The sequence below is a fragment of the Carassius carassius genome, chromosome 49 (genome assembly GCF_963082965.1).
Source record: "Carassius carassius chromosome 49, fCarCar2.1, whole genome shotgun sequence".
Classification (NCBI taxonomy): Eukaryota; Metazoa; Chordata; class Actinopteri; order Cypriniformes; family Cyprinidae; genus Carassius; species Carassius carassius.
Window position 1 is genome coordinate 14,054,700 of NC_081803.1, and position 113,823 is coordinate 14,168,522.

Consider the following 113,823-nt stretch of genomic DNA (forward strand, 5'->3'; position numbering starts at 1 on the left):
AGAGGACGTGAAATGATAGGGAAAATAGGACAAGGAAAATCACTCACCTGAATTAAGTGGAGAAAAAAAAGAAAACGTTTTATACAAAATTTGGGCATTTTTCTCCCACAATTAAGGTCTATTCATACATTCGTCAAAAACATCAGTTAGATGAATTTAAATCAAACCTGTAAAATAAAAAACAACCTAATACAACACTTGTACAACACTTCTAAAAGAGCAAATATACTGTAGATAACTGACCATTACAGGTCACTTAATGAGTAATGTAAGTTATTTTACGTTAGAAGTAATTCAAAAGACAGGAAACTGGTAATGCTACTGTATATGTGACATGGGGTATATTTGGAACAATAGCCAAAAATACATTGTATGGGTCAAAATTATTGATTTTTATTTTATGCCAAAGATCACCAGAGTATCAGACCTAAAATATTCCTAATTCAGAAAGACTGACCTGCAGCCAGCTGGCTGAAAGCAGTAGTTGTTAACAACATCTCTGTGCTAAGTGATCTGGATTTGTTCAGGCTATCAGCCGAGCTGCACAGTCCTTTTTTATCACACAAGAGCATTCTCACCTACAACAGCCCTGCATGGCCAGAGGACAAAGGAGAGAAGCACTGAAATAAGAACACAACAGGAGAAAGGAGATGACAGATGGAGTAGTAGTCACAAATAATGCAGGAAACAGACAAAGAAGCATCCATGCATAGTCTAAGTTAACATGTACATCCTAATTTTAAATACAAAGGATTATGCTGCAAACATGATCCCACTTTGCCGTTAAGATAGGGATTACGGTGATTTTGTTACCTATTGTTAAACAAAGGTTAGTCTTTTGAAACTTAGGGAGTGTTCCATGTTGTCCACTCTTACGCCTGGTGTCAGTTACATCACTGGCACCTGCTAAAGGTAATTGTACAAAACCACACAGTGTAAAAGTCTTAATTTAACACTAAATGTGAATTCTCCCCGAGCTCGTCAAGGTGTAGTGAGGTGATGTCAGTCTCAGGCCATCGTGTCCAAAGCTTTGGTTTCCAGCAGAGGTCATGGAGGAGTGATCACGGTCACCTGACTGTTATACTTTTTGGAGCTTACATGCCCCAAATCGGTCCAATTTAAATACTGATACTGATCCAATAGTATCCATTCCACTCAAATGCATTTCAAGAGGCCAAACACAAGACTGTGGAGAAACAGGAAGAACATGCAAAAGCGGTCACATTATGGCTTTTGGATAAAAACATGATGTGATTTTAAGCAATGAGGCTTAACTGAGCAACGCGTCCAGTGTGCCAAGAACTTTCGAGAAGTGATGTGTTCTGTTGGGAGCTGTGACAGTGGTGACAGCTGATTGGATGGCAAGACGGATTGACCTTAAATAAGGCTGGGAGACTCATCAGTCAAATATAATAATAGATTGCAGCATGCAGACGTGGAGTCAAAAAACTAGCAGCTCCATCATGGTTTTGAAAGATTTGACTTGTATTAAAAGAATTTTCAAAAATTATGATCCATTGCTACCATAATATTTCACATGCATTGTGTTCTTGGTCATTTGGCTTACCTAATGACAAAGGAATGACCAACATCATGGACCACACTGTAAAATATCTTCTGAAGTGAAAAGCTGTCTTTGTAAGAAACAACTCTATCATTAAGGTGCTAATAATGCTTCCTCCACTGAAAAAGTCATGTAGTCCTCTCAAATCAAAATCCACCAACATATTTGTTTAGGACTGTTTTTGCTTATGAACAGTGCTTGATCTGTGCAGATTGGTCTCCTGATTCAGTAGAAACAGCTTTTTCACAAGAGAAAGCAATATCATGGATAGACAACTTGTATTTTATCCAGAAACTGATGGATTTATTTATTACAAACATCCAGCTTTTCACTTCACAAGATATTAACTGATGGACTAGAGCTGTGTACATTACTTGTGGATTATTGTGATGTTTTTATCAACAGTTTGAAGTCTGACGGCACCCATTCACTGAAGAGGATCCATTTGTGAGCAAGTGCTGTTATGTTAGGTTTCTCCAAATCTGTTCCAATGAAGAAACAATCTCATCTACATCTACACACTACATCTACATCACACCTGAGGATGAGTACATTTTGATTTGGAAGAGCAAATGTAAATTTTTGGTTGAACTATTCCTTTAATCTTCATCAAAACTCGTATTAGACCAACAATATCAAGCCAAATATTGCAGCATGAAAACAACAACAAAAAAACCTTGCTTCAAAAATACAAAGGATAAAATAAAATATTTATGATTAAAAAATGAAATATATAACTTTTTAGGCTTCGCGCCAACTGTCATATACAGTAAAACCATATACAAGATTACAATAATGAAAATTATTTACTGCTTTAAATTTGCTAGTTGAATTTTGCAGTTAGAACAAGCAAATTCTCCTAAATCAAGTAACATTACTAATGACATTTGCTGAGAGACCTCAAAAAAACAATTCCCTTTTCATGCCGCACTCGCGTCATGTAGAGGTGTTGTGGGTAATATGAAGGGTTACCGTTCAGGTGTAATCCAAATATAGCCTTTTGCAGGATCGCACACAGGCTGAGCATGCGATGTGATCTCTGAGGCCATTGGGTGCTAGATGCTTTTGTGAGATGCTGCTGGTGAGGAACAGAAAAGCAGATGCACAAACTGACTGGACTGAATGAATTGCGCAGACTGAGATGAATTAACATCCAGAACGAATTCAAGAAGGAGTTGCATTGCGTTAATATGGGAATCTTTAGGGCCCTTCACACCAAATTTGTTGCAATATGTTTTTGAACACTGTTTTTGTGAAAAAGTTCTTTATTTGATCAAAATCAATAATGAATTCAGCACTGAACATATACAAAAATATATAAATCTCTAGCATGTCTGTACCCATTCTTCATAAACAACGTATCTTGGCTCAAATAAGAGTCAACCCAGAATCAAACCGGTCTCTGTTAGTTTCAGCTGTGCCAAATCAGTGACACTGTTATGACAGTATGAAAAGTTCAAGAAGTTTCCTAATGCAATCTCCCCATCCCATAATAATGCATCAGACGCATTCACACATTCCAGCAATTCTGTTACTATGGCAGTGCCGTCACCTGCTTTTCTGCTGTGTCTAAAATGGGGTGACGTGATTTTCCAGCTAAGCCAACTGCAAGATCTGCCTTCAATCCCAGAATTCCTCACACCTGCAGTGGATTAGCTGTCCAGAAAGACAGTGACGGCTCTCAGAGCCTGAAAGAGTCTTCACTCTACAGCTCCTCTGTCTTGGGAGACAGAAGGTTGTTTATCTGTGGTTATGAGGCGTCTGACCGTGGCAGCACTCTGTGAGAACAACAGTACCAAACAATTATCTCTGTCACAGAATTACACATTACATATAATTATACAGCAAAAGCATAATTAAACAGAATGGGGAAAACTGTATTTTTTAATCAACTGACAGACACATACATATAATAAGTAATTTAATAAAATGTTATGACTTAATATAAAATGTATAAGGCTCACAACTATAGATATATACTGTATATATAAATGTATATGTGTGTATGTATGTGTGTTTATATACAGTATATATATATATATATATATATATATATATATATATATATATATATATATATATATATATATATATATACAACCCGAATTCCGGAAAAGTTGGGGCGTTTTTTTAAATTTTAATAAAATGAAAACTAAAGGAATTTCAAATCACATGAGCCAATATTTTATTCACAATAGAACATAGATAACGTAGCAAATGTTTAAACTGAGAAATTTACACTTTTATCCACTTAATTAGCTCATTTAAAATTTAATGCCTGCTACAAGTCTCAAAAAAGTTGGCACGGGGGCAACAAATGGCTAAAAAAGCAAGCAGTTTTGAAAAGATTCAGCTGGGAGAGCATCTAGTGATTAATTAAGTTAATTGATATCAGGTCTGTAACATGATTAGCTATAAAAGCTTTGTCTTAGAGAAGCAGAGTCTCTCAGAAGTAAAGATGGGCAGAGGCTCTCCAATCTGTGAAAGACTGCGTAAAAAAATTGTGGAAAACTTAAAAAACAATGTTCCTCAACGTCAAATTGCAAAGGCTTTGCAAATCTCATCATCTACAGTGCATAACATCATCAAAAGATTCAGAGAAACTGGAGAAATCTCTGTGCGTAAGGGACAAGGCCGGAGACCTTTATTGGATGCCCGTGGTCTTCGGGCTCTCAGACGACACTGCATCACTCATCGGCATGATTGTGTCAATGACATTACTAAATGGGCCCAGGAATACTTTCAGAAACCACTGTCAGTAAACACAATCCGCCGTGCCATCAGCAGATGCCAACTAAAGCTCTATCATGCCATAGCTTCAAAAAGGAAGCCATATGTGAACATGGTCCAGAAGCGCCGTCGTGTCCTGTGGGCCAAGGCTCATTTAAAATGGACTATTTCAAAGTGGAATAGTGTTTTATGGTCAGACGAGTCCAAATTTGACATTCTTGTTGGGAATCACGGACGCCGTGTCCTCCGGGCTAAAGAGGAGGGAGACCTTCCAGCATGTTATCAGCGTTCAGTTCAAAAGCCAGCATCTCTGATGGTATGGGGGTGCATAAGTGCATACGGTATGGGCAGCTTGCATGTTTTGGAAGGCTCTCTGAATGCTGAAAGGTATATAAAGGTTTTAGAGCAACATATGCTTCCCTCCAAACAACGTCTATTTCAGGGAAGGCCTTGTTTATTTCAGAAGGACAATGCAAAACCACATACTGCAGCTATAACAACAGCATGGCTTCGTCGTAGAAGAGTCCGGGTGCTAACCTGGCCTGCCTGCAGTCCAGATTTTTCACCTATAGAGAACATTTGGCGCATCATTAAACGAAAAATACGTCAAAGACGACCACGGACTCTTCAGCAGCTGGAAATCTATAAAAGGCAAGAATGGGACCAAATTCCAACAGCAAAACTCCAGCAACTCATAGCCTCAATGCCCAGACGTCTTCAAACTGTTTTGAAAAGAAAAGGAGATGCTACACCATGGTAAACATGCCCCGTCCCAACTATTTTGAGACCTGTAGCAGAAATCAAAATTGAAATGAGCTCATTTTGTGCATAAAATTGTAAACTTTCTCAGTTTAAACATTTGCTATGTTATCTATGTTCTATTGTGAATAAAATATTGGCTCATGTGATTTGAAAGTCTTTTAGTTTTCATTTTATTCAAATTTAAAAAACGTCCCAACTTTTCCGGAATTCGGGTTGTAATTTATTTATTAAAAGTAGAAAAAAAGAGAATGAAAAACTTGAATTGCTCATTTATATCATTAAACTGTGATCTTTAATATTAAAACACCCTTCATACAAAATTATATGTACAGTGTCACAGCAATTTATGAAAACACATTTCTTTCCATTTGTCTTAAATACAACGTATCAACAGTCATTCAAGGAAAATCTACAATAGACAGGAAATCAAACATGGGTTTCAGGCCAGGATGAAATTATGTAGAAGTCAACCATTACTAGTCCTTCCTGTTAACACTCTGTGGTCTTTTCTTAAGATTAATTAATACATTCATGATGTGATTCTTAAGGAAGAGGACCTGACACTTGTGTATACCTGAAAAGCAGGCTGGAATAAAGAACACCAAAAGAAAAGTGCTGAATACTGCTTGGGGGGGGGGGGCACATACAAATTGCTTCTGAAAGAGGGTGAATATGGTTTTTAGAGGACATTACATTGAAGAGCAGTGTGAAACGCAAAACAATGAGGATTAATGCCATAATGAAGAAGAAAAAAAAACTGCAGTGAATGCTGACGAACAGCTATCCTGCTCCTCTTCAACAGTACGCAGTGCACATTATTTGTGTTTTGGTTTTTCTGATACCTGAATTAACTATACTATGGGAACGGGAACTATGGGAACGGGAACTATGGGAACGTTCACTGACATTAAAGGAACTCCAAGGAAAAAAAAAACATTTTAGAATAAAGACGCAGCAACCCTGAAGGTTTTGCACAAACTTTCTCAAGCCTGTTGTTCATGCACACGGTATTTTACATGTCAACACTGGAAGTGACTGATTTCACAAGTTTTCACATTTGTATAAAATTTCATTTTGTTCATTTTGTATTTTAGAAGATTTTGGTGTAGTGGTCAGAATTAATTTAAATGTAAAAGTAGGTAAATTCTTTGCAATCCAATTATGATTTTAGGCGGAAGGGAAAAATAAAACCAGAGTGGCTCAAAATAAATGCAACGCTCAAAATAAAGAAACGACAAAAAGCCTCAAACAAAGAAAAAGAAAAACTTGAGGAGAATTCGGTGCAAAAATAGAATCGGGCCATCATCAATATGATGTAATGAACCATTCAAGTGCAGACAGCTTTGTTGCATTTAATAGGAGCTATTGAGTTTTGTTACATGGTGACGTGCTGCTCGCATCCAGTGTTGACACAGCATCAAACTGTGAACAGCTGTCAGGATTTTATAATTCTGTGTGAATAAATCAGAAAGAATACAAGGTATTGCAATAGTCAGGCTGGGGAAAAAAAGAGGTTTGCGCAATGTGTGAGAGCATGTTTTTTCATCTTCTGGAAGCAGGACTCGGGTGTGCAGCATGAGAAAGGGCGTCATTAGGAGACATACACGGACATTCCTCGCCCTTTCTGCACACCCCAACCAACAGGCATTCTTCCTGGCACAGAGCCTGGTATTTATAGGGCTTTGCTATCTGGTTGGTCCTGGCCCACCAGAGCTCCTGCTGTAATACTGAGCGGCAATTAAAAGAATAGTTGACCCAATAATGAAAACTGTAATTTCTCACCATCATATCGTTCCAAACTTTTGTGACTTTCTTCTGTAAAACACAAAAGAAAAGTGGTATTTAGAAAAGTGTTTGTTTTTTGTCTATACAATGAAAGTCAAGAATAAAAAATAAAAAAAAACTATATATATATATATATAATTATTATTTTCTAAATAAAAAAAAATCTACAATTAAACAAATAAAGAAAACTTAAAAATGTACTACAGTAATAATACTATGGAACTGTTAATAATAAAAAAAGAGTACTTAATAACTAATTATTATTTCATTTTAGAGAACACCAGTAAAATTATAAAACTAATATTTATGGCTGTCTTAATTTCTTTGCTTTCAAACGTCAAACGAATTTCACAAATGACAAGAATGCATCCCCCAAACCCCATTGGATGGATCCCATTGACTCTTATTGTATGGACCAAACCAGTTCTTCTAAATAACATATTTTGTGTTCAACCAAGTAATGGGAATCATACAGGTTTGAAAAGACATGAGGGTGAGGAAATAATGACAGAATTGTCCTTTTTTGGGTAGAATATACCATTAAGACTACACAGCCATAAACCCAGAAAGACATCCAGCAAGCATTTCAACCAAACATTCTCTTTATTTCACTTATTATAGAAAGGCTTCGAGAAGTGCAAATTGGTCAAGATTCCAGAATTTTCCTAATAATTTTAATAATTATTATAACAATATTAATAATAATATATTTCTTTATGTAAGGTCTATACGTGTTGCAGTCAGGATTAAATAATACACAGCCTCAGCCTCATGTCACCGACCAATTTGGGCACCAGTCTCCCTCCGACCCATGTCCCATATCCAAGTTATTTTTCGGAGTTCTTCCGGGGCCGTCGGAAACTAGACATGTTTTCTAGTGCATAGATGCGCCGCGAGACCTCCTCGATCCCAGCAGCGTCGAACTCTCCCAAAACCTGTTCGTCGCACTCAACCGCAACCGCGTGCTCCACGGGGATACACGGGTAATCATCCAGTCTGGCACTGCCTCCCAAACCCAACCCTAATCCTAGTCCCAATCTCAGCCCTGTGGCTTCAGTGCCCATAATTTCCTCAGCCTGCTCCACGGAGCAGCACAGTTCGGATGCACCCGCAACACCCAAACCTATACCCTCGCTGGGCACGGCCGAGCCGTTCATGGCTTCTGGGTGCTGAGGGACTGAGTCAGATGGTAATGTACTGGCTATGTCCGTAGATATTTCCAGAGGCTTTTCAGTATGTGCCTCGGACACAGTCTCTCCATCCTCATGTGCATCCACACTCTTACCTGTTTCAATGCTCACAATCTCTGTGGACGGCACTGATGGGACTTCCGGAGAGACCATGGGATCAGGCTGAGTCATGGCTGTGTTGTAACTAGGTGGAGGAGTTTGGCATTTCTGTTTATCCGCATCTGAGCTGGCCCACTTCTGGATGTCCCGTTCTGGGGAACTTGAGAGGGTTGGAAAACCAACTTCGGATGCGGTGGAAACACTGAGATGAGACTGCGGAAGGACGGGGATGGACATGGAGATATTGTGCCTGTCACTGAGAGAAAAACAAAAACATAGGCACATGGTTATGATTTTAAATCACCTTCAACTTGCTTCAGAATCAGGGGAGCAAGAAGTGGAAAGATGGGAAAGAAATTTGAGAGTGTGAAGATGCTGATGTCAGTGGAGCTCTTTGTTGCTGATGGATCATCTCATAATTCATTTACACACAACGAGAGCCTGGGAGAGCTCAGCCAGAGACTCTGATCCTCAACCTCACACACGCACTCTAACAAATACACTCGCACCCCCCTTAAAACACACACATCTGTTGCACTACATACATCATCTGAAATATGACATCTAGAAAGTAAAACAACTGTATAGGATTCATCATCCTTTACGAGAAGCTCTCACAGAGAGCTGAAACAAGCTGCAAACTTATGAAAGTAGCATCATGTACTGTACATGCAAAACAAGTCAGGTTATCTTAAATTAAGAAAAGGGACAGAAAGTCAAGTCATCTATCTATATATATATATATATATATATATATTTTTTTTTTTTTTTTTTTTAAGACAATAATACGTTACTTTTTGCTAGGACACAATAAAAGTTTTACATTTGGAACTTTCAAAAAAAAAAAAATGTTTCCACATAAATATTAAGCACCACAACTGTTGTCAGCATTGATATTAAAAAATGTTTCTTGAGGACCAAATCTGCATATTAGGATAATTGCTAAAGGATCACTGAAGACTGAAGTAATGATGCTGAAAATTCTGCCTCGCATCACAGAAATAAATTACATATTAAAATATATTGCATTAGAAAACAGATATTCTAGATTGTAATAATATTTCACAATATACCAATTTTCCAAAACATTTGATCAAATAAATGCAGCCTTGGTGAGTAAACTTTTAAAAAATGCTAATGCAAAATCTTAATTTTTTGAATGTCAATGTACCTTCAGAAAACAAAGCATTTAACTTGACTTTTCATTTCCCTGTGAGAAATAAACTGGAACAAATATCGGCCACAAATTTTAAACACCTTTTTTACTCATCATTTGACTAGACTGCAAAAAGTCATGTTATTTTTAAGCAAAACTGGATAAAATAAAATAAAAAAAAGGTTATTTTTGAAATGATAACTGGCTGCCACTACATACTGTAATGGGATATTATGACCACAATATAGGATACAACTGTCGACAATGTTTATGGTTGTATAGAGTGTCCTTTTTTTAAATACTAACTGCGTACAGAGTATACAATGTAAGCTATGGTCCATATGTTTTTGTGTCTTCAATGCGGCAGCTAGGATATTCATTCAAAGGCATACAGTATGTGTGATAGAGAGATACATGGTTTAATTCCTGTGTGTCTGATCAGGCTGCATTGCTACATAGCAGCTTTAATGCTGTCCGACCACAGAGATGAATTTCATGACCAAGTATAAGCAAAGAAACATGCTCCCAAATTCCTCATCAGTTCACTGAAAACAAACATCTAATGGTTGGCCACAGAGTGGCGTGCACTGTATATTCGATTTCCCAAATGATTCTTCTTGCGCTCAGACTGTTCAGCACGTAATTAGATCCAGTTTTCAGATGTGAAATTGGGAGAGATGTTCCAAATGAAATGTTACTGTGAGCAAAACCATAGCATTTCAAAACAGCAGTCAGATGTATCTGCAAAGCATTAGGGTGGCGTTCAAAATCATGTTGCTACGGTCGACTAATGATGACCTCTGATTGTAGAAATGAGTCCTTGAAGTATCTCTCAGACTAATATCATTTATTGTACTGTATGATTGCGGATAATGGATATATTAAAATGTTATCAGCCCTCGAAAAGTATATCGGCCACAAACATCAACTTATGCATGTGTTATGTAAAACATATGGACCCCATCTAGCCAAGTGTTTAGACGTCATACCCCAAGCAGGGAAAAATAAAGCATTTTTTGTTTGGAACAGGAGGCTATTTGTTACACTGTGCTTCCCCTTATAAATGAGTTCCTCTAAACATGTGTCAAACCGCAACCCTTAATCAAGAGCAAGTGGCCGGTGTGTGCTGGTAGATGGCGCAGGGCTCGAGCATGCATGTGCGACGCAGAAGAAGAGGGGGCTATTTGCACTCAAGCATGCCAGACTGATCTCCCAGAAACGTCATAATATTTTTCATGCAGCATATTTTTTCTCTGTTGGACTTAAACTTGGCTCTTAACATGGGCCAATTAGGCTGTCCCCACCCCTCCTTCCAAGAGCAGAGCATTGGCAGGGAGAAGGAACGTGTCTCGGGACGTCCTGTGTGGGGATGGGTGGTGGTTCAGGAGTGAACCAGAGGAACTGCGGAAGAATAACGGCGGCAGAGGTATGTATTCTTGTGAAACTGGAACAAGAAACAGATTCAAACTACCCGGGAGGAAATCGGGAAACCACAAATTCTCCACAGTTAAGCAAAAAGCAAAAATAAATGCAGGATGACACTAAAGATAGTTTGAATGATGTTTGCTTAAGACCTTAAACCTCTCCTACGGACATAGATATACTTAAAGATATGAACAGCCCTGAAAAATATGTTTTCATTATATACATTTAGAATCATGAAATATATAATAATAAAATACAAAACAATTAAATTAATGAAAAGTTATAATTACAAAAATGGTATTATTATTATAGAATAATATTAGTGCTGTCAACGTTAACGCTTTAACGCATGCGATTTATTTTTGTCTGGTTTAACGTGTCAAAATATTTAACGCAATTAACACAGCATCCGTATTTTCTGCCATCCGTTGGCTAGCTTTACATTATATGATCACGCTCTTATTCATTTAAATGCTTTTAAACATTTCAAGCGTGGCAAGACAAAAGAGAATGCGCTGTCTGTGAATGCCCTTATGTGACACATACACACGTACACACACACACACACACACACACACAATGCATAGACAGGGCGCCAGAATCCAGTTCTCTTAAGTGCTTGAACTAACAATAAACATCCCAAAGTGCCAGTTTTGTCGATTATCCTCATAAGAGCAATCTTAAATGATTTATATAAAATCTAAAATGAACAAAAAGAGTTGTGAGAGAATGAGGCGAGATCCATAGACAGTATATAAACGGTGAGATCCGCGTGTCTGTCTGCTCTTAAAGGGACAGCAGCCAATAAAGCTTCCTGTCAGTAAAGTTAAAGAACAAAGGGAACAGAGAAAATGACTCGCTGCTCTTGACTAAATAACTTTTGTAGCTTTAATAAGGATTAACTATTTAATTTATAGTTTATGCAGTGCAGACTGCATATAACTTTGATAACTTTATTAAATTTCTGTATATTTCCTAACTGTTAAGACAGGAAGGGCAGGAGTAAACATGACATTTATTATGGGTTTATGTTAGCATTGTTTTAAGTTTACTTAAATTAAAAACTTTTATATTTTTGAAGCCTAATAATAAATGTAAAAAAAAAAATTACAAAAAAATCAGTAGCTGTATTAATATCAGTAATACTGGCCTTCATTCATAAAAAGATGCCATTTAAACAAGTATTTAAATTTAACTGTGAAATTATTACATTAAAAAATATATTAAAAACATACAAAAACATTTCTTTTTTTATTGCGATTAATTGTGATTAATCACAGAAAAAATGTGTGATTAATCTAGTTAAAGTTTTTAATCGATTGACAGCACTAAATAATATATAATTGTCAATTATTATACTTATTATTATACTTACTATACTTATTTACAATTACTATAACTGACAATAGGTACAATAATTGTAAATATTAATTTCCTTGATATTGTAATTCAAACTAATTTCAATTAATATAATTTACATTAAAATGCTTTGCAACATTTGCAAGTTACACTATTTACCCTGCAAGCGAGCGGAGTATGCATTCCTTCATTTGAGGATATGACTAGGAAAATGAAATATGACATTTTCTGTAGTTGTTTTTAGATCCAAGAAACTGAGAGAAGCATCTTTTTCAGATTATAGAAGGGCTGGCCTTCATTTGTAAAAATGCCTGTGCGCTAATTTACCTATTGACATAAAAAGGCATTGTTTATGGGGGTGACAAATTGTTTCCTGAATTCCAGTTCTGGACATGCACCAGTAATAATGCTTCAAAGCCTCACACTGTTTACGTCCCACTGACAACCTTCATAAAAATGTACAATGACAGGAATGATCATACATGTGGGACTGTTTCCAGCACCGAAGAATGAGGCGTCATGGTAAACAGGGTCTGCTTTGGGTTCTGTAATCTAAATGCTTTTTTTGGTGCGATGGCTGTGTGATTGTAAAGAATAGAGGAGCATTGGAGGCATGCTGATGGAATTTTGGAGGAACATTCCACCAGATGTGAGCACAAACACAATCAGTATGATATCCACAGAGACAGCTTCATCCCACTGTGCAAATCTATCTGGACAGTTCTGATAGTGCCTCGCTCTGATTGAATTCATGTAAAATATATGTGTGTATGCATTGTATATAATTTATGCTACATTTGAGACAAATTTGCTTCTCTGTCTTTACAGTTTTTCAAGAAAACTACCAAGAATGACTTACTTATAGTTGTCTTTGCACATTAAACTGGCATAAGAGAAGGTACTTTAACATCAAAAGGCCCTTTATTTCTAAGTGTACCAAGGATTAAGGGATTACTATATGGGTGGATGTCCAAAAACATTGTTTGTTATGAATCAGGCCTTCCTTCAAACTATTTGACAGCCATTTATATACTGGATTAGCAAAGGCTTGTTGTGAAGATGTATAATAAAATAGTTGCCTGATGAATCATGTTCCCAAAGAGATGGAAAAGAATCCACCTGAATCTTTCCGAATATGGTGGCAAGTAACAGAACTTATTGTAAGGGGGTGGAGCTTAGGAATCTGAGCCAGGGCTATAGGCTAAATTTGGTTCAGATTTAAACAAAACCAATGAGAAAAGGAGAAATGTTGAAATAAAAGATAAAAAGATGAAGATTTATTGTTTTTTAGTGTTGCACTTTCACCAGGGTTCCAAGGGATTCTTCAGAACTTTCAACCCCACCCTAGAGTTTCCATCCAGGGGTGTTGAGTCTCATCAGCCCCTCAACTTCTACGTCTTTACCCACTCTCAAAAACTCCACAGTGGGGCTGCAGGACTTTTAAAAACACTGCCAGAGTCCTGTGCCATAAATAAGAGAATGTTTCGCATATTCGGTTTGAACTCGGCAGGACACATCATTAACACAGCGGCACCATGTCTTGCACCCCCTGTCTGCCTTTCACCATCTCCACTCTCTGTTACTTCTTAAACGCCATCCACTGCTCTAAACTGATTTTTCTCTCATCATTTTGTTCTTCTTCCACATTTGGCATCTCAGGACTGACGTGCAGAGGAAACCGCCAGAATGTGTGAGAGTGATTATGGCTCCAGATGAAGGCAGCGAAGACTGAATCTAACTGCCAATCAGTGTTTGAATGAGAAAAAGTAACAGGATGATGAAAGGCTCAGAGATGTAATAAGCAGAGTGAGTTTGGTCGACCGGACTCTGCCGTGTTAACATTTTAATCACAATGAATAGATAGGGCACTGTCTGTGTACAATATGCACCCATTGAAAGCGTAACGGAAAGCATCTTTCAAAGTCTTTCAAAATCAGTGCAGAAAATGCCAACTCCACAGAATCTGCATGGGCTTTCTAAAAGACTTTAGCAAACAAAAATTAGACTCTGAGGGACAGAAGACCAGTTCGTTGTATTCATGCTGTATTCCATCCAAGTTGTGTTTGGGATATTCCTGCTTTCTCTAACCATTATGCCACAAAAGGTGGTGTAAAAGAAGGCAAATCAGCATTGTTAACATTAGATGTTTCCCTGTGACCAAACTGTAACTGTTTTTATAAACTATATGTCTATAAAAAGTGCATTGTTTATTGAGTTTTAAAATTTGCCTGCAAAATTTAAAGAACGGAGTAATTTATGCATTTTATTTTATTTTTATCATTAACTCTGCAAAATTTGTTTCATAGTTGGAAAAATTCAAATTCAAGATGACTTTAACAAAAAAGTTTTCATTCCAAAATTCCAACATTCCGATTTGGAACAAAGCATCAAGGTCCTAGACAACATTTTCTTAGGCCAGTAGGCTAAAAGATTGACACAGAGATACAAAATAGTACAACACCTTGAACCTTGTAATCTGGACTTTTTTTTCCCTCTCACAACAAAATTTACAAAATAAATATGGCAAAAAAGGTTGGTAGTCTCTGGGATAAGCAATTATGTTGTAATGGAAATGATCATGGATCAGTGTTATTGTATATTCCTGAAAGAATTGTGAAAAAGTTGGAACCAGGTAGTTTTGCCATGAAAAAGATCTCCACTTTATCTTTATCCAGTCTGTAAATCGAGCTGAAACACATGCCGAGTCCAGCCAACGGTTCTGCTAAATAATCAAATTTTAATAACCCCTGTTCAGAAATGTGGTTGTAAGACATGTGCAAAACTCCTGAACACACACACAGAGGGTGAAACTGTGTGTCCAGACCCTGCCAACTTTTATAACAAATTTTAACAGATCAAACAATTTCATTAAGCCAGTCTCAAAAACACTGCCATCTCCATTTCCCATATAAACATCCGTTGAAATTGAAGAAGGGCAAAATAAATCCCCATATTTTCCCAACATATGCTGCTATGAATCTGCAGAATGGCAGTACAAGTTCCCATGGTACACCTGTGCAGTGTTCCCGATTTACCATTTCCATTTCTTCATGTGCTTTCTCTGGTAATCTCGTCCCTTTCTTTTTTCCCTCGGAGGAACTCCTGCAGATTTTTATGCACCGATAATTCACATCTCTGGCCAATGCCCTGGAAACATTATCTAAACTGAGAGGGGAGGGAGTGTAGGAGAGGAAGTGGATGCAAGGTAATATAAAAGCAGTCTGCAACAAACGGAAAATAAAATAATCTATTTACTCTATATTTCAAATTTCAGCTCTGGATCTAGAAAGTTGCTTCCTATGCTGGAGAACAAGTCTAGACCTCCTGTTTGACTCGCTCGGGAGTCAACGCTAGCAGACAACCACTCTCCCCAGGGGAGGCGGAAACTGCTCTTTCACGGTTCTAAGTGTACCATCGAGTCAACACTACCACCCTCCGGGTCTGTTTAGCCATGCAGCACAACCGCCGGTTCGCCGGACTTCCACTTCCTCCTCTACTTCCTGACACTCTGTATGGTTCAAAAGGTCAAAAGGTCATACTTTCATCTGTTCCATCTTAAGCATTTCCACAATCCATTAAACATTTCTGGGGGGGATGCTGAAGAGTTTTACTTACCCTGGCCTCCTTCCTTTCAAAACACAGATTATTAAATTAACATTCAGATAGATGGTTTGCCTCGCTGAACCAAGAAAGAGCTGGAGAGATCAAAAGGAGGTTCTCTTTAACAGTATGTTTTTGACTGCCATTGGTCTCCAAAGGAATACAATTGGGAATTTTTATCATCACTGATGTAAAAATGATAATTTAGTTTCTTTCAGAAGTTGGCTAGTTTACTATAATGGTTTATCATAATGCATATCAACAGACACCAGATTTTGTAAGCTACTCTAAACTAATGTAAAAACAAGATTTTTACATTTTCTGAAAATACATAAGAATATGATTAATATTTGTAATTTTCTTAGGAAAATATGACTATACATATGCAAAGAAAATTAATATTTGTATATTTTTAAAAAAATTAACAAACATGAAAATATAAAAAACAAATAAGAAAACAAATATAAACAATGTATGATTATTTCAACATTTGCTGTAGAAAAATAGAAAATAAATATAAAATATGAATATGAATATAGATATTAGAATATTAGTGTAGAATAGCAGATATATATATATACTGTATATATATATATATATATATATATATATATGTGACGTGACATTCAGCCAAGTATGGTGACCCATTTCTCAGAATTTGTGCTCTGCATTTAACCCATCCAAAGTGCACACACACAGCAGTAAACACACACACACTCGGAGCAGTGGGCAGCCATTTATGCTGCGGCACCCGGGGAGCAGTTGGGGGTTCGGTGCCTTGCTCAAGGGCATCTAAGTCCCGAGACTCCAACCCACAACCCCAGGGTTAGGAGTAAAACTCTCTAATCACTAGGCGACGATGTCCATTCTTCAAGCAATAAGAATGTCAAAACTCACCACCGTACAAGTAGTCCATGCTCTAGGAAGTTCTTCAGGTTGGGTAAAGTCTGACGCAGATCTGGGGTGGAGAGCCCATGCTGGTACCTCAACTGTAGAACGAAAAACACAGTGGAAACGCATTTGTTACAACCTTCATCACCTGACTGAACGATGAGTATACGGTCACTACATGGCATCACCTGGGCATCGTGCCACCAGCTAGTCCAGCAGGTTAATTCATTATCCCACAGGTGCACACATACACACACATAAAGGTTTTCCATCTGCAGATGTTTAAGTTATTTAGTCTGCTAGCAGCAGAACCATTGACAGGAGACATTAACCAGCTCCTGGTTCCCGTAAGTTTCGAATTAATATTTAATAAAAATGAAAAAATAAAAAAGAAAGTTTTTTTTGTTTTTTTTTTCAAAGAGTGAAAGCAGTCCTAAAGCTATTTAGGGACTTCACAGACTGCCCAGAACCAATCGAGACTGTCATGACATTTATATTTATTATAAAAATGTAAATTAAATTATTTTAAATAATTTAATCATCAAGATCAATATAAATAATATACTGTATATTGAACAGAAGGGAATGGAACAGAACAGAAATCGAATAGAAATAGAATAGAATGACAATTTCAGATTCCAGTCTAAATGGCAGTTTTTTAATGGTCTGGTTACATGATACTACGGCAGACCAGATAGATATAAATAAAAAGTGGAGTTATCCTCACATGACAATCTCAAACATTTATAGCCTCATAAACCACTGGCCAAAAAAAAAAAGAAATAAAAAAAAACTCTATGCCATACCACAACACCTATTTCTACTGCTTTAGATTCTTTTATGAGGCAAAACAAGCGGATAGAGCTACAGATGAGATGCACTGACTGAATGGGAAAAAGAGTAATAGAACGGGAGGTTGTGTCAAAGAGAATATAAGACTGATCTATCTGATCGAAGACCCAACAAATTTGAACATTTTATTTCCCCCTCTTGTACAATCATTCAGTCTAATATATTGGTCATCAATGCTCTCTTACATGTTAAGACCAACACACACCTACAATAATATAACGTGTGTACATACGGATGTGGGAGGGGAAAAAGAGAAAGATAAGAAAAATGAGGTATGAGAGAAATGGCACACATCTGGAACAAATGAAAGACGGGAGGAAAAACCCACACACACATCTCTTCCCAAGAAGCAAGATTTTCTCTCTGGACCATGTCAATCACAAAACAGTGTACAACATTGTCTTCAGTGTACCGTCAGAATGAGAATCAAGAAAGTAACATTATTCTCAGAAAAACACAACGCCTCCTTCGGGCTTGGAGGTGAAATAGAACAATAACAGTCCATTTCCTTTCAAAAGAAAAGCAAGTGCATGCAGTCTCAAGGGTAACAAATGTATCAAGGACACTCCTTGACAAACATCTGGTTTATCTGGCTGCATGGTAGCACCTTCTGCATATCTTTATAAAACCTGATCAATCATAATAGCACCATAGTGACAGATGATCTGCAAATGATTTCAATTACAACTGATACTGCTGCCACGCTGACACTCCTACAGGCCAAGAATTCAAAAGGGATGGGATACGAGGGGAGAGAGAGAAAATGTGACACAAATACTGTGGAAAATGGAGAAGGTGATAACAAATGAGAAAATGGAGCAAAAGCCATTTCCTTCAGGTGGTTCTCCAGTGCTCTCTAGTAACAAAAAAGTTCTGTTTATTTCACAATACTGTGCACACAGATTCTTCATCTCACCTGTAAAACTAAAAAAAAAAAAAATTGTGAGTGCTGCTGAGATTTTATTCTCAAATGTTCTAAATTATCCTATTATTATTATTATTATTATTATAGAAATATAGTGTTTTAATCCTTACCTTCATAAATTCTTAGGTTAAATATATATATATATATATATATATATATATATATATATATATATATATATATTTTTTATCTCTAAACTAAACTATATGCTACAAATGTACTTCATGTAACCTAATGAAATAGATACTTATTTTGAGACTTATTAAAGATCCCATTAAACAGTGTTTACATTTAAATGTAAAAATAGTGGAAATGTAGAAATAAATATACAATATCAACAGATATAAATCCATTATCAATCAATATGATAAATAAAATCTAAAATTAGCCATTATGATACCAAAACAATGTTGACATATTGTAGTGTTAGTTTACAGCATAACATCATTCTGATACCAAAGACTTTGTGTTCACTGCGCTATTTCTCTTTTGCTCCCTTGAGCAGTTTGACATCACTGTGAGTAATGTGCAGTTTCTTTTCAACAAAGGACCCCTGGAATCTACCTTTTGTTTCTTTATAGAGGGCACTGCTCCAAATTTCCACTGGTGATGAAATAGTCAATTCCTCACAGAACTAACAGCCTTATTCATTCATGGATAAAAGTACACCTCTGGTTTTGACCAGATGACCATGTGCTGGGATCCGCATGTGGACCCAAAGGAAAAAGGACTTTGGAAGTATGTGCCAACAGCAACAGCATTCCGTATTAGAATCAGAACGGGGTGTTCCACTTATGTCTGGCCGACTGCCTTAAACCATATTTGTTCAGTGTTTCTCTGACAAAGATACTGATTAGATTAAACCCAAAAGTGAGTGAGATTTTTTTTTTGAAAAGTGAAACTGAAAATGAAGTAGAATGTACATGGTTGAACAGCCAAACATACGATCCAATCCGCAAAGTGTTGACTCGGCATGAATGTTTTTACGAACCGTCTCTGATGCTGGGAAATGTGGTGAAGATGACGATCATAATTAGTTTGCCTAATAAGCTTCCCTGATGAGGAGTCTATAGGTCTGTTCCAAAATCTGAAAAATGCAAGCTTTGCAAACAGAAGAGACCTTGTTTCAGACAATTTTAATACAGCATAGCGAGTACTTCCAGAATGCAATGTGCAAATTAGCTAAATGTGCAAAAACAAATGCTGAATAGAAATATATGTTCAAAATAGAAAAGCATTGCTAAAATGAGTTGTGTGTAATTAAAAATGTATTATTTTACCTAATATTTGAATGCAATGTGCTTTTACATTTATTAGTGTATCACACCACTAGCTTAGCTAAACTCATAAAGCTCTATTGAATCAGTTGTATTGAGTCTTCAATGCAAAGCGCTATTAAAGAATCACAAAACAGCCATGTATGAGAGTCCATGATGGTTATAATACTCCCTTAGTAGGCAGAAAACATGTACCTAAACCTAGTAATGCACTAGGTTTTTGGAACAGAGCTATTGTAAATACTTGTGTGTAAACAATTTTTATCAGTACTTTTTCAAAACTGAATTAAATTTACAGTACTGTTCAAAATTGTGTAAATGTATCAAGGTTTCAACAAAAACACATAGCAGCACAACTGACTTTTTTATAAAATTATAATTATTTTTTGAGCGCAAAATCAGCATATTAGAATGATCTCTTAAGGATCATGTGACACTGAAGACTGGAGTAATGGATGCTAAAAAACACAGCTTTTCCACCATAGGAATAAATTACATTTAAAAAAAATATTCTCATATATTTTCAATTATAATAGTATTTCATAATATTACTGTTTTTACTCTATTTTTTTATCAAATAAATGAAGGCTAGATGAAAATAAACAACGTCTGTCAAAAACATCAGCCATCTTGGATTTATTTCACTAAGCTTGTTGCAATGCATTATGGAATTGTTTTTTCTGTGAAAGATATTTGTGGTGCTGCTTTAGTATTTAGCCCAAAGAAAGTAACCACTAACTTGCCTGCACTTTTGACTGTCTTTGCATTGGGAATGGGCCCATGATGCCTTAACATACCGTCTCTGTAGGCAGCACACTAGCTATGGAACAGAGCATTTGTGTGTGTACTCTTTACAAGGATTGTAATTCTTCCAAAACTGAGAACTGAAATGCACCCAAGGGTGCTGATCTGAAACCAGATAGGAAGCTCAAGGAAGAGCAGAATGGTGACATCATTGGATCGGAAAGGGCACAATCGCAATTGTTTTGACTGTAGGGTTGCATCAGTGTGTGTATGTGTGTGTGTCCTAGAGTACCATTGTGAGTGCCTCCTCCATCTGCACGCCAACCTCATATCTCATATCATGTAAACAACAAAATCCCTTTTTATTCACACATATACAAGCATATAAACTGACAAAAGGCAAGATATGTCTTACACCGTAAATCCTCAAGTAGCATTTCAATAATTCAACTAGTAGTCATAAATAATCACCAACCCATTCCCCGGGGCAGCCTGCCCCTACAAAGCAATGTATCATGGGATGAAATCTGTTCCTGCAATCTTGCAAGTCGAAGGCATTTGGCATGCACATTTGATTCCATTACTGCCTTTGTTCATCCTTACCATTTTTGCTACATGCGTTTAAGAGCCAAGCACATCTGGCCCACGAGCCCCTTGCTGGCGTGCTGCACGATGGAGGTATGTGTGCTCCTCTTTCCCCTGTGTGCTTTGCATTGTGCTGTAGCTTGAGTTGCAGCATTTGTGAATTGCTTTTGGCAAAGAGTGCTGGGATAGATTATAGTGTAAACCTGGACATAAAGTATTTTTTTAAGCAAACAACTACCCTTTCTCCCTCCCCGAGCTCAAGGACAAACAAATAAATATCCAGCCCACTGAAAACGCGCCATCGGCGAAGACAGTAGAAACATTTTGGGGATCTTGGAACTGCGCAGATCTGCACATTGGTCTTAATTAGAAGCGACAGCCTGACCTGCTGACAAGTTGAAGCAACAAACAGAGCAGCGGGTGGCACGGAATTCTCACAAACAGAGATTTGGAAATGTGTGAAGAGAAGAGAGAGACCAACATGACAGTATATTCAGTTTCTCTATCGCACTGCAGACAGCTCTAAATCAAAGCGGGTGTTGACAGATGCAGAGCAAAGAGAATTGTGGGTGAATAATGTGTTGTTGGTGTAACGACGGAGGTATCTGCTGTGATTTAAAAGCTTGGTGAGGATTTCGATAAACATTATAGCAGTGCAGGGCCATATGAAAGTAAGTGAAAGCTACTGAATAACACAAAAGAACCAACAAAATTATCAGATATTAAACTTTAATAAACAAACAATTAACTTTTTGTAATGCGAATGGTATACAGACACATTTCGGTTGTTTGTGATTTTTTTTGTTCTCAATGGTGGTATCGAATTCAGGGAATATGAGAATTACAATAAAATTGCGGCTGCATGCTGTGTACAAATGAAAGTGATATAGGAACTCTTGTCGGCAGTGTCTCCATCTTGACCCAGGTGCTCCAGACTCCTACCGCACATTCTCCAGACTCGGCTCAACCAAGGTTCTTGAATTTCTTCTATGGATGTGAACAGCCACATAAATGAAATGTCCAGATTGTTTGTGGATAAAAGACTGATAAAAGTGGTTTTTCAACTGCAGGTTTGAAAAGGTGCATGGGATACCACAGCAAACGAACCATTCTTGGTGTCCCAGTAACACGAGAACCTCTGGAATGAGATAGGTCATGACTTCAACATATCTAACCTAGTGGTCAAACTTAGCAGCATGCAAATGTGGCGGTATAGAATATTGATATGGAAGAAAGTTACTTTTAAGTTTTCATAACATAACGTAACGTAACGCAACCCAATGCAACACAACACAACAATAGTTTAAATAAAGAAAAAAACAGAGCATATATATAAATATATATGCATTCTAGAAGTGGACTTTTAAACTATACTGTGAATAACAGATTGCCAAAATAACAAAAACATTTAAGAGAAAGGAACTTCTACCTGGAATCTCGGCTGTATTTGTGTTCCATCATCTGCATTAAAAGTAATGTTTTTTTTCTCCCTTTTCTTTCCTGCCAACCTGTTATTTTTTTCCCACTTCTGCCATGGCCAATTTGTTTACATACTAAAGGCTTAAAGAGGGTCTAATTTTTTGAGGGAAATTAGAAACGACGCGGGATATGAAAACTGCGTTCCGCATAAAGCTTCTTTGTTCCATCAGAGGCTGTGCTGATGAGGGATTTGTCATCAAGAAAAGTCACAACAGTTCAATCAATGCAAAGGGACGCCTAAAATCTCTTGACAACACATCGAAGCAGATACTTGGGAGGGTCTGAAATTTGCAATGCCATAACTTTTCATCAGCTAAGTATTTTTACAAACGTAGAAGGCCGAGCAGCAACTTGGGATCCAAACTAGAGATCTTTGAGATTCTGACCCACGCAGTGAGCTATTGCAGTAAATTAAAATATAAATAGAATTGTTTACATGTAAATGAGGACATTCCCTTCTTGGCCTGTTTTGTAAAAAACAGAAATGGGGAATGGTTTTGCTGGTAGGCCAAGATCTTGCCCCCCAAGGGATGGCAATCAGGGGCCCTGTATGGTCTTCTATTAGTCTGCTTATGAGGGGCCAGCACAGGTGCAATCCTTATGTTACTCACACAGGTCAGAGATACAAAGAGGCCAGGACCACACTATGGGCATAGACTCACATAAAGTCAGGCAAAAACCTCTCAAAGTGGCTCAAAGGCTGCAATGAATTATCAATTTTTGAATGTTCTCAATTAGGTTTTTGCACATGATCTAACTTCCTTTTCTCATATCATATGCAAGGTACACAAATACTGAAGAGATTTCTCCTCAGATTTGACTACTTAGAGGGCCACTGCTTTAAAAAGTAATAGATGAGGGAGAACCATTTTTGAAAAGCCTTGGCTCTGACCACACGGTATTTGCTTATACCCACTCTAACTCTGAATTTTAGGAAGTTTAGAAAGAGACAGGCCTTCATTTAGTTGGCCAAATACCTGTATAATTCTGTTTGCTGAGAGTTCGCTATAGTTCAAATGTGGTACTGGTCTACATGTTGTACTGAAAAGCCTTAATATAACTAATAATTATCTGGGTCACTCTGGATTCTTACTCGCTTTGCCAAAGTCATTGTTTTTGTGTGTTCGTGTGGCATCGGGACTGGGAATATGCTTACGTAAAATGGTACAACAGAAAGGCAGCATATACAGTAGTTTGGGTTATTCAGAAGAAAGGTTATGTACATTTTAGCTATTGGGGCTAATGCACATGCCAAGTATATGTTCCTAAGGATTAACCTAGAGAAGTTTGACTTCTTGGCTTTGGTGGGTCAAAGTTCTTGTTTTGAAACATCAAAGTGAAGAAACTCAAAGTGCTTTAGGAACATTCCTTTTTTTTTTTGTCCGAGGCCAACATTGGAGTGTAAATATATGCAACAAAACACCCAAGCCATCACCCAACGTCTAAGGAACAATTCTGAACGGACGTTTAGACTTGGCCACTTGTTTAAAGCAGAGATTTGACCTCACAGTGCAGCTGAAGTCTCCAATACAAAATGAAGCAGGTTTATGTAAACCACAGCAACTGCTTGAAAACTCATGCTAGGCGCTCTGGCTGCAGCGCTAACAAAATTTGCCATGAAAAACCTCAATGGATTGTGGCCATGAAGATGCCTCTGAGCTATTCTTCATCCAGATATATCGCTAGTTTTTAAGCCTATCAAAATCTTTCATATCAGATCAGCATGTGGATAATACCAATGCAATACGATACATACACAAAAAAGTTGGTCAGTTAAGTAATCTTAAAGGGATAGTTCACTCTCAAATTAAATTTTGGTATGTTTTAGCTTACCTCAAGGACATCCAAGATGTAGGTTTCTCTGTTTCCTCAGTATTTCCCATTTTGATATTTTTAGGTCCAACCATTCTTGTCTGTGACTCACATAATGGATGTCTATGGTCACCACCTCAAAGAGCATGCACAGAGGAGTCAAAATTAAACAATTCCCCATCATTAGTACACATTGATGACCTAAGACACAAAATGAGCGGATTGTGTAAGAAAACGAACAGTATTTATATCGTTTTTACCTCTTGTACACAACCACGTCCAACTGATCTGAGTGCGCTAGTGCTTCCCGATGTGACGTGCGCGCGCGCTCTGGCTTAGACCGCGCAAGCGCGGAAAGCGCCGGAAGCGATCTCTCGCGCGTGTACATCACTCATTGTTTACACTTACTGCCTATGGTTTACACAGATTTTGGAAGTATTACCTTTCACTGTGAAGATCTAAACATATTTAGACGTAAAGGAAATTGCAATGGAAGACGATTTCAATATATCCATAGACAACGTTGAATTTTTTTCACAACCATATTTATTTGAAACAGAATACACAGACCAAGTACTCAGGAGCGATCCGCTGCAGCAGCACGTCTTCAAGCCTCAGAGACAGAGATCTCTTCAAAATTGGTGGTGTTTTAGTAGCAAGTGTTGTGAGATGCCAACAGAAGTGGAGAGCATATGTTGTCACGAATGGAACAACTACAAGATGACGACGAGGACATTGAGAGTATCGCATCACACACCTGCCTGACTGAAGATCCTGATTTTTCTCCGCTGTTGAGACCCAGCGTTTTGCACGTTGTGTTTAGTTTGCCACGTATAAACTGGAGGTGACGTCCAATGCCAGAGGGACCCAATGGCACGCTGTCAATAGAGTGAGTAATGTGTTGTATTTTTATTATAAACGCAACGATTATAGGGTGCATTATAAACATTAATTTATTACAATTACTGCATTATATTTCAGACAGTGCAGATTGGAAGCGTAGCGTGTGGTAAACAATTAGTGATGTGCATGCGCGAGACATCACATCCGGGGCTTTCCGCGCTTGCGCAGACTAAGCCAGAGCGCACGCGCACGTCACATCGGGAAGCACTCGCGAACTCAGATCAGTTGGACGTGGTTGTGTACAAAAGGTAAAAAAGATATAAATACTGTTCGTTTTCTTACACAAACCGCTCGTTTCTTGTATTAGGTCATCAATGTGTACTTATGATGGGGAATTGTTTCATTTTGACTCCTCTGTGCATGCTCTTTGAGGTGGTGACCATAGACATCCATTATGTGAGTTACAGACAAGAACGGTTGGACCTAAAAATATCAAAATGGGAAATACTGAGAAAAAAAAGAAACCTACATCTTGGATGTCCTTGAGGTAAGCTAAAACATATAAAAATTTAATTTGAGAGTGAACTATCCCTTTAAGCCTAGTTTCCTCGACACTGTTGACAGCTGTTGAAAAGGTCAGCAAATATGAGAACAGAAAATTTTAACAAGGACTTAATATTGGATTTAGAGCGATTACTCTGAGTGTGCTTTCTTGATTGACAAATAAGCTCATGCTAATTCACACTACTACTTTTGAGAGGAAAAAAAAGAGGAAGGAGACACAAGCACTTAATGTTTCACAGTCCTTCACCCTTATATCTCAAGCCCTCTGAAACACTTTCTACCACGTCTTTTCCTCTCTACAAATACTATTTTCTTCCTCTCTTTCTGTCCAATCCCATAATAATAAAACACAGGTGTGGTTATTTGTACCGGTCGGATTTAGCCAGATGCCAACAAGCTTAATTCGAAACACTTCCAGCTCTTCCGTTACTCAACTTTACACTTTATTGAGTATCATATGGACACGTTACAGAGACGACATATTTACATAATTACGGAAAAGGCTTACTGAGACGAATGGGAAATTTAATTTGGAGACCACTGGCAACAAGGGCCCGCTGTGCTTCCAGGCCCTCATGAGACAGATGAACACACCAGTGCTGCTGTATAACAGGACTATAATTAGACTGACTTGCTTCAGTTTTAGACGCGTGCATACTATTCGTTCTTTCATATAATAATACAGTAAAGGCTTGTCCGATAAAAGGCTTTGCCAGGTGATCTCCTGACATGTTTAAGTCTGCAGATGTCTGGAAACTAATGTGCCATTCTTTGTGTGATGTCACCGACTGGGCATCTACTGTACAACTACAACAGTGTAGAGTCTCAGCCACTGATTTATATATAAGTCAAGTTACAAGACTAGTAATGAAGACAGGAAATTTCTGATTGATATGCAGATTTTTCTTACAACAATACATATTATATGCATTTAATGAATAAATATTAATAAAAAATTGGCTAATTTTCCACAAGGCAACACAGAAATATTTAATATTGATAATATGCTGTCAACAAACACCATATTTAGACAAAATATTAAAAACTTACTATCGATGACAACAGATTTAGACACAATATTGAAAAATATATCATCAAAAATGACAATAAAAGTTTACAAGGGGCCAATATCAATGATTATAATATTATTGGTTATTTTATTGTTAACAAGTGTTGATATCAAAAGAGAGGGAGAGAATGCCTATTCATTAGATGCCATTAAAAAGATTATGGTTTTTAATAATTGGCCTCATAACATTATAAGAGAATATCTGAATGATGAGTCACAAAATATAATGGGAAAGCTATAATCTATGTCTTGTAATATTATAGGCACATATGGTGCATATTAATCGCACATGTAGAGTAAATGACTGGATGTTAAAAGAAACATAGCCAAAATTATGAATTCTGTTAAACCTACAATAATTTGAGTATTATGCCAAATTATGCCAGGCTTATATTTTGCTAGTTACTCTTTCTGAAAACATCACTAATATACAGTACAGACCAAAAGTACAGTACAGACACACCTTCTCATTCAAAGAGTTTTCTTTATTTTCATGACTATGAAAATTGTAGAGTCACACTGAAGGCATCAAGGGCTATTTGACCAAGAAGCAGAGTGATGGGGTGCTGCGCCAGATGACCTGGCCTCCACAGTCACCGGACCTGAACCCAGTCGAGATGGTTTAGGGGTGAGCTGGACCGCAGACAGAAGGCAAAAGGGCCAACAAGTGCTAAGCATCTCTGGGATTTCCTTCAAGACTGTTGGAAGACCATTTCAGGTGACTACCTCTTGAAGCTCATCAAGAGAATGCCAAGAGTGTGCAAAGCAGTAATCAAAGCAAAAGGTGGCTACTTTGAAGAACCTAGAATATGACATATTTTCAGTTGTTTCACACTTTTTTGTTATGTATATAATTCCATATATAATTCCACATGTGTTAATTCATAGTTTTGATGCCTTCAGTGTGAATCTACAATTTTCATAGTCATGAAAATAAAGAAAACTCTTTGAATGAGAAGGTGTGTCCAAACTTTTGGTCTGTACTGTATATATAACTCCCATTAATAAAAGGTATATTCATCATTATTTGCTTTTTGCAATAAATAAATACATAATTTTTTATCTATCTGCTGAGAATAACATCATAGACATAAATAATTTTTACTTCACTTATTCACAAGTTTTAAGTACTGAAACTGGTCAGGTTGTGTCTTGAGTCTCTGTTGGGAAAGTATATAAAACCTTACAGAGTGTAAACACTTTTGATGACCTCATAGGGTGCACTGACACCTGTCAGAGCAGTTTCCTTCTGAGGGGTCCCAGAGCCATCACTGGTGTCGTAAACCTGAATGAATGGAGTAACACCAGCCCGTGTTAACCAAAGGTGGGGTAACTCTAAACCAACATTGCACTATAAGGGGTCACAGTAACTTGTTAACACCATAGTCACAAACAAAGACAGCCATTCATACCATCAAGTGGGGATAGAGGGGCCTACAACTTGAACCATTCACCAAGTGTGTAGAGGACACATTTCTTAAACTGTCTACAAGAAAATTCTTACTATATTGATGTATTTACAGTCTGGTCAAACGGGAATTAACAAGACAGTGCCTTTGGGTTCGACTTTATAACCCAATATGGAAAGATGGATTCATTCTGGAAACCCACACAGAACGAAAAACACTCGTTTAGGTGTAACAGCCAAATAAAGCCATTAAAACATTTTCATTTCAGCCAATAAGTCTGGCGTGGTCATAATCATGCTTTGCAATTTGGATTAGAACTTGTTGAGGGTTTCTTTATTGGGCCTGTTATTCTAGAGCAGAGGATTGGCTCCATAAAGGGCACGGGAAGAAAAAAATAGGACAACTGCACCAAGCCGAACACAATGACTTCTTATTGCAATAAACCCTCCATTCTCCCATTCTGTTGTGCTCTCTCTTCTTTTATTCTGCTTTAATTGAGCGACTTTATGATGGCGGATCGTGTAAAAGCCTCTCAGCAAATGTCAAAGGTTAGTGCTCAAGCTCTGAATTGTGGACATTCCTGTCCATCTCTCTTGGTGACGAAACCTCCTGTTTCTTTTGTGTAATAAGAGGTAAAATAAACATTTCTGGTGTCAATGAAGAGGTTCTTGAGTATTATTAAAGGGGCTGTAATGATATACAAGACAAAAAAAGGTTAAGATCAATTAATCTGATGTTGAAAGTAAGCCCCGCAGCACTATGAAATAATTTATGGTGATGTTACGAGCGTTTGCCAGGACAAACAGTTAATATAACCTAAAAACAATAGACAAAGGATCCATCAAAGCCAAGAGACTCCTGAAAGAGGTCATTCCAAATCTGAGATGAGGGAATTTCAGCAGTAAACACTTCAAACCGGAAATTTCAAGGCATTTTTACATCAATGATAGTGAGATAGCAAGTTTTATCGTTGTAATTGCAGTTCAGGCTAAAGGGTGCTGAAAACCTCCTGTTTTGAAATGATGAAAGGCATGTATTTAGCTTTTTTGGAGTTTAACACCAGGCTGTGCGTTCCTGAATAATATCTCTGGTGTTTGGCTCAAAGAGCCATCTCTCAACACAGGTATTTCAGTCTGTACCTCCTTACAGACAAAACTAACACAGATACTGTATGAAGCTCAATAAGGCCCTTCTTGATTGTTTTCTAATCATTTCTAGTGCTCGGTGGTCTTTGAATATTATATAAAAAAGCAGTACTGTACTGTAAATTAATCTGGGTCAAGGGAGAGTTAAAGTTAGTCGCACTTTGAAAAGTATATTACTAAAGACAATTATTTTGGGGTTGGTGTGTGTAGAGAATGTTCTATGAGTGTGTTTGCTGTAAATCATGTTCAAGTAGGTACAAAGAAAAAAAATCAAATAAGAGAGAGAGAGAGAAAACTAAATAAATCTGATAAAAACAAAAATAATTTCTAAAATGTTAATATGTTTAAATAAAAAACAATGGAATCTGATATAAATAAAATTACTTGTAAAAAAAAAAATAATTATATTAGATTTGCAAAATAAAACTGGAAAATCTGATAAATCTTTTAGGCATAAGGTTAGGGTTGGATGTAAGATTAATAATTATTAGATTTATATAAGAATATACAGCATGGATACAGCATGGTCCAAAAGTCTGAGTTCCAACCACAATATAAAACATTTATTAATTAATTAAAAGAAACATTCTTTCTTACATTATTTAGATTTGGATGTAAGATTGTATGTGGGAAAAAAACTATGCATTATGCATTTTGAGATTTTTGCACTCTGCTGTAACTGTGTCTGCCTGCACTGTGGTCTGGTTTAGAACAGCCGCAGCACAAAGTCCATATTATGCCTCCCGGAAGAACAACACTCAACCAAGAGCTCCTGTATCACAGGTTGAAAGAAAAAGAAAATCAAAAACAGGAACAAATATCAAAACAAATATTTTTACAAGGAAAACAGCAGCCCTTTCAGCATTTCTACACAACTATCGAATATCCATCCACATATACATACCCAAGCAAACCTACTGATGCTAGGAGACTCTAGCAAACTCCAGTGAGCAATGAAGACTTATCTCTTCCAGAGCCTTTTGTGTCAAGAATCTGTGATTTCAAAAACGAAAACACTCCCAGGATTTGTCCTGCTAAAGTATGGCGTAATCTCTAAAGATAAAACAATTTATTTTTCTTTTGTGAAACGAAAAGTACAAAAACAAAAGCCAGTTATATGTGAACCAAAGCAGGAGCTTTAGATAAGAATCCACAATTCCTGTTTGTGCAATACCTCAGACGGAGATCAATGCCAAACCCCTCTATTGTACTTATCAAAACTAAATAATACATATGTGAAAATGTACTTTAGGAAACGTGAATAATGAAATATTCTGATTAGGTCTGCGTATCATAGTTCAGGATCTCAGGATCTCTTCAAAGTTCTCGAAATTGACTTTTTCCCAATCCAGCTTATTATCACTCTTGAAAGATCAGTTAAAAGCATGTACAGGTTAACATCAAATAGAAAGTAAATTATACCTGCCTGAAACTAATCCAATACACAGACTAATCCCTGAGAGACTGAGATAAATGCCAATCCGATATCAGTTTCCTAATGCTACCGCTCTGACTAAATCCTGCCCCAACACTGCAAATGTGGGCATTTTCATGGGCAGACCTAGATATAGCAGAGACTAAACACAAAGTTCCCATTCTCCCCTTCCTGAAAAACTAGAAGAAAGGTTCAGAGAGGAAAAAATGGAGGGAGGATTGAGATTAAGGGCTAAAACTTCCGATCAACTCCACGTCTGAAACACAGTCGGCCATTATTCTCATCCCTGGCTGCAACTTCAGAGAGCAATTCGAAAGGAGACCATGCCAATATGGTTAGCAGCAAAAACTAAAACAGAGTCGACTACTATAAAGTCCTAAATTATGAATACGTCCCACATTTTTCCGCTTCTGACACCTACTTGTCCAAGCCAAATCCCACATCATGTCCCGTTAATGGTGATTTGGTAAATGGCCATTGGTGGAAACAAGACTTGGCCAGCAGCTCTGAGCAGGAAAAGACTAATGAGGAGAATGTGAAAGAACCAGTGCATAATGACCTACAAATTCCTCGAGTCATTTAACACATTTCAGCTCTCACCACGTTATTCTACATCTGCACAATATGAAAATGTCTAAGTGAGTTTTAAACAGGGAAGAACTGTCAATCACCAATAAGGCCATCCTTAAAAATATTCTTGTTTGCCGTAACCCGACCGACCCTGTCAATTTAGCACCGACTCAATTTTTTTTTTTTTTTTTTGCTTTTAGTCCGACCGACTTGCCGATTGTAAATTTGCGTTAAGACCGACCAATTATTTTTTTTACTCTTCAAACTACTAATACAAACGCAATAAAATACTATTAATTATATATAAGTAAGTATTTTAAATATATAAATTGCCTTGGCCTACATACAAATGAAGGCTATCTTCTTTAATTTAAAAAAAAAAACCCTTGACGTCATCTGTGTTTACACGGATGTCACACTGTGGCCTGTGCGTTCGCTTCGTCTCATACTCTCACTCACTGTCAGAGTCAACGGTTCGCGCTTGGTAATGATGGCTGCGGCTGCAGTAAACTAAATGTTCGCGGTCACTGTTCAAAGTCATACGTGTTCGGGCACCATAATACATCTAAAAAAAATTCATTAAAACAGCTCGACACCTCTTTAACTTGGCACAAAGTTCTGGAAAAACTGTGCCCAGATCTTTTCCCATCCCTTCTCCTCTCTAGTCTAAAACCGTGACCGTGTCGACTGTCACTTTATGTTCGAAAATCTATTGCACGAATCAAGCACGAATCAACCAACACAAGTTTCGAAAACGAAAATAAGAAAATGATTTTAACGACCTTTTCTCGGAGCGCGTCCAGGTTTTTTTTTTTTTTTGAACAGGCGTCACACAGCAACTGCAGCTTCAGACAAACACGCATAACAGCAAATAATACTCCTGCACAATGTTTCTCTTTTTACAACAGAAATGTGAATTCAGCCGATATTCAGTCTCATACAGTTTCGGGCTTGAATCGCCTAGGGCTGTCAAAATAGCTGAAAAAACTAAATTCGAATTTTTTACTTAAATATGATCAAAATTCGAATTGTATTCGAATTTTAAATGCATAATTTCAGTTAGGGTGAAGAAAAGCTTTTTGCTTCTCTTCTGAGGCTCAAGAGAGCGCATCAAGCAAAATATTACTGCATGTTTATTCAAAGCATTAGAATACATGACTGTGAAAAAAACATAATATTTAAAATAATGTGTATGAACCAATTATTATTAATTAAGTTGCTTAAAGAACTATAAACAAAACAGCAGCATCATGTATGCATGCATTGTTAAATAAATAAAAAGGGCAGAAAACCAGACACACAGGATACATTTTTTCATTTAAAAACATGAGATGCACGAAATGTGCGTTCTGTGTGAACGGCTTGGTTTCAGTTTTGATGTAAACAAGACTTCTTCTCCACATTGATTTTTTTTAAGTGGCTTCAACTGGATAGGCTAACATAACCTTATAATGCAATGACACATATATTGTCATCGCATCTCGTGCGCGTACACGAGGTGAAAGATGAGAAAGCAGATCCTGCGTGTCGAGCTCGTCCCGGGGCTCATAATAAGGCAGCTTCCTTAATGCACACCTAAAATTCATATGCGCATTCGAATGTGGATTTTTATTTTAAATTCAACGAATATTCGAAAAAATATTTTTTTTGATAGCATAAGAAAATCGCCTATGCGATTTTGTTGTTGTTGTTGAAATTTAATCGTAAACACAGCCATGTTGAAGCCTGCAGTAAATGTTTTGCATTATGGCAGTCCACTCTGCTTATTGTTTTTCGAAAATGTTGTACTCCTGTTTGTCATTTTGCACGTAACTTCACGCCAATAAATCATCAGAAATATTGGTCTTTACCAATATATTGAATCTTTACATTCCTCCTGCATGTTGTCCGTGGATTTACCTATATTTGGTGTTATTTGCCGTATAAAACTTTAGACATGCAAAATCGATTTTACAATCGATTCAATGAACACTCGTCACTCAAATCAAACAGGATTTTTTTCACAAAAGTGACAACCCAAGAAAGCAAAGTAAACGTTCTCTTATTTGTAGGTTGCATTGATACGTAGCGGTGGATGCAAGTAAAACAGTACCTTATTTTTTCTCTCACCTGAAATTCATGCAATAAACATGTTTTTGACAAAGATTTAAATTTGTTTGTGGTCTATATAGCCTGCATCAAAATGAGGTTTGCAATGATGCGCCCGAAGGCACGGGTTGAAGACCCAGTCAGTGATGTCACGATATGCTAATTTGTTTAAATTCATACCGACGTCATCACCATCACAAAAATTTTCTTTTTTTTTTTACATTGAAACTTGAAAAAAAAAATATATAGACCGACCTACCGATCCTTTTTTAAAAAAAAAATTACTGTTACTGCAAAGCAAAATATTTTTAAGGATGGCCTAACTATTTTATATTTGCATTATGATTGCTTGCATTATAATTTCATAAATTATTATTTATATTAAAAAGTGTTACCAATGAAGCTGCAGAATATTTGAGAATATCACAATGTAAAACATACAATGTTTCCAGCAAAATTAGGTATCAAAACATTAAGATATATCAGAAAAGTAAAAAACAAAAAATATATAGTAGAAAAGAAATAATTGCTTATAGGGGTGCACCGAAATTTCGGCCGCCGAAAATTTTCGGCCGAAATGGCATTATCGGTTTCGGGCCGAAATAAAAAAACAGCCGAAAACGTAAACTGAAAATGAATGTCACCCGCCCCTCCCATCCGTGAGCAAGTGCTTAGGTTTCACTCACGGTCGAGCTGTCGGTGGATGTTTCAACTACTGAGTGACATGTAACGCCAATTAGTGGTGATATTGAGGTGTCAGGAGTCATGTGGATTGTGTGTGTCTGCATGGGAGAGAGTCGAATTAAGCCATTCCAGACTGTTAAACTTCAGTCTGCCTATCAAAGATTAAGCATGTCAAAGGGCTGTCACAATCAAAAAAAGCTTGTCACAAAAGCTGCACAATCGATCGGACCAACCAACACAAGTTTCGAAAACGAAAACAGGGAATCGATTTTAACGGCCTTCTCTCGGAGCGCGTCCAGCTCGTCACTATACGCTCGCAGCGAACGCGCGTCACACAGCAACTGCAGGTTCTGACACACACACACACACACACACACACACACACAGAGCCTATTAGTGCATAATATCAATGTAGCCTTCAGTAATGTTTTTCATTGATGTTATGGCAGTCCACATTGCTGACTTGTGCGCGTCTCAAGCGCCCTCTTTACGTTCGCCCTAATGCCTGTTTAGTTGTCGGTGGATTTGCCTATATTTGGCGTTGAAAAACGGATCAACGCCAAATATAGGGCAATTTACTAACGATTCAATGAACACTTTGCCTATGTCTCAAAAATCGAACAGGATTTTTTTTCACAAAAGTGACAGCCCTATACGAGAGGACACCAAAGTTGCAATATGTAACATTTGTTCTGCAAAAATCTCTCTTTTTTTAAAAAAAAATTAAATTTTTAAAAAAACTATTTTATTTGATGGAACATAAAACTTGAAGAATAATTATTATTTATATTTATTGTAAAAAATATTTTATGTTTTGTTATGTAACAGTTAATAAAAGTTTGATTATTATATTGTGATTTTTCAATTCAGATCCATTAAATCCAAGCAATATATATACACGTTTTTAAAAGAAGCCATTTTCGGCTTCAGTTTCGGTTTTCGGCCAAGTGCATCCTAAATTTTCGGTTTCGGTTTCGGCGCAGAATTTTCATTTCGGTGCATCACTAATTGCTTAGCATTGACATGGAAAAAAGAGGTGTCTCAAAGAAAACTACTGTTGCTAACAGACATACAGCAGATCAAATATCCTGTGCATGCTTTTTATGCCTCCCTAAAATTTCCAGGTTTTTCAAGACTGTGGGAACCCTGCGTCTTTAGGCCTGAATGCTGAGCATTTGAGCATGCTTTATCCTTAATGTACACTAGAACAAGGTAATTGGTGCTAAAGCCAATTATTGTTTTTGTGCCAATTAAGATGCCTAACAACTCGTATATCTGTCTGAAAGGGATGTTTCAACTACTGAGTGACATGTAACGCCAATTAGTGGTGATATTGAGGTGTCAGGAGTCATGTGGATTGTGTGTGTCTGCATGGGAGAGAGTCAAATTAAGCCATTCCAGACTGTTAAACTTCAGTGGTGTTTATTTAACAGCCACTTTCACTGGCCAGTTAACTCTTTTTCATCAGCTGTGAAACCATTACAGGGGCCCTGGGAGAAGAGGGAACTGGTAGGCCTCACCCCATCACCAAACACTTCATTCACTTCGCTAAGATTCACAGCTTTCTGTAAGCTCTTGGGGTGAAGTTCATGACTGATGCTTTTCAAAATCCTTGATAAATATCCATTCCCCTTCCAGGCCGAGTAATACAGGCTGACAGGATGTACGCATGGTGGAGATGATCCTCCTTAATGGAGTGATACTTTATGGGCCCTGAGAGTGTCCGGAAACACATGACAATCGGGGGAAATGTGAACGGAAGGATGAGAGAGAGACAGAGAGGGAATACAAAAGAGAGATAGGGGTGCAAAAAGTTAAAATGAAAAATAAAGGATAAATTATGATGGAAGAAGAAAGCTACAGTAGATTATAACTGAGGTCTTGTCTATTTCTTCCAAAGATCTTCTTCGAATGTAGAGCTGCCTATCCATTGTGCCCCAATGAGATTGAAAAGCTGCAGATCTGTAGTAATAAAAACCAGATGCTTCAGATATGACCGGCACAGGCCTGAAAACTACCAGAGTGTCAGGCTTTCACTTTTTATTCTTTTTCTCATCCTCTTTGTTTTCAAATCTCCACCAGATGAAACCAAGCTTTTACTCCTGTCTGTTTTTCTGGGAGATTGTTTAACTTCAACAAGGGAGAATTACCCAGCAGATGTGTAGAGCAAGTTAAACGTGACACATTAAAACAGCTCACAAAGCTTTGGTGTGAATTAAGAAGAACAACAAGTCTTGAACGAATAAGACTTGCCCGGAATCTGCAGCTGGGACTGAGGAGAGCCGGACGTAGCGGTTTCTAATCTCTAAACCAATTGACGTTTCCTTTGTAAGGTTGTGCTCTGTGACCACCATGATGACAATCTAGACAACTTAAAAAATTTACTTTACTTCAAGAAGAATGCCAGCCATGATTCACTGAAATTTAGGCCGAAACTTGCTCTACATGAATGCTAGTACTTTGCAAGTTCAACTTTACGCAGAATGCAATAAAAATAAATAAAAAAAAAACACGTCTTCTGACATCTATGGTCCGTATTTTTTATTATTTTACAGTACAAATATCGAAACATTCTTCAATCAAGATACATTTACTTAAGAAGCACAATTACAAAAAAATAAATTACAAATAAAATTGTTTAGTTTTCGTGTGTGTGTTTGTGTTTTTTGGAGCAATAGTTTCAAGAGAACCATGCTCAGTAAGTAAGTCTGAAATAAGCTACCTAAATAATAAGAAATCTGGTTCAGTGGCACAGACATTTGAAGGTAACTCTAGCACCACCAAGAGGTGTTTTATTACCAAGGTAATAAGAACACAAGTTAAAGGGATAACCACCAAAAAATTATTTTAATCATTTACTCCTCATACTATTGTAAAACTTGGATGACTTATGTACAATGGAACCACACATTTGCAATACATAGGACAAGCACACACAATTCTCAGTGCTAGGTTACTAGCTGGCTATTTGTAAACTTAGTAGTATGTTTTTGCCTTGGCTGGAACACTGTGGAAGAATAAACTGGATTTTGTTATGTGAATAGGTAAACAGTACTTTAAAGAGTCAAGAAACAGATTTTCATTGTAAAATTCTTCGGTTCAACTGTGCAACAGAACCCCAACTTTCACGCGGTTTCTTTGTTCCTGCAGTGGGACAACTGACAGCTCTGAAAAATGGCAGCCAGCTTTACGTCACCACACTTGTCTTGATAAGATGACAACTCAAAACACAGTTGGAGAATAACAGGAACTTAATAAACCCCTCGCAGACTACATGACGACTTCGCCACTTTTGCCTCGTTTTTTTTTATCCCCGCACATCATTTGTCAGTCAATATAAAAACTGTATTTGAAAAGTAACTTACAATGGGCCGCAGAGGTTATCTATCATAAGAAAAATGAACACTTCATTGGAAAAGAGAAAATAGAGCCAATAGAGACTTCACACCAAAGCAAACTACTAGAAATTTAAAAACAGCTGGAAACAGTGGCCTGGCTATTAAGTCATTGATGATGATTGTCCGCCAACTCTTTCTTGGTTCTGTGAGAACATTTTTCATTTTTATTTGGTAAAGAGCACTTGTCAGCAAAGCTAAAGGCTTGGCAAGCGTAGACTTGATGGTTTCAAAAGAACATGTTCTTGAAAAACCTGGAGTCTAGTGTAGGAAGGTCAAAGAATGATATGTATTCTACACAAGAGTATATATTTGCTGCTTTGGACATCCAATTTTTCACCAAAACAATCATAAATTTAAGTTTTCCCTTCAAAAAAGTGCATGGAATACCAAATAACCTGATGATCTAAAATTGGCTCTTTTAGTATGGTTTTCAGCAAGTTTCTGGCTCACGATCAAACTCAGGACTCAAGGGAAACCCTTCATCTGTTTGTGGGCGTTTTGACTTTCCATAGAGAAGTAAACAAACAAACATATACAGTACCCTTGAGACACACCCACATTGTTAGTGGGCCACTGGAGATTGGGGACTACCTTTTCTGGCACATATATATTTAGTGGCTCTCTCTCCTCTCTGCGGTGCGAGGCGAACCCCTGGCAGCCGACCTAAAACCGTGGAAATTCAATTACAGTTATTTAAGTGTTTCATAAAGCCATAGGAGGCTAGCCAGAGGTATGCTTATAAAACCAGGAGCAAGTGAAGGTGGCGAGTGCTAACGGTCCTGCACTCTCCATGTTGATCTCTTTTTACACTCCCTCTTTCCATCTGTCCCCTTCTCCTCACTTAAAAACGCTGAATGGGTTACCAGGAGGACAATGATAGACAAAACAACAGCCCCAGATACACTCGTAAATCACAGCAGGTTGGCTGAAGTCCCGGATTAAGAGTAGACCGCTGTTTCTGAGCTTTACATATGTCCAAAAGCTCGCAGGGAGACCCACACAGCAAGTCAGGGTCAGGAGCCAATGTAGAATCTACTAAGAGATGAATGAGCATTAAATGGGGAGAGAAAGAGATTTTGAATTTTCTGTACAGCTGGATCAAAAGGAGGACAGGCTGTGCCTCATGGTGTGCCTCAGGTTTCTGTCTTAGGGCCGATTTATATTTTCTTTAAAAGGAAAGTTCTGTCATTGTTGACTCACTCATGTTGTTCCAAACCCAAATTATTATTTTTTTAACATGAAGCACAAAAGTAATTTTAAAGAATAGTACTAGTCAAGCATTTCCATGTATTTTGAAATAGGGACTGAGGCTTTCAAGCTTCAAAAATGATACAAAAGCAGGTGGTCTATAAAACATGTGAGCTATTTTCCATTTCTTCTGATGCCATACAATAGGTTTGAGTGAGAGACAGACCAGAATGTAAGTCATTGTTCAAAGAAAATCTTCCAACCTTGCTCTCCTTGGTGTATTTATGAGAGTGATGGAATTTTTTCTTTTTATGAATCAGTTAATCCAATTTTTCAACTTTCCAATCTACTCCAAAAACATAGCTATCATTTGGCTTCAGAAGACAAAATTTAGTGGTCAAGTTGTATGGACTAGTTTTATTATACATTAATGTGCTTTTGTACCATTCATTAACTTCATTCAGTTCACATTCAATGTAATTTTATGCAAACAAGTGAGCAGTACATTTCTTAAAAATGTAAACTTTTGCATTTGACAGAAAAAAAGTCATACAGTTGGCTACAGTTGAGCTACAGTTGGCTTTTGGGTGCTTCATTAATAGGCATGAATTGGGCAACTTCTTGTGGTGACATGCTCAGTAATTTCTTGCAGTGTGATATAGCCTTTATGAGTACTGGAAGGGATCCCCCAGAGGTTTCCAGCTTTCTCCACAGGCTGCTGTAGGTGCTACAGCAACAAGCTGTGGGGGGAAGCAAGACCACCAAAGCTTAAGCTAGTGGGAGTAGTAAAAGAAAGAGAGAAGTGTGTGCTAAAACACATAATGTTACCAGACAGACGAAAAACCACAACTGCATGTGCTGTAACAGTTTAGAACCAGACCAATTGCTAGGTTTAAATTAAGAGTCAAGGACCCACTTTGTAATGGATCTAGCAATGGTGCTCAGTGACTTTAAATAACTAAAACATTGATGTAGAAGTTAGCTGTGACATGCATACATCATGCACCTATTTTTTGATGGGGCATCAGTGGCAGTCCTTTGACTACTTTATCTCAATCCAAGTAGTCTAGATGTAGTTTTCACTGAAATAAAATCAAACAAAATTAAATGAAATAAAATAAAACAAAATTAAAAAATAAACCTTAAAATACTGAAGTCACATTTAAAAATCCAATTGGCTCAAAAATATGAAGCGCATTATGCTTCTGAAGTGGATCAAACTCAAATCCTATAAAACAAAAAAGACAAACATGAACTTATAAAACCCCTCCCAATTGGGAAAACCTCCATAGACATGCTGTATGATAGGGTTGTATTTAAGAGTGAAGACTAGTAAAATGAGCAGTTCTGTGAAGAGATCAGCCAGGAGAAACTGGGATCATATATAAAGCTATGAGAAAGGAGAAAGTTGAGAATCTCTGAGGACATCTGAATCATGCGTCCCTGCACAGAACATCACAGTTAAGAAGAGCAAACCCCTCACCAACAGACTCTGAACAAGAGCACAGGGCTTCCTCCAGTGACGACACAGCCATAAAAAAACACTGCAGGAATACTGGGCACAGTATCAGAACTTATCTCAAAACGTCATCTACTCATTGACTAAGATTCAAAACTTTTGAATAGTAGTCTAATGGTGTGCTTACATTTTTCTTCTTTCTACAGAACAAAATAACCTTTGCATTAACAGCTAAAGAGTTCAACTGAAGAAAGAAAGAAAGAAAGAAAGAAAGAAAGAAAGAAAGAAAGAAAGAAAGAAAGACTTTAGCTAGGTCTTTACCAGTGCCAGATGCATTCATCATTGGCTACATTAATATCAGTTATTTCAGTTTGGTTTCAAATACAGCAGCCATCTGTTATCTTAGAATAACTGCTGAATGCTTTATTACTGACTGGGTGGGCATGTACAGTCCTAATGGATGAGGTGTAACATGCTTCCCAGGCCTGAAGGAAACTCAGCTTATTAAGCCTGATGACTTATGGAAAACAAATCGCTCCTCAGATAACACCAAAAATGTGCACCCACACTGCGATGCAACTACACTGACCGCTATTACATAAAGCTGTTGAGACAAACCAAATAATCTGTCTTTTTCTCAGAAATTCCACACGTCAAGCACAGGGATGAGATGTAATGAGATGTAATCTCTTCATCTAGACTAGTCGAGACCAGTAATCCGTTAATCCGTTCATCCCTCTCTCATTCATAAATCAATTCTGTATTCGGCTCCACAGGCCTCGTTCCCATACCTCTGAGAGCATAGGGTGGTCCCCCTGCTAGAGCAGCCCGTTTAAGCTTTGCCAAAAACAGTCCTGCGGTTGAGATGTGACAAATAAACTGGGTAAAAAGGTGATATTTTTTTATAGCTGGGACACAATGCATAAAGCTAAAATGGCAACTACAGTAAATGTATTAAAATATAAACCACATTTCTGACAATTACTTAACCGACCGGCTTCGGACACAGAGTGGCACTTAGTACAGTAATAACCAACCCATGTTTGCTAAAATCACATTTTGATTTCCTTTATAGGAAAATAAAAATTGCCAGTACAGTAAGTAAACTCTCCCAGAAAACAAGATACATTATGCAGTTCACCAAAGCAAACTTCCTTGAAATGGAAAGCGGATGCCGTCTGGCTTGGGAGAGATAGAGAGCTGGTTAAAGAGCTGATCAGTTCCAGGACCTCTCTTGTCCCCAGTGATGTTGGTTTGGCGGTGAATCTAGGGGGACCAGGGTTCACGGCTACGCAAACAAACACAGCATAAGGCTGGTTTGGATGTACTCACTAAGGCTTTTTATGGAGAGCCAACAGGGGAAGGGATCTCACTGTGCGAGGGGCGGCACGTATGCAATGTAGCAGCTTTTTCTGGAGGGTCCAGCTCACCACGGTGGGCTGACTCACTCACCGCAGGCTAGTCTGCCGGACAGACAGGATGGATACTGGGATAGCCTGGGAATAGTTTGAGTTAAATATCCTGTTCTCTTGGGAGTTCTCTCTCGCATTCGTCAACTCCCACTTTTATTTACTCGTCTGATCTTAATTAAAAGGAGGGAGAGTAAATAAGTAAAGATGACCAGTCTGCCTTTGTGCCTGCCTTCTATGGTAAACTGAGTTAGGATTTAGGTGGGTGTTTCTTCAACTACAGCCACTTTTGGCTCTGCGGACTATTACAAATAAAAACACTAAAAAGACTTTTTATTCTCAGTGTTGGGGCTCATCTTGAGGTGAGCGAACCATGATGGCAATCCCATCCCAACACTGTGTTGATCTTTCTTTTACAGAGCAAAGTAAATCAAGCAAGAAAAAAGGTTAAGTACACAGTCTGATGGAGGTAAATGCTGAATGTGACATATGGAAATTTTCTGCTTAATATACACAAATAAAGCCACTTAACCTGAGTGATTAATCACAGTGAAGCGATTTCATTCACAAAATGCTGTTGTGGACTTGCTAATGCTCGCATTAAAGAAAAACGTTCAAAAAGGAAGTTAGGTATGTAATAGTAGTTGACTTCTCATACAAGAACCAGTGGCTTTTTACTACATGTGTGATACAGCGAATGAAAATGCGAGTACTGGCATGCATATCTCCTTTCTAGCCTAAAGTTCATGTGGTTTCCATCTAAGAAAAGTCATGTTAGATAACAGTCAAGAAACTAATGGCAACCAAGAATCTCTCACCTTTTTATAGCAAGAGTTCATGTGCACCTGAATTTCTTTAGGGAACAAAACATATTGTAGACATAAGGATGTACACGTGAGGCTTAAAAACGCATGTGAATATTTGTAACACAAGCACTAAATGTCACATAATCAAACCTGTGTCAATAGTGTCTAGAGTGAACTGTCAGTGTAGCGATTTTAGAAGCACAGCTCACAGAGAACCAATCATCTTTCTCTCTGCATAACCTGTTGCAAAATCTACGCTGGTAAATCTTTTGTCCTAAGATTTTTTTGCACACAAAAAAAGGAAAAAAAAGGTGACATTAACCTTTCTAGACAAAAGCATAGCATTGCATCAAAAAACTATTTTTTAACACGTCAGTTATGTGTGACAGGCTGTAAAGTGTTTCATCACCAGGTAATGTTTTACAGCCAAGAACATCAATCTTTTGGTTAGAAAAAGATATCACATTAACATCAAAGTAACATCATTAGAAAAGGGAAAAAAAGAAAAGTGTTTAACCAGTATTATTGTCATGAATGGGGAAAAAAGCTACATGAAAATATATTTAAGTGATATAAAAATAAAAACAAACATAAACAGGAAAAACTAAAATAAAATACACATAAATGATTAAATAAATAAATGATTACAAATTCATTTTAGTTTTAGATAAAACTATCTGAAAAATAAATATAATCATTTGGTTTCTTAAATGTAAACCACTGTTATTTTAATATCACTGAGATATCATTATAGGTTTTATTAATATTCATATTTCGATTTTTTTTTGCATATTTTCTGTGTTCATTTTAATTTAAAGTTAAAGAAATTTGGTTGTGTATTTTTGTCATACTTAGTAATTTTTGTTTTTTAATATATGTCTATATAGTTTTTATATATATTTTTAACTTCAGTTTTAGTTTTAGTTATTTTACTAAATTAAAAAGAGAAATGTTGCCTCGGCAACTAGCTGAAATAAAATGTTTCTTATAGTTTATTTAATTTAACATTTATTTTATTACAAGTTACAAATTTGTTATTTTAAATATAAAAATGGGTTTTAATTTTATTATGTGTTTAAGTTGGAATCACAGACAGACTCTTCGTACTTCACCATGTCCAAAGTGCAAACAAAGTCTGCTTTTCAAATTGTACAATCATGAGTGTGCCAAAATATGCGTATTGGCATTAAAAAGAGATTTAGATCTGGTCATCCAGCAGTGCTGAAACTGCTAGGTTTTCTGGCTTTCCAGAGAACAGGGCACAATGATACACCTTCAGCATTCCCACTCCAAATTCCCTGATAATCTAGGATTAATTCCCAGCTCTGCCCTTCCTCCTGAGCTCCTTGCCAAATAAGATAGCTTGCCAGCCTGGCAACTGAGTGCTAATTGTAATATTTCTTTCACCCTTCTGTTTATGCGGCATCTAATCTGGGCTGGGAGTGCTGCTCTGCTTCAGGACATTCAACTGACTCACTGAGCTCTGGTCACTTCAGTACTTCTGCCCTCTAGGGGAAGACGAACCATTTAGACAACACAAATTCACACATATACATGTTAAACACTTGAGTTCTTCTGTTTTGAAAGCTTGGAAACTATTCCAAACACACTTTGACCTTAAAGGTTGTGTCCAAATCTCCAAACCAACATTCTGAATGATCCATCTGAAAGATATTATACAACAGCAGCACATGAGTCTTTGTTCTGCTGCCAACAAGAACTAAATTTAAAACAATCAATGACTATTAAAAGCCAAATTCACAACATTCCAGATGTTGTTGTGACAGTTTAAGGAAGTCTCAGCAGCAGCAATGAATTAAATACACTCGTTATTGAAAATGAATGTTTAACTTGTCCTGATTGAGCTGTAGTCCAAGCCAAAGGAAGTACACTAGCCAGGCCTGACTACCTAAAAATTACAGCTTTCACCTCAGTTTGAAGACCTTTCTGGCAATCATGCTCTATAATGCAACAAGCACAGACAAAAACCCAATCTCTTACGCACACAGAAACTACCTTTAATCACTATCTTCCCAACAACATTCAAGTCACGTAAGGTTGTGATTTAAGAATAATTTTACAGTTGGCTTGGCTGTGGGTTGTTGGAACAACTAGTCTAAGGCCCAGATTAGACATAATGTGTTTTTTGCAGTGAGAGGTGCCTATTTAAAATTGGTTTCTATTGGCTGTTAGTGTTTTGCATGTGGTTTATGTGCCCCAGGCGCCTTGCGTTTTAGCCGCCTGCTGTGCTTCGTGTTTTTGTAGGAGCGCTCTGAGTGCCTGAAGTAAAAAAAACAAACAAAAAAACACCTCTGAGAAGAAAAGCGCCCAACGTCATTCACAGTTTTTTTTTTTTTCATTGTCCAATCAATTGAATGGAGAGGCGGACCTTCCGTTGTGGTGACATTAGTTTACTGTGGCTTGGAACATTTGAGACCAGACTGCAATGATGGAGAAATTTGTGGTGGCTGTCGCCGGTAACTCGGAGCTGTAATTTTTTTTACGTTTCTGCTAATATGACAGTTTACCTAACATCAAACCAAAGGTTCTAGAGCATTCGTGCTATAATCCTTGATTAGACTGACAGGACAGCTGATTCGTTTGTTGCCTAGCAACATAGAAAAAATGAAAGTCAGCACATTGACCTTTTCTAAATTAAAAAAAGTAAACCAAAAAATGGCAGCACTGTGCGCCTTGCATTTTCAAGTCTGAAAAATGCTTTCTGTCTGATCAGGGCCTAAAGGAGCTATTTATAATAACGCAGGTTTAGGGTCACAAGACACAAATGAGATAAAGCCAAAAAGCCATTCACACACAACACATTTTTGAAAAGTGTTTGAGCTAACACCTTGTGTCTTTTGCAGGTGTCTCACTGCCAAATAAAGCTAATAAAGCCTACTTTATCATATTTGATTCACACATGTATATGACCTCTTAACTCTAAATATTAAAAAAACTTTGTTTAAGAACCCTTCTGTCATCTGATTGACTTTTTATACCTTATAAGCAAGGCAAAAATGCCTTTTAGTTTAATTGTAGAAAGTCCCTTTCAGGTCATGTAGGGGTGTCTTTTTGCTGTGAAGACTTTTTTTTTTAAGTAAACATAGGAATAACGTTTATATGGCTAATAATATTTCAAGACATAGTAGACTGAAGCAACTTGGGCTTACTTAACTATCCATTTCATAATTTTTTTTTATTTAAATAATTAGAGTATCAATAGCTAGGTTTCCATCCAAAGCTGTGAATTTAACTTATGCGCAAAATTGGAATATCGCACAAAACATTTGCAAACAAGCACCGTTTCCATCCAAAGAGTCGAAGAGAACAAAATCGTCACTTCCTTATAAACTGACTAAGAAAAGTAGGAGATACTGAATATAATAATTTTCCTATATAATAAATCAATTGCACCTCAGAACAAGCAGACGAAACATAGATTATTATTATTTTTATTATTATTATTATACAGATTATTATACAGAAATTCTTTGATGACAGACTTTGCTCGGGCATTTCCAAATGACCATATAACAACATTTCAGATGCTGTGAAACAAGATCGGTCCACTGGTTAGTAAAGATTTACAGTCCCCCGCAGTCACGTGACTTTTTAAAATACGCTTGGAGGAAATTTATTCACAAAATACATTTCCATCTGCCATTATTCACATTAACCCTTTTTCGCACAAGTCAAAAACCAACTCAAGCGAGCGTAAAAACTTTTTTTCAATTAAGGCATTTTTATTCAAAATTCAGCGTTTCAATCACTCAATTCTGATGCGATACTTCAAAATGCACATAAAAGCAGGGTGATGGAAACCCAGTTAATGAGAGTTTATGATACATCAGTGAGTACATGATACATCAAGCTTTTGAGGAACATTTATTTGTACATCTCTCAATCCTCATTGCATTGCACTTACATTTTTCCCCTTGCATTTTTTTCCACGTCTTCTGTTTTAAAAATAAAAATACAGTGTTAATGGACCCTTAACACAGCATTCTTGCATTAAAAATGGCCCTCAAAATGTTTATTTCATTGAACCAGCATCTTTAAAATGCTTAAATGGTATAAATGATATTCAACAAACCCAAAAATGTCTCAGAAAACTATCAAACAACACACGAAAAATTTTTATTGCTGTAAAATGTATTGTTGATGGTGGTGAATTTGTTGTAAAAGCTCAGCTTTGATGGCTACAGCAGTGATTTAAAGAGCTAACAATTCTGAAGAAGTTTAAACGTGCTGACAGTCTCACAGCACGCTAAAACACAGCACGTTGTCAGCACACTAAAAACTTTAAAAATGCTTTACGTTTAAAGCAGAAATGTTAATAAAAGCAACTAGTTGTCCATTCTGACAACTAGTCAGATCCTGCTTGGATCTGACTCATCCCTTGTAGAAATAGTGCAAACGACAAAGAAAAATAAATAAAAACAGAAAAAAAAACTTTATCACTATGTTCTCAACTCATCTATCACAGACAAAAGTGCCCGGGCGAAACCCCGCTGGCCACCTGACATTCTTCTCCCTTCCTCCCATGACACGAGGACTAAATTAAAACAACATCCAGTCAGCGCACTGCTTCAAAGCGACTAAAACACCCCTCCTTTCTCTCTCCCTCCTGCCTGCTTGGATCGTTTTCAAACACAAACAATTTAATAAAAGATAGATGTTTAATCTCCTCCATTCCAGAACAAGAGCACTGCTGTGAAACCCAATCTCTGCTTAGTCTCAGCAGCCGGACACACAGAGGCACCGCTGCTATGGCTAACAAACGGAATGCATTAAAGTCGAGAGGGACAGACGGAAAAAAGTGAGCGATGGAGGCACAGAACACAAAAACAAAAAAACAAACAGCATTTCGCTTGCTAGTTATTCGCAAATCATATAAGAAAGGCCAAGGTCAATTTTACAATACTGAAGTGTCGGCGAAGCAGCTTAGTCTTATTTGGATTAGCAAAGAGCGAATTCGGAAAGACACGGAGCGGAATACAAACAGCGGGCCTAGCAGCTGGGATAAAAAGTTGAAGCTACAAGCTAAAAGAGGAGGAAATTACAAGTAGCATGACTCAAGGGCAATGCATTCTCCGGACAGTTCCTCTCCCAAACTGGAACACATGTGCAAACGGAAACAGAGAACCAAACATGAAATGGGTTACAACTCATCTGTTTTGCTACGTTTAACATTAAAAGCCCAATCGGCAGAGTTCAACCGAATCAAATGCTTCAAAATGTTGAGTTCACTGAGCTCATATGGATCGTCTTTACTCCGGGTGAGAGGCTTCACAAACAATGAGCTTAAAAACGCTCGAATGCAGTCAACATGTTGAGATAAGCTCCATTAGCTTGCCCTACAGAGAAACACTGACAAGGTTAATGAAGATTTCTGGCAAAGGTGCAAAGCATTACATTCATTCTGATTAAGGGGACATGGAATGGAAATGGTGGATGACAGGTAGTATGAAGAACAAGCTGCGGAGGGCATCTTGCAGTCAGACTACAAATGGAGGTATAGATCAAACATGACAGATACATGCGTTTACTAAGCTTACATATCACTCCATACCATGCACAGCTATGTTTTTGTTCTTGCGTGTCGATCGCGTGGCTCAGAGATGGACAGATTCAATCGACCTCCTTGGTTCTTTTTACAATCTATTCTGTATTTTTCATCTCCTCCTTATGCTTGGGCTACAGCTGGAGCGCAGGAGGCTTGGAATCCACTCCCAGAGTCACGGAGGGGGTGTTAGTCTTGCATTTCACCAGCCAAACTGATTAAATTCAAATTGTATAATTGTGACCAAAGCTTAAAATTTTAATTGGATTTGAGCTATGGCTCATGAAAATCATTTTGTTTGACGTTAATGCAAGTGATTCTACAAGGTACATCAATTCTAGAACTTCAACTGCAGAAACGTACAGAGCAAAATCTCATTGCAGAAGTATAAATAATGAGACAACCAATACTTCTTCACAAAACTACATGCAGATTTTTTTTTTAACAATGAGACATTGGGAAGTAAAATGAAACACAAAATCTAAAAACAAATTTATGCCAAGTATGCCTTAAATTGATCAAAAGTGACAGTAAAGACTGTTTAAACTGTTCTACGCATTGATAATATTTCTAGAGCACCAAATGAGCATTTTACAATTATTAGAATGATTGTGAAAGATCATGTGACACTATGAAGCCTGGAGAAAAATCAACTTTGCCATTATATAAATAAATCAAATTTCAAAAAATTGATGAATGGATGGATGGATGGATATTATACGCCATATATTAAGTCTGTGACTCGCTTGGCAACATCCAACCTTTCTGTTTCATACACACACTCAGTAAATCATCTTGATTTGTACAGTGGGACATGCTGAGATTCTTACCTGGGCGATGTTTTTGTTGAGCAAATAGACACCATATTCGAACTGGAAACGCTCTCCTCTGGGGTAAAGAGGGAACCTACAAACAAGAGAAGCAAAGAGGCATCATGAGAAAGAGTCTCAGCACTCACCTCTGAACTATTACACATGGTTCCCATATTAAACACAAAGCAAAGAACATTTTTTATGAGGTCATAATCAGTTCATAACTTTGCATTGGACAACCTCAGTAGACAAACAGTAGGTAATCTGGATAAACAGCTAACCAACAAATGGAACCCTGAAACTAATAACTGTATTTACAAACCAACGCTCAGAGTCAGGAATCTTTCAGTGTTTAAGGGCATTTATGTCCTGTGAAGTTAACCGGGCAATGATGATGCCCCAAACTCTTCAAAAACTCCACAAGGCAACATGCTCTTTCTAACACAAGACATTTCAGCAGATGTTAAGAGACCTCCTGGTGCTCTGGAGGTCTGGTTCTGATCTGCTTCTCAAATGCATTACTGAAACACAATCTATTATCCATTAAATTCATCATTCTGGCTTGCTTCTATAGGTCAGTTCTCATTTAAACCACAAGCGTAATCATGAATCAGAAATGGCCGAACGGCACACAATATCAATGTCTACATCAGAGCAACGTATTTTGAACTAACTAGTCAAGATTCACAACAGATGAACATGCTGGACTATTATTTTAATTCTGAAGGGTGCACATTGGAGCATTTACTGAGAACTTAAGACTTCAGAAAAAGCTTTTATTATTAAAAATAGAGCCAATACAAACAGGTACATGTTCCAGAGATCACTGGAAGACTGTGATGTGGACAAGACTTATCTTTAGCTGATCCAGTCATAATATTAAAGCAATACATCAATATTAATATTGATCATTAGCCACTAAAATATGAACGAGAACTAAATTTGCACTTCTAAGAAAGAAATGCAAGTGCTTGCAATGCACCAAAAGAGTAGTATGAAAGTTTAATACTGTTAAAATTATCTTAGGTTTAGGCTGCAATTCAAAGTCATTAAAATCAAATAAAAAATAAGAATAAAAGTAAAATAACAAAAATTAAGATGAATAAATAAATCAATTCAATTAACAAAAACAAGAACTATATTCACGATGAAATATAAGTGATTGCAATTGACCAGAATAATAACATTAAAGTTGAATAGTGCTAAATTACGCTTAGGTTTAGGCTTTGGTTAAAATAAAATAATAAAATAAAATGTACATTACATTTCCATAAGAAAATATAGGTGTTTGCAAGCGACCAAAATAGTATTAAATATTATAAGTTTGATAATGCAGTATGTACACTTGGGTATAAGGTTTTGGTTTAATTAATAGAATAGAATAGAATAGAATAGAATAGAATAGAATATGGAAAAACTTGGAAAATGGAAAAAGGGAGTAGATGTGGAGAGTGTCAAAAACAGTAATACTAATAGTTTATATTTTATTTGATCAGTGATAGTCAAAGGGGGAATTTATTTTTTAAAGCTTTAATCTTACATTTTTTAAGAAGCATACTACATATTTCTATAGAAAATTGTGGAAAAGAACAATAAAAACAGAATGCATGAGGAAGATCAAAATGATCCAATTGTGTCAGCAGTTCATTCTGAGTTTTGTAGCAATGGATTCGTTTAAAAAACATGCAGACCTCCTGAACCGAACATCCTATTTGTTTTATTGGCGAACTTGGCTTGAAAAACCCAGTTGGAAAGTCCCTCTGAGAAAACTTAGGATAGAAAAGGTTCAACAAACAGACAAAAAGACAACTCGTGAATATTCTGCACCTTCCTCGAAGCTGCTTCCACTAACACCTGACATAACTTCAGCCTCCTAATATCAGAGTACGACATTACTGCCCTGTTATTAAGAGGGAGGGAGAGAAACAGTGAGAGAGAGACAGAACAAGAAGAGGACAGAAAAGCCTTCAGCTTAACCACCTGAGATCAACAAAAACATCACCACTTTAACCACAAAGCTCTCCTGACAGCACTGTCAGGCTTGTTAAAACACCGCGTCTGTGTTTTCAAGACCATACCTGAGGAATGCAGTTATAAGAGTCGCATGATTGTGAACGAGCGATGTAGAGTCATTCATCTTTTATTTTCACAAAACGTCTCAGTAGGAGAGGTAGTGGACTGTAACCGGTCTGGGGTCACACACTTTAGCTTACGGGCAGCAGACACCAAAACCCAGAGGTGTGAGTGATCTTCCAGAAGTTCCTCTGTAATCCGTGAGGACTTTTTGTCAGTAGCACCTGGAACTCATGCTTTTAATCGTGGAAGAGTGGAGACAGACCCAGCAATTCCCTCAACTTCCTGTCTTAACAATTCTGTCTCTCGTACACACACACTCTCACATACTTCCTGTCTGACCAGTAAGACCCAGGGGGGGCATAATCTTGAAGCAGGTGCACAGTTAAAACCCTCAACGGACTCAACACACACGCACACACTTCAGCATGTCATTCATGTCACTTTGAGTGTAAAGGAGCAGAACAAGGTACATCTTAGTCCTCACACACACCTAGTGAGCTTCCCCTGCTGCCTTCCAAGATAACATCCTAACAGCCATAGAAACTCATAAGTGGCCAAGGTAGAAGATTTTATATTGAAAGTAATAAAGCATCAGTATAGGCGGTTTTGTTAATAAATGTAAATATTGGCATATAATTATAAAATATTATTTACATATAAAAATAATATTATTTAGAAATAATGTAAAATATCAGTAAACAAAAAAAACATTTACAAACATGCATCTGGTTCCGGAATTTAACATTGCTTGGCTGCCAATCACATCCTGGCAAGCCACATTTTACCACATTCCATAGAAACAACCACAGTAAGCCAGCCAAAAATCACTTGCACACACACAAACACATGCAGACGTGCACACACACAGTCACCTAACAGTGATTAATGAGCGCTCTCCGGTGTGTGTGTGAGATCATACTGCTGTGACTCTGGTTCACAGAGCACCAGGAATTCCTCAAGGGAATGTCCAGTCAAATATATTATAACAGAGCAACAGGAGGCAGGAACAAAGTATGCGTGTATGTCTGTGTGTGTGTGTAAGCATGTGTACGTACTTATGTGAAAATTGAGTTCAGGTAAGAGGACAGAAAGAGAGAGAAATGGAAAGGAAATGAGAATGGTTTTATCACTATTGGAAATGTGAAGAATTACATTGAGACCTGGAGAAATGTTCACTCTCACTCTCACATGGCAGGATAACACTTATATTCACCCCACACCTCGCAAAATGTCACACAAAACAAGGAACACTGCAAATGGATGAGTTTAGTTGGATATCCTGAATATATATAGCCTGAATGCACTGTAAGTCGCTTTGGATAAAAGCGTCTGCTAAATGCATAAATTTAATTTTAATTATTTTAATTTATATCAGTTTAACAGTGACCCATATTGCTTGTTCGCCAAAACAGTGCTGGTGCTTCGTCTCAGAACAGGGCAGAACCATTGACTAGAGAATTAAAAGATGATGTAACTTAATGTTACTATATAATCTGGCCATAAAATAATCATAGCACACTGTCTTTGTTAACAAGTCATAAAATCTTGGAATAAAAAAAAATAATGAATATATATATTTATATCTATCTTTCAAGTTACTAAAAACATTTTAAAATCTTAGTATTGTTTTAAAAATAAAAATGTAAATAATTATTCATTTTAATAATTTTTTTTAAATGAAAAGAAATAAGTGACATTTTTAAACAATTTTAAATTATTTTAAGAAATTGCTTTATAATTATAAATAAATAAATATACTTATTATAAACCATCTTAAGTCATTTAATTTTTAATACCTAAATAATACTTATTATATATATATATATATATATATATATATATATATATATATATATATATATATATATATATATATATATATATATATATATATATATATATATATATATATATATATATATATATATATGTGTGTGTGTGTGTGTGTGTGTGTGTGTGTGTGTGTGTGTGGGTGAGACTGAAGACAACATTGTATCACCCCTCACCCTAACCAATAGATTTAAGGGCATTTAGGGATTTAAGGGATTTTAACTGTGGAGACAATTTGTCCCATCCAGAACCTTATAGCAACTTTGCTTTCATCGTTGTACCTCCTCAAACGCAGGGGGTCACCAGTAGCTGTACTTTTCCAGTAAATATTTGTGACGAGATAAGACAACCGCACGAACAAGGCTCCATGTTTCCACATTTGCTGAAACTTCCTTCTGAAGCATGATCTGGAATGTTACTCAATGTAAAAAAAAAAAGGTTTTGATAATTGAACATGAAAGCAACACAGATTCTCATTCACTTTCCTTCTGACGCTTTCCATATTCTCTCACTCACACCAGTGTAAAAAATGATTATTCAAGCTGCAAATGAAACACGATTAGAACACAGCAGTATGTTGTAATTTGTAATGGTGTAATTTATCTGTAATTTCTACACCAAGTAATAAATCCTACACCAATCCTTTTTTTTAGTGGTTGTTTTTTAGTGTGATATCATATAGTAACTAAACAAGAGGAGAAGAGAGACGAGACAGGCATGTATGATTACAAAAAGCTCCTTTGTGAGACTGGATATTTACATATACTTTGAGTGAGTGTATGTTTTGCATGCGTCACCTCAAATCATTTCATGACCTCATGTTAGCACACAAGCTCTATGTTCTGTTTAACCACTCTATGACAAAGTGATGGTGCTCAGCCAAGAACTGACCACTCTAAAGCAGACTCAACAAACTAACTGATCTCCTAATGCAATCACTTCTGATTTATCACATACTCACAAACAGGAAATCAGCTTCACTCAACAGTACATCTGAAGATCTTTTGTTACAAAAAAGTCAATCTTGAAATAAAAAGAGAGGAGACTGAGGTTATATTGATGAGAGGTACTTTTTACCTACCATATTTTTGTGACAAGTTTTGAGATTTGCTGTAAAAATTAGCTTCTTTAAAGTGGTAGAGAAACGGAAATAGTGACAGATTTTTATAGTGTAAAAAGAATGAAACATGCATGGATGAATTGTTCACAATAAGATCTAGACTATGCATTTAGAAAATTAATTGGGTGAAATATCATTAATGCAGACTTTAAAGTAAACAACATTGGTGAGCTACGTTATATAATGCAAACACATTCCTACATATTTAAGTGTGACACAATGTATCTAAATACTTTCAGGGCCACTATAATTTATACTACAGTTTGTTTAGTCCTGCTTTGATCATTTTAAAATCATCTGCAAACATTATGCAAACAAACATTATGTACGCAAAAGCAATAGAAATATTTCACTTAATAAATGGTATATGAAAAAGTTCAGATGGATTGCATAATAAATAACTATAACATACAGTAAAAAGTGTTTCCTTCCTGTTCTCCAGCCTCATTTCTGGTTTTAATTAAACAGCTGGGGCTGGGGGTGGGGGGTTGTACAACTTATTCTCTTACACCAGCTCATAAAGAAACTAAGATGACAGGTTAAGTGACCCACAAATTTCTTTTGGACCTTTTCAAGACAAACGCATGTTTTAAAAGACAGGCGGAAAATGTCAGAACAGTTACAACAAGGGCTATCAGCGATTAAAACAGCATTGCATGGCAGATGCTCAGTGTAATCGTTTCAATGATATTGGTAGTTACAGCTATGGTTGATTTATATGGCAAGTGCTGCCATTAGCGGTGACAGTCTGGAGGCAGGTGTTTGTTTAAAAGCAGCTAGGTTGATTTATGACTCCCCACGCCTGAAACTGCATTAAAAACATGTTAGTTATGGGAATGTTCTCCATTTCAATTGCGAATGAATGAACAATGTGTATAGTGGGAACGCTGAAAAGTATGTTTCATATATGCACAAACAGAAAAGGAGATAGCACGTTATTATGCACGTTTGGAGTATCAGTTATTATATGTAAACAGGCAGGCGGATCGCACATATGCCGAGGCTTGTGGAGAGTATACATTAGTGCAGGTCATTTGGAGTAGCTGGGAAGATTATCAACAGTTCCTGGACTTATGCATGATCTGCTCCGACCACCCACCAAATGGCAGGCTGCTGCAGTATTCCCTTAACTCTCATCGAGGCCCAGTCGCACGCCAAGCAGATGCAAAGACTGAAACTTCATAACGAAGATCGTGGCTAGTCTGGAAAACTGCAGCGTGAGTATAAAAATTCTCAGTCAAATACCAGAAGACCAAAGGGAACAACAATCAAAAGTTTAATAGGGAAGTTGAGTTGGTTAGTTTTTTCCAATGAAAATACAGAAAATAAAGTTTATATGAAGATCTAGGGATGCACCAATATTCATTTTCTGCCCAATAAAATGTAATATTCACATAAATTAAATGATTTTATACATATACAAAATTATAAATAATAACCTAACCAGATACTGTATCAATATATTGTGTAGCACTAATAAGCACAAAAAAAATTATGAAAATTGTATAATAATATTATATAATATTCATATAATCAATATATTGTGCAGCCCTGTTAGGAACGAAACATAATGAAGACCATAAACCTCTTCCAGACTGGAAAACTACTTAAGACCAACACCTAAGAACAAGATCATTTTTTTACAAACAAGATTGTTGACGATTTTAAGGAAAATAAATGGAGCAATCAAAATAAGTCATTTCAAATAAGAAGGCTTTCCAAGCATCATAAACGGGTATCCCAACATATACAAGTTTAATCTGACTACTCAAAACATGCTCAAAGATGGAGACAATTTGGACCTGAAGATAATAACAAGAGCTGAATGATTTCAAGAACGATGGAAGCATGGCACGATCCACAACCCGAGAACATTTTGAAGATGTTGCAGAAGACAGCCAGAGGGATGAGGTATTCAGCTGCTGGGTACAGCCTGGCTCCACGCTCCTGTCTTTATGATGAGTGCTTTTATCAACTTTCAGCCCCATCAAACTTCGTCCCTGAGGGCCAAATAAAAGACTGACGAGTCTTTCCACTGTCTTTAGATGATATCAGCCCCTCAAGAAGTCATTATGTTATGAATCACACTGCTCACAAAATGCAATGGTTTGATCGGTATTTCTCGAATTTTATGACATATCTGCAATTAGGAGCTGCTCATGACATGCGTCCGGACAAGGAGGAACTAAGCTGTGATCCCTTCAAAGACGAAAATAAAATACAACCAGTCAACCCCAAAAAAGGAAGTACATCCCATCTTAGCAGACATCATCAAAATATTAATTTTCCTTTCCTTTGAGCTCATGACCACCCTCTCTGGTCTGGGAGCCGAAGCTGGCAACTCCTCAACTCATGGAGCGATGTGTCAATTCCTACTTCCATTTTTATGCTTGTCATAAAGTCCTTCTGAAAAAGTGGACAGCGCCATCATATAGTTCCAAATAAAAGCCAATATGAGAGGGGGGCTTGGGTTTAATGGGCCAATCTCTGGACTCCATCACCCAGAGTACATCTGGATCACATCTCCAGGCCTCTCTGAGCTCTGCGGCAATCTGCCGTGCTGCGATGGGCTTGAAGTGAAGAAATGTGGGCGCAACATGTTAGAGTCCACTGCATTTCAAGAATGCACCAAGGGGACCGAAAGAAGCTCCCAAGACTGCAAAGAACGTTATGGAAAAAGAACTGTGTGTACAAATTGTGTAGTGCTACATTAAGAGAAGAGGAGGGTAAAGGGATAGAAGATCAAATTGGTATAGGAGTGAAAAAACTCCAGACCGCATCATTTTGTCACAGATGAGGCATCCCAAGTGGAGAAGGAAGGAAGGAACCGCAGTACTGCAGTCCAAGATTGTCTCACTGGGACACAAATGCTCTAATATGCATGGAAAGAAAAAGAAAAGAAAGCAAAGGCCTGGGGTGGTGGTAGCTTAAATGGTCAGAGCTGCTAACCTTAAATGTACACCTTCAATCCCATATGGGCCTGAACTTTGATCCAGAAAGTTATTGAGAGCCAATTCCTGTCAGTCCAATTAGTGCATTTTGTCAAATTGGATGGAAGTTATGGCTAAATAAGAAGGCTGCATGTCGAAAGTTATTGTTTTATGGTCGAAATGGGATTCTTCAGATTTCATTTACGAGACTGATGGGTTGACATTACAGCGAATGATCAGATTTAATGGATGACCATTGCACAATTTAAGCAGCTGTAAAATCAAATAAATAGGGAAATTACTAAGAATGTGACTTTGGTATGTGGCCTGACACTATGATTACAGCTAAAGGGACATACAGATCCACATAATAATATAGGGGGGTAAATACATGACAAGAAAACATCGGCTCCGTTTCAAAACCTGGAGTGCTGCCTTAACAGTCTACTTTCTACATATGCAGCATCATAACAAAACTGGAACCTCAGAAGAGAATGATTTGGATACATACTGTAGGAAGCAACTCTGTTAACGGTCACACACACATCAAACAAATTCATGTGAAACAACACCAGACACTTTAGCATTACAACTGAGCTAACAATTTGATACTTCATCAAGCACAAAAAATTCTGTAAAATATATATTCTATTTAATATAGAAATATATTATACAATACACATTTCTATCCCCTCTGTCCACCATTTTGGATGCATTTGTTCCAATGCATTGGGCAACAACAAACTTTTTCTTCTGATTTCTTGCATCAAGATATCTACTCATTGTTTTAAGTATTCTACCTTGATTGCATTGTCCATAAAAAAAAAATAATAATTTGATGCTGCCTCAGAACTAGTCTTAAATTAGCCTTATTTTGCTGCTTGCGGTTCGGAACAACTTTTGCAGTGAGAGTGCATAAGATGCCTTAACATGATTTCAAGGTTAGGTAGTCCATTCACTAGGATCTGAAACAGAGCCATTATAATATAATTTCAGAAAGTGACAATATAGAAAAACAAGATCTCCAAATGCCTCACAGTTATGACACTGGGAATGTGGCCTGACAGTTCTAGATCTCAATTTATGTACACAGTAGGCTGGAAATTCAAGAATGTCTATATCTAAAGTTAAGCTCTGAAGATAACAGTATAATTTCAGTAAGTGAATGCATAGAAAAACAAGTCACATTCTTAATAACATCTCTCCAGCATCTCATTAATCATGGATCAGTTAAGCCTAGTCCAAGTCAAAAGTGACAGGGTATAGAAAATGATGGAATAATTATTAATTTGAGAATTCCAATTCAATGAGTCATCAAATTTCATGATCATCTAATAAGGATCTCACGGAAGATTTCTGGCTCTATGATTGTACTTCAATGACAAATGACAAATTATTGCCACAATACTCACACTTCACTCATCTTTATTCACAATCATTGTCCTGACAGCTTTATCATCAGATGGATAAATCTTGGCCTGGGGTTCGATCTGTGTATACACACGCTGGGTGATCTGATGAAACCCTAAACAATTTGAGGGAGGTGAGGTCAGAGGTTGTTCCAGCTTATGGGCCACCTCACTGACACCTAGGAGGAGACTGGATGAAGATGATGTACAGATTGTGGGAACAGTTATGGTCTTGTTATGCACAATAGTAAGAAATGTCAAAAAAACTGGAGATCAGAGGGCATAGTAGTAAAAGATCTGAACTGGTAACCGAAAGGTTGTGATTTTGACCCTGACAACCAGGAAATCTATGATTGTGTGGCTTTCAGAATTGAACTGTGAATGAGTTTGAACTGAATTTGAATAGAGGTGTGTCTTGTTTCAAAAGTTTAAAACCTTTGAAGTTTGAAAGTTTCTACTGTTAAGAGGAAAAAAATGTGGAAAAACAGACACCGACAGAATAAAAAACTATAGAATAATAGACAGAAGGACAGACGGAATGAAATACGTATAGATAGAAAACAAAATGTTAAAATTATAGATAAACTGAATGTGATTCACATGTATTTAATTCACTCAGACAGACAGAACTGAATAAGTGATAAACAGACATAGAAAAAAAATTCAAATTCATGCTAATGAACTGAAAAGGAGCCAATTCTTTGATTCTGAATTTAGCACAGCCCTGCCTTGAGCACGTGCCTGTACCAAGTGTACTTCAAGTCGCTTTGGATAAAAGCATCTGTTAAATGACTACTTGCATACTACAGTCGTGGCCAAAAGTTTTGAGAATTACATAAATATTGGAAATTGGAAAAGTTGCTGCTTAAGTTTTTATAATAGAAATTTGCATATACTCCAGAATGTTATGAAGAGTGATCAGATGAATTGCATAGTCCTTCTTTGCCATGAAAATTAACTTAATCCCAAAAAAACCTTTCCACTGCATTTCATTGCTGTCATTAAAGGACCTGCTGAGATCATTTCAGTAATCGTCTTGTTAACTCAGGTGAGAATGTTGACGAGCACAAGGCTGGAGATCATTATGTCAGGCTGATTGGGTTAGAATGGCAGACTTGACATGTTAAAAGGAAGGTGATGCTTGAAATCATTGTTCTTCCATTGTTAACCATGGTGACCTGCAAAGAAACGCGTGCAGCCATCATTGCGTTGCATAAAAATGGCTTCACAGGCAAGGATATTGTGGCTACTAAGTGCACCTAAATCAACAATTTATAGGATCATCAAGAACTTCAAGGAAAGAGGTTCAATTCTTGTAAAGAAGGCTTTAGGGCGTCCAAGAAAGTCCAGCAAGCGCCAGGATCGTCTCCTAAAGAGGATTCAGCTGTGGGATCGGAGTGAGGCGAAGACTTTTGGAAGATGGCCTGGTGTCAAGAAGGGCAGCAAAGAAGCCACTGAAACAAAGATCTAAAAGCAGTTTAGCAGCAAACTTTTTGAAAACTAATATTTGTAATTCTCAAAACTTTTGGCCACGACTGTAGAGCTCCAAAATGACAACCACAGACTACAAAGAAAATTCATGCAGTAAGTGCAGTTATGAAAACCTCTGGTATATCTTCCTAAACTGAAGGAGATTAATGGGCTTTCTAAACTGCAGCTAGGAGAAAACCCACTACACAAACTCAAGACTCTGCTACAACAGACAGACATATGAACGCCAGACCAACAGGCCATGAGAGAGATTGTGAAGACGATTTAAACCATATTTATCAAGCATAAGGCTAACACAATGTTAAACAATGACACCTTGGGACTGATTACAGCTCACATTGCTGTAAGTTTTAGTGTGTGTAGGTCACAGGGTAACAGTTGGAGTGGGGATAATATGATCTGATACAGGCCAGGCTCGTGCGGAGTTAATTACGAGGTCCACATAGGTCCTTCCATTCTCCTTCTCCTTATAACTCATATCTTAATGAGCTTTGGAGTCTGACGTCTGACTGGCTAGACCTTCATCTTCTCAGCGGCACCTGATTCATCTGCAAACACACATACATGGGGCCGTTTAAACAGCTGAGCAGTTTCAACCCCTGCTCAGCTGCTGCTAATGGCGGTGTACGTTCACAAACACACAGGCTGAGGGTCACGAAGAGTGTATCCTGATTGTTGTTTGACTTTCATAACAGCGCTGTCTCCAGGGAGTCTCTGTGACTGGCAGAGCGGAAGGTGGGCGGCCGAATGTACTGTCTTTGAACCCAGAAAAGGGTTTCTGCTTTGCTGAAAGATGGCCTATTGAGTTACATTCATGCAGCTGAAAATTGCAGAACATCTAGAGATGTAGGCATTAATATTGAACGCAACAAAACTGGACCCTTGGTCGGGGATGTCTGGGCTAGACATAACTGAAAATCAGAAATGTGCAAGACCTAATCGGAGCCAGCCGCAGTTAGAGATGTGGACATTTCTACTGCTGGAGGACTCAACAGATAAATCAGACACTATTTTGAATCTTTTTTAATCATTTTGTCTATGTAGAGTTGAGGATTAGCTAAGCGTCACTTAAAGTAGTGATGCTTTTTTTAATTTAAAGGGATAGTCCACATGGAAAAAAAAATGTAGTACCGTATTTTTCGGACTATAAGTCCTATAAGTGCCCTCTCGCGGCTGGAGACGGTAATGTTTTCTCTTGGTTCATGTCTCTTAGTTCATTTCTCTTGGTTCATGTCAAATTAATTTTAATAAATAAGTCGCACCTGACTATAAGTCGCAGGACCAACCAAACTATGAAAAAAAGTGTGACTTAGTATAGTCCGGAAAATACGGTAATCCAAAATATGGTTCCAAACGTGCATGATTTTTTTTTTTTTTTTTTTCGGAACACACAAGATATTGAAAACTGTCATAAAAGTTTTCAACAAAGCAAGGGTTATGAAAATGATGGCAGAAGATTTGTTTTAGGTTGAACTATATTACAGTAGTTTAACAGTAGTTCAAGTTGCTTACAAACTAGCTTTTAGTTGCATTTATTACAAAATGATGTGTAGTTTGATGCAAATGCCCCAAGTTAGATGCATTTAAATATTTAAATATAGATGAATTTAAATTGCATAATCAAAAACAATCATCTAAAAGTTTAAGAAGTCTGTTATGCTCACCGAAGCTGCATTTATTTATTATTTTTTATCAAAAATACAATAAAAACCGTAATATTGTGAAATATTATTAGAATTTAAATTTAATAATTTTTTTATGTAATTTATTCCTGTGATGCAAAGCTGAATTTCCACCAGTCATTACTCCAGTCTTTAGTGTCCCACAGTCCTTCAGGAATCATTCGAATGTGCTCATTTATTATTATTATTATTGTTAATAATAATAACAATAATTAACCACAAAGTTCCTGTAGCACAAAACAAATAGAACATTGTGCTAGCAATGCCAACATCATGGCTTTTTTTTTTGTTTTCAAGGAATGCATGAATTGAGAAAAACTGTACATCAAATGCACGGATAAAAGTATCTGCCAAACGCCATTGTTACAAATAAAAATTACAATACATGTTTAAAAAAATCAATCAGGTCATGCAGTAATTGTTTTTCCTGAGACACTTCTGAGTACATGTGCCAATCCCTAGCTCCAGCGTGATCAAGTCATCATACACCACGAGGGGAAGAGGTGGCACAATCCAGGATTATTCTTTTACCTCCCCTCTCTCTTACCTCTCCATCTTCTTCCTCCTCATTTATAAGCTGTTGAAATCAGCCATTAATTCTACATCAAAAGCGGAGAAAGGCATCTCGACCCCCGTCATTCAAATAGGGGGCCCATCTGATTATAACAATCCAATTTTATTGCGAGTTTCATTAAGGGGCTTTTTGCCATGTGCGGAATGCAGGAATGTGATACCTCTTTGGGCATGTGCACCACAGACATGTAATCAGCACACGCCAGCAGCCTCATTTCTTGAATCGCTCCTGCTTAGTTACAGCACCAAAACACAGAAAAACAATAATTTGAATGAGGTAGCCGGCCCTGTAATATCAGTGCCCACACATTCTGGCATTAAAATTCCAGCGTCTTTGGACCCAAAAGGCCAAGCCCGAAGAGTGTGCATCCTTCTCCATGGCAACCAAAAGATAGCATGCACACAAAAATTCAAATTACAAGCATCTTAACACACGATAGGGCAACATCACACCCTGAGGATGTAATTTAACATGAAATTATGAAGATAAGGGGGAAATAACTGCAGTCATGGCAGACCAGGCAAACATGGTGGTTTCAAGAATTGCGTAAGAATCCCATTAGATGATGAAATGTTACTCTAGCCGCTACAGTTATAGACATAGAACAGATATCAAAGGTAAAACTGTTTACAAACAGATTTGGAGGAACAGAATGAATCTTGGAAGTAGTAATGCGCTCAATATTCAATATTCTTCAAATAACCACAATACACCTGTAACTCAGGCTTCATAAAAATGTCATTAAAAATAAAAATAAATGAATGAATAAAAATCTCTCTACCATTAACAAAAGTATGGGAAAATGAGATGTAAATTCAGAATTCAGAGAAAAATAAGTCAGAATGGCTCAAAACAGCAAGAACATTGTGCTTAACTCAGAATTCTAAGTTTATATCTTCCAAGTCTGACTTTTTTTCTCAGAATTGTGAGATAAAAAGGTGACAATAATTTTCTGTAGCAGAACAGGGCTTCTGTATAAAAACGACAAAAAATAAAATAAAATAGAATTAAACCCTTTAAATATTACAAATAAAAAGCACATAAAATGTACATTAAAAATTAACTCTACTAACATCTCAAATCAGGAAGTTATGCAGCTTGGAAAAAAAATGTCAATTAGTAAAATACACAAAAACGCTCAAAAACTAACTTAAGACACCAGTGAGACCCTCTTTCGGGGATGTTATTTATCTCCCATGTTGCAGCAGACGTGATAATCTACTGAGAGGGAGGATGAGATAAAAAAAATAGATGAAAGAAAAGAAGAGCTTTAAAAGGAATGGATGAAAGGGAGGCGAGGTGGGCACATGAAAGTCAGAACCCCACGGCGTTTAAGTAGCGTTTAATCCAAAAAGGGCCTTAAACCACCACTGAACACACATAATGAACCAGACAGTCGGACAAATTACACACGCATAAACCGCAGGTGCAAAAAGATGCATAAATATTCCGTGTTAAGGGAAGAAAGTCTTTAGAACGTAATGCATAAGATAAATCAATTGGTTTGTTGTTGTTGCTTTTCTACTGTCAACTATTACGGTAATTAAAAAAAGTGATACAGAGCAATGAAAAATTAAATTAATCACTAAGCAATAAAACTTAAAGAATCTGAAAAAAAAAACATTCTTACTCTCTCTCCTTCTCTGAGAGTTTGTCAGTGATGGTGTCTTTGATGGAGGAGCGGGAACCCTTTTGGATGACTGGATACCTGAGTGGAATATGGAGGAAGCTGGATATCATCAGCACCAGATGTGCCGTGTAACCCAGAGCCACCGCAACAGTCCCATCATCTTTTGCTGCAGCAAACAGAGGAAAACACAGACAAAACGATCAAATAAGAGAATATTGCACACCAAATAAAACTCAAATAAGACATGGTGAATCTCGAAGAACATTCTGGGTCATATTTAACCACTCAAAATCAAAAAGGAAATAAATATTTTAAGAATGAAGATCTTTAGGATCACTGAACATCAGAGCCACTGAGGACGCAGTAGATTAGTTTTGATGGTAACGCGCCACCAAATACACAAAAAACAGAAGAGAGGGGTGGAGTGACATGACATGATGTGAACAAGGTAAAAAGGGTGCTTAAACATTGATGAATTTTAACCATAGTATGTTGCAGACATTTCATGCAGACCCTAAAGAGTCATAACTCCTTGAAGAAAATGGGCATCTGATGTCTGAGAACATTAAATAAATGTCACAATGCACAAAATATTAGTAATAAAACCTGTTCTTCATTTCAGTTGAAGTCAAGATTTGTACATTCTGATTTAAAGGATGAGTCACAACAACTGAAGTTCACTGACTCCAATCTGAGGTTATAAATCAGAGGCCATTTGTTAAGTTGATGGAAGCTGATAAAGGCCATTAATTTTGTTCAGTCTCCTTAGGGTTGAGTTATAGGGAGCCGCATAACAACCTTATACCATGAAAAACTTCAGTTCACTCCAGCGATGCCCTTTCCTGATGGGGTCAAAGGCATCACCAGAGGCTAAAAGCTACTCTAAAAAAAACAAGGATCGGCTAATGCTAGTGTTCAGTCTTTAAATGTGCATAATCACACTGCGACGTGTGCATTTCCTAAATAATTATATGCAATCTAAATCACTCTGATGGCCCCGTTTTTGTCTGAACTGCAACCTTTCGGGGCATTTCTGGTAAATTTAAACAAAAAGCCCAAATGCCAAGGAAAAAATATTTGGTTGCTAAGCAACTGGAAGGACAACTCTAACAAGTAGCCATAAAAACCAGACTTCTTGTGCTTTATCATAAACATGCATCCAAACTAAATTTCCCAGACATCTCTGCAGCACGCTCCACTGTACTCACTACGCTTCAGCTAACAGAAGGTTTCCATGCTAGAACAGTCACATATTTCCAAATGAAAACAACACGCTGTGGACACAGACCATATCACTTATGGAAAGCTGTGTGAGATATATTTTGTATAGTAAGTTGTACATGCATACCAGTTGTCATTTTGTGCTTTCAAAATGCATGAGAAAGTATGCCAAGCAATAGCTACATATGTGAAGGACTGCACAAGCATGTATGTGAATATGCGTGTCGCTGAGTGCCCAGTTCAACCTGGTTTCCATTAACCTCTCTGTTTTTTTGAAGTCATGCCTTCCCTGCCTGAAAAAAGCCAAACCTGATTCCCTGCGACACATACAGTGCTGCCTAAAGGACACATGGGAAATGAGATGAATAACTCTCCCCACAGCCAGCACAATAAAGGACATCACTTGTACCCATCAAACACAATTCATTTTCCTTATTAAAAACCCCAAAAGCCTAACTATAGGGAACTGGGAGAAGAATGCCCTAATAAAACCCTTTTCTCTTATATAATGTGAGAAGTCAGAAGGTCTGACCACGGTTATTTCTTTGTGAATAACTGACTAGAGTGATCTCACTCATAACCACAAGTTGAAGGGTTCCATGGACACAGGGCTTCACTGATCAGAACAGAGGAGGATGATTGATTGATGGCCTGAAGCCTGTGATCCACAGCCAGACTAAAGAAGTGAAGTGAAGCAGAACTGACTGGGGATTCAAGAGCTCCTCTCCAGATGAGTTTAGACTTGCTGTATCTGATTCTGATCTGATTTAATCCTAAGATTGACAGTACTAAAAAGAAAACACTGGTTTAGGTCCCTCCTTCTGCTTAGTATGCTTGGAAAGATTCACTCTATATTAGAGAACAGAAAATGAGGACTCATTGTGGACTGACTTGAGAGAAAGCAAACACTTCTTGGCATGACTGTCGGCCTACCCTATAACCTGAAAATGGCAAAATAATGCTCAATTCATTGGTTAGGGAATAAATCGGTCTGTCGAATGTTCATCAAGTATATTTAATTGCCGAACTCCAAACTTACCTTGAAAGTCTTCTGAATTGGGCAGTTTGACACCACAAATCACATAATCATTCTGATTGTTCTGCAAGGAAAACAACAGAAAAGCAGTCGTGAGCACAGCAGGAGCAGCCGATTAATCAAATCCTGTATACAGCAGCTGAAAAAGCTTGGCAGAGGATAGTTTGGTCTGAATGTGGTTTTCTGCTCATTTTCACTGGCTTTACTCTGTAAACTGATTTGACTGGCAGCGGGACTCTGTGGGCACCAGTCAATGTACGCACTGAACAGTAGTTCTAGGTCATACTGAGATGGTGGGAAACCCAAACTTGTTAACAGCCAGTAACACCAGAGTCTGCAAAGACCCAGACCTCTAACATTCCCAACATGCCACATGCTCCAGCCATCAGCACAAAACAAAAAAGACAGGAAGCTCTATTATGATTGTTTTTGCTGAGTGTGTTTAAACGGGTTGTTGTTTGTGTGTGGAGTTAAACACTCACCACATCAATGGGATAAATGTAGGACAGCTCTGATATAAGCTGACGACAGCGGAAGGTGAGCTGGGCGTTGGATTTTAGAAACAGCTCTCTGTTGAAGAACAAACACAGAAAAACGTCAATATATATATTGAAATTAAGTGTTTTATATATATATATACACATCGTTAAAAATAAAATATATATTTATTTCCATATAAATATTGTTTAATAATTATTATTATTGCAATAAATTAATAAAAATTACAACAATCAAATAATTTAGAAACAATAATTATAATAAAATAATAATAATAAAAGTTATGATAGTAAAAACTGTTGTTAATAATAATAATAAAAATTCTAAAAAATATATATATCATTATTATTATTACGGTACTATATAAAATTTAAACAAATGACTTGTGTAAATATACTACTCTAGGAAACCTGTGTTCGTGCATCCACTAAAAACAAACATGGGAACAAAAAACTGACTTTTGACATATTTTAAGTACGCTTTTAGTGTCCAAAACTGTCTAAATGTTTTTTGGAGCTACTGTATAACCAGCCAAAGTCAGCTGGAAGACAGGAAATAAAGGAGTCCAAATGACACGGAGACGAAAGAGAAAAAGAACAACAGGAAAAAGAAGTATTAATTGCAATGTTTATACTGGCTTTAGGAAGTTCACTTTGCCAATGATGCTCTGAATCATCTCTCTAGTAATGGTAAGAACTACTAAATTATCATAACTGCCAAATTACAATGAACTTCCTCCACTCTGACCCCATCCTCCAGTGGTACAACCAACCCTAATCAGAACACATTTGTCAAGTAGGGGACACACCATTACCTCAAGACCACCTAGGGGTGGTGTTAGCGCAGTGGATAAGACGCATGCCTGTGGTGTGGGAGACCCGGGTTCGAATCCACTGTGAACCGCCAGTGTGTCCCTGAGCAAGACACTTAACCCCTAGTTGCTCCAGAGGCGTGCGACCTCTGACATATATAGCAATTGTAAGTCGCTTTGGATAAAAGCGTCAGCTAAATGAATAAATGTAAATGTAAATGTAAGACGGAGTGGGGGGCAGGGGGACGGGCACAGCTAAAACCAAGACCTGACTTGGTGAGGTGCAATAGGTTGAAAAAATGTTTACTTTCCATGTTCAGTATTCAGCTACTGGGTCTGTGACTTTAGGAGAAAGATGATGAGTAATGATTCAGGATAATGTGGTATTCATTTACAGCCATGAAAAAGAGACAGGAAGGAAATAATGATGAGGTATGAAGGATGTACCTTCGTAACTGGACAATAGCTTACATGTGGGTCCAGCAGGCCTGCTCTACACCACCCAAAATCCAGTCAAAACATTTCTATCCAACCACTTTTAAACTGTGAATATAACTTGATCTGTCTTTACTGGAAGTGGGTCGTGGATTTGCAAAAAACTGTCCGAACTTGTATGGCTGTAGTGGCAGTACTTTAAGTTGTAATAATATTTCACAATATTACAGTTTTTTCTGTATTTTTGATCAAATAAATTCAGGCTTGATGAGCAGAAGAAACTTCTTTCAAAAACATTAACAATAGTAATGTTTCCAAACTTTTGGTCTGTACTGTATATATATATAAAACAATAAGTTATACTTTTATTCAGCAAGGGTTCATCAAACTGAATTGAAGTAAAGACATTTAAGACATTTATAAATTTACAACAAAAATGTTACAATAGAAAATTATTATTTTTAATTGTATTAATATTTCTACCGTATTTGTGAGTAAACGAATGCTGCCATGTGTATAAATAAATAGAACACATACATTTACATAAGAAATATATAATTAAATATAATAAATATTATATTTGTAAAATATACAATGTATTAAAAAAATATGTCATCATATAATGAAAATCAGTAGTTGGCAGAGCGATAAGTCAAAGTGAGTGTTTTGACACATGAGCCTTGGTGTTTATGCGGATGATGCTAGTTCAACACTGGATTATATAATTTACTGATCCCATTCCCCTATTCTGACTGTTGATGTCTACTAAAAAACATATATAATAACAATGTTTATTCCAACAATACCCAAGGCCTGACATCTGTGCTTCAAACAAGAGTTTGAGGAACACCACCAGACATACAAAAGCATTATTTCAGAGGTCAACCCACTGTGTGTGACCCTTTGGGTCATGTCAAACCCATCAGCACTGGTACAACATACTCTGCTTATTGTCACACGACGCAATTCGAGTGGGTGGGAAAACACAAATATATCCTGCATGCCCTCAGTCTGTTTGAGTTGACCACCTAATCTCCCAAAGCGCCCCCAAAAAACGTCTGAACGAAGGAGTACCCCATTCTGCGGCCCATCATGGTAATGTCTGACAGATGTGAGACCACTGGACTGGAGGGTAGAGAATGAGGGATGAAAAAGAGAAAAGAGAGGGACGGATAATTGCAGGTTGCAAATCTCTCACCTTTTGGCAGTGCATTCCTTCTGTAACTCCGTCAAAGACTTGCGCTCAGACTCCAGACCCTGATGCTTGGTAGACGACGCCTCCCCTGAGGAGAAGAACACAGACAGGTGGAGAGAATAAAAGAGAGAGAAAAGACAGGAACAGGTAGTCTCATGTGTGTTTGTACAGGTGGGTAAGTATGTCTCATTTTGATGGCAGTCTATTTAATTGTACCATCATAAAACATAGCCTTTCATCATTCTAAAAACATTTCCTCTACAGGCAACATAAAACTAATTGAGATTCAAAAAATGCTTGTACTTTTTTTTTTTTACATAAATATAACTCCTCAGCATTATAATAAAAAGATGAGACCATATAATTAAAACACTGGATAACGATTCCCAGAAGCAGGATAAGACGTGATTAGAATACAAAAAGTCTTGTTTGTGAAATTCCAGTATATTATATAGTTTCTAAACTGTTATTGTTCTTTAGTACATTTATGGATGTTTACTCAACTATGAGCTTTGGCCCCGTGAACCTTTAACATATTACAATTAAAATATTCTGTTCACAAGTAATATTTAACTTAATTTTCATAAATGGCACACTAAATTTTGTTCAAACATTATTGGTGCAAAATCGTTGTTTGTGTTGGAAACAATGCCACAAATAATGTGCTTAAAAATGGGTAAAAATCATATTACACACATTGGGCCTCATTCATGAAACAGGGCAGAACATGATTTTGTGTAAATCATTCGGAAAGTCGCCCTGATGTTAATTTCGGATTCATGAAAAATGTTTGTATTTTGAAAATGTTAGTTGGTACGAAAGAAATGTACACCTGCTCCCTACCACATGTAAATGGTAAATGGCTTAAAACATTCAAACGTTCTGTATTCTTTTAGACAAACTGATGACACTGCATTTTTATGCACTACGTATTATAATATTTAAAAAGTAAATTTTCCCTGTCTTTTTTAGTTTTTCACTCTTTAACTTTTTGTAAAACGCAGAGCTGGTCACGGTCCCTTTTACACAACCATCCAATTACAGTGGAGGAGGGGCGGGACAAACACTTTAAATCTGACCTTTAATAATAATTTTTGAATCTGGAGGAGAGTTTTCGGGAGGGTCCGTTTTACACGTAAATTACTCAAAATGTACTTTAATATTTACGAATGTTTCATGAATGAGGCCCATTGAAATTATTATGTTCATTTCATTGTTTAGATTTTCAGATTGATTAATGTTAAATCTTATTTTAGGATTGAATACCTGGGTCTGGAAAAAATGTATAATAACAATGAAACTAATTCTAAACATGAAACGCATACGATAAGTAGAAAATTTAAATGAAGGCATTGAAAACATTCAATGGAAACAGAACAGCAAATCTCCATCTGATCTGCTGAAAAGCGATACATGGTGATCAAAGACAATTTTCCAACCTAGCCTGCATGGCCACACTACCCCCATGTCATCAAAGCATCAACCAGGAGCGTGCATGCGCGTGTGTGTGTGTGAGTTGCAGTGGAATGCATGTGTCAGCCCCACTTCTATGCAATACACTTGTGGTCGATTATTTCAGAAATAATATCCACAGAAGAGGGAAAATAGAGTAAGAAAAAGAAAGCAAGAGAGATTAATGAGTGAGAAATGAAGAGAGGTGGAGGTTTTAAATTCTTTCTACTGACAGATCAAAAGGAGGATAGGCTGAAATTGTGGTGTGCCTCAGGTCTCTGTCTTAGGACCAATATATATACAGTATTGGCCAGAGAAGAAATGGCCCCCCCGACTGAGCCTGATTTCTCCCAAGGTATTTTCTCCATTTCTTTTTCTGATGGAGTTTTGGTTCCTTGCCACTGTTGCTTTTGGCTTGCTTAGTTGGGGACGCTTGACTGATTGCACAGACAGTAATGTAAGAGAGCCGAACTGGATGATGACATCACTGAATCATTAATGAACTGACTTTATCTGGAAAAAGGACTCTTTGTTTTTGTCCTCCTGCATTATTTACAAACTATTTTCCTGTTTGACACTGTAAAGCTGCTTTGACACAATCTGTATTGTATAAAGTGCTATAGAAACAAAGGTGACTTGACTTGACATACAGTATATATACACACACAAATACATATATCAATATATGTGGTCAGGATTGCATGAAGATTCTACAAAATAAATAAAAAATTAAAGGAAGAAAGTCAAACTGGTTCGGAATATCAAGAGAGAGAGTAAACAATGACAATTTTCATTTTTGGGTGAACAATTCCTTTAAAGAGTTGATTATTTTTTGTTCTTTGCCACTTCACTTACATGAAATAAGAAGATGAGGGAAGATGAGAGTAGAAAGAGAGAAAATCAAAGCAGACTGTCTGGTTTTAAAGAAAAAGGGGCAAAATTGCTTTGTTCTGACCCGCACTTGTAAAACAGAGAGCGTCTGCTTTATAATATGCCTCACATTCTCTTCTCTTTTACTGCTCTGTGGGATCCCTCTATCCTAAAGCAAAGCTTGGCGGGACATCCTGGACCCTGGTGCTGTCTTTCTGAAGACATGGGAGGTGCGAACCAGGGAAATTGGAAGAGAGATCATTGTCGCTGGAGCAAAGCGGTCCCATATGCAAAGCCTTGAACCTCTCATTAGGACTAGACAGCAGGAAAAAGAAAAAGGGCCAGAGGCAGAGAAAAAGACTTAAAGGTCTAAACGCTTTTGTTCTCTACTTGTTGTACTTTAAACGATCCCCTATGACAAACTCTGCTTTAGTAATATTGCCTCTCTCAGCCATCAGAGTTGTCAGCACCAGGTTAAGGCCTCATCTTCACCGCCCACAACTTTCCTAAAGACTACTGGGAAACTACTCTGGAGAAAAAACAGCAGAGGTTAAAGGGATTGTTCACCCAATAATATAAATTCTGTCATCATTTACTCACCCTCAATCTTATTTCGGCTATGAAGCACAAAAAGATATTTTCAAGAAAGTTTCAGCTGTTTTTATCCATACAAACAAGTTAATGATGACCAAAACAACACTGGACAACATAGACTTTCATTGTATGAACAAAAAAGACCAGTGAGACTGGTGAGTTAATTCATATTACAAATATTTTCTTTTATGTTCCACAGAAACAACTGATCTCGAAAAATACAGATGGAAATATACAATGACAAAGCTTTGTTTTTTTTTTTCTCCCCAACAAGATGAAAAAATGCATGAAAGCTAAACCACAGGAAATTGAAAATTGTTTTTTCTGAAAAAGGACTAGTCAAGGTATGTCCCCTTTCGCTGTACTAATATATTTTTTTTAATTCTTAACATTTTCCTCTTCGTTTGTGGAGTGCTTCCGCATCTGACGTTTACAGGCCCTCGGTCCTGAGTGCAACTGCAGATCAAAACGACGTCAAATCGCTTTTACGGCCATAATTTACAACATGTGCACGGACGTGACGAGAAATTAGAGTGAAGGAAACGGTGACAGGAGGCTTGACCCTGCAAAGCTTTATTCTGTGCTTCAATGGAAACGAGGAAGCGTTCAGCGACCAGAACCGGCAGGGGAGTGCGAGAGCGCATGACTGCAGCTTTGTACATTAAACAGAGATGAGACGTGGTTACACTTAAGTCATTTTGTGCAATTTCTGGCAATCTCCCTTTGTAAGTGGGATAAACTACGGTAGTTTTGAAAGGAGGCTTTCATGCTGTTTCTCAGAGTACTGTGGCCCGGTTAGTATCACAGCAAATAAGTGGTGACTGACAATAGCTTAAAGGACCATTAGTGTTTAAATGAAATTTGGGTGTGGGGGATTTGTTAGCAAGAATGGGAAAGGAAGGCTTCAACTGAAAGGAACATGACAGGAAAGAAAAAAAATAGAACCTCTTGTTTCTCTCATATCGCTCCCTGAAGAGAGTGTTTTTCTCCCTGTTCTTTACTAATGATAACCCACTGAATATCTCATACTAAGGAGATGTAAGCAAAGCAGGGAAAGGGAAGCAAAAATATTCAATATTTAATTTTTAATGCAATATAAAGGCCATCCAATCTTTGCAAGCAACCTTTTGGATAACCAAATTGATGCATTAATATTAAATGCTTTTGGTAGTTACCGCAGTGCCATATAGTTTCAGTGATGACTATTACACTATTTTTGGTAACTGAATTTAAACTGAAAAAAATATATTATAATAATAACAAAACTTAAAACCTAAAATACTTAAGTGGAAAAAAATGGCAACTGACTGATGTAAGTTGAAGTACTAAAATTGATTAAATTGAAAGAAAAAATTAAATATAAAAATAAAAATGTTGCAACATTTCTCATATTTATTTAGGTTTAAATTGACATACATAATTAACTAAAACAAAAAATGAAATAAAAATAAATAATTAAAACAACTAGACATATATTAAAAAAAAAACTACTAAATGACAAAAATACTGTGAAATTACTAAAACTAAATAAAATGAAAATGAAAGTGGAAAATATTAAAGTAAAAATGAATTCAAAATATTAAAACTATAATAGTATCTTAACAATACTAAATTAACACTGTCTAAAATGAAATGTGAATAAATTCAAGCTAAATAGATTTTTTTTTAACTAAATCTAAAAAAAAATGACAAGCAAAGGATATTATAAAACTTAAAAAATAAAATTTAAATAAATAATACTAAAATAAACATGGTAGAGTGCAGGATTTTTGCATTTTAAATTATCCACTGACTTCCTTACAAATTTGGTAATGCCAAAGGAAAGAAAGAAAGAAAGAAAGAAAGGAAAAAGAAAAAGAGAAAGAGAAAGAGAAAGAGAAAGAAAGTAAATAAATCAAAGAATAAATGAAGCAGGGGTCAAGCGGTGTGCCTCTTACTCCAGTTCAAGTAACTTTTTTTTTTCTTCAGCACTTAAAAATTCTTTTCCTAAGTGTGAATATGAATGGGCCGCTCCCTTCAGCTCCAGTCAGGACAGGCTCTTCTCGGCAGAGGCTGTTGGGTAGACTTCATCCATCTAGAACAGACCTTTCCCTGAACCCCAAATCTGTTGTTTGTTTCTACACACTAGGAGATCGGGATTACAATGCATTGTGGGATGGCAAGTACCAGGCCACTCAATCATTATAGTTGTGCAAGCGTGCGTATATGTATTCTTTATGAACCCACAGTATGCAGCCCAACCCTCTAGTCAAACACCAGCCACCACATCAATCAAACTCACCTCTTCGCACCTCCCACCCATGCTCAACAGTTGGCAAATAAAAAGAGCAGGATTCAGAAATCAAACATGAATGGCAGGACACTGTGATGAATGGGGCGGGAAGGAACTTAAGCTTTGGATAAACTCAGAATTTTCAGTGTCCGGCCGCACAGTTTGAATCTTTGATGGAAGCAGTGTAGAGTAACATAAAAGAAAAATAATAAGACCACTAAATCACAACAAACACGGGTGGTGGTGGTCTGGACGGGCCAAAACTCCAGAAGTGCCATTTTGCTACAAGAGGATTTATCATTGGAGAAACTGACGAAATATGACTAACAACATGGGTTAACTAGGCATAATCAAAAAATTAGCTCAAATTAGTCATGACAGGCAATGTGTATGCCATTGGATTGGACAGTATGACACAAATTAAAATCTCTGAAAGAGAATACAAAGTTCCCCTGAAAATGGAATATCCTAATTCCTTCTTAAAGAAATGCAATGGGAAGCCAGATTCCCAACATGAAGACTCAAACACCAGAATTCCAACAGGATGATGTCATTTGAACACTGCGAACACAGTGATTAATTGTAAACAATCCCGTTTATGCAAATCATTGAGTCTAAATTCCTGAATGACGTTATTACAAGATGATAAAATCATTTTGGCAAACGTTTGCTACGACAGGTGTGTAAAACATGGTAAATGATATTTACTGCTAATCGCTCACCTGCTAAACAAATGTTTACAATGCCTTTTGTGCTTTTATACTTCATTGAGAATTTTTTATTTTTTTTGGTTGGTTGGTTAGATACAGATATCAAGCTGAATGATATCATAAATGATTGAACACATCACTAAACATTAAATAAGTTCTGAACGGCTTCAATTCTGTTACTTCCTGCAACCTTTTCAGTTTAAGTGGGAACAGGAGAAATATTTGATGTCGGCCTCTACTTGAAGGCTGGTTAGATGTAAAACAACTGCCTTGCTCAATTCAAGGCATGGAAATACATTTACATGAGAAAGTGGACAGCCAGCGTTTTAGATCTGGAAATAAATTTTAGGAGACGGAACTCTATACGGTCCTCTAAAATACTGGAACACACGTGAAGTTACATCAGTGAAAAATAAGATGAAGAGTTTCACCACACATTCAGTCTGACACATAGTTTTGGAAGAGAACGCTGCCAGACTGCACGTGTGTGGGGATTTGAACCACTGGTGTATAACAGTACAGAGGAAGACAGAAGAAGAAGAAAAGTGGGACAGATCTCTCATCAATTAGATGGTTTTGTGAATTTGGTTACCTTTCTTTACAAGCTGCGTTCTCTCTTTCTGCATCATGTCCATTTCTCTCGTCAGTGCCTTCCTCTGTCTCTCCAACTCGCACCTCAGAATCCCGATACGTAGCTGCATACACTCCCTCTCTTTCTTCTGAGGAAAGAAACAGAATTAAAGTGGATCATTTGTGGGCGAAACCTTCCTCTTTTCCATTCTAACCTATTCCATTCCAATACCTACTGCACAGGGTTGCTTAATTATTAAGAAAAGGACATTTATCAACAGATCAGACATGTTAATGCTTAAAGGTAAATTTCACAGGAATGACAAGCTGATTATCTGAATCAGGTGTGTTAACAAGGGGAGACATGCAAAATATGCAGAGTTGGGGGGCGCGAGGACTGGAATTGAGAACCGCTGGTTTAATATATATTAAAGAAATATAATATAGATTTTTGCCCTACCCTGTAAAACACTTAGGAAAGAAAGCACATGCAACGTTAATGTAATAAAAATGCAAGGGTTGATTTTTTTTTAAGCAGATTCCAGCAGACATCAGTGCCAGATCTTCCCTCAGCTTCTCTAGCACCCAGCACAGATGAGTCCACAGCAGATCTATCTAATCTACATCTAGAGCCCTGCGGCTTTCAGGACTGTTAGTGAGCCAAGTGCACTAATGAGGACCAGTGATCTGACGAGGGTGAAAGTGGGATCAAGTGCAGATTGCAGATAGGAGAAGAAAGAGAGAGCGAGAGGAGAGATAACACGAAGGGAAAATTGGTGATTGGTGGTGGTGATCCCTATCATAAACTTGAACTGCAGAGTTTAATTCAGAGCAGGATGGAGGAGCACTTAAAAAAAAAAGTTTGATCCTGGAACTCAAACATGCAACTCCAGAAACTTACAGCAAGAGCATTAATTTGATGTCTCTTTCTATAAAGACATGATACCACACACCACAGGGTGTTGGGGAAATGGAGTGGAAATGAAGGAAATGAAATCTCCAGGATCTTGTATTTTTGCACTTGGCAGCTGAGGAAGTGTCAATCAAAGAGACTGCGATAGAGAAGATAGCACCTTTATCTTCAGATAGCTCGAACCCTTATACAGCAGGAAAAGACCTAGATCTTGCGTGTTTTACGATCAACGCCACTGGCACGACAAACATATGACTTTTCACACATAGTTAAATATTTCAAAAATGAACACATGCAGGCTACAAGATTTTTACAGAAAAAAAAGTAGAGATTAATACACAAATTGATACTGATGAGGTAAAAATCTTTTTCATGATATGGTTGATATTTAAATGTTATGCTACTTTGTGTAAAAATTAAATTAAAATTAAAAAAAAGATTTAAATGTTAAAATGTGGAAAAAATATCAATTTAGGGATCACAACATTATTACTAAAAGCATGAAAGTTGTTCATTGTGAAATCTTTTTTATTTTTGAAAAAGATTACATTTAATGCTTATTCAGTTATTCAATTTTTAAAGATAAAAAGAAAGTAAAAGTTAGCAAACAAATAAATAAATAGCTCTTCTAAAAAACTAAAAATTGTCCAACTAAATACAAAAATTCAAAGATTAGTTGTACAATAGCATATAGATTATCTTCAAAGCAAGCACGCATGGACTAACAGCCACAAACCTTTAAGGCATGAAACTTACATCCTCTCATATATTAAAATCACAGTCTGCATATTCTGCAGTAATGAGAAAATATAGAATAATTCAGATAGTGTAGCAATAACCTAATAAATAAGTACAGTGAGTGAGCGTGCATGGGCTGATTTATTTTCAGAAGTGCCCTAATAGGCTCAAAACTGACCTAAGGCCAGTGTGAAATGGCAACATGGCTGTTTCAGCAGTGAACGCTCTGATCTGTAATCAGCTTCGCATAACCTCAAGCCTGAAGGAAAACTCAAAACAGATTTTTGCTCATTAAGCACAGTAACTGATACATTTTACAGGAATTTCAGACCTTCGCTAACCTTTCGTGCCGTCCAGGTAGCGCTCATGTGATTGAGGGAAAGTGTCAGCTATTAGTGTAAACGGATCCTGAAATTCGACATGCGGAGAACTCCAGAAACTTGCCAATTCATTTTTGGAAAGGAAGAGACTTCACAGTCATTCACAGAGACTTGACGAACCACCGCAGAATGACGTGTGATAATATTCCCAACATATGTAAGCTTCAGAAGGCTTTTGGAGTCTTTGGATGGATATCGTATTGGATGCTGTAACAAAAATTAACTTTTTGCATGTTTGTTCATAAGATACGCTTTCTCCAAAACACTTTGGCAACTTCATTTTACGTCACAGTCATTTCTGGCTCATTTAGGTTCGAGCAACAGTGAGAGGAAAAAAGTGAGGTGAGTCATTCTTTGCTTTGGCCAACCAAAATAAAAAAAACCTGGAACCAAAAAGGCCCATATGGTAAACAAGGTTTGAGAACAGAACGGCAAAACTCTAAAGAAAATAACAGACTCCTGGATACAGAGACAGCGGAGATCAACAGAAGGACTTGTGGATATCTCGCCCTCTGAGAAAACAGCATTTCAACAGGTGGAGAGGCCGCCGCCATACAAACACTAAGCACTTAAACATCAAAGCCAGCTAGAGTGTGTGTGTGTGTGTTTGTGTGTGTGTGTGTTTGTGTGTGTGTGTGTGTGTGTGTGTGTGTGTGTGTGTGTGTGTGTGTGTGTGTGTGTGTGTGTGTGTGTGTGTGTGTGTGTGTGTGGGATGGGCATCTCAAGTACTGGCGTCTTTATGACTCACAAGTGTGTGAGAGGGCAAATGTGAGTCAAGGAGTCTTTCATTCTCACTCATTCAAGCGATTTCTGGTGTCGTTCTAGGATGTGGTACATCTGCATATAATCACAATCCTTTCTCATCCCTTCTTTCCTGTTTGTAGTCTGATGCCTCATGAACAATGACAAAAAGTAAAAAATACAATTAGAAAAAAATATTATTTGATGTTTAATATTTGCATTAGATTACAAAACATTAAACCAAAAAAAATCATGCTTGAAAACTGGACGCTTCCTAAGTAGACATTGAGGCAGATCACTAAGCTTTGGATCGGAGTTCTGAAGAATTCAAGAGAAGAAGAAAAATATATAATGTGTGCATGATTATGCTCATTCTGAGAGGAAGTTGTCTTGAGCATTTGCAGCCTACTGGAAGACGAGGGACTTTTTAAGTGTTCATGAACTACAAACACAACTTGAAAACCTCCCCGGACGGCTGCGTTATTGCAGCTGCTGCCTGCCTTGAGAAATCCTAAATATGTTTTCCTTTTACTTTTCATTCTTCTGCAGAATACAGTGAGTGTGGAAACAGAAACATATGCTTTTTTTGGTGACAAGGGCACAGTGATATGTAGAGGAGGAATAAAGCAGTGGGATTCAGGAAATCTCTAAATCCATCAAAACACGGGATACAAGAACCACCTGAGGACCTAATGATGTATTTATGAGGATCTGTGAAACACAAAGATACACAACGCTAAGGCCATTTACAATACTGCTGCTGTTTGTATTGAGTGACTGGGTACCCAGACTTCCTGTCTCAAACTGATGGTACTAGCACCAGCATACTAAACTTGCAAAAAACAACACTGAAACAGCTCGATATTTTGGTTGCAAGCTTTGAATCTGTAAAACCATTTCCTTAACTGGGAATGTTTTTACCCATTCAAATTTCTTTGCAAAGAAAATCTATGTAATGATATATGTAATGGGGTGGAGCTAGCGCAGTGGATAAGACACATGTCTTTGGTGTGAGAGACCCGGGTTCGAATCCACTGTGAGACACCAATGTGTCCCTGAGCAAGACACTTAACCCCTAGTTGCTCCAGAGGTGTGCGACCTCTGACATATGTGGCAATTGTAAGTCGCTTTGGATAAAAGCGTCAGCTAAGTGAATAAATGTAAATGTAAATGTAATGATATCTTTTTATAATACAAGCGCCAGCTAACAATATGTACTTTTAATTTGTAATGTTTTCCGATTGTACTTTCAATTAACATTGAAGTGAAATGCTTGTCTGTTACACTGCTAGATTGCAGGTCTATACTTCCATCCCTCATGAGAGTGTAATTCTGTGAGCCTGGAAAGACAATATCCCCACTACAAAGTGAAGTATTGAGTTTTAAATTGAGTTTGACAATCTGCTATAAAATTCTGTCAAGCATAAAGCAACTGTAAATTTTAGCCTTTTATACTTGCAGAGGTGCTTTACTGAGTCTTACCATCAGTGCTATGTGCAGTACCAGGTGCAAAGGAAAAGAAAACCCAACAGGCCAGATAGGATTTATGAAGTTAGAGAATGCATACAGAATATAAAAATAATCCTGAATGAATAAGTGCACACAAGCAGACCTAGACAACCCAAGAAATCCCACTAGTTTGATTTGTTGCATCTCACCTTTTCTGTGCAGGATGCTGTTGTCCTCAGTTTCTCTTCAATTTCCTTCCCGATCTTCTGAACAGTCACCTGGGTCTGCTTAATGGCTCTCTGGGCCGTTTGAAGCCTGTGGAGGAAACACACACAGGATGCAGCACTGTTAGGGTTGAGAATCTGAGGAAGAATTGGTTCCAAGAACTAGAACTGGATGATTTCAGACATGAAAGCAGACAGAACATCGTAATAATCAGAAGAGTCTCCTCCGCCACAGAAAAAAGATGACGTTTAAACAGAGCTGAGCCTAATAAAATTCTACAAAGACAAAAAAGGGAGGGATTATTTCTTTGAATTTGAAAAGTTTTGAGCATTTGTATATCAAAACCTAACTGAAACACAATCAGGGTTTGGATTTTGACTCAAATAAATGGAATTAGGTCAGATCAAATGAAGGACGACAGCGGACTTATGTAAACAACCACACTCAGATGTAATGGAAACAGAATGTGAAGGGGAGATGATTTCATATGGTGACCGATTTCAGATTATTATTTGCAATAATTAGAGAACACATAAACCGAAACCTCATGACAGGACCCCTGGACCAAAGGAAGGTCAGGCGGTGTTTTTGTATTGTTTGTTTATTTCCCAAAGGCAATGGGCTTGTTAAGATAAACTTTTATAAATAACAGGATTGTTAAAAGATTAATAACACAGCAGATGGGTCGCTTCTTTGTGCCTGTTTTTGTTTGCACCATGGGTCTCATTTGGTGCCTCATTTTCTGACTCATCTGGTTTTACAACCACACCAAATGGTTTCAATACCCATTGTTTAATCAAGGGGGTATGGTGAAATTTTTGGATTTACCTGAAGGCCATTCCAAGAAGGTAATGGGTATAAATATTCGGTCAAAGTGAATTTAGGAATTAGTGCTTCTGGGGATTTTAATACAGTTCCAGAAATAAAGACTTCAATTTAGTTTATCTGTTTGTCCAACCAATTGCAGACAGTAGACGTGTTTAGGAAACCGGTCAACAAACAGAATGCAATTCCATTTTTGTGCCACTAGGAGCACAAAATACCACATTTACTATAAAGAGGAATTATTTTTGTTAAAGGGGTCCTATTATGCTCTTTTACAAAGTTTTGATTTTGTTTTGGGGGTGTACTAGAACAGGTTCTCATACTAAGTTGTTCGAAAAACATTATTTTTCACATATTTTACATCATTACCACACCTCTCTCCCCAGTCTGGCAAGAACGGCTCAAATAGTTCCTGTATCAAATGAAGGCCCGCCTTCTGGAATACAAGATGTGCTGTGATTGGTTAGCTGGGCCAGTGTGTGTTGTGATTGACAGCACTCTGTGCCTGGTCAGGAAATGTCCTGCCTCTTACCATAGTTGCCTGCTGCGAGCTTCAGTTTAAATATTGCGTCAAAATCAAATCAATTTGAGCACAATTTAAACCTGGATGATTGTAACCACTCTAAGCTCGTCTGTCTTGGGAACATGTAGTGCATCTCCGACATAGTGATAACACTCATTGTCTTCTCTAGTGCAGCTCAACCAGGTCTCATCCCATTCATCGATCTTTGTGATGTCACAATGGAAAATATGCGTTGTGGTCCAAATGAGTCGTTCATTGTGGTTTTTGAAAAGTGATTTCTGATAAAAAAAAAAAAAAGATTTAAAAAAAATCTCCTTTTGAACTGGACTTTAATCTTTGTAACTTTGCAGATATTTCTATGCTCAAACAGCTAGAAAAAAAAAAAAAAAAAAAAAAAAAATAAACACCTAAAGTTGAAAAAGCATATTAGCACCCCTTTAAGCTTTTTTGCACATTCTGGTTTTCTCCGAAAAATAACATCAACATAAGACAACAATCTGTGAACTACAGGAGCTATCAATCAGGGCTTGATTGCACTCATATGAGCTTTCAGCACCACTAAGCCTCATGGGAAAGAGAAAAAATCTCCAGGCCTGTTTAAAAACTAAAAGAATCCATATACATTTGATCATCATCGCACGGTAAAATGCACATACAAAAAAAGCCTAAACTTCTTTCATTTATTTTGCACACTGCTTTTACATTAACATTACTCCTGTTCTCTGGTTGGCTGAGCAAATGGTTGTAATATCTATATTTGGAGATCAAGCTGCCATTTGCAGTTCTTGCTAGCGTATTCCCACTCAAGAGAATTTCATGAACGGCGGCTGGGAGACCGGCCACACAACCTTTCAGCGATGGTGTACAATTTACTTTGTTTCACACTCTCCTCACTCGCTCTTTCTTTCTCTTTGTTTTTGAACAGTAGGATTAGCACATTCGCACTGGACTCCCTCAAGGAGAATCATAAGTGCACATGGCCGGGGTTTAAAATCAAAGTAGACACAAAGCAGATGCTAATTAGCACACAATGAGCTATGAGTCCTTTGTGACATGGCTTTACTTTTTTCTAACGCTGCTTTTTTTCCCAAAGCTCTTAGGCTAATGACTTCATTATCTCACACGTCATTCATTAACAATCATCGAATTGCAGCAATCCAATTAGAGGTCCAGAGAAAGAACTGAGAAATGTCCAGCTTCTGATCCAGACCATCAAGATTATCCTATGACTAGCTTTAGAGTATTCAAACAGTTTGTTGACAAAGGTTACGTGCCAATATCAGCACATTGAAACAATGCAGACACACGGGGCCAAAACTAGACCTTCAGCCACGCTAAAATGCTCTACATCTACATCAGAAGTACAGCTGACCTGACACAACAAGCAAAGATCATACAAAAGTGATCTACTTTTTACAAACACTTGTGAAACTGAATAAAGTTCCAGAAAAGTAAAGTTTTATTAAAGTTTACACACAACTATGGTGATCATTTCTAGGGGTTGCCCACGAAAACTATACAACACACAGCTATGATTTCTATAAATCCACATATTCTTCTATAAACTTCTTTTTCTGAAGCCTGAGATTGGAAAACTACACCCCTCTCGCTCATATTTGGGGCCTCCTGTTTTCTCGTCTCGCACTTTTCCCAGCAGCACTCTGAATGAGCTGACCAGGTCATAAATCACCGGGCCTTTAAAATCTACCCTGTAACAAGTTCACACAGTGACAGGAAAAATATTATTATTTTTGTTTTATCAGTCTTGTCTCTTGTTATATGCTGGATGATATGGCATGTCGATAAGTCAAGTCAAAGCTGATTTGACAGCTTTATCGTCGCCATGATTGAGATGAAGAAATCTGATAGGCCACTTCCCCTAGGTGAGCGGTAGTTATCGCCCAATCGGATTTCACGCATGTCTGCACTCTTATCAGCCCACAACCCATCTACCAGTCAACACCTATCGCCCCCAGCCAATCAGAGAAGGGTACAGGAGGTTACCCGGCAACAGGCAAGTCACCTCAGACATCAAACACACTCTAGCATAAAAACACAAACACCTCAAGCACAAACGCTTTCTCTTCCAGTGAATCAAAGTAGTAAAAACTTAGCCAATGATTTTGCGATTGCCATTGCAGTGAAACTGGGTGCAGTGAACCAGTTATAGGTTACGACTACACGGTTGTGTTTACTAAGTCAATCATTCCTATAACTATACTTTTTTTTACACATTGTTAGTGATTTTAAAAAAGTATTACATTTCTGCACACTATGAAACTTAGTATGAAAAACAGTATGAAAATCAAACATTTAATCACTTATTCAGGAAAGGTGGCCAATTACTCCATGCAATCAAACTATCAATTTTTACCCTAGCAGCCACTCAAAACACCCTATATACTGCAATATAATGCAATCACCCTATATACTGGAAATCATCTAGAACACCCCAGCAAACACAGCACATTGTTTATTAGCAGCTGTGCTCTAATTATCATTCAGAACATATTAGCAACCACACAGCAACGGCCCTAGAGACACACTACTCAAAATACACCAACAATGCCCTAGCAACACATTAACTACCCCTCGGGGTATCTTAGCAACTGTAAAGCAACACTCGGACAACCATTCCCGAAAGACATTTAGCAAATGGATAGAAATGTGCTAACTACCACTCAGAACACCATAGCAACTGAATAGCAACACCCTGGCAACCACAAGGAACACAAGAGAGGCATTAAAACCACAACAAGGAGGACTGAATGAAAAAAAAAAAATAAACATAGAAAAGCATTAACTCTTTGATCTGAAATACAAATTGATTCATTCCAGAGTTGCTGGAACAAGAACAGAGATGCGTTTTTTTGTGTTTTTTCTCTCTCTTTCGTTTTAACTTTCCTTCTCTCCCACATTTACCTCTTGGTGTGTTTATGTATTTACTGTTCAGTGATAACCAAATAAATCTAGACTAGTGTTTGTTTGCAAGACAGCAGCGCAGCATTGTAAAACCAGGCTGAAAATAAAACAGGAAATGAAAAGAAAGACAGATGCTAGATGAGAAGAACAAAGATGCGCTCTGAGAGGTTTTGATGGCCACCTTATGAAATATACTGAAATTGCTCGGAAAGACTGGAGCATGTCAAACCCAATCACATTTTGCTGCTCAATCATGACATTGTTTGTGGCTGGTAAAGATGAAGATCCTGAACAGCCCACTGAAAGATAATAAACACACATTAAATATTCTGTTCTTCATTTCTTAATGCCATCTTTCCTTTGTCTTCTTATCTCATTAATTGCTCTACAGAACCTCCTATACACACAGTAGTGTAAGAAATGACTTTTTGAAAGTAATTTCTTTAATATTTCCTTTATGTATATGATCAGGTGATAACTTTTTAACTATGTTAAACTGGTATATTCTACTGGTTGTATCAGTGTTTTTGTGTATTAATAACACTATTATAGTATTAATATTGAATTAGCTTTTAATTTTTTTTATTTTCAGTTTTCATTTTAATTTTAGTTTAAGTTTTAGCAATTGTGTTGTGTTATGTGCTTTTGTAATTTTTGTTATTTGTTATATATATATATATATATATATATATATATATATATATAGAGAGAGAGAGAGAGAGAGAGAGAGAGAGAAAGAGAGAGAGTATACATATTAGCTTTAAATTATTTTATTTCAATTAAAATCTTAGCCATTTTAGTACTTCAACAAACTTATTTCAGTTGCAGTTGCATGTTGCAATTACATGCCATCATTTCTAAGTCTTTTTAATTTCTCTAACATTTATATTTTGATTTATTCCAGGTTTATTTCAATTAACAGAAATTATCTTTACATTTACATTTAGTCATAAAGCAGACGCTTTTATCCAAAGCAACTTACAAATGAGGACAATGGAAGCAATCAAAAACAACAAAAAGACCAATGATATATAAGTGCTATAACAAGTCTCCGTTAGGTTAACACAGTACGTACACGTAGCATGGGCTTTTAAATAATATAATAAATAAAAAGAAAACAGATAGAATAAAAAAAAGAATAGAGCAAGCTAGTGTTAGAGGTCTTTACACACACACACACACACACACATACAATTGCATAATAAATGAAAAGAAAATAAATAGAATACAAAAAGATTAGAAAGGTAGTTAGATTTTTTTAAGAATGGAATTAGAATAGTGAGTGTTAAAGTTAGAGGGTCAAATAAAGATGGAAGAGATGGGTTTTAAGCCGATTCTTGAAGACAACGGAGGACTCAGCTGCTCGGATTGAGTAGGAGAGGTCATTCCACCAGGGGAACATTTAATTTAAAAGTCCGTAAAAGTGACTTTGTGCTTCTTTGAGATGGCACAATCAAGTGATGTTCACTTGCAGAACGCAAGCTTCTAGAGGACACATAAGTCTGAAGTAACAAATTTAGGTAAATGGGTGCAGAGCCAGTGGTAGTTTTGTAGGCAAACATCAATGCCTTGAATTTTATGCGAGCAGCTATTGGAAGCCAGTGCAAATTGATAAACAGAGGTGTTACGTGTATTCTTTTTGGCTCATTAAAAATAAATCTTGCTGCCGCGTTCTGGATTAGTTGTAAAGGTTTGATAGAACTGGCTGGAAGACCTGCCAAGAGAGCATTGCAATAGTCCAGCCTGGACAGAACAAGAGCTTGAACAAGGAGTTGTCTTTAATAGTTTAAATTAAAAACACTGGACATTTCAATTAAAAAATAGAAATAAAATCTTTTATCTCATAAAATGTTACCATTTTACTTTATTTTTCTTCTGTTTTATAATAATAATAATAATTCATAGAATGGCCTTCAAACCATTTCACCTTTCAGTTTTATGCAACTGCTTCCATGAAACATTCCACTGATCACTTTGTGTGTGTATGAGTGTGTGTAGAAAAAACAAAGAAAGGAAATGAAATACAGTCTCTCTCGTTGGTATCTACAAAATGAAGGGATAAGAAATGTTTTCTGTCTCTTTTATTTTATGTATAAATGCTGATGAATGCCTTTATATCAGGTGACAGTCAGAGTTCTGATGTTTATGCCATTCCTTTACGTCCTCTTTTCATCCTGGAAATACGGGTCACATACAGTGTCAAACGCACTACTGCCAAAGCCACAGATCTGCTTGCATATCATGCATAATTTACTTTAAAAAACATTTAGATCCAGTCTAAACTAAAGCTTCAACGTTACACTCAACCTGCTTTCCCTCAGAAAAAGCAATGCACTCACTGCACTGGTATGATTGTACCCAACGTGCACTGATCCATACGTTTTCTCCATAGGATAATAATTACACTCACTGTAATCACAATCAAAAGTAACGTATGGAGCCTTCGTAAAGGAAACAGACATATAGGGCCGTGCTAACTAAAACATGCCATATCTGTTAATCTACGTCCAAATATCCCACAAAAAAGAAACAAAACACTTTTGTTGTACAATGAACAAGTGACACGACACGGAAAAATCTAGAGTGCAAACAACTCAAAGGGATATGAGCCTGAACGGAAAAGAAAACAAACACGCAACTATTTACAGTGGACCCCTACCTGCTGCTCAGACCAGGGGAATGTCAACACACGCCTCCATCTCCACACACCTCAGAACTCACCATTGTCTCCAGTACTGGAGGGACAGATAAGATTGTGCCGCATGGAAATATTTTGGGCTCTGACATTCTTGACTGGTCTTTGCCGAGAGACGACCAATCCACCGACACCTTGCCCTGACATCATCTGTGCTCACTTTTGCTCAATATCAGTTTCATTTAAGGATATCTTTGCCCAGTCAGGGTAAAGTTAAGTCTGTAGGTGAATTCTTGCATTATGCTTGTTGGCACTTACAATCAAAAGGATAGAAATTGATGCCCTTGGCTCTTTTTTTACAGCTGTAAAGGTACAAATCCCAGATCCTTTAAGGGAAACCAGTCTGTGGACAGGAATCGGACATACTGGGTCATTCTTACAAAAACACAACATTTCAAATCTGGATAGAAATCATTCTAATATGATGATTTGCTGTTCAAGAAACATTTGTCATTATATTTAATGTTAAAAACAGTTGTGCTGCTTAATATTTTTGTGGAAAAATCTCAAATTTTTTTTAAATCTTTTGGTACAAATGTCTTTACGGTCACTCTTCATCTGTTTAATGCATTCTTGTGGAATGAAAGTATTAATTTCTAAAACAAAAAAAAAAAAAAAAAAAAAAAAAAAAAAAAAAATTATATATATATATATATATATATATATATATATATATATATATATATATATATATATATATATATATATATATATATATAAATATATATAAATATATATATATATATATATATATATATATATATATATACAGTACAACAGTACAGACCAAAAGTTTGGAAACATTACTATTTTTAATTTTTTTGAAAGAATTTTCTTCTGCTCATCAAACCTGCATTTATTTGATCAAAAATACAGAAAAAAATTGAATATTGTGATATATTATTACAATTTAAAATAATTGTTTTTAAATGTATTATACTTTAAATTATCATTTATTTCTGTGATGCAAAGCTGAATTTTTAGGATCATTATCACATGATCCTTTAGAAATCATTCTAATATGATGATTCATTATCAAAGTTGGAAACAGTTCTGCTGCTTAATATTTTTTCAGAACATGTGAAACTTTTTTTTAGGATACTTTGATGAATAAAAAGTAAAAAAAAAAAGAAAAAAAAAAGAAGCTATGTTTTTAAAATATAAATATTTTGTAATAACAATATACCCTACTGGTCAGTAATGTGTGGTCAGTATTCTTTTTTCTTTTTTCTTTTTAAATAAAATCAATACTTTTATTCAGCAAGGATGTGTTAAATTGATAAAAAGTGATAGCAAAGAAAATATATTATTAGAATATATATAATTAGAATTTTTTTTTATTTTGAATAAATGCAGTTTTTTTTAACCTTTTATTCATCAAATATATTAGACAGCAGAACTGTTTCCAACACTCATAATAAATCAGAATATTAGAATACACACACACGTGCATATCAAACACTGCATTGATGTTGCCTCTCTGTGCATCTCTCAGAAATCAGAGCTTGGCAAGAGTAATATCAACTAAAATAATACATCATACATGTTCTACTATTTGTGTATATTTAAAAGGCAATGATTTAAATCTTATAGGCTAGGAAATGATACATGAATGAATGGAATAAGCACTGCGTGATCATCAAACAGCCGCGTTGCCGTCTCTTCGCGTCTTTCAAAAACCAACTCTCTTTCAAGAGTAGGCTAATAATCAGCTTAGATACAGATATATTTTCTACTAGGCATACATGTTTGCTTCTTTATCTTTTGCTGGCTTGCGTGGCACACGCACATTTGTTTAGTGAAGTTCAAAACAGACTTAAGACTGCTTAAAGATTTATGCGTAATGAAAAAGTGTGCCTTGAATTAATTCAGTCGTGTTCAGACGATTACTAAACGTTTGTCATGAAAGCTCTCTATTTGTATGATCAATTTAATTTTAGACATTAATTTTATACTTTAGAACACTGAATAGGGCAAATAGTCGAAGCACAAATATTTTTCCATACTCCGTTCTCATTTTTTCCATACTTTTCTAGACCTGAAAATTACTTAAAGGAAATAGCTACTTTTTTAAACTGCGCAGGAACCGGTGAGCCAAAGGAAATCATGTTGATTTACATAAACCTCTAATATTACAATGCAGTAGCAAGTGTGTAAAGCAAATGAGTGTAAATTTTATAAATGAAACAAGCGCAAATGAAAAAGCAGTTTTGCACTTGCCTTTTTCCATGCAAGTGGAAGTTTCCTGGAAATTACTTCAATCGATTTTCATATTTCTAAACTGCATAGGAAACTTTACTATTTTAATTAGAAGATATTTAAATATTTATGGATCACGAAAGGTCTCCAAAATGAGACTCGAACTCGCGCTCGAAACTTTGTCTAAGTATACAAGGGTATCGGATTCGACTGTTAGAATATATTTAAATAAATGTTTAGTTAAACACCGCATATTTGTTCAGTGATAACTATGGAAAAAAAACAAAGGCTCTAAAACCATAACGGTCTTAGCAACTATAACTGTACGAAGTTCCGGTTCAAGCTCCGCCTACTTCCGGTTTTATCCAAATACAGATACAGATACGAATAATGTTGTGATTGTTACAGATACAAATACTGGCTTCGCTGCATACCCCTAATATATATCTTACTGACTGCTGCACTTGATCCCTTCATTAAAGCTTCTCTAGAAGCGGGGCTCCAGTATCCCCCTCATGCCTTCTCTACACTATTATTACCACAGCCTCCCACAATGCCCTGAGAGACCGAAACACCAGCATCCATTTTCAGTCGGGCAATAATGAGATTAAAGCCAAGTTTGTTTTTGCATGAGCTATAGCAGGCATTACTGGACCTCAAGGTTGTTGCTTTAGGGTTTTTGGGGGGCTAGCGTAAAACAAGCTGTTAAAGTCGTACCCAATAATCTGGTCCAGAACCATGCCCCACGGCGGTGGAGTTCAAGACCCCTCGACCTGCTGAAAAGCGATAAAAGCAGGAAGGGCTTATCGCAGCGGCGACCACAGGGTCACACTCTACTCGCTGAACTTTGCCATGCAACACCACCTCTGTTCTTCACTTGCTACTTTATTTATTTAAGTGACGGAAGGGAACTCAAACTGCTAATTTTCAAAGAGGGAAAAAAATTCGATTTTCCGTGAAAATCTTAAAGCAACAGTTCATCCAACATCTTCCACAGAAAAAACAATTAAAATAACTGCATACAGTTTCATTTTTGAGTGAGCAATCACTTCAAGGCAGAATCTGATGGAGAGCATCCGAAAAATTTGATGTAGTACACTAGATTTAGTCATGTTACAAAGAACACAAGCCTAGTTATGACAGTTCTTCACACTCAAAAAGGATTTTGAAAGCAAGTGTTGATTATTCCCGGTGTGGAGGGGTGATGGGTGATAAAAACTTGAATCCATACACAAGCAGGTTTGTTTGGCTTGCTTAAGCCTGGCTGAGAACATTTCCTGTATAAGAAAGTACAGGAAGGAACCAGGAACCAAAGAAACCAGTGAGGCTGCAGAAAGCAAACACCTTTTCTACAGACACAAAGCTGCTTTGGCCCACTTACGATCACACAATCGTAAACCAAACGTAAAAGAAAACACTCCTTACAGTGCTTTGACAAGTAAGACTGATTTAGATCACCCAATCACCACTTTTTTTCCCAAGAGCAGCCAGTTATAGCATGACGGACGGGCTGCCTGCCCTAAAGTAGCATAAATCGCACATGCAGAGGAAACACTGTTATTTTGATTAACGATTAATTTTATTGGAAGACTACCTACTTTGATTTTTTGTTTTTGTTTTTTTTTTCCTGTATTTTTACTACTTAAATTTTGTCCGGTTGAGTTAATCGCTGACAACACGGCACTGTCAACAAAACCAAATGTTTTCTCAAATGCTGATAACAACCGCCGCCATCCGCCCATTCAACACGGAACACGACAAGGAAAAGAGTTTACAGAATTTACACAGTGTATTTCTTTTTGTCTGTCTTACAAGCAAACAGAATACCGCCAACACATATACACACGCAAATCAACTTGAATGGAAATGTTAAAAACAATCTGCACTGATTATAAAGCAGACAAGTCTAGTCCAATTACATAAGGCCTCTTATGAGTCAGTCGTTTTTAGTGAATCAAAGACATATTGCACAATCAGTATAGTCTGATTCCACAAATGAATAACTGTTGAGTCTGATCTGTTAAGTGAATCAAAAGCATAAAGTGCAGGCAGTGTAGTCTGACTCCCAAATGAATGACACTTATGAATCGAAAATATACTGTATATCTGTATAGTAATTAAATATTTATTTGTTTATCCATCCATAAAAATACTAAAAGAATTGTTAAGGAAATGCAATCATGAAGAAGAATTGGAACCGTTAAATTCTTTGAAATTCCCATCCAGGCACCAAACCTTTTTTTTTCACCATTATTCATGGTTACCACAGAAGTCTTCCCAAAAATGAAAAAAGTCCATAAAAGTTCGAAAGATGGCTGGAGTAATGCATCCCATGCATGTTTCTGTCAGTCGGCGTGTGCATACAAATATGTGGCCTTTGTATGAGATTTCCAAATCTCGGCAAAAACATGGCCCCACCTCAGACTCATAATTAAGACTACCAAGAGACACACAAACACCATCACACTTCGAGAGCAGTGGCGTCCAGCAAGCTCTAGATCACCCTACTACAGCACAGCTCTGAGGGGCTGCCCTACATTTCACACCAGAAAATATGCATATGGCAGTTGAGGTGCGTATGTGCAAAAACGAGACACTTTGGAGCACTTTGAGCGTTTACAGCTTGTGTGCTTCTTAACAACATCTGTGGGATCAAAGATTGTTTCTTTAAATATATAATGTTGATTTTGTAATACTGCAGATGTGTGTTCACAAAGATAAATCTGAATATGGGAAGTGTGTCATAGTTACTTAACACTCTCCAAAGTGCCTTCTTCCTCAAAACATATTTGGATCAGAAGAGAGCCGATGCCATCTAGTGCTGGGGTGAAGCTACAGCAGAACATGAAGCCAACATTCAACCTTAACTGGGTTTGGAAGAGTCTGCCAACACCGTGACAAGGTGGACTAATGTTTCTTCCTTGATTTCCTGTGCTCTTCATCCATCATGTCTTTTGTCCAAGGATTACGGTTTTCCAAGAGTGCAAAAACATCAGTCATGTTTGGCAGAAGAATAAGACACCACCCTGCAGCAGGGGTCCAATTTGGAAGGAAAGAAAAAACCACAGAGAGCGCTATCTGGCGGACAAGGAAGGGAACGTTTCTTGACTTTGATGATGATAAATGCTTCTGGGTCTCAAATGGGAGGATAATAAAATTCTTGAAGGCAATTGAGGGAGTTTCATTGGAGCTGAACATATGTTAAGAGCAAATGCTGTTCCTACAGGAATTAAATTCCTATTCTTTCGCAATAGATAGCACTGTGTTAATACAGTCAAAACATGGCAGATTATTATTATTAATAAAAAAAGATCTTATTTCTATTATTTCTATATGGTTATACATTTTGTAGTATCATCTTAAGTTAATCTAAAATCATAATTTTGCAAGAAGCTTGGCATTGTGAATGTAAGAATTAAATAAAGCCAAAATGTCCTGTTTTCCATCCCAAGTTCCCTTTAAATTGAGCCTGTCTCACCTCAGTAAAGAGAAGACACTGTAGGAGTTTCTGACAGAGCTCTGGTCCACCTGAAGCAAACTGTTCTTCTTCCTGTCAGAACTTTCCTGTGGGAAAGAAAACAGTCCATGAGCTTCACAAAGAGTCTCTTCTTACCATATGAAGAATTCTATAGTTTGAAAACCCAAGAGATATGAGTGAAATCGAGCTCTGATAGATGACAAGGTTTGAAGATGGCCTGGAATTTATTTTGGAGCTCATTCCAAGGGTTTGAACAATACCTTCTGATCAAACTCAGCTGCATAGTAGCCATCGTTCAGTCCAAAGATGATCTCATTTGGATTTCTGGAGCGAATCTGAAGGAAAAATACACAGAATTTTTTTTTTGATGTGTTTTTGAACTTAAATTTACCTTGATTTTAAACACAACAAAAGGGAAAGGGATCACAGCATGAGCGAAATCAAAGACTCAAACTTGGGTCTTTTATGAGGGAAAGTTTTTTTTTATTTTTATAAAATTGTATGTAATTGCTGTAATTTACATGATTATATATATATGAATTATTGCATATACAACTGTTGCACATTAGCATTACTTTAATCGTATTAACAATATTTTACTTTCTTTTTTTTAAATACATTACTATTAATTTACGTTTTCCACCCATATAAAACAAAAGACTTTAGGGGAAACTACATTGCCATGTCAGGAAACCAACCTACACTTGGTAGAGTATAAAAAAGGGAAAGCAAGAAATGTGAGTGTGAATCTATATATTTGATTCCTCACCTGTTGTCCTGTGTATCTGAGCCCATCTAGGTTGACCTTCCACTCAATAAGCAGTTGGTACTGTTCTTCCCTCCCACCCCATATTCTCACCACAAAACACGACACAGATGTGTCCAAGAGATCCGGAAGCATTGCGAAATCTAAGCTCCGCCATGTTGGGTTCTGAAAACACACAAACAAACTAAATTATGAACACCGGGTACTCTGATAATAACTTTGTCTTGCTACTTCAGATACATATATTCCCTTTTTTTTTTAACTGGGCATCAATAAACTGTTAACAAAAATTCTGCCAATATATGATCAAAGACAATGGCAGAGAGAATAGCAATTTAGACTTTGAAACATATTGACTCTGTTCATAATAATGCATTAGTGTGGCCTGTCAGCATAATCAATGATGCAGCATAGGGAAGCTAAGCCTTCAAAGACTGACAGCAGACACCGATTTGTAAAACTGTGCCGTCAGGAAGCCTGGAGGCTAAAGAGAGTCTTCCTCCAAGAGGAGGTGCAGCTGACAAAACTACCGTCAAAGTGACTAGGTCAGCAGAAATAAATACAAAACAAGCCATCAATATGACCACCAGATTGGAAGGATTGAAGGGATGATTACATGATTATTATTTTTAAAAAAAAGAGGAAAGAGGTACAAAAGTACAGGAAGCCACTAAGAAAGGGAAATGAAGAAACAAAAAGGGGGAAGAGAGGTGCAGGAAGGTTAGAGGTAGAATACACATTTTCTGATGATGTCAAGTAAAACAGTATCAGTTACAACTCTGTTCAAAAGTTTAAATTAGTCCTTTCAGAATCTGTGGGTGCTTTCATGTTTGACTGTCACATGAAGACATTTTGAGTGATGATGTACTGTATATGAATCAGTGAATGAGAGCTTTGAAATAGCTTTGAAATGAATCAATTCATAAAAGTCGAATATAAGTTGTGTCAGTAACAAACAGACTGTGTGTGTGATTATTTCAAAGCTACCACAGTTATGATCTGCTGAAATGACAATATTCATTTTCTTGTTTTGCGTTAACCTTGAGGACAAATAGGGAGATGCTGTTTACTTGATAAACAGAGAGAAAAGCACACCCAGACCATCCGCGAGAGTTAATTTACAAAAATAGCTGTCACGGTCCCGCAGAGTCAATGACTGTACATATTCGGACAGTTCCAAACCTTCTTTTGCATCCATGTTTAATAAATCCCTCCTAAAACGTGCTAGCTTACGCTTGTCAACATTGCGTCCGCGCCTCTTTTTGCCTCCGGCTAAGCCCCGCCCACTGGGAGACGTTGCAATGTTTACAAACTTTTAAGGGGTCTATTCAGAGCACTCTGATGAGGGGGGTCAAAATAGGGCAGCAAATAGCCTATTACTTCTAAATTATGATTTTTTTTATATAAAACTCTTGATAAGTTCATAAGTGGACCTCAGAGAACAGTACAAAATAATAAAGGATGTTCATGACCCCTTTAATTGTGTTTGTATAAATCACATTACTGATGATTGTATGCTTTTATGTATCATGTTATCATTATCTTCACACTTTAGCAGTTGCTATGAGTCAATGTTTTTCAGCAGAATTACAGGCTTGGACAGAGTGACCAGATGGTCATTAATGACGGGAGCCACATCCGTTCGAGAGGCTCAGAGGCCTACTTGGAGTATTAAAACAAAGAGATTGTTTTAAAAGTGAAAGTTTGCTGGTGTGACCCCAAAAAGCCCATTTAGCAAACCTGTTTTATATCAGTAAATGGAGCTGTAGCAATGCCTTTTATGTGTAGGTGAGAGGGTAGTCCCGCCATATGTGTAAAGATGAAGTCCTGATGCTTGGTTTTGAGGAGAACATTGAAACAGGATTGACTTTTTACATACACTGCCAGGTCAGTTCTAGTTCAATCTACTTTTAACATGATTAAACCTGTTTTTTTGGCTAAAAAGTATAATTTTATGGTACCTGCTGATGCTTTCATCAAAAGGTGAAGCGTGTAATTTCTGCGCTACTAGCACCAAATATTATGACTGTTTTCAGAAAGGTTTCCCCACACACTCCCCCATGTGCCACTGGTTTGTCAAACAGAAAGTTTCGCCCCAAAACTCACACCATTGGTTGAGCCACTGCTGCTGTTGTCAGGCAGACTCTGTATGCAACCACAAATCCACAGTCTTCATTTTTTTTTTTTTTAAGGTGATGGAATATTTAAATCAACTTACCAAAAACACTGTAGGTTAAAATATACTATGGTAACCATCATTTCTGACAATAGCACCAACAAATATTAACAAACAAGAACTAACAAAAACTGACAAAAGGACTCTGAAAGTGTCCTTGAGCTGTTTAAAGATCCAATATATTTTAAGTGGATTCACGGCAATAAACTTTCCATGGTAAATTTTACAGCAGTCCTGCAAGCTTTAACAGAGATTAAGGGCAGTTGTGATTATACCAAAAAAGTTTTTTACTTTTCTTATCCAACAACAGCAGAACATAAATCCAGAGGAGACAATGCTGATATGCAATGCTATATCATGTTACACTACACCATGCTGCTAAGCTATAATATGCATTCCTCTGTCTTTTGTTTTACATTTTAGAATAACGGACATTAAATCACATGACCAAACTCCATATGAAAACAAAAGCACTCACCAATGAGTCTCGGATGACTTCACTCTTATAAAAATCTGGAAAAGGAAAAGAGAAAGTTAGAAATCATTCGGAAGCTTTTAAATTCAATGTGACTTACAGTGGACAATACCATCCAAAAGTTAAGGGTCAGTAAGTTTTCGTTTGTAAAGAAATTAATGTTTAAGGATACTAAGAATACATTAATTTGATTAAAAGTTAAAAAAAGGATCCTTATAAATGTGACAAAATATTTATAGTTCTATACTTTACATTCATTCCTTTTCTATACTTTATATTTTTTCACAAAAATTAAGCAGCACAATTGTTTTCAACATCGATTAAAATAAAAATATATATTCCTTGAGCACGAAATCAGCATATTAGAATTATTTCTTTATGGGAAAAAAAATGTGTTGATGTCTCCACATGTGTAAAGTGTAAACACTTTGGCAATATCAAAACATTGTAGTGTTTATTTGAGTGGTTCGACCTGCCCGACAACAGCTTAACCAATAGCATGAGTCTGGGGGTGTGTCTATCTCTTGAAAAGCCAATGGAAGACAGGGTGATTGTTGGGAAAAACTGTTTGAAAACAGTCAGTTACTTTCTGCGATTTTGCTTGGTGTCACTGGCGACACAGAAATCACTTTAATTAATAAATTAAGTGAACAATCAGAGTTTAGCTGGCTTTAGTCACCTCGAGATATCCGATCTTCCTGGCAGAGGTGAAGGGTGAAGTAAGTGTCGAGAAGAGGAGAGCCATTCTTGTTCACAATATTACGGGCTGCTATGCTCCGCAAGTGACGTAAACGCCTCTGTTGAGACAAAGAGAGGAAGATGGTTAGTGAGAGAGACCAGAGGAATAAACAAAGAAGATATTAATGTTTTAAAGATTCCATTTGACGTTATTACTTTACTTTCATAAGCTGTACATCAACGAGTCTCTACCTTCTCCTCATAAACAAACACATATGTAAAGAAAAACATTCAGTATAAATGAGTTTACGATGGTTTTTGCGAAATCCATTTGAGCGGTCAATGGAAATCATCATGACCATCTCAAAGACATCATGTCTCCAGTTTACTGGCTCACGCATGCAATAAAATCTGAATGTTTAGTAGTACTTTTAGTAGTAGCCACAGTTCTCCATTTTTCATCACAAACAACTGACAGTGAACAGGAACAGACCAACACACAGACACAAAACATCATTGTGAGTGTCACGTCACATCACTACAAAGCCAAGTCCTCCACCCTGACCAAAGCATGACATCAGCACCACACATTGGGCACTAATAAACTGCTTTGAAGGAGCCAAGGGGAAAAAAGGACTTTAGAGCTTTCATAGCTTAAAAAGGAGGAAAAAACAAGAAAGAGACCCATATAAGATAGGTTTTTGATGAGACCACAGAAAGGATGTTGCATAAATAAGTAGTCCAATAATTGGTCTTACAGAAGCCTTGTGTAATTTGACATGGTTCAGGTTCACCTGACCATGAATGTGAACATTTCTTTGGTGGTGTTTACATTAAACAGCTAGATGGAGCATAATAGAATGAAACAGAATGCAGGGGTCTCAAGATGTGTTTTTGAAACTTCAACTTGACTCTGTGTCTTACAAACTAGTCGCTAATGGCACAGGACACTAAACAAAAAGCCAACATGATGAGTCCCGAACACTTTATAATAATTATGCAGCCATAATATTTACCTATAAAAGGGTTTTTCAACTGGAGACTGGGTAAAATTAAATAAAATTAAATAAAAGTTACCATTTCATTGTAAATATTGATCAAAAACCATAAGAGTTTCAGGAATAATTACAATTATATACACTTTTTCCCCACTCACACATAAGTTACCATTCAATAAAACATTTCATCTGAGAGATCAGCACACTAAAGTTTTCACCTGACCGGCTTTCATCACAACCAACCACAAAGAAATTTCCAGCGCCGGCCGTGAGGCATTAAATACTAAATCTAAGTCATGGGATGCCCCACAGGATTACTGAAGCTACAGGAACACAGCACACTTTATTCAGCGTTCCCCCATTTCTATCTTGTTTCAGACAAGAAAATGCTGAGGAACATCTAGGGTCAGTTTGTCCCAGACTCTGAAATGCTGAATTTCAGTGGTACAATTTACTAGGTTAACAGGCTACTTAACTAGCAAAGGAACAAACAAGCTAGTGTATGATCAACTTTCCCTTATTAGGTGGTTCACAGCTGTTTCAAACTTCTTAATGAAACAGAAACACCAAATCAAGCTGAATCACATCACACTGAATAGCAATGCTCTTCTGCTGCACAACAAAAGAACAGCGTTCAAGGGTGTGACAGAGGTTATGTGTAGTCCATAACAGTGGTCCTTTAGGACTTTGCCTCAAGCAGTAAGAGAGTCACAAGTGACTGGCGTGAGTGCCAAAGCAATTGGTGTCATAACAACAGTTTCCTGTAAATTAAAATTCAGACAGGTGTGACAAGCTCTGACACGCCAATGTCATGTGAGTAGGACTTCACATTTGGTTTCACATTTCAGTTTTTGGTAACAGTGCTTTCGAGAAAAAGGAGAAAAAACTGTAGTCTGTAAAATTACAATTGTGATTTTTTTTTTTAAATGCTTGCAAAGTGTTACACAATTTGACCAAAAGTTTTCCAAATTATATATTAATGTGACTATGAAACAATTATTATTACTACTACCAAACAATTATTAATAAAATTATTACAGACTATTATCAAAACTACTACAACTAAATTGCAATGTAAAAAAAAACACAATGTTATGGTATATTATAATGTTACAAATATTACAATATAAAAAATAAGCATTTAAGGTAAATTATATAATAATTGTTACTATTACATTGTACAGTACAACTGTAATATACAGAAGAAAAAAAAAAAAGAAAAAAAACACTTAGTTGGTTCTTTCCTTAAAGCCATGACACAACATTTTTGAAGCAATTTTTGCAGTAATGCAACATTTCCCTTCACAGAATGCCAAGTAATCAACAGACAATGCTTAACAGGAAAACCTGCGATCCACAAAACACTTCCCAGGAACCAGTGATGTGATTAAACAGACGATTGCTGCACGATATGATTATCATTCCACATAACTGAAGCCTACTCTCAGATTCAGAGTGTGTATGAGCGCTGTGTGTATTGCAACACTGCAATTGTTACAACACACACAATCACAGTTACTCTCTAAAGGTAATCAAGCATTACATCAACAACAAATAACTATTAATTGATATCAAAATTTTTAAATAATATACACAAAAATAATATAAACACTATAATACTTTTTATCTGGCTGATAAACCATTTAAATGTTAACTATTAAACTCTAAATAGAAACCAAGTGAACCAAACATTCATAACTAGGGTCTTTCTTTGTAGACTAGACCCCCAAAACAATGTGTGCCAATCTTAAAGCATAACATAATTTTTAGTCATTTATGTTAGTGCTGTCAAAAAGCTGCAGTGCAATAGAGTAAAGCACAGCTCACTCTTTAAGACAGCACCACCACTACCTTCCTAGCCATTTTTAAAAGCTTTCAAGCATGAATAATACATATTAGGATGCTGTCTGGAGTTTGAAGATCCACCGTGACATGACAGCCAGACTCTACACTGTATACCTTGTCTAGTATATTTAATGAACAAGTCAATTCTTCAATATTAACAACGTCTTATTTATTGCTTCTCATATTTCTATTTCTATTTCTTACTCCACGGCATTCATAAAAGCTGACCAGAGCTTAACTGGACATGGAGGCCCAGTGTTATGATCATCCGGTGACATGTGACACATGCACAAGCAGATCTGTAATCTAGACATTCACTCACTCTATGCGGACACGTATGGGTCATATGGCTGGCTGGATGCATGTGTACCTGTTGTGATGTGAGCTCAACATGCAGGACTCTGGATGATGCTGCTCCGGGGTTGCTGCTGACAGCTCCAGCGGACACTGCGAGATCCCGACCGGCGATGGAGTTCATCCTTCTACGGTACCACAGGCGATCGCCTCATTCATCAGTACAACTCAGCCCCATCGGCGAGAAACTCACGGGCACGACGGTGTCAGATTCCGAGCTTTCTTCGCAAACGTGCAGATCTGTCATATAATTTACACTGAGCCCGCTAAATGCAGTTACTGGGGTGCAACGGCGGCATAAAGTAAGTATTGCCTAGGAAGCCATAACCGCGACCTTGATCGGCAAACCCTCGCATGATGCCTATTGGCTGAGGACGCTGTCACTAAAAATAGATGTTTGGTGACGTAAATGGATATGCTGAGTTGATTGGTGGAGGACTTGTCAATCAAAAGGAAAAGGGCGGATGGAGGCCTTTAGAAACTCGTGCTGCGTTCTGTGTTCCTACAAAAATGAGGAAGTGAGGGGCCGAGTGTTTGAGTAACGTGATCAACCTGTCTATTATGTGATCAACGGGCGGAGTGCTGAATGAAACCCGTTTGTTCCTTACTGTCTATGGTTTGTTCTCCCGTTAACCGCGATATCAGGGTGGGCGCTGCATCTATACGAGCATAACATTTTATAATGTACAATAAACTTCCATGGTTCTTATAAAACGACAAGTTTTTTGTTCTTGGTGGTTGTACTTATAAAACAATTTTTTTTTAAATCATTACAAATTAGTCATTATATAACAATCAATGTGTTATTATTTTTTTAAGTGTGCATGAAGCACAAGAGGGCGCCATTGCCTAATTTTACTAATAAAAAGGCAACAGTCTTGAAAACTCTGTCTTCTAAATTTTATATGGAATATATATATGTGTGCCTCACCTCACTAATATGAGCCAATAAAATTAGAGGTCCCAGGTACACTTTTTTTGCCCAAAAGAGGATCCATCTTAGTTTCTGGGTCCAAGAAATGTATTTTTGTTCACTGCAGTGACACGTGTTGCTTTGTTAACAGCTAAACATGCTAGTGTGATACATCCTTTAATGTATCTTATATCCTGGATTTTTCTTTGAATGTTTTATTTGGTTTACCAGATTTTATTTGAATTTACATTCAACATTTACATATTATGTTTAATTTGCTCAAAAGATACAGATTTAGTTATATAGCCTCATTGTTATTTATATATATATATATATATATATATATATATATATATATATATATATATATATATATATATATATATATTTATATATATATATATATATATATATATATATATATATATATATATATATATATGCAGTACAGACCAAAGTTTGGAAACATTACTATTTTTTATTTTTAATGTTTTTGAAAGAAGTTTCTTCTGCTCATCAAGCCTGCATTTATTTGATCAAAAATACAAAAAAAAAACAATAATATTGTGAAATATTATTACAACTTAAAATAATAGTTTTCTATTTGAATATACTTTAAAAAAATAATTTATTCCTGGGATGCAAAGCTGAATTTTCAGCATCATTACTCCAGCCTTCAGTGTCACATGTAACATCCAGTCTATCACATGATCATTTAGAAATCATTCTAATATTCTGATTTATTATGAGTGTTGGAAACAGTTCTGCTGTCTAATATATTTGATGAATAAAAGGTTAAAAAGAACTGCATTTATTCAAAATAAAAAAAAAATCTAATAATATATATTCTAATAATATATTTTCTTTACTATCACTTTATCAAAGTTTTTTAACACATCCTTGCTGAATAAAAGTATTGATTTTATTTAAAAAGAAGAAAAAAAAAATTACTGACCAGTAGTGTATATTATTACAAAATATTTATATTTTAAAAACATATTTTCTTTTTTTTTTTTTTTTTTTACTTTTTATTCATCAAAGTATCCTAAAAAAGTATCACATGTTCTGAAAAAATATTAAGCAGCAGAACTGTTTCCAACTTTGATAATTAATCATCATATTAGAATGATTTCTAAAGGATCATGTGATCCTAAAAATTCAGCTTTGCATCACAGAAATAAATGATAATTTAAAGTATAATAAATTTAAAAACAATTATTTTAAGTTGTAATAATATTTCACAATATTACGTTTTTTTCTGTATTTTTGATCAAATAAATGCAGGCTTGATGAGCAGAAGAAACTTCTTTCAAAAACATTAAAAATAGTAATGTTTCCAAACTTTTGGTCTGTACTGTATATATAAAATAATAATAATAAAAACCTCATAAATGACCCATAGACTTTGGTTTAATAATCTGGAACTGTTGCATAAATCTCTCATTTAAATATATACATACAATTTATGTATCAAGGACAGTGTTGTGGCTCAAAAAAAAAGACAGCACATAGTATTTTTTCCATAAATGTTTATTCTGAAAACATATAAAAGTTTACTTTAAAGAATCGACTTTCATAGACACCATTGACAGCTGATATCAGAGATTGACACTTTAGCATTTATTATATATTCACCACTGTAAAACCTTGGTTAAATGTCAGCATGTACAGTAATTGCTTATTATCAACCTATCAAGAGCAAGGTCCCCTGAATCCACTGAATAAACAATCACAGTAAAAACTTTAATATCTCAGGTTAAAAATGATTGCATATATACATTTTGGCACTTGAATTCAAGTTAAAACGCTTGTTTGATTTGGCATGCAAACACATTTGAGGTCTCTTCAGCATTTGTTTCTGAAATAAATGCCTGATACTTGTAACTGGGGGACATGGTGAAAACTGAACTTATTTGAAGGCTGCAATGTTAGTAGCAGGTAAACTATTTGCTTGAGCTCAGCAAAGCATGTCTGTGCAACTTATATATGCAAAATGAATACTTCTGTGGTGAATTATCAATAGTGTTACAGAAAAAAAAGATGACCAGCATTCATTAGCATTCCAATAATATAATCACACATTTACAGGTATTCATTATAATCTTCACCCTCTAGACTTCACTTTTACTTCCTCTTTTACCTTCGAGCTATGATCAAATAGGATCATTTTCTTTATATTTATTCCAACTTATTCCCACAAATTAATCACTTTTGCTTAACCTCCACTCTTTGGTTACACAACCACATTGTGATTTTTTTTAGTGAGGCAAAACTCACAATAACTGCATTGCTTGTGCAGTAAAATAATGGGGGCAAACCTTAAATACATAACTTGTAAATGTATTGCCATGTAGGAATATATGTCCACAAGCGAAGAAAATCTTGATTTCACTTGACAGCAATCGGTGTAGTGTTTATTGCACATTGCCACCCAGTGGCAACAAGCAGAAGTGACACAGGTTAGATTCACTGCATCCCATGTGATACAGTACTTTTCAGTACAGTTTACTGTGATTACTATGAACAGAAACAGCATTGATTTCATTCACCTTCTATGAACAGGCACTTCATTTGGGAGGCAGATGTTCCAGAGTCTTTTATGAAGTTTTTATTCCTCTATGCTGTCTTTCATTGAATTTGAAGGGTGTCACTCTCATTTAGACCGAAACGGGTCTTGTAATTGTCAAAGAGAGACTTGAGGGACCTGATGTACATGGCATGGTACATATCTATGACGTCCTGACTCGGCTCCTCGATTTTTGGAACTGTGATGGGTTCACCAACTGTAGTGAAAAGACACATTAAAAACTCCAGTCAAACCAAGATCATGTCAACAAATGACTAATTTTTAACCATTAATGTGGTTCTGATGTCAGCGAATATCGACTAAAATGAAAGAGCGCCTCTATCAACACAGAGACTGTCCTTGAACTAAATTTCACTATATTTAGGTTGTCTCATTATAACCCATGTAAACCGCTTTGTGCCAGTTTAAAGCACACATATATAGGATTTAAAGGTTATTAACATATTTAAATATATCTAAATATCAGTATGAAACCTGTAAATAATATCATATAAAGTTTCAATATATCATATTTTTAAAACATCATATTTATTAGTTATGTATATTTATCATAATATTATATTTATTTCTAATAAAAATAAATAAATAATAAAATAAATACATAATAATTATAATTAAGTTAATAAATAATGTATTAAACTAATTTATTACACCTGTGCATATACATATACATAAATAATATTTAAACTATTGTTTATTTATTTTATCGATATTGTATTTTATTTACTTTATCGAAATCTATATATACACATATTCATACATATTTAATACATTATATACAATACGTTTTTTTATTTTCTTTATTAAACTTTAATATGAAAATTCTAACAAAAAAAGTCTTGATTTTCTAGAAGACATTACGGCTATAACACATCAAACACGGCATTCCTCACCAACAGTAGTGATGGGTTTGCAATATGGTACAAGACCCCAGGACTCAGGGAAGAACAGTCCACAGCCATGAAACAGGCAGGGGGCAAAACCTAAAATCTTCTGAAGTCTCTTTTGAACCATTCGCCACCAAGAGTCATCGTCAAAAATCAGCTGTTTGTAAACCTCATTCTCACCAAATGAGTAGACAGGCACCAGATCAGCACTGAAAGGGGAACAGGAACAGGTTATAAGAATGTCAAAGAAAGATACATTTTAAAACACAGAGAATCTGCAGTGGTTAATTTTACATTAAAAAAACAACTGTTTCAGTGTAATTGTGTCTTAAAACCCTGTGAAACATGCAGGGAAGAATGTGCACTAGGAACGTCTCAAAGTGTTTATTTATTCTACTGTATAAGCTTCTGAGATTTTAATAGTTGAGGATTTCCGCAGTATTCATGTTCTTTCTCTTCATTTCTGCTCACAAAATACTGGCTTAATACTGGCTACTCCACTCCAAACTGCTTTGCTAACCCAACATGGGCTTGCTTCTAAATGAATTGTGTTTTTTCACCTGAAACAACCCTGCCATTTACCACTTGCCAAGAGAACCTCAACAGAACTGAATCAGAGGATACAGAACTTCAGGAAAAACTACTGTACCCATGCTAACCTAAACCTAGACGGCACAATGAACTTTATTGACTTGTTGTTGTGGAGTAAGCAAGTAATGCCGAAGTAAACAATGCTGGGAAGGTGGTGAGGGAAATGATTTGCAGTTCTCACCCTTGCTTGAGGGCCAGTTTCACAAAACCTTTGCGTTTTTTCAGCGTGACAGAGTTCATTCCTGGTGTACAGTGCAGAGATTCTGCAGCCCCTCCGATCACAATGACCACAGCGTTGCCCGTACCGTTACTAGACAGGAGGTAGTCAATGGAGTTTCTGTTTACTGGGCAGATACCTGAGAAACAGAAGGATATAGAGCGTTTGGTCAAGTTTTTACCAGGGTTTCCCAAACTGGGGTTTATGAAGGAACTGCAGGACGTTCTTGAGTTGATGAAAAGGTAACAAACAAATCACAGAAATGTAACATTTAATTAGCCAAAATAAATATTTTCAAATAAAAACAATTCATAAAACAAAACAATAAAAAAGCAACATCAGGGAATCATTAAAATGCAAATGTGTTGTAAACTTATTGCAATAATAACCTAAAACCTTAGCGGGTACTTAAATATGTTTAGGTCAAAATATTTAGGTCAAAAAACTGAAAAAACTGTTCTTCTGAAAAACATTTTTAAATCCATGGTCTACGACTATGACTGATTCATCTCTCATTCCTTTGCAAAAATCAACCATGGTTTTATTTATTAATTATTTTTATTTTTTTTTATAATTGTTTGCGGATTGATTACCATTTTATAGGCTACCATGGTTAAACTATGGTTAGTGTAGCACAGTTTGCGAACACTGATCTATATATATATTTATAAATATTTCGAACCTTATGAAATGTGCTTTTTTTTTTAAATACTGCTCGGTTCTGATAAAAATCCTTGCATATGCTCACAAATGTAAATGAGAACGGGAATACCAAATACCAGCGATAGACGTTTTATTCAACAACAGTACAGAAACACTAATACTGAATCTACAGAGCAAAGCGAGACCGATGTAATCCCATTGCTGAATGAATGATTCTTATGCGTCAGTTCTTTTTAGTGAACCAAAAATATACACCGCATTCAGGGTAGTGCAACTCCCAAACAAATAACTCTTATGAACCGGTTCGTTTTAGTACCTAAATCAAAAATATACAACGCAGCTAGTAAAGTCTGACTCGAAAACAGAAGTCTCTATGAGTTAGTTCATTCTATTGAATCAAACAATTACAGATAAATATATTATATTATTGGAATTTTTGAGGAAATATTTGTTGGACATTTGTTAAGAAACTATTGACGTTCGTTTCTTATAAGAGACTGTAAGAAAATTCGATCAATCTGCGGGTACATAGGGCAGGTTTCAACAGAAGTTCTTCAAAAATATTGACATCAGCACATGCAGGGCTGTGCCTCAATAGGACAAAGCTCAGAGGTCCTTGATAGACTACAGGATTCTTATCTACAGCACAGAGAGGACAAGCATGCTCCTCTTTTTTTCAACAGCCAAAACTGAACTTCATGCCTTGAGTCAGTTTGATCTTCAGTCAGTGTCACATGATGCAACTGCAGGCAATGAATACATGAAAGCTTTGATCCACAAAAAGAAACTAATATGTCGTTATATGTACCTCCAGACATCAGGTAATCCCTAAAGACTGGCAAGCGGAAGTTTCCAGCCAATGTGGCAAGAGACGGCTTGATTCCAGGGAATATCTTGGAGAATCCTGTGGCCTCGGTCCCAAAGTTACAAAAAGCACCAAAACAGAAGATGCCATGAGGGTGATAGCCAAAAATGTAGTTTCTGCTGGGAAGCAGGTTATGTGTCTTGATGAGCTGTAAATAATAATAAATAAAAAGTGATCAATTCAACTGCAATGACAAAATTACATTTGCAATGTTTTTTGTATGACTATAGAGACAGGATGTGATGCTAAAAATCACAGTGGTAAATGATTAAATTAAATGATTAAAACTTCATTTTGACAGCTCTTGAATATATATTTGCCATTAAACAGACCTATTTTCTTAGATTTAGGATGTAGATCAGTAATGGTATAATATAGCTTAAGACAATAAATGTTCGTAACTCAGACACAGTTACAATAAACCTGTGTGTACATTATATTGTTCACGATCACATTTTCTTATCAAGACTTATCATTAAACACTAATCTGCTGTTCTAATATATATTCTTTTCAGCAGATAATTAACTGCAGCCTTGCAGCAGATATTACTGTAGAGTGGAGCAACAGTTAGGAAATGAATGCACTCTCTGCACTCAGAGTATGTACAGAATGTAAAAGCTGCATAACCTGTGTACATAAGAACAGCTAATCAAACAGGCAGTATTGCATAATGACATGAGTGGATGAAAAAAACAAAGGTTTTAAGACAGATGCTGTGTCAGACTGGATGGTATAACCTTCTGGAGGAGGCTTAGAGAAGGTCTAGTCTATGGAATGTTTCCTGTTGCCTTTGTTTTTGAGAGTAAGATTCAAAACTCAAACACTCAAACACAGACACCTTTGGAGGGGCAGGAGCTCAAAGTAAAAAAGGGGCACATGGAACATGGATTTTAATAGGGTTGTGCTTCATGCTGATACGTGTATCGATATGTACCGTATATGCTTCTGTATTTATAGCAGCAAATGCCGTGACGCAGTTTTGAAAAAGAAACACAGAAAAGACAAGACCATTTTAAGTTTAAAAGTAAAAGTTTTATTTACTCTGGAATTAGAAACTGAATTATATTATTATTATTATTAATTATATTATTATATATCATAAGTATGATTCGGAGGATGAGAAAATCAGTATAAGCCTGTTTTATCAGTGTTGTGATGACAAGTTTTTTTAATAAATACTGTAATAATAATAGTTCAAAGTATGAATAGTTTTCACTCAGATAACATAAAAAGACAAGATCCCTCAATGCAATTTAAACCTTTAAACAGCAACAAAAGAAGAGAACAGGGACGTTTGTTTATATTGCTTTGTGTAGAACAACGTTAGCTGCATTTTTAATATTTAATAAATATTTTATTTTAATCTAATTTAAATCCGTCCCCTGCATTTTGTTCAGGCAGGTGTGTTCATGTACTGTAGATTTAAATCTACATGTTTCCAGATTTAAATCTACATTTAAATTCAAAGAGACGGTATCGATAGTCTTTGCATGACCTGACGTTTTATTTGTATCCAAAATGAGGAGATGTGAAAATCAGGAGTGCACTCTCATTTAGCGCATGTTTCATTCATACGCGAAGCCAGAGGGCACTCTTGCACACAAAGTCCAAAACAGACTCATAGAAGTTATAACTTATGACATGCAGGAAATTCCTTATATGGACAAAAGAATGGCTATGGCTGTAGTTGAGCTGAATAAAAACAAAGTCCTTTTAGGCAAGTCGTGCCACTCGGCCGCCATCAGCTATTTTAGACTAACAAGACCAGACTCCTATCTAAATGAATGGGCAGAGAGTCAGAACTGCATTTTCACTGGTCACCGGGACATAAAAACTGCATGTATAGAAACAGCAGTAAAATATGATGAAAATCGCTAAAAAAGTTAGATGATTTTGCCCCAAAATAAGGTTTAAAACACCTTTTTCCCCACAGGTTATACTTTTACTATGCATGCGCAAGGGTTCCTCAACTGTGCGCATACGTCAGTGGAACCAGACGATAGGCTTAAATTTTTCCGACTTGACTGTTAAAAGCAGATGATTGGCTTTCCAGCGGGAGGGGCAGGACATGTGCATACAACCGCCATCTTTGCCGTTACGGGTTTTCCTTATATAGTTGTATTGAGGATTGAGGAAGTGGCATGTCTCTTATAAATTGAAAAAGATCATCCTCTGTTGTCATCTCACATCAAAATCCACATATTTGTTTAATATGATTAAATTATTTTCGCTCGTAAAGAGTGCTTGATTTCTCTCCCAATTCAGACGTGATTGCTTTGTGATAACAAGAGAATAGTGGGTGGTTGCCAGGTGTATGCTTATTGGTCTATTTTTTTTTTCTATCGTTTCTATTTTTCTTTTGGTTGTATCTAGTTCTTATTTGAACCCATTTTGTCCACAAATTAGTTTTTACATTTTACACCTACTGAACTCTTCAGCAAGACTCTTTAGTCACCACTGACCTTATTTCTCTTCATGCTTATCATAACGCAGCTGGCATGCATTGTAACACTAGGCGAAGTGATGATTTCATCATGTGACTAAACACACTACGTGTTCTGCAAGGTAAACGTCCTAGCCAACTGGCACACACAGGGCCTTCCTTTGAGTCCTGACTGACTCACACATATACTGTATATTTTTTATATTAAGTGTTGACTGTGGTTTTGACTGAATATGAATACTTTAAATGAACATTTGCATTAAATAACTTTTTCTTAGACCAGTATTTAAGGATTTATATTGTAGAGAAGTCTGTCAGTGAGTTAACGATTTACTTTTATTCTCTTTCATCATGCAAATATTTGTTTCATGCTAATTTGTATATGATTATAATGTGTCTGGTTCATAATTTAGTGCTGGTAAAGTTTCTGTATCACCTAGTTGTTGTACAGAGGCCTGTGCTCTGCAATATAAGTAAGACACAAGAAAAACAAGTGCTCAGTGATTAAATTTCTACTGATCAGGACGAGCAAAGTCTAGCAGTGCACTTACAACTCACATCAAGATCCACCCAGCAGCAATGTCAAGCAGAGAAAAGAACAGGACGAAAGTAATGGCTGATAAAATGTATCTTTGATCTTTTCCCCTTTGCACTTAACAGTTATCAATGCATATTTACACATTGGACACTGGCCAGAATATATAAACTACAATTCAAAAGTTTGGGGTTGGTAAAAATTTTCTTAAACAAGTGAATGTTTTTATTTCGAAACGATGCATTCAATTATTCAAACGTGACAGTAAAGACTTTTCCTTTATTACAAAAATTATATTGTATTCCTTTGAACTTTTTATTTAAGAATCCTAAAAATTATATCACTGTTTCCACCAAAACCATTTAGCAGAATAATTTCACCATAATAATAATAAGTAATGTTTCTTGAACACAGAATCAGCAAATTAGAATGTTTTATGAAGAACAATGTGACACTAAAGCCTGTAATAATGACTGCTGAAATAAATTTTCAAATATTCAAAAAGAAAAGTTATTTTAATTTGTAATAATATTTCACACTATAACCATTTATATAAATGTAAAAAAAAAATGGGAAATGTCAAGACATTGTTTGGAAAAGAATATGTGATTATTAGGTCTTTTTTGTATGAACTGTCCCTTTAAATCTATATATAAATGCTGGAGGATATGTACTTTGACATTTGCAAAGTATTTATATTTCCTAATTCCATTTGAGGAAAATCTTTATCTATGTAACTATTAGCTGTTCAGTGGTTAGGCCTTTATTTTAATTTCCTTAAACTGTGATGTTGTATAAGACGTAAATCACTCACTCTTATGGGAAAATAGTCTCTAAAGTATTTCCACACAGTCCAGTTTCTCACCCAGGTCGATCTACGGCCTCCTAAGATATTTGAACAATAACAAAGAATACAAATGCAAACACAGTCACAACAAGCATCCTACACTTCTCAACAGATTGAATCATGAATGGCATGCTTTAATCAGGGAAAAGAATGAAAAGGTTACCTTGTTTAGGGGTGTTCCAGTCATAGATCAGCCAGGCGGTGTAAATGGCAGCAATTACCCAGCAGTCTGTGCAAAACATGTACATCAGCAGCAAAGAGCAGCCAATGCCTAGAAGAGCAAAAAGAGTATTTAGAGTTGACTCTAAATTTATAAAGCAAGCTGAAGATATAGAAAGCTGAGATTTTAAAGGAATAGTTCAACCAAAAATGCAAATTTGCTGAAAATTTACTTATCCTCAGGTCATCCAATTTTGTTTCTTTATCAGAACAGATTTGTAGAAATTGAACATTACATTACTTGCTCACCAATGGATCCTCTGCAGTGAATGGGTGCCGTCAGAATGAGACTTCAAACAGCTGATAAATACATCATAAGTAATCCACACGGCAGTTTGTAATAAAAAAAAATCCTTCAAGGCATTTAACTTTTAACTATCACTTCTCACCAAAATACTCCATAATCCATAATAATCCACTAATTCCAGTGAAAAAGTCCATCCTCTGTTGTTCTCTCATATTAAAATTCACCAACATATTTGTTTAGAATGATTTTTGCTTTTGCTTTTTCACTGGAGCAATATTATGGATAGAGGACTCATATTTTAGCTGAAATCAACATTTTGAATTTCTCAGTGATGGACTTGTTTCTTATAAACACACAGCTTTTCACTTCACAAGCCATTAATTGATGGACTGGATTACTTGTGGATTATTGTAATGTTTTTATCAGTTGTTTGAACTCTCACTCTAACTGCACCCATTCACTGCAGAGGATAAGTAATGTTACATTTCTGCAAATCTGCGAATAAACAAACTCATCTACATCTTGGATGACCAAGATGAAGGGTGAGCGAGCTGCACATGTTTCAACACATTTTTTTATCCAATTTTATTTTATTTATTTTTGGGGAGAACTATTGTTTTAACATTCATAAACACTGAAATTAATTCATTTCAGTAAGGCAACACAATGTCCTACATTATAAATTCTCTAAATTGCCAACTTAAGTCTCACAGTGAATTTAACTCTTCCACTCACCCATGGCAAGAAATGTGATGACAAACTGCAGGACAGAGATCACCTGCAGATATTTCATGATTTTGGATTGTGTCAGCCAGGGGACGGAGGGCAGGTCGTGTAAGGCTGAGAGGATGCTGGAGCCCGAGCCTATACAGGATTTAAAGGAGAATTGGAATTAACCATCTTAATGTTGTGGGAACGCTTGTTCTCTATGTCAAGGTCTGTCTGTAGCCTAGGAATAAATGCTGACATGCATATCATGACTGTGACGAACCGTGATGATGTCAATTGAGAATGGTGTCATTCGGGTTGTTTTTTGTGCATAAAATGTAATCTGATGCCAAATAACTCCTAAAATCTCAGAAAAAAACTCCCTGAAGATGTATGAAATAAACTAATGACTCTTTGCTATTACTTCTAATTCATTATTCACAAAACTCAAGCAAATTTTACACAGTGCAAAAAAGATTAGATGCAGCACTGAAGCACACATACACACACTTCTCTTACAGTCACTGAGATCAGATCACAAGACAACATAATCCCATATTAATGAGTCCATCCTGACTGAAAATAACAACAAACATCAGACAATGATGGCCATGTAACACATGTCATTCCCTCTCGATGATTGGAACAAGATGGAGACTAAATGAATCTCACTTAAGTGTCTAACTTAACTATGATCACATCCTAGGTAGGAGGACGTCCTGTTAACAAATAATAATTATAATAGTTATAATAATTATATATATATATATATATATGTATCTAAAACATACACATAAAACATGTATATACAGGACAATAATATATTAAATTTCATTAAATGATAACACTAAATTAAATTAAAATGCAATTATTTCAGAAGATATATTTACTTACCCTTTTTCACACCGGAATACGCAGCGAGTATGGTTTTCATTGTTGAGGCACAAATAATATTTTTAACAGAGTAATAACTCGCTGCTGGAAGTTGAGCTGCTCTACAGCATCTCTCTCACTGGCGTCAGCCGCGAGCTCACAGGCGCGCGCCTGTCATTTAAGCGCCTCGGGGGGAGGAGCATAGAAAGCGCTGTCAATCAAACTATAACCGCCTTCGCTGTCTGCAATATTTTAAGACGAAAAGTTGTCAAGTTTTTAATTCCAAAAACTGTTCCTGTCTGATGAATTTCTTCAAACTTAAAAGCCAAACATGATGCTGAGATGTTTGGCTATGTCTGGTTATCCCTTCAACTGATCTGGAGGATTTAAAGGTCTGTGAAGGTAAACTAGACGTGGATGGGCGCCCAGCCAATCAGGTGGAGAAGACTTTAGCCCCGCCCTCATGCTTTATTGACCAACACTGATTGTCCATAATGTCCACACTTTACAGGACTGGAATAGGGTTCAAATTCGGCCCTGGACAAATCCAGGCCATCCAGCACATGAGTTCGCCTGTGAATGTTTTGCTGGGTTAAAGGGCCGTACTTTGGATTAAATAAATGAATAAATAAAACAGCACAGAAACATATTATATGACTGAATTCACGAAAAATGCAATCAACTTAATAATATATTTTTGCCACATAGAAAAGCACTTTACAGTAAAGCATTGATTTTAAGCTAGAATGCAGAAAAGTACTGCTCTTAAATTCTGTCGTTTCCTCATCCTCAAGTCATACCAAATAATCATTAGTTGCTCCTTTTTCTCATATATTTCAACCTGAAGTATTTACTCTACACCAAGACTTAAATATTCTATTAATAAAAATAGCACATGCAGGTAATTATACAAAACTTCAATAGGCTTTGGAATCGAGAAACTAAAGAGTAAAAAAAGTGAAATTAGTGAGAGATAGCAGCCTGCCAGACTAAATGTCCATTAGGAGCATTAGCTGTTTCATAATTCACAATTTTTATTTTTCACAATGCTACGGTCAGCGTTGTATACTGCCAGTGACCTTCATTGGCCTGTTGTTCTTGCCAGGACTGGCCAGGGCTCAGATGGCAGAGAGACCACTCACCTTTAGATCTATCTGATCTGCAGCTGCTCAATCATATCATCAGCTGCTTGAAATATGAATGTGTTATATTTGGTGTATTTATATAATACACAGTATATTGTTATGCAATAGTGTATTGTGCATTTTTGTGTAAATTTCTTTTGGTTGCAATTTTTATTCAGAAATCTGAGCAATTTGGGGTTTTACAATATTAAAGTTTATGAAATAGTTTTTAGCCTACTAGTTCTGAATAATATTTTATGTTTAACTATTTACCCGAGGTCTTTTGATATCTGATGTCACAGTAGGTAAAAACTTATAATAAGACGTTTAATGGGTACTGCACCAATAATCAGCCAATTCTGATGAGGAAATATATATTCAGTCTAGACAGTAAATTGCTCAAGCTCACTGTAATTTGTACTGTATCAATATCAATCATCCATTTGGCAGAAATCATTTAGTTGGCCTTTGAACTTTAATCTCTAAAATTAATCTCTTAAATGTCTTATATTGTCGGATGCTCAAACAGATAATGTTTTTGTAGCTTCTTTATGATTGACTGTTTTTCAATTAAATTAAATTCAAGTGTATTTGTAAAGCCCTTTTTACAATACAAATCATTGTGAAAGAAGCTTCACAG

The 113,823-nt window shown here is 36.6% G+C and overlaps 2 protein-coding genes across 4 annotated transcripts; both read right to left on the reverse strand.

Moving 5' to 3' along the window:
• Positions 1-2,732: 2,732 nt before the first annotated feature.
• LOC132132579 (UV radiation resistance-associated gene protein-like) lies at positions 2,733-99,831 on the reverse strand. 3 transcript variants are annotated; one of them, XM_059545008.1, is made up of 17 exons: positions 99,480-99,831; positions 96,268-96,385; positions 95,592-95,626; positions 92,941-93,102; positions 92,432-92,506; positions 92,172-92,257; positions 79,514-79,619; positions 75,106-75,232; positions 68,619-68,703; positions 66,159-66,246; positions 65,680-65,740; positions 63,420-63,585; positions 48,696-48,771; positions 16,568-16,659; positions 8,127-8,386; positions 6,839-6,871; positions 2,733-3,342 (listed from the first exon to the last, which is right to left on the reverse strand). In XM_059545008.1, the coding sequence occupies exons 1-17, from the start codon at positions 99,585-99,587 to the stop codon at positions 3,305-3,307; spliced, it is 1,716 nt and encodes a 571-aa protein (XP_059400991.1). In that variant the 5' UTR covers positions 99,588-99,831; the 3' UTR covers positions 2,733-3,304. The 3 variants fall into 3 exon arrangements, with proteins under 3 accessions (XP_059400991.1, XP_059400990.1, XP_059400989.1); XM_059545007.1 differs by lacking the exon at positions 2,733-3,342 and having other exon boundaries at positions 5,952-6,871; XM_059545006.1 differs by lacking the exons at positions 2,733-3,342; positions 6,839-6,871 and having other exon boundaries at positions 7,426-8,386.
• Positions 99,832-101,974: 2,143 nt separating this feature from the next.
• On the reverse strand, positions 101,975-112,431 carry LOC132132234 (diacylglycerol O-acyltransferase 2). The gene is made up of 8 exons (XM_059544570.1): positions 112,081-112,431; positions 111,214-111,342; positions 110,176-110,283; positions 109,980-110,050; positions 106,130-106,334; positions 104,623-104,797; positions 103,857-104,059; positions 101,975-103,159 (listed from the first exon to the last, which is right to left on the reverse strand). The coding sequence occupies exons 1-8, from the start codon at positions 112,118-112,120 to the stop codon at positions 103,005-103,007; spliced, it is 1,086 nt and encodes a 361-aa protein (XP_059400553.1). The 5' UTR covers positions 112,121-112,431; the 3' UTR covers positions 101,975-103,004.
• Positions 112,432-113,823: the final 1,392 nt, after the last annotated feature.

Bases quoted from the DNA above. Each gene is read 5' to 3' on its own strand.
- LOC132132579 (XM_059545006.1), bottom strand. From the start codon at position 99,587: ATGAACTCCATCGCCGGTCGGGATCTCGCAGTGTCCGCTGGAGCTGTC. The intron at 79,620-92,171 runs GTGAGACAGGCT...TTTCCTCCACAG, and splicing joins AGTGTCTTCTCTTTACTGAG to GCTTCAAACGGCCCAGAGAG. The intron at 48,772-63,419 runs GTAAGAATGTTT...TCTTGTTTGTAG, and splicing joins CTCTCAGAGAAGGAGAGAGA to GTTCCCTCTTTACCCCAGAG.
- LOC132132234 (XM_059544570.1), bottom strand. From the start codon at position 112,120: ATGAAAACCATACTCGCTGCGTATTCCGGTGTGAAAAAGG. The intron at 110,051-110,175 runs GTAACCTTTTCA...CAAATATCTTAG, and splicing joins CTGGAACACCCCTAAACAAG to GAGGCCGTAGATCGACCTGG. The intron at 104,060-104,622 runs GTGAGAACTGCA...TTCCCCTTTCAG, and splicing joins AAACTGGCCCTCAAGCAAGG to TGCTGATCTGGTGCCTGTCT.